Below are 144,179 nucleotides of genomic sequence, written 5' to 3' on the forward strand. Positions count from 1 at the left end.
CTGAAGTGCTGAGACGTACACCTTTCAGACAAAGTTTTCACCAAGTTTTTAAAATGTATTATCTGAGGACTCTTGTGTAAATAAAAAATAATTTCAATCAGGGAACACATATTTCTGATTGAATCGAATAAAACCAATAAACTAACACTAAACACAAAAGGCTCTCGCGCTCTGATTTTTTTCCACACAAACTATGAATAAGTCATTCTTCATGGGATCCACTGCCTTGACAATGGCCTCAATGGACTGTACATTTCCAGGGATAATTACTGGGTAGCAGATTAACTAAACAACACATCACAGAGAATAAACATGTTAATTAAACACAGTCTCTTACGACTCATGTCTTCTTGATCAATGGTTTAGCCCTTTCCCAAAAGTTATCTTTAAATGTACAGTTGAAGTTTACATACACCTTAGCCAAATACATTTAAACTCAGTTTTCCACAATTCCTGACATTTAATCAGAGTAAATATTCCCTGTTTTAGGTCAGTTAGGATCACCACTTTATTTTAAGAATGTGAAATGTCAGAATAATAGCAGAGAGATTTATTTATTTCAGCTTTTATTTCTTTCATCACATTTTAAGTGGGCCAGAAGTTTACATACACTCAATTAGTATTTGGTAGCATTGCCTATAAATTGTTTAACTTGGGTCAAACGTTTTCGGGTAGCCTTCCACAAGCTTCCCACAATAAGTTGGGTGCATTTTGGCCATTCCTCCTGACAGAGCTGGTGTAACTGAGTCAGGTTTGTAGGCCTCCCTGCTCACACACACTTTTTCAGTTCTACCCACATTTTTTTATGGGATTGAGGTCAGGGCTTTGTGATGGCCAGTCCCAATACTTTGACTTTGTTGTCCTTAAGCCATTTTGCCACAACTTGGGAAGTCTGCTTGGGGTCATTGTTCATTTGGAAGACCCATTTCCGACAAAGCTTTAACTTCCTGACTGATGTCTTGAGATGTTGCTTCAATATATCCATATAATTGTCCTACCTCATGATGCCATCTATTTTGTGAACTGCACCAGTCCCTCCTGCGGCAAAGCACCCCCACAACATGATGCTGCCTCCCCCGTGCTTCGACGCTGGGATGGTGTTCTTCGGCATGCAAGCCTCCCCCTTTTCCTCCAAACATAATGATGGTCATTATGGCTAAACAGTTCTATTTTTGTTTCATCAGACCAGAGGACATTGCCAAAAAGTACAATTTTTGTCCCCATGTGCAGTTGCAAACCATAGGCTGGCTTTTTTATGTCGGTTTTGGAGCAGTGGCTTCTTCCTTGCTGAGCCGCCTTTCAGTTTATGTCGATATAGGACTCGTTTTACTGTGGAAATAGATACTTTTGTACCTGTTTCCTCCAGCATCTTCACAAGGTCCTTTGCTGTTGTTCGGTGATTGATTTGCACTTTTCGCAGCAAAATACGTTCATCTCTAGGAGACAGAATGCGTCTCCTTCCTGAGCTGTATGACGGCTGCATGGTCCCATGGTGTTTATACTTGCATACTCTTGTTTGTACAGATGAACGTGGTATCTTCAGGCATTTGGAAATTGTTCCCAAGGATGAACCAGACTTGTGGAGGTCTACACATTTTTTCTGAGTTCTTGGCTGATTTCTTTTGATTTTCCCATGATGTCAAGCAAAAAGGCACTGAGTTTGAAGGTTGTCCTTGAAATACATCCACATGTACACCTCGAATTGACTCAAATTATGTCAATTAGCCCATCAAAAACTTCTAAAGCCATGCCATCATTTCCTGGAATTTTCCAAGCTGTTTAAGTGCACAGTCAATTTAGTGTATGTAAACTTCTGACCCACTGGAATTGTGATACAGTGAATTTTAATCGAAATGATCTGTCTGTAAACAATTGTTGTAAATATTACTTGCACAAAGTAGATGTCCTAACCGACTTGGTAAAACTATAGTTTGTTAACAAGAAATTTGTGGAGTGGTTGAAAAACTAGTTTTAATGACTCCAACCTAAGTGGATGTAAACTTCTGACTTCAACTGTATTCCAAAATGTTCTATTTTAGGTCTGAATTGTTGGATGGCTTTTGCCCATGTTGGACCATGCCCAACCTCAACACAAGCGGGGAAATGTCTAATCAGGGAGGAAACTTGAAAGCATTGTTACACACCGGCACACCAGCGCAGGGGTCGTGGGCTCACAATTACACATACGGAAGGCAAACTGATGTAAGGGCCTGCAAGGTGAAGATAAATGACAGAGAGCTTCCTCTTATTCTTTATTTTTAAACCACCACCCAACAGCTTACACTGAATCACATGAGCCATGGTCTGAATGCCTGTTATGTTCTGCAAGTCTGTCAAAAGGTCTTGAAGACATGTGGTGCTTTAAGGATACACTGAACTCATTTGAGATACTGTACTCGTCTGAGAAAAGACACTACATCCATGTGAGATTTGAAATTGAAATAAACACAGAGATTGAAACTCAGAATTTGTATCAGTCGAGAAGTTGAAGCAACAATGCATTGAGACTAATAGCTAGTTTAGTTTAGTTAGGAAGAGATCATGTGAAAGCTACAAGCAACAGACTGAGATATTCAACTGATAGAATGATTATATATCTGAGAGATATTCATGTCAGGGAAAGTCTGTTAATAAGGAGTGTTAATGTGATCAGAAAAAATAAATTGATGTACCTTGATTGTTTCTTAGCCCTTGGTCTCATGATAAATAGTGTTAGGTAAAGATTAAGCCATGTTGAGTGGATGATTCTCTAACTAGCTAATGTGCAATCTAATCCACTGCCGATTATAGTGCACATTCTGGGACATGAGGCTACGAAACCGCATTATGGGTTTGATACAAACATAAACTGATGTAACTTAGTCTGTATTGCTGTGGCTGATCAGTTTCTGTATGCATGACAGGTTTGAAGGCACCGATTTGTTTATTTTAAGTGTTAAACTTTTAAATCGACTTTGGTCAGCACTATGCTATACGTGGCATTGTTTGTGCTGCTTTTTTTGTGGTGGAGAAAAGTGCTGTCCATGCTCACATGGCCTTGTCTGACATTCCATCAGCTTTACCCCTTTCCCATAGAAATCATACTGTACTGTTGCCTATGTACTGCATATGAAATTCATGAGGGTCATGCGATCTACCAGCCTGGTCTCATAGACCAGACGTAACATAGTAAAGGTAAATACGGGACATTCAAATTAGTATGATATGTTACGTTTGGTGTTGTTACTCAAGACAGATGGTTACTTAAGGCAAATACTAAAGTGGGGTGGATGGGTGGGTGTATAACGCAAACATCTAGCAACCCAAAGGTTGCAAGTTTGAATCTAACCATGGCCAACTTTAGCATTTTAGCTAATTAGCAACTTTTCAACTACTTTAGAGTGTGAAGGTGAACGGAAAGCCTCTAGAGCAACAACACGCCCTTGCTGTCTCTGCCTGGCCGGCTCCCCTCTCTCCACTGGGATTCTCTGCCTCTAAACCTATTACAGGGGCCGAGTCACTGGCTTACTGGTGCTCTTCCATGCCGTCCCTAGGAGGGGTGCATCACTTGAGTGGGTTGAGTCACTGACGTGATCTCCCTGTCTGGGTTGGCGCCCCCCCTTGGGTTGTGCCGTGGCGGAGATCTTTGTGGGCTATACTCGGCCTTGTCTCAGGATGGTAAGTTGGTGGTTGAAGATATCCCTCTAGTGGTGTGGGGGCTGTGCTTTGGCAAAGTGGGTGGGGTTATATCCTGCCTGTTTGACCCTGTCTGGGGGTATCATCGGATGGGGCCACAGTGTCTCCTGACCCCTCCTGTCTCAGCCTCCAGTATTTATGCTGCAGTAGTTTATGTGTCGGGGGGCTAGGGTCAGTCTGTTATATCTAGAGTACTTCTCCTGTCTTATCCGGTGTCCTGTGTGAATTTAAGTATGCTCTCTCTAATTCTCTCTTTCTCTCTGTCTTTCTTTATCTCTCTCGAAGGACATGAGCTCTAGAACCATGTCTCAGGACTACCTGGCATGATGACTCCTTGTTGTCCCCAGTCCACCTGACCATGCAGCTACTCCAGTTTCAACTGTTCTGCCTGCGGCTATGGAACCCTGACCTGTTCACAGGACGTGCTACCTGTCCCAGACCTGCTGTTTTCAACTCTCTAGAGACAGCAGGAGCGGTAAATATACTCTCAATGATCGGATTTGCCAATTGACATTCACTCCTGAGGTGCTGACTTGTTACACCCTCGACAACTACTGTGATTATTATTATTTGACCATGCTGGTCATTTATGAACATTTGAACATCTTGGCCATGTTCTGTTATAATCTCCACCTAGCACAGCCAGCAGAGGACAGGCCACCCCTCATAGCCTGGTTCCTCTTTAGGTTTCTCCCTAGGTTTTGGTCTTTCTAGGGAGTTTTTCCTAGCCACTGTGCTTCTACACCTGCATTGCTTGCCATTTGGGGTTTTAGGCTGGGTTTCTGTACAGCATTTTGAGATATCAGCTGATGTAAGAAGGGCTATATAAATAAATTTGATTTGATTTAGTCACTTTGCAACTACTTAGCATGTTAGCTAACCGTTCCCCTAACCCTAACCTTAACCCTTTAACCTATCTCCTAAATGTAACCCTAACCTTAACCCCTAACCATAATCCCTAGCCTAGCTAATATTAGCCACCTGCAAATTTGTAACATATTGTGCGTTTGTCAAATTCATAACATATTGTACATTTTGCCAATTCATAACATATAATACGAATTGTAATTTGTAAAATATCATGTGAAATGGGTGATGGACATCCACAAATGAATACATACCATACCAAATGTTACATATCATACTAAATGTAGTGTCTTGTATTTACATACAGAATAATACGAAATGCTCGGAGACCAGGTTGCAGCAATCCACATGTCCACATGCCTCATGCAGCAGCTGTACCAGGAGCAGCTGCTTTTTATTGGAGGTTTTTACAAGCTTTCTGAATCCCCACAGAATGTGTCTGGCTTTTCATGAAATGATAAGTGTTAATCAGAGATCAGAGTCAGACCACGTCAAGGTAGCTGAACGCAATGACGGAGAATCTCAAAGAATCATCTAAATACATTCCTAGAAGTGTGTGACCTAGATATAATCGTATTATCAACTCCTGCAACTTTATTTTAGTGGGAAAATCAAACCTCTGCTGAGGCAAGTCAAAACGGCAAGAAAATTGCTTTACAAAAGGTTAGAGGAAACCTGCCCTTATGGACTAGAAAAACACAATATTTCTCATGGTGCAACAGTCTTAATTAAATTGACTTATTCTCTCCTGTGAGTCGATAGCCGTTTCCCCTGTCTCATCTAGCCATGGCTGATTTATGATATTTCAAGGCAGAGTAGTTTCTGGAGAGTAGTTTAAATGAAGCTTTCTTAAGTTATTATTGTTCCATTCTCACAGCCCTGAGAGCACTCAGGAGGGAGGGGGTCCTCTTGTTCTCTCTCCTATTGTGGGTTATGCATATTCAGCAATAAGCTCTCCTTGAGAGGAGTGCTCGCCTTTACTGTCATAGCAGATAAACACAAAAGCAACCATAATTGTGCCTCTAGTTCCATAAAAATCCCATTAAAACATCCTGTCATTGATTCTATAATGCCGATGTCGTGGTATTGTTCAATCTTCCTGAAAGCCAAGCATTAGTGGGACACAATGGCTCCCTTTGAAGCAACATTTTAAACATTGGATGACAAGCAAATTGCTAATTCTTACAGTTTTATAAATAATTGATGACACATTTTAGACCCTATAATTACACAGGCCCTAAGCTGGAACGACACACTGCAGTAAAGCCCTTTAGTTTTACTCACGTAAACTCCTATCCAAAACAACACCACTCTTTCCTTTGCTCAGACACACACCGAGGAATGTGCTCTTCTTGAGTAATGTGGTTTATGATTGCCCTTTGGAATATGATCTTTTCCCAGATAGAACCCCTTATTAATTTGGATAGACACAAAACCACTCAATGAATTAAAACTAAATGAAAGCTGTAGACACAAATTATATCTCTGCATTCTCTTTCAGTTATCTAAGTTGTAGATTGTATCATAAATTATTCATCAGAGTTGACTGCACCAAAGGCTAATTTCCAGTAGGAGAGTTCTCTAATGACATCAGAGGCACATCCATGGCTTTCAGCGTCTCTAAAGAGCTGCTAACATCAGGGCCATAAGTCACCTGTGTGATGTTGCTTTAGCTCTCTCTCTTCCTCTCTCCCTCTCTCTGAGTGTTTTGCAAATGCGGTCACTGCTTATATTTGGACAGGTTTGTGTTTTGACTAAACTCACTGGCTCACATTCTGAGGGAAAACAACAACTTCTGATATCTTTCCAGTAGACTCACCGCCACATTCTAAAACCAAGTGGGAGACATTCAGTTTCATAACTGAGTTATGAGGCCAAACATATGCAATCATTTCATAATCAATACACCATCTGCTGATATGGTGAGAGGCTATATTTTTTTTATTCCTTCCCACAGCAACTTTAAATAGTTACTGAATTATAGATAAAGCTAATTCACACACTATCCTTTCTAACATCAACAACACTTTTTTGATAGTCTAAATCGGTACAGCGAGGCAGCATTGTAAGGGGCTTTTTAGGGGAATGTAAGAATGTGATGCTGATGTCATACAGTACCTTTACTAAAAGGGCACAGTATGACACCAGCAGGGACAAGATTGCCACACAAATGGTTAAAATGCTCAGAAACTATGTTTTCTATTAGACCATTTATTACAGTATTCATCTACCACCTCAGCCAGTTGTTGAGGTCATCTGGCTGTGCATCGATAACCAGCTAAAATGAAGGGGAAATCTACAGCCAAGAATAATCTAAATGAAAATATCTAGTCACAGTGGCTGCCTTTCATTGGATATGGATTTGGAACCGTCAGTCTAAACAGTCAGCTGTACGATAGGACTGTCTAAAAATGGCTTCTTAGTAACTGAAAATAGTCCACCCTTTAGCAGCAAACTAATTTACGGACATTCCATTCCATGTTGCCAGTGCTGTCCGCTGTATCCGTCTACCTCTTACTGAATGGCAAAAATGGCTTGAACTGATGAGCATACAAACAATAATTTACACTATTTGTCTGGTTATGTGAATGGCAATTGCAATCTGAGAGTAACTCCACATTTTCCACTTGACATAGAATTATACAGCTGATTATATTCAGTGAAGCCGTGCCTTTCTCAAGGGCAAAACAGCAGTGTCTACACCTGGGAATTAAACCTGCACACCCTCTGGCCACATGCCCATCCTCCATTGCTACTCCATTTTACCACTGGATCCCCTGAGCATTTCACTATATGCCTGAAAGGTATTTTCAATGAGTGTCATATTCAAATTAAGACCTTTTTGTATTTTCCCTTATTCCCTCATTACAAATGTTGACATACATGCTTTGTTAAGGAGGTTAGAGAATATTCTACATAGTCTACTGTCACAATATGATATCAGGTTAGATCAAATAAGCAAAGTGCAATGTAAAGTTGCTATTATGTGTCTATCCTAAGTAGGTCACAAATAAATCAAACATCTAGTTTAGAGCGAGGAGCTATTTTTAGAGACCTTCCTTGGATGAAGCCACAGCAATATGAAAAGGTCACATATTCCTGACTTTGCAGAGATGCATTGAACGCCAACCATGGCATGAAACACAACTATGAAAACAGCTGTGCTTTTACTCACAATTTTTTGTATTAGTTAGTTTTTTTGGTGTATAAGCATAATCTTACTAGGTCGCTTTGGTTAAGAGGCAAAGGGAAATGGAGATACATTTATTTATTTTCCTATATTACTTTTGGCTATATACAGAAATATTGCAGCACTTTTCTGCCATTCAAGCAGGAGTGGATTGGCCATCTGGCATTTCGGCTGGTACATTTTTAGTCCAGTGGGCCTGTCTAACTTTGTTTTTTAGCACAAAATTATAATTGTCTGCCTAATAATGGGGTACTTAAGGAAAAAAATGGACTGGTATGGGGGCCTCAAGGAAAGAAATGGACAGGTGTAGGGGCCTCAAGGGGAAAAAACGGGCCAGTGTGTTAGAAATGCCAGGGACATTTTAGGTCCCAGTCCACCCCTACATTGGCACGTTCATAAAGAGATCCCAAGGGACCAAGGAAGGCCAAAGGAAGAAAGTTTTACCTGTGATTTGATTTAAAGCAGGAAATGATCAGTATATTTCTATTCATGTTTATCTCCATAATAGCCTACATTTAATGCATTTTTTTACTATCTCCATCATAAATTATGGTGTGCAAAAGACATCCATGTGTTTAGCCTTGTGTTGAAATTAGATATAAGAAGAAATAATTTACATTTGAACCATATTGAGATGTTAATCAATAACGAGTTCCTAAAAGGCAACAAACTTGGAAACATCTGTTTTGCTCATTAATTACGTGTTACTTTTATTCCTTATTCTTATAATTATTTGTATTGTTGGTTAGGGGCTTGTAAGTAAGCATTTCACTGTAAGGTCTAAACCTGTTGTATTCGGCGCTTGTGACTAATACCATTTGATTTTTGATTTGTAAGAGCAAGTCTGACCAATAATGGCTTTGCAATGAGCTGCCATAACTTTGATAATATACATAATTTGAATTCAAATGCATCATATATATTACTGTCAGAGAAACGTTTTAGGATAGAAGATAATAGCCTAGAATATAAAATAATAAAATAAGAATAGATGCAGCAAGATTCACTCGTGATAATGCGTTCTGTTTTCCCACAACGTTTCCACCCTTTCCGATAGAGGGCAACATTGTCAATAGTAATACGAGCCATATTAGACAAGAGTCACAGACTACCATCTTTAATTAATGAGAGACTCATCAAAAATATATGTTTTTGACTATATCAAACACCTTATAAGTAGTCCATGTAGTGAGTAACATCCTGTAATAAATGTATCATGCGCAGCTATATTAAACCTTATAAAGGAAAAATGTATTACCTGTGTTGATTGTGGAGACATTCCCGGTGCAGGCCAACATATTCACCATGTCTAATCAACACATATTTATACAAAATAGTCCGCACATATGTTGAAAATGATAAGTATCTCTTAATTGCCATGTATTCACTGTAAAAGGCCCGGACTGTACTATGCCGAGTCCCTTCGGTCAAGGGAATGATGAACAACTGAATAATGAGAGGACTCCGCCAAACTGCCTTGATTGGTTGGGAGGTCAGGGCTATCCAAGCGTTGCATTACGTACGCAGCAGTGTGTGCGAAGGAGTATTGTATGCCAGTTTGGAGTGTGCACTGTACGCTGGAACTATCACTGGAAAAACTCCTTGCGAGTTCAAGTTAAATAGGCACAATATTTAACTTTATTTCCCAGCTGTTTTCTTTTTTTTATAGATTCTAAACTGGATTATTCACCCGTAGCCTATCAATGTCGTGATTCATGCACTTTGGATGAAGCAGTTCAGAACGGACTTCGAACATGAGTTGGTGTCTCCAATATACAGGCACACTGTAACATCTCAAGTGGATTGGAATTTCAATGCACGGGAGATTAATTTACACCTAAAATAAGGATTTTGCGCATTTTATCGCGAGTGTTTTGGAGTCTGCTACTACACATATGGAGTAGGCTATTTTGGAGATACGCAAAATGTTTTCTGTTAGAGCGTTATTATAGACGATACAATGAAATGGACTTATCTATAGACAACGGGTTCACCATACAAAGAAGAGTATAAGAAAACAGACGTGCCAGAGATCTTTCCTGAAGCAAGGACAAAGGGGTCACATTTACAGTATCGGATTGTTAAATGTGCATCAGCAACTATAAAACGCACTCCAGCGCACGGGTTCGCGGGCGAAGACTCCACTTGTTAACCGACTCAACATTATTTTCTGACCAGTGACATTTTGAAACTTGTTATACCAAGGAGTTAAACGTACGCATACCTTACAAATCTATTCGACACTGGAAGGTGATGAGATAAAGAATCCAGAACATTGTTTTACCTGCAATATACTCTTGTTCTGCTTGCATAGCCTGCACGGAACAGAGGAAACAGGATTTCACGATATCTATTCAGTGATGGTTATCATTTGTCATTTTAAACGTGATTTTACGCATGATCTACATGCGACACTAGCGAATGGGATCTAGAATTGTACATTTACACTGTATCCATTTTTGTTTTATGATTTCATCGTGCCGTTGATTCATTTGCATCACTGAATAAGCGTGGAAATGGCAGGCTCCTGTTCCAATTGGAAGTACTACCTTTGGTTTTTGACAGTCTTGTGCAGGTCGCTGTTGCCCGTGGCCAAAACGTTGGAATCGGTGGTTTGGAACACACAAAACCCAAAGTAAGTGTTAAATGTACTAATCTAGGATATATTAGACATATAGCCTATATCTGTATTATCATGCATTGAATACAACATAATGCTCATGCTATTCTATTAGCATAAAGATGTAAAGATGCTAATGGTCAATACATATGCATAGGCGCCTGGACATGTTTCCAACTACTATTTGCGCTGAATGACATTCAGGGCTCTGTAATGTGCTGGCTCTGATGCCTCACACGGTGTTGAATGGAAAAGCATAGGTCTACTGTAAAACAATATGAAGTGGAGTCATGGGGAAAGCCAGACATGGTTTGATAGCCTATACATCATAAAGGCCATATTTTAAACCATCAATAATAAGCATAGTTCAGTTCTGCCTAGTGAGTCATTCATGGATTTCTAGATGTTATGGTAAATGTATTTCATTCAAGCTATGTTCGTTATTTAGATAGGATTCATTAACTCGTGTTTGTCATTATTCAACTTCCAACCAACATTTATGAGATGCCAAATTCACCTAGAATCACCCAGGCCCCATCATTTACTGTTAGGGAAGCCTACATCTACTGCAGCAGATTGGTCTCTATAATCAAGTGAGAGACAGCAACTGCTCCTGGTGTGTGTGTGTGTGTCTGTGTGTCTGTGTGTGTGTGTGTGTGTGTGTGTGTGTGTGTGTGTGTGTGTGTGTGTGTGTGTGTGTGTGTGTGTGTGTGCTTGTGTGTGTGTGTGTGTGTTTTCAGGTGCTCTCCTCTGGATGGATTGACACATTTATAAATGTATTTTCCAAGTTTAACCCATATCTTTCTGGATTTGAGGATAGATACATTGCCTAATATAACATCCCCACTCAACATACTTCAGTCCTCAGAGCGTAATGGGGATTTTTTGAAAATATAGGCCTTTAGTGGTATTTTGTTATTTGATCTAGATGAAGACATATCAAACATCTATATGTTTCATATGCATTTCAATCCAAGTTATTCCTGGAATCATTTCTGATCCTGCAATACCGAGTCTTCAATAGATTCTGTGGGTAGTTTCTGGCTGTTGAGGCCTGTCTGTCTTTAATAATGCTATAGTGTATAAAATAACAATAACAACATATGTGTGTGTATATATAACCCTTGGGCAAAATCTCTTCAATCAGTAAAGATTAAAGTAATATAAGGGAACAAATTTAAGTGGTACCACAAGGTAGCAGTGAGTGATGTCTCTTGCATATATTTGTTATAAAATATATATTCATTATATTATCCAAGCATCCAATTAAGCTGATAAGGTGAATCACACCTTTTTATAATTAACTTAAAAATTGGAAATATTGAGAACACATCTCTATTATTCTAGAAAGCAATAACCGAGGGCCTCGGTATTCAGGATTTAAACACCAGCCGTGGATGGAGTCAAGTGAAGTGGCCTAGTCCTGAGCTTGTTCACTCAACAGTACACATTTTAAAATAAGTCACGACACGGAACAACGTAAAAGTGCTGACAGAGACAAGTCTTTAATTGCCGTTGAGCAGTTGTTAAAAAAGGGCTGTTTTGTTTTACAACAGTTGGTGGCTGTTTTCTCAAGTAAGTTAATGTTTGTTTACTTATCCACCGAGTGGTATTGCTTTGCTTTGCTTACAATGCTGGTAGCTAGGTCGTCCAGAGTGCAGCCAGCCACTTAAAAGCTGATTACAGATCTATTGGGCCATGAGGACATGAAGACTTGATGTTCATACAGGTATCAAAATAAGTTAATTGATATGTTATAAATTGAATTCACACAAAAAATATTGATGATTGCACCTCCAGAGAAGCTAACTTCAAAGCATAATAGATATATTTTCTTTCCAATGTATAAACTAAAAGTTTTCATTTTATTCAGAGCTGAGGCACGTTTATTTTGTTTATTTTGCTGAATTGGTTCAGACTAAGTTTGCTCCAACTGCACCTGTGGTTTTTGAATTGGAATGTAGCAGCCATTTTGTATCAAGACATTGTATGTCAAACAAATTTGTCAGTAGTTCGGATGAGTTTCATTGTGTGTTCAGTGTGGATGTAAACTCAAACTTCAGTTCTCAAATGATCAGAGACCACACAAAATGTCAACATAAGTAATGTATTTCGAAGAAGACATTGTCTCAAGTGTTTAATATTGCCTTATAACAGAACAGGCCAAAGCAAGTATTTTCAGGGACACTAAATAAACATTGTTTGAGTTCTTGTTGACTGTAATGATTTTATGACTCGAGGTGATGGCCCAGAAATAGGCTTAATAGATGTCTAACTCGGACATATGGAATAACACTACCCCCATGCAAGCACAGGCAAATCACTCTGTAAAGCAGCTTACAGGGCTTTCCACAGTAATTCCAGGCAGATCGACTCACTTTCTTTTAAGGACACATTTACGCAAAGGCCCCTGGTATATACTTTTTTGTCTGTTAGTTGTGCATGTTCGACAGCACTTCTTATTATATGTTAAATATAATTTACGATTCTGTGATTTCAATTTTTTTCTCAATACGATACTTGACGTCTCTGTCAATGTTGACTCAAATTGTCTGCATACAGTTTCAAATAGGACATATAGCCAATATTGATGGATCAACACTGAACTTAGCTGAGACGTACTGTATGTTGGGACTTTATTTTGGCACTCAGTATTTCTGTTACTTGTTCAGAGTAACAGACTCTACGAGTGAGGAAAGCTTTAGGGTTGCTACTATTCCCTTCTCCACTCTTTATTATTTTCCCTTATTAAAATTACGTAGCTGGCCCACCACATTGAGTCATACGCACTTCAGACACACTGTCTGCTGATTCCTCCCCAGTACCAGAACACTGGCGTGGATAGCCCACACTAATTTGACAGCTATACACTTAAGAAAAGCACTCCATTCATGTAATCACATGAAGTCACACTCTAACACATAGATAGGCCTACTGTGATACAGAGATCAAAATCGTACAGCATTGAAAAGCAGATCTAGTGATTGGGTACATGAGGAACAGCTTGTGGTAGACCAGGGAACTTCACAGAATGCGTAAGAGTGTAAACACTAGACACAATACAAAGATTAATGCATATAAATGTGGTTGTTCTTTGATCACAAGTCAACATTTTAAGATATTGTTAACATTTTGGAAAAGTTGTTTCTGCAGACTTCTAATTTATATGTTCAAATCCACAATAGATAAAGCTATTCCAAATTCTATTTCAGGCATATATTTACAAATATTTACCATTACAACCAGTAGATTTGTATTTTTTTCTGTGATATTACTGTAGGAGTATTGTTGTTGTTGTTTTTTTTACAAGAGGGATGGATAAGCATAGATGATATTTTCCAATACATTTTTTTCTACCTAAGAGAAAGAAGGGGATATAGTTGGTAATTGGATTTATTGATATTGAACAAACTTGTTCCTTTCTAATTTCTCAGGAGGGAATAAAATTAGTAGGTAATTGAAAATCTGTCTTTCATTAACAAAGGAGATTTCTCTAAGTTCCTCTGAGAAGTGAGCTCACTGGCAACTTAAGATAGGTTTACCTGCATTTACTATATTGTAGATCTACCATGAAAAGATAGGTTTACCTGCATTTACTATATTGTAGATCTACCATGAAAAAAAGAGAGAATATTTTGTTCAAAGTATAATCAAATATATTATGACAAACCTTTCTCTATTTTGTTATATGAGCATCTTGTTCTAGCCGTAGAAAAAATACTTCATGTCATATTTGTCATCTTAAAATGTAGTTTGTTGTAGCAATTTCCATGTTGGGCTCACTGATATCCCACACAAACATTGAGAAAGAATATAGTAGTTTGTCACCTAGATTGACAGTGGTTATCATACATGTTTTTCACATTTTGTTGCATTACAAAGTGAGATTGAAATAGATTTAATTGTGCTTTTTTTGTCATTGATCTACACAACATGATCCATAATGTCAAAGTGAAAAAAACTCTACACATTTTTACAAATGAATGCAAATTCAATAACTTAAATGTAGTCATTGCATAAGTATTTACCCCCTTTGTTTAGACAAGCATAAATTAATTCAGGAGTAACAAATCACATAATAAGTTATTTGGACTCACTCTGTGTGGTTGACATTATTTTTTAAATGACCACCCCTGATTCTCTCCCCCAAACATACAGCATCTGTAATATCGCTCAGTCGAGTATTGAATTTCAAGCACAGATTCAACTACAAAGACCAAACTTTCTGAAAGCGTCATAAAGAAGGGCAGTGATTAGTAGATGGGTAACAATAACAAATCAGACATTGAGTATCTCTTTAAGCATGGTCAAGTTAATAATTAGGCTGTGGATTACGTATTAAACCAACCAGACACATCAAAGATACAGTCGTCCTTCTGAACTGAGCTGCAGGACAGGTAGGAAACTGCTCAGGGATGTCAATACAAGGCTATTATTTTAGAAATGAGATCAATGGCTGTGATGGGAGAAAACTGAGGATGGACCAACAACATTGTAGTGACTCCACAATAATGACCTAAATGACAGAGTAAAAAGAAGAATAAAAACAAACAGAATCCAAAACATGCACATGTATGCAACAAGGCTCAGTGCAATACTGCAAAAAAACACTGCAAAGGAAAACACTTTTTGGCCTAAATGCAAAGCCTTATGTTTGGGGCGAATCCAACACCTCACGTCACTGAGTAACTGCCTCCTACTTTTCAAGCATGGTGGTGGCTGCATCATGGCATGGGTATGCTTGACATCGGCAATGACTGGGGAGGTTTTCAGGATAAAAAGAAACGGGATGGAGCTAAGCACAGACAAAATCCTAGAGGAAAACCTGCTTAAGTCTGCTTTATAGCAGACACTAGGAGAGGATTTCACTTTTCAGCAGGACAATAATCTACAACAGAAGGTCAAATCTACACTGGAGTTGTTTACCTGGAAGGCAGTGAATGTTCCTGAGTGTCCAAGTTGCAGTTTTGACTTAATCTGCTTGAAAATCTATGGCAAGACTTGACTGAACTTGAAGGATTTTGAAAACAATCATGGGCAAATATTTTTAATAGACTTATCTAATAAGACTCACAGGGGTGAATACTTATCTAATCAAGATATATTAGTGTTTTATTTTTCATTAATCTTAAAACAAAATTAATACTCAAAACAAAATACATTTAACAAATGATGTGCATATAATAATCATGGCCAGAACAGCTACCGTCTAGCCACACTACACAAACAGTACATTTCTCCTTCTCCTCCAGGCATTGTGAACAATCTGAGCAATCTCAAACACACCCTGTCTGAAACAAAATTCAAGCCTCTGCTCGCCCTGTAAGCAGAATACTTCAGGGTTATTGCCACATTTTTTTTATATACAAAAAAGAACATGTCTCAGATCGTCATACAGAGGGCTATAAAACACTAAATTGATTTCTTCAAGATCACACAGTAGGCGTGTTCTAAAAATTATCTTCAGGCACTCTGTTAAATCTACACGTCTTTATAACCAGAGGGGGGGCGGATCTGAGTTGTGCGCTAACTGACCTTCGGCCTTTTGTTAGGTTCAGGTGGACATATGGTTCAGTGATGTAGTTCTCTTTGATGAGAGTGTACGTTCTAAGTTTAGGTTTAAACCAAATATCAGCTGCTCAATTTTCCTTTTGGATCAGAAAAGGCTTGTCCTTGATTTGGTTAACACCACATGGAAATTTGTTCCTGAAATTACCATATTTTTGGTGAAACTGTATTTCAGTTTCATAACAAATAGATAATTCTCTAGCCCATGGATAGTTAATGAGTAAGGTCCCAGTCCAATTTGTTTTTGTGATTCTGTGTTCTGGCATATTTATCAGTCTATTCCATAGACGTACCATGTCAGTTTGTCTATATATTGTAGATGTGGTCAGTATAGATGTGATCATTGATTTTGTAACTTTGTAACACAATAAAATGTGAAGAAGTCCAAGCGGGGTGAATACGTATGATAGGCACTTTACTACATGTAGGATGCTGTTCTGCTTTTGAGACCCATCACTGCTGGACCTCATAAATTCACCCTGTCATCTCTCTCCCTTGTGAGAACAATAGCAATGTAATCCTGTCCTGTATTTCCCAAGATTATGGGTTATGTGTCAGATAGAGCCAAGCAGGTGGTGGCCAGTTAGTCCTACTGTATGTCTTCAAGATACTAGATTTGCTGTTTTTAACCATTGGTGCATGTGAAATACAGGCAAAGGCAAGCTTTTAGACAACTTGCATTTACACACTAACAATACTAGTTTCATAATGTTGTTAAGGTCTCCTCACGGATGTTATGATAGGATAACAGGACAACAGGCTGTTAATTAAGAAGAAAAAAAGTTTGAATGCAGTATCATTCCATTTGATGGGGCACTTCATACCATAATTATATGATAATTAAATGATCTTTGCCTTTTAAAGCCAGGGAGTATTATTTTTGTCTGTGCTCAGTGTGCTATCTTGAAATCAGACCCTCTAACTAGGTAATTTAACTAATCCCATATTAAATCCTCAGTCAAAAACGAGAAAGGAGACACCAAAGGTTAATGTTTTAACTATCCAGTTAATGTATTATTAAAGTTATCAATTAGGGAGTGAAACCTCTGAAATCCCACACGGTGAAGACCAATACGAGAGACTATCTGTCTTCAGTGACTGGTTTATGGTTATGTCAACAGTTCGACATGATGTTGTAAAACGGGAGAAAACATTGCATTTGATTTGTGTTTTAATTATTTTCACAATGTCACATATCGACATTTACGGATATAGCTTGGTCCGGAGATTCAGCAGCGTATGATAAATGGAGAAGATATCGAGTGTCCTGTGTGTTTAATACATTAGAGCCAAGTGGAGTAGCTCAAGCTTTGCCTGACTGTGCCATCATGATCAATGCGCCTGTGATTAAAAGTGACAGTCTAGAGATGAACTCTGTCACTGTTTAAATAGGCTGTGCCAACCCTCCAGCCTTTAATAAACCCACCCATGCCCCTGCTCCCTAGGTTTCAGCCGTAGTTTACACAAGAAAGAGATTCCTTTGAGAAGTGTCACAGGAGTGGTTTTGTTCTCTTCCTGCCCTCATCCCTTCATGCTGGTTCTGATAACGTTTCACAGAAACCCAGACCCCATCACAAAGAGGAGAGACTTAGAGCCACCTCAGGACGGCTTAACACAAAAATGAAAAGAAAGTAAAAGCAGTCATTGTGTCATTAGGCACTCTAATATTCCACTTTTAGAAAGTAGTGGAGCTACTATTCCAGACAGTTGTCTGAGTCGACCTTTTTCAGCCATTAATGGCTTGATTCTGATCAACTGTGCACCTGAGGAAGGTCATTGTACGTACATACCACTGTGAGATATATAAGGCATGGTTTTAGACATTTTATTATCTTGGTTAACCCAGAACTAAAGTATTGCGTAATTGGTTAGATTCTCAATTAAGTTCTGGGTACATACATTTGAAGTTGGAAGTTTACAGACACCTTAGCCAAATACATTTAAACTCAGTTTTTCACAATTCCTGACATTTAATCCAAGTACAAATTCCCTGTCTTAGGTTAGTTAGGATAACCACTTTATTTTAAGAATGTGAAATGTCAGAATAATAGTACAGAGAATGATTTATTTCAGCTTTTATTTAATTCATCACATTCCCAGTGGGTCAGAAGTTTACATACACTCAATTAGTATTTGGTAGCATTACCTTTAAATAGTTTAACTTGGATCGAATGTTTCGGGTAGCCTTCCACAAGCTTCCCACAATATGTTGGGTGAATTTAGGCCCATTCCTCCTAACAGAGCTGGTGTAACTGAGTCAGGTTTGTAGGCCTCCTTGCTGGCACACACTTTTTCAGTTCTGTCCAGAAATTCTCTATAGGATTGAGGTCAGGGCTTTGTAATGGCCACTCCAATACCTTGTCCTTAAGCCATTTTGCCACAACTTTGGAAGTATGCTTGGGTTCATTGTCCATTTGGAAGACCCATTTGCGACCAAGTTTTAACTTCCTGACTGATGTCTTGAGGTGTTGCTTCAATATATCCATATAATTGTCCTACCACATGATGCCATCTATTTTGTGAAGTGCACCAGTCCCTCCTGCAGCAAAGCACCCCCACAACATGATGCTGCCACCCCCGTGCTTCACGTTGGGATGGTGCTCTTTGGCTTGCAAGCCTCCCCCTTTTTCCTCCAAACATAACGATGGTCATTATGGCCAAACAGTTCTATTTTGTTCCATCAGAACAAAGGACATTTCTTCAAAAAGTCCGATCTTTGTTCCCATGTGCAGTTGCAAACCGTAGGCTGGGTTTTTTTATGGTGGTTTTGGAGTAGTAGCTTCTTCCTTGCTGAGTGGCCTTTCAGGTTATGTCGTTATAGGACTCATTTTACTGTGGATATAGATACTTTTGTACCTGTTTCCTCCAGCATCTTCACAAGGTCCTTTGATGTTGTTCTGGGATTGATTTGCACATTTCGCACCAAAGTACGTTCATCTCCAGGAGACAGAGTGCGTCTCTTTCCTGAGCGGTATGACGCTGCGTGGTCCCATGGTGTTTATACTTACATACTATTGTTTGTACAGATGAACGTGGTACATTCAGGTGTTTGGAAATTGCTCCGAAGGAAGAACCAGACTTGTGGAGGTCTATAATTTTTTTTCTGAGGTCTTGGCTGATTTCTTTTGAATTTCCCATGATGTCAAGCAAATGTAACCAATGTGAAATGGCTAGCTAGTTCGCAGGCTAATAGAGTTTAAATCGGAGACGTCACTCGCTCTGAGAACTTGAAGTAGTTGTTCCCCTTGCTCTGCAAGGGCCGTGGCTTTTACGGAGCTATGGGTAACGATGCTGAGGGTAGCTGTTGTCTCTGTGTGCAGAAGAGTGTCCCTGGTTCGAGCCCAGGTAGGGGCGAGGAGAGGGACAGAAGCTACACTGTTACACAAAGAGTTACTGAGTTTGAAGGTAGGCCTTGAAATACTTCCAGAGGTGCACCTCTAATTGACTCAAATGATGTCAATTAGCCTATCAGAAGCTTCTAAAGCCATGACATAGTTTTCTGGAATTTTCCAAGATGTTTAAAGGCACAGTCAATTTAGTGTATGTAAACTTCTGACCCACTGGAATTGTGATACAGTGATTTATAATGGAAATAATCTGTATGTAAACAATTGTTGGAAAAATTACTTGTGTCATGCACAAAGTAGATATCCTTGTCCTAACCGACTTGCCAAGATTATAGTTTGTTAACAAGAAATTTGTGGAGTGGTTGAAAAATGAGTTTTAATGACTCCAACTTAAGTGTATGTAAACTTCCGACTTCAACTGTACGTGTTAAGAGAAGATAGGACGAAGATCGGAACTGGAACAAATAGCTCCACTATCTCTCTCTTTGCAAGTTTCAGGCAAGTCTATGGGCCAAATGTCCCACCCCCTTCCGAAATAGAAAGAAGCTAACACCTGCAAAATTGCGATTTGTCTGAATAACCAGTGAAGAAAAACCCAACCTGGAACTAATGCTGCTCATCTCACGCATCCCGTTGTATCATGACAGATCTACGGTCATAGAGATTCTATGAAATTACTAGAGGGGCTATGTCATAAACCCTCAAAGTTCCAGAATAAGGTGAAAATGAAAACCATTAAACGCAGAGTCAATATTCACGACATAAGAAGGAGTTCCCCTCGACCACGCCCACAAATTGGGGAAAACAACATTCCTTCCCATTCACCCCCATTGTAAAAGAGACAACTTCGTTGTTGGTTTTTAGTTATACAGATATAACAAAACATGCCGAAATGTTGATGTGTTGTTCAATGTACATGTAACCAAGTCAAAAATCTCGACATATGGATCGCAATACTCCTATTTAGGAAAAAATAGAGCATGCGAACAGAGCCCTGTGACTTCACGCTATTCGCCTTTGTAGAGTGGGAAATGTGCGGACTCTGTGTCCAATTAGGCTACACATTACTATGTGTGTGGAAAACATTTCATCACAGGTAAGGCATATATCTTGTTTAGTATAGTTCATTTATAACGCCACTCACTATTTCTAGCTGTATAGTCAATTTGTTTGTGTTGTAGGGCTTGGCTAGCTTAATGTTCCGGTCGGTAACTAGCTAACTCACTCGGCTCCTAGCACCGTCATGAATAGGGGCATGAGGGAAGCCCTGCAATATTATGTTTTTCTAAGTAGTGAGAACAGGCAATGTTGAAAGGTAATCTTTAGACGTGTTGTACTTTTGTAATTGACTAAAACAAGAAGACAACAAGAAAATTGTGTTTGAAAAGGGCCACATTTTTGCTGTGAGTTAATGGGGTAACCTAGGTAACCACAGGTTGTTTTCCCAACAGGCGGGCAATCTATTTAATACCGATCGGGACTATTGTTTGAATGTAATGTTGGCATATTGGCAGTTTAAAGGTGCACTATGCAGAAATCGCTCGGCCATTTCCTGGTTGCAAAAATTCTAATAGTTACCTAATTTCAGTTTATGTGACAAAACAAGCAAGTATAGTGTTGAGAATTATTGTGCCATCTAAACTGATGTGAAATATATTTTCCATAATCCAAAATATTGTATTTTCAGCTGGTGTACAAAAGCGAAAGTAAAAGACGCAAAAACGAAACCTAAAGCATCAATATGTAATTTTAGAAATGTGACGTATTTTATATATGTAATTCTCATTGAAAGCAAGTCTACAAATGTTAGATCAGTTCTATATGTGCTATTTTTATGCTTCCTGTTTTCAAGTTTTGGCATATTTTGCTTTCGGTTTTGTACACCAGCTTCAAACAGCTGAAAATACAATAATTTGGGTTATGGAAAATATATTTTACAGCGGTTTAGATGATACAATGATTCTCCACACTATATTAGCTTGTTTTGTCAAATAAAGTGACATTTGGTGAACTATAAGAATTTTAGCAACCAGGAGATGGATGAGCTATTTCTACATAGTGCATCTTTAAGAACAGGAAGCATAGAAATAGCACACATAGGACAGATCCACCGCTTCTTAGACTTTCTTTCAATGAGAATGACAGATCTATAACTCACATTTCTATATGACTTTAGTCAGATTGCCCAAAAAGTTGCATATTGGAACTTTAGTAATAAAAACATGGAACCATTCCTCTGTCTGGCTAACAAACATACAGTGCAGATAAACTATTACAAATAATTATTTTACATAATATCTTATCACATAACTGGAAAACCATGATTGACCAAAATGGCTGACCTTTATCCCATCATAAGAAGGTTCATGTCCATTTGTGTGTATGTCTTCTGCCCACGAGAGATTAGACATTTTGAGATGAAGACTTGAGAACTGTTACCTCATCTTATGTCTATGAAAAGATTGATGTATCACCATTCTCATATGGGCCACATTCTCCTATCTGAGTGCTCTGTAACAGACTGATAAGGTCACTTTAAGTGGCCTTTCCCTTTTAGTTACTTATTTAAATCAATACATGAAAAGGGAATATTCAGGGGAATGTTTTACAGCATGTTTTCTCAGGGCTACTCTGGGGAGTGAGCTTTCCACCCAAATGCACTGTTAATGGACGACCCAAATCTCTTGCACTAACATATGTATTTTCTAGCTGTTACAATTACATTTTTTTTTTCATGTGACGACTAGTATGTGCAGGACCTTTTATGAATCTGTTGACAGTGTCTGGATGTAAAGTTCCTTAGCACTGACTCATGCATTCACAGCCCTTTTAAATTAAATACTGAGCTCTCAAATGCAATGAAAGATACCCAAATGCTTAAGGGGCAACTAATAATTCATGTTGTCTGTTAATGTCTGATTGTTGAACATGTGTCATTAGATTGGACCCCAAAGCAGTTACCGTTACAAAGGTAAAAGGAAGCTGAGAAGCAAAAATCAGTTATTTCAAGTTTCTGGATATATTTGAAAGGCACATTCAGAAGCGTAGTAAATTAGTAGTAGTCCTATAGAAAATTATATAAAATAGCCAGTGGTGTGTGGTTCGGAAAGGTTATATTTTCATTACCGACATTTTGTATAAAGTTGCATGAGAAAATGGATGCATGTGTTTTTCCATCTCTCGTCACAGCCGTTACATGCAGTTGACTGAAAACCATTGAGTTCATATTTATTGGCAGAGTAGGCTGAGTCATTGTTGAGCACCACAAGAACGGCATTGTTTGGCACCCTCGATCCATGACCATTCCTAAGTTAACTACAACATTCATTTAACTCTACTAAACAATCAAGGGCTTGGGATAATGCGGTTGGGGGTTGTCAGTTCTACATGCCTCGCTCATGCTTGCACAAAAATGGCAAAGAGGTTACTGTACAGAATGGGGATTGTGTAGCACAAGGGGAGAAGAACAGATGTTAGATATCAGAGGCACAAATCACACAAAGGGTATTCCACCAAACACTCTCACCTTGGAACTCAGCACACACATCACCCCAACCAACTGTTTTAATTTTAATCTTTATTTAACTAGGCAAGTCAGTTAAGAACCAATTCTTATTTTCAATGACGGCCTAGGAACAGTGGGGTACCTGCCTGTTCAGGGGCAGAACGACAGACTTGCCAGCTCGGAAGTCTTGAACTTGCAACCTTCCGGTTGCTAGTCCAACACTCTAACCACTAGGCTACCCTGCCACCCCAACTGTGAGATTTGGATACAGATATTGCTTTGCACAAATGCATATGGTTCCCCTAACATAGTGCTCTTTGTTGTTGAGGGCTTCAACAATATAATAGTTTTTGCATTCACAGTTTGTAGCAGAACTTATTTAACTTATGGTGGTCTGTTGTTTTGAATCGTTTTGTTATAATGGTAAGGACGGCTAAAGGTGCGGTCATGTATAGACATGCTATATCTCTTCTTGTATTATCTTGTATCTTAAAATCTATGTTATACACACACACACGCACACACACACACACACACACACACACACACACACACACACACACACACACACACACACACACACACACACACACACACACACACACACACACACACACACACACACACACACACACACAGAGAGACTCTGATCGGATCTGACTCCATTAGTTACACTTATGTATTGAGCAGGATCCCAAACAGGGAAGCAAGTGGTTTGATCTTCTTCATGGAGAGGACAGCAGTAGGGAAACCCTTGTGTCTCTCTGCATTCCAAATCTAGTTCCTGGCTCTGGAACGGATGGATGTGACAGCCATTCCAAAGCCCATTAGAACTGGCGTTTCAGAATAGATTTAACTAAATGGCTGATGCCGTGAGCCTGATAGGCCGAGTCTTCCGTAAGTGTGTCACTGCGCCAGATGGACTCTTTGCTAGAATACATTTTATTATTAATTATGAAACAGACCCTTTAATTTGTACCGTGCATCATGAAAGAAATCACACAGCAGAAATGGCATAACACAGACAGAGTGATTATAACTATATAGACCCTGACTGTGACAAATAGATAACAGCCACCTTTCAAATTTCATGAACATGATTTTTCTCCCTCTCTGAGGGTGCACGTCAGATGGGAGCCGCCTTGAGGTTTGCTGAGGTTTTCCTCTCTCCTTTGTCTGGCCGTCCAGCTCTACGAAGGCTAGTGATCCAATGTGTCTGTAAACCAGGGCTTTCTCCATGCCACCTTTAACCCATTCTACTGGGGCTCCTTGAAGGCCCTCTCAAGGCGTTGCTATGTGAATGACCAGCATGAAAGGATTCCCTAGTCCACTGCACAGAGTTTGGGGGGAGGAGGGGGGTGGATTAAAAGTCACGCTGTTAACGGTACAGCTCCCAAGGATTGGCGGACCCTCAAACCGCCGAGTGCCCTGGCAGCTGGAGAGGCCAGCTCAAAAGCCCCACGCCGGGAAGCATTCTCTCCCGCTCTTTACAGGAGGCTGCTAAGGAATCTGCACATACACAGAGGGGAAAAAACAACCCCCTTTTCTCACATTTCTGACAGAGTTTAGGCAAACTATAGACAGCCCATAGTAGATCATTCTGCACATTCATCTTCTGCCGATCTACCATTTCAGTGTTTAATTGCTATATTATAATTACTTCTCCACCATGGCCTATTTATTTCCTTAACTTACCTCATTTGCACTCACTGTATATAGACTTTTTGTTTTCTTTTGTTCTACTGTATTATTGACTGTATGTTTTGTTTTATGTTGTATGTGTCGAATTGCTACGCTTTATCTTGGCCAGGACACAGTTGCAAATGAGAACTTGTTCTCAACTAGCTAACCTGGTTTAATAAAGGTGAAATATATATATATATATATATTTGTTAAAATCATTTGTTGTGCATATAACTTTTTACCATGTGGATTTATTTGTAAATATAAAAATACATAGTTTTTCTTTTTAGAGATTCTGAGAATAGTGGTTTTGATCTTTATAAACCTTCTGTTAGGCTGCAGTTAAATCCACAGCGGCTTAAAGCAAGTGGGATTTCAGGTCTATTAATGAACTGTTTTCATTGCTGGTTTGAATGATTAAGTCAGATAGTCACAGATTTCGTGCACATTTTCTCTTTTTATGACCCTGATGTAATTATTTTACCTGACAGTCAGGGATATGGAGAATATTGAAGACAATGCAGGCATACCAATAGAGGATTAATCCTGCAGACAAAAGCATTTGTTTTGAAAAGAGGCGGTGAGCTGTCAGGTTAAAGTTTCAGAGAGAAAAGAGGACAATGAAGTCCAAATTGAAATTCCTCCCAGTGTGGCCTTTCACATTAAAAATAAATGACATTGTTTGGAGACCAGGTACTCCTCCGGGGGACTGGGCCATTGTCTGCCTGCAGTGAGGTTACAGTGTGGCCACAGGTCACCCCGCTGAGGCTCTGACTGATGATGAGGCTGTGACATAAGCCACCGCTTCTTCCCACCGGAATGGCCTTTATGGATCTGGCAGCTTAAAAACTTTAAAGGCACTCTGAAGTAAAATGGGACTGAGAAACCTCAGGCTATGCATCTCTGAAGCTTGTTTATCATAATAGCATCAAAATATATGCACCTTTTATCATCTTGCCTCAGTAATGCCTCTTACTAAAACAGTAATAAGAGACAAATGTTTTGATGCAGATTTTTCAAGCAATTTTTTCAATAGGGTGGTCATTGTTATCATGTGACTGTATTGGCTGGAACTTGATCGCTTGACAGCCACTGTTATAGGAATAGTGGGACACTGATTTACTGAGTTTAGATTATGTGTAATGAAATGTATACTCCAGTGATTTAACCTAATATTTGAGTTTGAATTTTCTCCACACTAAAACTGTCTTAAAGCAATTAGTCTTGGAGCATTTGTCATGAGTGCTGGCTGGTGCCCATACGTAGCTGTAGGGGAAATTAAACGTGATTATGTAAACTAACAGATGTATTGTAAATCTAAGGCAAAGGCAAGGAGCTCGATGGGAGGGGGGAGTTGGAGCACTTGACACTTCAAACAGCTCCTTCAGCTCAACATCTGCCATACTAAAGCATCCAACATGCAATACCCAAGTCCTAATGGTTATTTAATACAGGCAACAATATCCAAGCATTAGACTTCTCTCTGACATATCAGGGGAGCTGCTGTGCTCGATTCCGATGATTCCAGTGTTCCCAAATTTAGTCGGTCTGAATAATTTGCTGAAAGAAGAGGTAGGAGGAAGCTCTGAAAACAGCAGTCCTCTGGTGCATTGTGTTGGCATTAAGGTTGCCAGCTGCGTGACAAGTGTTATTATAGTGTGTCAGCATTTATCCCCTCAGAGTGAGGTTTGAAAAATAGCCTGGCTTAGCACCCAGAAAGTCTATTCAGGATTTTTAATGTATTTCTTATTCTCCGTGGGAAGGAAACAGAACCAGGGAAGAATTAAGTCATCAAGAATCAAATGTAGAAAATATCACATGGTTAGAATAGTTTAATTTATAAATCCCAATAAAGAGAATGAACTAGTCTTATGCAATATTCCATTAAAACTTTTTTTCCTGGGAAGAAAAAGTTGCCAAAGAGGAAACTTGCTGTGATTGGACAATATGGCTGTGGTGGTCTTCTCCATTTAGCATTGTGTCTGCTCAAGCACATCAACCACTTTCTATCTGTGTTCTGGTCAAGTGCTAGATGAACAGTGCGTGTCCACAGTCACATTGCAAGGCAAGGTTGCAGCTGTCTCCACAAAAGGGAAGACTTGTTGGGTAGAGGGAGTCTCCGGTGTCAGTGTGGCCAAACTCAGTGAGATTAAGGCCCAGTATTTGTTGCAGATGGTAGTAATATAGCTTGGTGATAATATAGCTTCCCTAATAGCGTGTCTTTCCCCCTGCTGTCTTAAGCTATTAGCCAGCTGTTCCTCAAAAGCAAAACCAAATGGTATCTTGAGAAGACTATAATTAAAAAGGAAATACTACTGAAACAAAAACGGAATAACTGGACTGTCATCTTTCTGTCTGTCAGACCAGAGCTGTAATACACGCCCCAGGCACTAAAACAGACCTGTTCCAACCTTATCACAACAGCTTTGTTTGGATTTCTCCTGTTTCTTGTTGCTCCTGACAACTGTTGTTGAAACTTTGGTTTCACAAGAGAGAGATTTGCCTTTTTGCAATTAGCTATTTAAATGAAATGATGCAGCAGCAAGTTTAGTATGTTCCATACAAATAGTCTGTATGTCTAGTTTGAACCTACACTGAGTGTACAAAACATTAGGAACACCTTCCTAATGTTGAGTGGCTACCCCCCTTTGCCTTCAGACGAGCCTCAATTCGTCGGGGCATGGACTCTACAAGGTGTCAAGGGCATTCCACAGGGATGCTGGCCCATGTTGACTCTAATTCTTCCCACAGTTGTGTCAAGCTGTCTGGATGTCCTTTGGGTGGTGGACCATTCTTGGTACACACAGGAAACTGTTGAGTATGTAAAACCCAGCAGCGTTGGAGTTCTTGACACAAACCGGTATGCCTGGTACCTACCACCATACCCAATTTAAAGGCACTTAACTATTTTGCCTTGTCCATTCATCCTCTGAATGACACACATACACAACCCATGTTTCAATTCAATTTCTCAAGGCTTAAAATCATTATTTAACCTGTCTCCTCCCCTTCATCTACACAGATTGAAGTAGAGTTAACAAGTGACACCAATAAGGAATCATAGCTTTCACCTGGATCCACCTGGTCAGTCTATGTCATGGAAAGAACATGTTCTTAATGTTTTATACACTCAGTGTATATTTGAGTTTACTGGTTGACCTTTCATCTGAGTGAGTTGTTAATATTGAGATTATTCACCCTTATTTAGCGTTGTTCTGTGGTCGGCCTAACTTGTTTCCAACCAGCATGACAAGGAATCACACAAAGTGTTGAAAAGGTCAAAGTTCAATAAGTTGTTTTATCCTTGCTTCCTCTTGACAGTAAACAAAAGGTTCCCATCATGTTGGGGCGGCAGGTAGCCTAGTGGTTAGAGTGTTAGACTAGTAACCAAAGATCAAATCCCTGAGCTGACAAGGTAAAATCTGTCGTTCTGCCCCTGAACAAGGCAGTTAACCCACTGTTCCTAGGCCTGTTCCTAGGCCGTCATTGAAAATAAGAATTAAGAACCCCCAAGAAATGTGTTGGGTGGAGATTCTATTTGCATTTATATAGATGTGGCTGGGTCTATCTCTCTTGTTAACCGACATTGTTGGAGTCAACAGGTTTTTCAAGACAGACCTGTGGTGTGATATGTTGATATAATACATCACAGACTAAGCCCTCTAATCAGAAATACTGTGATCACCAGCAGTGGAATTGTTACATTGTGCTACTCTCAATTAAACAACATGAGATTGAGTTGTCTTTCCCAATGACAGGCTGTCATTCGATCCTTTTTGGTTCCCCTCGCCTACTATTACCCCATGTTCTTTTCTCATCCCGACTTGACTCTGAAAGGAGTCTCTTTGGTGTGGTAGTTAATAAAAGGGAGTAGGGGCAGTCAGATGCAAATCTGGTCAGGCCAAGACATGCACTTATTTTGATTTATGTGTGCGTTTAGTGGGTTTTGGTTAAACCCATTAGAAATGACTTCTCGGTTGTGCAGGGCTCAACGTGTGAAGTGGTGTAATACTCCTCTAGAAAATGATCTGTTTTTGATTAATGCAGTCTTACTATGCACCTGGGACAAGTCTTGACAATGAAATGGTTGTTGTCATAGATGTTTGAACTTGCTCTGAGCCAGGTATTTTGTGAGCATACAAGGCTTTTTTCCTTGGAGAGGTGTTAGCTAGACAGACTAGTTACATTTTTACTTGTCTACATAGGGTTAGCATGGAGACGGCAGCTTCGATATCAGCTCTTACTGCCAAATTAATTAGTTCTGTCTACTGTAATGGTGAATTAGTGCTACTGATTCCTCTTGTAGGATAGAATACACTATTCATGCCAATGCAGCCCACTGAGCGAATCAACTAATCACATTTTCCGTCTGTTTTAAATCCAAGGCAAGGGACTTTTTTTGGCGCCTTCTCTTTATTCACGTTAATGGAAGTTATATTACAATTATTGACATGGGTCTCTCAGGCTACTCAGGTTATGCGTTCTTCCAGTCTGCTGAGTAAAACCTGTTTATTTGCTGGTTGTTTGGGCAGAGGGTAATCAGTTCTCAGTGTGTAACCTGATCAGCAACACCATTGCAGTGCCAGATCCTCATTAAGTCCTTCCTGTAACAGTAAGTCTATGGAAATTCCCGCTGAATTCAGATCATCCTCAATCACATCAAATTCTGCCTGAGAATGTCAGTGAACAATATTCTGCATTAACTGCAAGGTTTGTTTTCCCCTCGAGCGAGACTGCAGTCTCTCTGATAGGAAATATAGAGTATAGCATTGAGAAATACCATGAATAATATTATTTGTTGACAAATGCAGCTTAAAGGAGTATGTACATTGCTGATGTATTAGCTCAAAATCATTTGGAAAATGTTCTTATGAGTCTCAAGGTTATAGGAGTTTATAGGAGTAAGTAACCTGTTGCCAGTGGGCCGGTTAGAGATTGTATTATTGAGAGACTTTCCCCCCCAGTCAGAAACATAAAGAGAGCTGCCAATCACGCATTCCATGTCAACGCTAAAGGGGGATGGAAGGAGCCAGCCTCATCGTCTCATTCCTCTGACCTGTGGCATTCTTTCCTCCTAACCAAAGCGATGGGAATGTGGGCAGAAGTCATGGACGTATCTGGGGAACCTGCCCCAGGAATGCTCCGCTTGTCCAATTGAGTCTTGGACAATAGTTGTGATGGTTCATTTCCTAACAAAGAACGATAAATATTGAACACTGTTACAAGGGGGTAGAGAATAAATAAAAACCATTATACCTCCCTTGTTTGTTCAGTTGGATCATAAATCTTGTCTCCCTGTCAGGTTTTGTCCTGAACTACTGTTGCCATGCTTTTGCATATGGGAACTGTCCTAAGGTCATATGTGTTCTTTAGACTTATTACCGGCAAGGACTTGCTTCTGTGCTGCCGGGCATGAGCAAGACAAATTATGCTGCCTTGCTGGAGTCGAAGTAGCTAATTATCTTCCCCAAACCAAGGCAAAACTGGGAAAGAAGCAGAGAACACATGACCTGAAAGCAGTGTTGAGGAGGCGACTTTTAAAAATAAGTTTAGTAAAAGAAAAACAAGTTCTGTCTCTTATATGCAGTGGTGTAAAGTACTTAAGTAAAAATACTTGAAGGTACTACTTAAGTAGATTTTTTGGGGGTATCTTTACTTCACTACATTCCTAAAGAAAATAATGTACTTTTTGCTCCATACATTTTCCCTGACATCCAAAAGTATTAGCTACATTTTGAATGCTTAGCAGGAAAGGAAAATGGTCCAATGCATGCACATATCAAGAGAACAAACCTGGTCATCCCTACTGTCTCTGATCTGGCGAACTCACTGAACACATGCTTTCTTTGTAAATGATGTCTGAGTGTTGGAGTGTGCCCCTGGCTATCAGTGAAAAACAAGAACATGTTGCCGTCTGGTTTGGTTAATATAAGCAATTTGAAATGATTTTATTGTATTTTTGATACTTATTTTTGATACTTTTATTTTTGATACTTAAGTATATTTTAGCAATTACATTTACTTTTGATACTTAAGTATATTTAAAACCAAATACTTTTAGACTTTTACTCAAGTAGTATTTTACTGGGTGACTTTCACTTTTACTTGAGTAATTTTCTATTAAGGTATCTTTACATTTACTCAAGTATGATATTTGGGTACTTTTTCCACCACTGCTTATGTGTACCATTGGTTTGTATTGTTTTCTTTTTCAATTAGCTTTTTCCTACTGGCCCTGAAGGGATATAACAGCAGAAGAGACACAATCAGAACATCTTTATGGCGGTTTTAGTTGAGCATTTCTGATGGATGGCAGCCACTGTGTAGGAGTATATTTAAAAAATTAGGTTGCTTTAGTTTTGCCCTCTTTGATATCACAGATAAGCCCAAACAATGAACACTGAGTGGTTGAACATTTATTATATGCCCCTGATTCAAATGTCTGTCCATAACTAGTGCTAGCTAGTATTTCCTCTTGTAAATGTGTGATACATTTATGTCCATGTGCCATGCAGCCAAATATATATGTGGTATGTTCTTCAGGGCACCTGCCTCAGAAACACATTACAGAGAAATGTTGTTAAAGCCCTTTTGATACTGAACAGAAAAACTCCCCCTCTTATCGAGTAGCAGGGGATGTCAGATAAATGTAGCACTAGTCTTAATTTACACCCTCCATCCACACCTTTATCTCCAGTCCCAGGTAATAGCCTGCCTTCCTCTGAACCTTATATCACAGAATGTCTCATCATGTCATCCCCATCTCCATGAGGCCACACTGATATATCCTCATTAGAAGCACATACAGTATTACAGTCAGAGGCAGACGCCCAAATTAAACCCATTTAAGGAGCATCCTTCCCTGAGGACCTGTGTTTTGGCCACCGTTCAGATCAGGGCTGGGCTGGCTGGGCTGCCACTAGCCCCCTGGGTCTGTAGTGGGTTTCCTCAGCTGATCAGAGTCCATCTGGGGTTGGGCTTCATCCAGGACTGGAAACATGTCTCTCAGAACCACAGTGACCCTGGTATGTCTCTGTCTCCAGACAACTTAGAATGGACCTAGATTTGATTGATTTATGGTACACATTTGTACATCTAAATTGAGGAGTGTAGGTAACGATCAGTATTTTCACATCTCACCAAAAAATATTAAAGTAAAATGTTTAGTATGAGGTCTTTGTGGTCAAAGTTGCATAGTTAAGAGTTGCCAACACTCAGATGTAGGCCCTAACAGTCCATTGATGCTCATGCTGGCTTCGCTTGCCAAGTTGAATTTTTACGGTGGTACATTTTTTTGTGATGAATCCCACCCTCATTCCTAGGCGGAATTCATAATTTAGCAATCTTGTTGGTATTCTACAGCGTAGGCTGAGACATATTTAGTCATACAGGCAGCAGGAAGGATGTGTGGAAAATCTTCAGTGGAAAAGGGAGTGTCTAAATTAGTCATGCTGCAGATACAGTACTTTACTGCTTCTGTGGCTGATTCCCTATAGCTAGTGTTTTCTGCAAGTTTATTAGTGTGTAAGCACTGTGTAGGAGACTATGATATGATTTCTTCGTATTCAACTACAGTCTGCAGTGTACTTCTATGATGTGACTGATAATTATCCAGTGAATTATTAGGTTAAGCCATTGGTCACTTTTCGATATGTAGTAAAATGCTGCTACAGTGAACCAAACCCCAGTCACAGTGACACAACTCTTCATACTGCCACAGAATCCTCAGCCTGTTTGAAGGTAATTGGGATAATGAGATCATTCACACAGCCAGCCCTGGGCTGCAGTCTCCAGCCCACGAGAACTGAGAACTGATATACTCCAAACTGGGCTCTTGATCTGGAGGAGTCACAGCCATGTTGCCAATTACTGTATCCCTGGTAATCTCAGGCAGCTCCATTCACTGCAGACCAAAATAGACGTCAAAGCAAAGCAGATGTAATGGAGATAGTAAGGAGGGTGATTATTTCTCTCTACCTGTAGGGGGCATCTGTCGCTGTTGCCCCTGGGCTTGCAGAGTCGCCGTGTCCCCTTCGATATGTAATTGAACATTTCTGTGAGGGTATTGCAACTTTAAGATAACACATTAACACCCTTCTAACTGTTTATGTGTGCCTGATCCTCTGTCTACGTACTAACTGCCCATTTGCTTTTCAAAGCCGGGTTGAAGGTAAAATGTATTGAAATTGCTATGATACTTACAGCAGAGCACTGTGATGCACGTGCCTTGAGCGCCTCTGTAAACCAGACTGTAGCTCATTGACACAAATGCCATTATTCCACACTGAACTCACTAAACAATGAACAGTCTGTATTTGAGCAACATTAACCAAGGAATTGGTTTGGTGTGAATGCTATCACAGGTCTTTTTTATACTGTACCCCATTAATGGACGTAAATATACCCATGTTAATGTGTATTTGCTGTTAAAGATACAAAAAAGTGATGTTGTTTTTGGCAATTATATGAAGTTCAAACACAATCAATTGTACACAAATGTGTACAATATGGCAATCGTTTAATAATGCTACACTAATAATTTATTGACCAGTACCAACAGTTTCAGCTGCAGTTGTCTGTCTTTTGGACAGGGTTGCAACATCCATATCATGTTGTAAAATATTGTATTTTAACACAATCACAGACTTGTAGGAAAAGTTTTAAAGATTGGATGCAATGTTTAGAGCGTGTTGATTTGCTTTTTTGAGGCATTTATTTTTCTTCTCTCACTGCATAACAGCTTGTTTGGGTTGCGGTTACCTTACCCTCAAATTACTGTCAAAACAAGAATATGTTTTTCTGTTAGTTAATGATTTGCAGGCTTGAAGGAAAATAATACCTGCCAATCTCCATTTTTATCCAACCTTAAAAACTAGGACCACAGGAAAACTACTTCTGGTGAAATAAACAACAAATATTATTCAAAGAGCCCAAATCCTTCAACTGCAAAAAAAATGATGAGCAAGTTTGCATTTGTCAATTTTGTCTTCAACTGGAATTGACTGATAATTGTAAATGTTAAATAACTAAGTATTCAACGTGCACGTTTGAATGTTTAGAGTGTATCCTGCCCTCTAGCTAGCCTGAGGCCTATTGATGGAGTTGTATGAATGGTGACGGCTTTAGAGTCCCAGACTAGTTGCACCCCTCTCTGATATTCCATTTGGTAGCCTAAATCCTCCAGCAACGGGGCATTGTGGGATGGAAGGGTCTGCCAAGTCATGTGCTTGAATTCCCCCTTGGAATGTGTGAAGGGGAGGTGGGGTGGGGAGAGTGTGGCCATGCCACTCATGAGAGATCTTTCCCCCGTTGGCTGTGTGAAGATCTCAGTAGCATTGTGAGAGCATGTGAATGAATAACCTTCATTTGCATGGACTACGTATAGCAGCTCTTTAATTGGTTGCATTCAAGCCAGTCTTAAGTCTGTGTTCAGTTGTTTAAAAGTGTGTGTGTGTGTGTGTGTGTGTGTGTGTGTGTGTGTGTGTGTGTGTGTGTGTGTGTGTGTGTGTGTGTGTGTGTGTGTGTGTGTGTGTGTGTGTGTGATAGAGAGAGGCAGGGAGAGAGTTTAAGTCATGTGCGTAATGTTAAAATAGGAAAGCAGACTGCTGTGATAATGATGCACTGTGAAGTTTATCGTTCGTCTGAGCACGCCTTGGGGAGGGGCTGAGCTCACTCTATAAGTGGGGATGGGGGGTGTTCCATTCAATCACATGAATTACAGTGCTGTTGATTAATAAATATAATCAATAACAAATGCAACTGAAAATAATTGTGTGTGACTACAATGCAAATTAAAACTTACACTTTATATTATTTTCCTGGCTTTGAATAAATTAACTTTAGTTTTATTCACAGAAAAAAAGTATTTACCTTCATTTTGAATAAGATTAGAGAATATTTGCTCTCCTCTCCCTGTAGACGATGTAATCATTTTTAATCAGAGATGATGGTTGGAGCGAGAGAATGTGGGAAAGGGAGAGAGGAAGCGGGAAAAATTGCACAGAAATCATAACGTTTCTATGGAAACTTGTTTATGCCCGACTGGTGCATCTTGTAAATCCGATTGGCGAGAGAATGAGGCCTTGTCTCCTCCAAAGCCTGAAAGGAACTGCCCAGGCTCTAAGTGTGTAGGAGGCCCAAATGAGTGAAGAACAAAGGAGGGCTATTTTTTCAGTCTTTCACAGTTGATAATGAGCAGCGCAGACAATGGAGATGAGTTTGCTTCTTCAAGTTTCCCATATTGCTTGAGCTTGTCCCCTTGCACCTGGTATATTTGACACATATTTGATTGTCGTTTTCCTAGCAGTGGGAAAGATACTGGGACATTTGCATTTTATTTTATTTTTATGCCTACTTGGTTTGTTCAAGCAAAAACGTGCATCAGTGACAGTTCACAGAAGTTGATGTCTTCATTGACAGGCTGAATGAATGTCTCTGATTCAGTGTTTGACCACGTTAGTTTCCTGGTATAATGGAGCCAAATGTCTGCCAGAGGTTGTAACCTTAGGAAGCTGATTTTAATGCAAATATGTTGACTCCTAAACCATCCAATTTAAGATTTGAATAAAATATTGTCTTCACTTGTTTTTCTTGCAAAATAAGGCCTTAAAGGTGGGTTAATTTGGTTTGTCACTCACTCAATGTTTTTATAATGATGAAACTAAGATAACAATGTTGTAAAACGATAACAGAAGCTGGATTAATCCGGTGGCCCTTTATCTATAAGTAATCATTCCCCACGGCTTAAAAGGCTGTTTTTCTAATGATTACTAGATTATAGACTTTGAGGGGCTGTGTCTTGAGATTGAGAGCAGCAGTCACAATATGTCTTTGGGACTGTGTCTCTGTTGGACCCCAGTGATTTTTATTTAGCATGTGAGGCTGAGATAAGGTGTTGGCCTGGTACCTAATTATGTTAAACAGTATCCCAGGGGCCTTGAAGTGGAGGCAGCATCAGGACTGTCAGGTCCAGGGTGGCAACTTATGGCAGGAGATGAGGCAACATGGCTATGGAGGATTAGCTCAATATTGAAATCAAATCCACTGTTATTTAAAAAAATATGTTTTCACAAATGTACTCAGTGCAATATTGCTATTTGTCCCTGCCATGGAAGACCCTAAAAATTGAATGGCAGATAGTTGCAGATGTTATACTTGCTAGTTATTGTGCTCGCCATCATTGTATCATTATCCAGTAAAAGGACTGACCACTCACTGTTTTCCCCCACTATTGTCTGTGATAGTTTATTATGTAAATGCAGGTTACTTGTTATAACAATGAGTTATGGTGATTCGGACATGCTTGTAACCATATGATATATAATGCATTTTATTTGAGGATCACCATGCATCCTAAACTGAATGTTTATGTATTACAAAAAGATCCTGGTGTGCTAGCTGCATGTAACATCACTTTAAAACCCTACTGACCGTGGAGAAAGCAGTAATAACACCATTCTTTCTCTGATGAAAAATGACCATTGAAAGGATTTGTAAGATGGCAAACGGAATGAAATGGCAATCATTTAGCACCCCTGATGAATATGCTAATCAACCTCATTAATATTCATTACGCTTTAAAACTCACATAATACCCCACTGTGTCTGCTGATTTCTGTCCCTGAAAATAATAGTGATGAAAACGGAAAAACTCTTGCCTGCCATGTCAAATTGTCACTCTTTAAACCGCATTTCCTATGGAAAGTGGTGGGAGGATATTCAGAGCTCAAAGCCCTAATCGTAAAGATGACCTGTAATTTCCAGTGTTCAGTCTGGAATTTGAACACTGTCTTGGCTTTGCTTCTTAGCTCAACAGAGCAGCAGTCCTGTTTGATCAGCACAAAGGGAATGGAGGATCTGTTTGGGCATCCCTTTGGTAGATGGATTAGTAATTGGTAGATGGAGTAGTAATAGGCAGTCAAAGCTTTACAAAACCTGAGACATCCTAATCGGCACAGAGGAGCAGCAGGGTATTGTGTTGTTTTTAAGGTATCCTTGTCTTATATCCTTCTCTGACATGTATAGCTACTCGATCATTGTTGTTGTGCATTTCGTCAGGGTTGTGTTTTTGTAGGTGTATTATTCTCTATTTTTGCTGGACCACACATGGTACTGCAGGCAACCATCAACACACGTTGCTCTGACACAGTTTATAGAGAAATACCTAACATGGCTTTTGTCATATTGTTCTATTGATGTACTCTATTTTGAGGCGCTTGTGTCAGACCATAACTGTGAACTGAAGAGGGGGCTACTGAGAGACAACAGAATGAGACAGTCAGTGTCGGTGTTGCAGACAGCCATGAGTTATGTGTTGCTCACTTTAGTTTAAAATACAGTTGGGTTTTATTTCTTTTTTATATACCTCAAATGCAGTGAATCCTTTGTTAGGTGCATGACTTTATGCTGGCCCCTGGCCGTTTACCTTATCCTCTGAGGATCCCATGACCGTAAATACAGAGGATTACAACAGAGAGAGCATTGCTGCTTTGTGGAGGATTGAGTGTTAGTTTGAGAAAGTTTGCTAACAGAGCTACATTATATACACACTTTGAAGAAGGCATTTCCATTGGCTCAGAAACACTTTGGAGACAATACGGAAACTAAAGCCAGACACCTGATCAGTCTCTGAAGAAGCCTGAGGAGAAGGGCAAATCAAACAGGTTTGGGAAGCCAAACAGAGGACCCAGTGTCTGAGAGACAAAGACAACACCAATCTAACCGCAGGCCCAGGCAAGCTGTGCTAACTCCAGGCTGTGCACTCTGCTTCGTCTTTATGTACAGTAATAGAATGCTGTCGTACAGTTCCGCTTCAGTATATAGTGAATAATAATGCATCATCACATCTCCTAAGCTGTTAGCGAACGCAAGGGACTTTTTTATGTTACAAATCATGAGTCCCATCATGCATGGCAAAGATCTGTAAATCCACATAGAACATCATGACGAAGGGACGAGAGAAGGAGAGACTAATTACTAGTGAGTGAATACAGCAAGTAGAGAGACCGGGTTGTTGCAGACTGGATACTAAACGAGCCATGACGGATTGACATAGTGGAACCAGGGCACATACTTTTGTCTAAGATATCATACTAGCATACCGTAGTTACTAAGGTTTCCCACAGACAGGCAGACTGACTGACATACAGACAGACATAGCTTACTGTTGATTCATTTTAGTGTTGGGAGAATTAGTCAGCCTCCTTCTATCCACCAGGGCCTTAAGATGAATGAGTCATGAAAGCTGTTTTCTTGTCTATTAAACCATGTTGAAAGTGGTTGGGAACAGTGTGTATGCAAATGAAATGTAAATAAGGATCAAGTTGTACATTTCCGTCTCCATCGCAACCAAACACATCATCATCATCAAACTGAACAGCATCTCTCTGGTAACTAGGACAAGGTTGTTTGGACTTTAAGCTGAACAAAAACACATTCATCACAATACCGATTTGTTTGACTTCTACGGGACCAGATCAAAAACAGACAACATCAGCTCTTCTCTCATTTTGGATTAAGCACGTCAGCAGACCTAAGGGTTCTTATCAAAAAAAGAAAAAGAAACCACTTGAGAAGTATGATGCATCAAAGGCAATCAGCAGGTCTAAATCCTCAAATAGAATTCAGCAGGGCCTGTTGCTTTGAGTTAGAGAGAGAAGATATCAAAATGAATTTGTGAAAGATAAGGCGTGGAGCATCTAGATAAGGCATGCATGCCATCTGTCCATCAGCGCTTTGTGTTTATCTGTACTCTCTCCTCACTTGCCGCAGATTAAGCTCAATCAGGGCCCGGGCAGCCCTCTGTCATACTGATTTCCTATTGACATCTGCCCTGGTATTGTGCTGTATGTTTGCTGAGGTAAAGATATGAGATGTCTGCTTTGTTTACAGTGTTTTAAATGAATGCAAGTGTTTACATTATAACAGCTTGGGCTCTTGGTTGTTATCTGTGTGTTTGATGTTATCAACCCCAGATGTAAAAGCATGTCCCAAAGCTGTCCTCGACGGTCGGCCATGTTTATGTGGCGTTGTAATCACCCGCCCCCGCTTCCCTTAACCTGTTCCTTACAATTAATTCACCCATGATTTGTTTTTCACCGGACTTTAAGTGAAGTGAAATAACAAACCATTTACTTTAAATTAGTCACTGTTGCTCAAGCAACTGCCAGACAGACACGGACAACACTAGTGTATTGGGTAGAGAAGAATCACATTTTATAGAGAGTTATAACACACTGTTATGCAGTGCATGTGATGTATGTCCAGACCTTATATGTATTGCTGTTATTAGAGTATTTGATATTCTTAACTTTTTCTGTCATATTTTGTCTGTTTCAGATTTCAGTATGGGAAGGGCTTGGTGATGTATCCCGAGATAGGAGACAAGCTGGACATTATCTGCCCAAAGGCAGACATGGGGCGGCCGTATGAGTTTTACAAACTATACCTGGTGAAGAAGGAGCAGGCAGACCAATGTAGCACAGTCATGGACCCCAATGTGTTGGTCAACTGCAACAAGCCTGAGAAGGACATCAAATTCACCATCAAGTTTCAGGAGTTCAGTCCAAACTACATGGGCCTGGAGTTCAAAAAGAACGTCAATTACTTCATCACATGTGAGTATCTGGTATTTAACCACACCGATGCATCTTATTTTATACCATCTATAAACTTTGTATTGATGCTTAGAAATTACAACACGATTGTTCCTAGATTATTCATAGTTTAATACAGCCCCGACATGGAATAGAATTGCGAACAATTCACAAGGCTTTTCCTTAATCTGTCATTTAGAAATGGGTATTGTAGTGCTGCGATAAGATCAAACAGTTGTATTTTCCATGAGCTTAAAGGGATACTTCGTGATTTTGGCAATGAAGCCCTTTATCTACTTCCCCAGAGTAAGATGAACTCGTGAGTCTTGGGATACCATTTGTATGTCTCTGCGTGCAGTTTGAAGGAAGTTGCTAACTAGAGTTACCGCAATTGCTAACTAGTGTTAGCGCAATGACTGGAAGTCTATGGTAACTGCTAACAGGGTAGTAGATGCCATAGACTTCCAGATATTACGCTAACACTAGTTAGCATTGGCTTGCGAAACTACCTCTAACTTCCTTCATACTGGATGCAGAGACATAAAAATGGTATCCGTGAGTTCATCTGACTCCGGAGAAGTAGATAAAGGGCTTCATTGCCAAAATCCCGAAGTATCCCTTTAACATTCCTTAGTATGCCACATATAGATACTGGCTCTTTTTCTTGGAATACAAGGCTTCTGAAATATTTGCTGTGATCTGAAAGAGACCTGTCTAGTACAACTGAATTGATTATCCTTCTGCTGAGCCTGAAATCGTTACAGCTCACATTAAACTCCCTCAGCACAACATGAACATTTTCTTAAGGTCATCTGACTATAATGTATGTTGAATGAAAATCTTATCAAGTAGTCCTTGGTCGGGAATGCCTGAGCGTCCTTGAGTATCTTTTGACCCGTTGTTTTTAAGTGCAGCCACTACTAGCCTAGTTCTCCCTGCTCAGCGCGACTCTAAGCGCAGAGGGGTCTCTGAATTTTCTGAGGTGAAATCGTTTCTGTCAGATCCGGTCAGTTGCAATAACACTTAAACTCTGGCAGAGGGGTCAGCTCCAGTCAAGCAGGCCTGATTTGTTCTGTTACACATCGCTGAGCCGAGCCCATTGGCTCTGACACCCTAACACCAGCACATAATCGACTTCACCCGACTCCACAGGTCCACAGGCCCAAGGCTTCTTTTCTTTAACCCTTTGAGCCACATGGTATGTCTTTAGATCATCACTGGTGGCTGGCTGGGGAAGGAGCTCTGCTATTGTCCTGTCCTCTCACAGATCTAGCATCAGAACATCAATGACACCATAATGTCCAGTCTCAATGATAACTGGTCTTCAACCCAACGTGGATGGCCCATAAAAACACACTGAATGACTGGTGAAGCATGAAAAAGTGCCTCCAGCTTTGATACTTCTCTAATAGGAAAGCAAACATATTGTGTCTTTGCCACAAACTGATTACATTTCTGATTATCCTTGAAAGTAGTCTGTATATTTTCCTCATGTTCTTTAGTCCTGTTCCAAAAAGAACAATTTATGATGTGGTTGCAAGAGTAAATGGGCTACATTTATCAAATCATGTGTGCAGACTGAATGTGTAAGAGCAGTCCCAGCCACACACGTACAGAACGTTAAGGTGTCCGATATTCTTGTGACAGTGACTCTTGTTAAACAGTGACTCTTGTTAAAGGGGAAATGAGCTCAAGCGCTTGTTTAATTAGTGAACTCTGCAGCTCTCTGAGTATTGGTGGATTAGTGACGAAGATGAGAGGCAAGGCACAGTGCACTCTACACTGCTGATTCAAATGTTTCTTCATAAATCAAAGTGAGGTTTGATAAAAACGCACAACTTCCATTGCCAAGAGTCTGTGAGAATATCTCTCTGAGATCTGACTGACTTTGTCTTTGATCTAATCCAGGGTTTCCAAAACTCGGTCCTTACTTTACCCTCTGTAACAGTATTTCAATGCTTGGTTTGTTACATTTGAAATGCAAAGGTGTGTGTAATGTCCGTTTTTATATTTTACTACGTTTTCTACTTGAATCGTCTTTCTCTCTATCCTGGTGCATGCTACTTCCCACACAAAGCCCTGCTCCCTGTCACTCAAGGAGAGCAGTTGCTCGACCACAGAATCACAACCACTTTCTTGCTGTTCATTCTGCAGCCTGCATGGTCAGATAGATGCAACAAGATGTTGGTGACACGCTGCTTTCCACTATTCCACTATTAGTTAGTGTATCTTACTGTCTGCAAACTACTGTCTGCTAGTTTGTCTTTTCATAGCAAGTTGTGGCTCAAATAAATCTTGTTAACCGCTAGTAAGCTGGCTAGCTAGCTTGCTAAATGTAGTAAGAGTCAGAGCAAACATAGCTATCGAATACAGCATGGTACCAGTAATGGTGTATGCATACTATAGATAAGTCTGTTATTTGTGCAACGATATCAAAGAAATGAATCATAGTGGGCAGAACAAGCAAGGAGGTGGACAGAGCCAAGCATGAGCTAGTGAGATCCTATTGGTGTGTTCTAACAATGTGTAAAACTGCAGCATCCAACTTAAAACATTAAACTGGTCCATCTTTTCCCGCTCTTCTTTATTATTTATGTTATAACCAGAAGCACACAGCAATGCTGACCATATTTAGCTTTTATGAGAAATTTGTATTCAGAAATGCAAGCTGCCTCACTTTCGAGGGGCTGACGCGGTTTCTTCACTCAGTAATTATTTGTCCCGTTTTCGAAAAGACCCTCTCAGAGGGAACAGATGTGGCCACTATGCAGTCTCCCTGTCATGACTTTAGTAAGCCGTGGGAGACAGAGGCCTTGTTCTTCCACCAGCGCAGAGGATCTGCAGACCTTTGGAGGGGCTCCTCCAAATAGGGACGGACCTCCATTGTGGCATCTGCTGAGGGATTCCTTCGTGCTGCATCCCCAGTTGCTCTCTCGTCAAACAGCATCCAAACAGCAGACGTTTGTGGCACTACTGCTGGTGCTCCTGCTCCATATGATCCCACTTCTTCCTGCTGCCTTGGTGCCTGAGCCAACTGACTGCTGGGGCTGTCCCTCCCTGCTGCTGAGGTTATTCTTTGAAGAGCCTCATCAATCGCTCTAGAATCACTGAAGGCTGACTTCTTAAACCTGGGGTCAAGTGCAGCGGTTTCTGATAGCACGTGATTATATTCCATTCTGTGGATCTTTCTGTCCATTGATGAACATAGGGTGTCCATCAACTCTGTCACATGTCCTGTGGTTACATTTGCTTCTCTCTGGCGACTGGCTGTGATTCGCTGCAGACCCTTACACAGGAGTATCATTTCTGAAGCTGTCGCATAGCTGAAAAAAGAGATCAGTAACTTATTAGTTCAGGTTCATGTTTTGTCGACTGATACTACATTCTCATCTACCGGTCATATACATATATAATACTGGATTGATGTAGTAATGATGTAGTAATAACTGCTTACTGTACCTCTCTCCACTGATCTCCACAGTGACCTGCTCAAAGGGTTCCAGGACTCTGCACACCTAATCCACCACCACCTCCCATTCCTCTTGGGTCAGAGCATCAACAGGTTGATTGGCAATGTCCAGGGTAGAGATAACGGCATTCTTTGACTCAAGAAACTGCTTCAACATATAAAATGCTGAATTCCACCATTGTCCATTGTTTAGGCCCCAGCTCAGGCATCCCCATCTGGCGTTGTGTAGACTTTTTAGTTTTTCAGCACCTACTGTGCCCCTGTGGAAGTATTCCACAGCTGCTTTCACTTTGTCCACAGTGGGCTTCATCACCTTCAGAGCATCTCTTACAATCAGGTTGATTGTGTGGGCAAGACATGGAGGATGGGTCCATTTTAAAATGTTCATGGCTTTGGTCATGTTAGCGGCATTGTCGCTAACACAACAGAACACTTTTCCATCTACTTGCCACTCTCAACAGTTCGTCTCCCAAGTTCTCTGAGGTGTTTCTATCGCTGAACTCAAAGCAGTCCAGAAGACAGCTAGACATAGAAAAATCTTCAATGAAGTGACATGTAACCAACATGTAAGACGTGGTTACCCTTGATGTCCAGCAGTCAGTGGTAAGGAAAACTGCAACTTTTTGGACTCTTTCCCGTACTGAAACCTGCGTGCTCTCATACAGTTGTGGAATAAGTGATTTTGAAAGGGTTTTCCTGCTTGGAATTATTTACATTGGATTTAGACTATTGCTATAAATTCTAAAACCTCTGTCTTCCACGATCGAAAATGGCTGGAAATCGGTGGCAATCATTTTAGCCAATGCAATATCAATTTGGCCTTGTTTTGCTACAGACATAGACCTTGGCATGAACTGGTCCATAGAAGACTGCGTTGCTGTGGGTCGCGGAATAGGCCTACTTGACTGAGTGGATACATCTCCACGTGTGGAGGTGCTGGCTCCACCACTATCACTAGCAGGCCCGCTAGTTTCTCGAAGCTCCGCTACAGCTAGCTTCACAGTTGGGTGCACAGTTCACATATGCTGGTGTAGGTTGTGCGTAGAACCGGCTTTATATGAGATTTTGTTTTGGCAAATTCTACACTGTGCTCTAACATTGTGTACATTATTAAAATGCATCCAAATGCTACTGTGATTCCGACTCATTTTCCAGCTGTTGTTTTCACAGCTGTCCTTCATCTCTCTCCTCGGCTGCTAAGTGTGTGACTGTGAGTGAGTTGGCTCGGCCCTCCCTCATGCATCTTTGGTTCATTGGTTGACAATGCGTGTCTGATTGACAGGAACAACAGGTGAGGCTGTTAGTCTGAGCAGACAGTCAGAACGAATGTGTGTGCGCTTCAGCATTTAGGCCTATATTATTTTATTTCTTTTTTTGTTCTTTGAATTAGTTAATTCTATTCATTTAAATCTTTTGATTATTCAGATCTTAATTTTTTAAATATTTGTATAAATATATCCGGCTCTTTTGATATGCGAGTCGGCTCCCAACGTTCACCTACAAGTGCTGGCTCTTAGAGCCGACTCGTTCGTGGACGACCCATCACTACTCTGTGAAGTACGCGTGTGCAATAACTCAATTTGCCCTTGCTCTCCTTCTAAACAACACCACTTTTGTAAACTTTGGCAAAGGGTAAAGTCTACAAAAACGCAGTCCACTCTGTTTGTTACAGATTATAATTTTGGAAACAGAAAACTGTATGGAAATCAAATGTTTCATCGATGAGAAAATTAGAAGAATGTCGGCCAAAATCCATCTCACTCCATCTTCTCCCACTAAGGGCCACTGGGCATCCTCTCATCACCTACAGTGCCTTGCGAAAGTATTCGGCCCCCTTGAACATTGCGACCTTTTGCCACATTTCAGGCTTCAGACATAAAGATATAAAACTGTATTTTTTTGTGAAGAATCAACAACAAGTGGGACACAATCATGAAGTGGAATGACATTTATTGGATATTTCAAAAAAAAATTACAAATCAAAAACTGAAAAATTGGGCGTGCAAAATTATTCAGCCCCCTTAAGTTAATACTTTGTAGCGCCACCTTTTGCTGCGATTACAGCTGTAAGTCGCTTGGGGTATGTCTCTATCAGTTTTGCACATCGAGAGACTGACATTTTTTCCCATTCCTCCTTGCAAAACAGCTCGAGCTCAGTGAGGTTGGATGGAGAGCATTTGTGAACAGCAGTTTTCAGTTCTTCCCACAGATTCTCGATTGGATTCAGGTCTGGACTTTGACTTGGCCATTCTAACACCTGGATATGTTTATTTTTGACCCATTCCATTGTAGATTTTGCTTTATGTTTTGGATCATTGTCTTGTTGGAAGACAAATCTCCATCCCAGTCTCAGGTCTTTTGCAGACTCCATCAGGTTTTCTTCCAGAATGGTCCTGTATTTGGCTCCATCCATCTTCCCATCAATTTTAACCATCTTCCCTGTCCCTGCTGAAGAAAAGTAGGCCCAAACCATGATGCTGCCACCACCATGTTTGACAGTGGGATGGTGTGTTCAGGGTGTTGCTTTTACACCAAACATAATGTTTTGCATTGTTGCCAAAAAGTTCAATTTTGGTTTCATCTGACCAGAGCACCTTCTTCCACATGTTTGGTGTGTCTCCCAGGTGGCTTGTGGCAAACTTTAAACAACACTTTTTATGGATATCTTTAAGAAATGGCTTTCTTCTTGCCACTCTTCCATAAAGGCCAGATTTGTGCAATATACGACTGATTGTTGTCCTATGGACAGAGTCTCCCACCTCAGCTGTAGATCTCTGCAGTTCATCCAGAGTGATCATGGGCCTCTTGGCTGCATCTCTGATCAGTCTTCTCCTTGTATGAGCTGAAAGTTTAGAGGGACGGCCAGGTCTTGGTAGATTTGCAGTGGTCTGATACTCCTTCCATTTCAATATTATCGCTTGCACAGTGCTCCTTGGGATGTTTAAAGCTTGGGAAATCTTTTTGTATCCAAATCCAGCTTTAAACTTCTTCACAACAGTATCTCGAACCTGCCTGGTGTGTTCCTTGTTCTTCATGATGCTCTCTGCGCTTTTAACGGACCTCTGAGACTATCACAGTGCAGGTGCATTTATACGGAGATTTGATTACACACAGGTGGATTGTATTTATCATCATTAGTCATTTAGGTCAACATTGGATCATTCAGAGATCCTCACTGAACTTCTGGAGAGAGTTTGCTGCACTGAAAGTAAAGGGGCTGAATAATTTTGCACGCCCAATTTTTCAGTTTTTGATTTGTTAAAAAAGTTTGAAATATCCAATAAATGTCGTTCCACTTCATGATTGTGTCCCACTTGCTGTTGATTCTTCACAAAAAAATACAGTTTTATATCTTTATGTTTGAAGCCTGAAATGTGGCAAAAGGTCACAAAGTTCGAGGGGGCCGAATACTTTCGCAAGGCACTGTAGTTTGGTAGTGAGTGGAAACGCCAACCAGATGCTTCACATTTATACACAAGACAGAACATGCTGTCTCATTGTTCTATCTGTGGCAGTGTCTTCTAAATCAGAGAGGAATAGGCAAAGCATGTATATGTTAGCTAGCTACATGAGGTAAGAAAACGTCTAATGTAACATCTAATTAGTATCACCTGGAAACACTGGCCAACAATTTTGGTTGTTGTGTTGTTATGTCAAACAACAATGAGCCCGGTTACATGCACACAATAATATGATTATTGTGGATAATCAGATCAATATAATGTTTAGTTTTAAATGTTTGCATACTTTGCGAGAAGAACGATTTTCCTAATAATCCTGTTTACATGGACATATCTGAAATCAGGCTACCTGATGGGACTTAAATAAATGCAGAAAATCAGCAATGAAAATAAACGTTCTACCACAGTGACCATGTTATTTTTGCAAAGCCTATTTGATTTTGTGTTTGGACAACTATTTCTAAAATGTTCACTTTCAGTTTATCCGAACCCACTTCACTTGCGCATGAGAGAGAGTTTTGCGCTACCGGTGCTTGCACATGTGCAGATCAAATACACCACTGGAACGCCGATTAAGCTGTTTGCATGTCCTAATAATTTGAAAGATTGCTCAGAAAACCAAGTGTTTTAATTGGCGAGTGCTTACTTCGATTTTGACCTTACACCGATTAACCTCTAGCGTCGAGCAATCCCGTATCCGGGAGCGTAATCATAGCCTCAAGCTCATTACCATAACGCAACGTTTCCTATTCATGAAAATCGCAAATGAAATGAAATAAATATATTGAAACACAAGCTTAGCCTTTTGTTAACAACACTGTCATCTCAGATTTTCAAAATATGCTTTTCAACCAAAGCTACACAAGCATTTGTGTAAGAGTATTGATAGCCTAGCATAGCATTAAGCCTAGCATTCAGCAGGCAACATTTTCACAAAAACAAGAAAAGCATTCAAATAAAATAATTTACCTTTGAAGAACTTCGGATGTTTTCAATGACGAGACTCTTAGTTAGATAGCAAATGTTCATTTTTTCCCCAAAAATATTATTTGTGTAGACGAAATAGCTCCGTTTTGTTCATCACGTTTGGCTAAGAAAAATACTGGAAAATGCAGTCACTTACAACGCCAAACTTTTTTCCAAATTAGCTCCATAATATCGACAGAAACGTTGTTTAGAATCAATCCTCAAGGTGTTTTTCACATATCTATTCGATAATCTATCAGTGGTGGCAGTTGGCTTGTCATCAGAAGCAAACTGAAAAATACTGCAGCTGGAGATTGCGCAATAATTGCAATGGAGGACACCAAGCGACCACCTGGTAGATGTAGTCTCTTATGGTCAATCTTCCAATAATATGCCTACAAATATGTCACAATGCTGCAGACTCCTTGGGGAAAACACGGAAAACGTGAGCTGACTCCTAGCTCCTCCACAGCCATATAAGGAGTCATGGCCATGAGGCGGTTTCAAAAAATGCGGCACTTCCTGATTGGATTTTTATCTGGGTTTTTTCTGTAACATCAGTTCTGTGGCACTCACAGACAATATCTTTGCAGTTTTGGAATCGTCAGAGTGTTTTCTTTCCAAAGCTGTCAATTATATGCACAGTTGAGCATCTTTTCGTGACAAAATATCTTGTTTAAAACGGGAATGTTTTTAATCCCAAAATTTAAATAGCGCCCCCCTTTATCCAAGAAGTTAAGATAAGGTAATTGTATTACAGAAAAACTTTAATGACCTGAAATTAGTACTGAATGCAGGTAAACCTAAGTCTATGTAAATATAAGTACGATGATTTAAGCATGTGTACTTTGAATGGTGTCCATATTGATCGTGTCCCTGCTTACAAATATCTGGGCATCTGTATAGATGAAAAGCTGTCTTTAAAAAAGCATATTGATGAGTTAGTTAAGAAGCTGAGAATAAAAATGGGTTTCTTCTATAGAAATATGTCCTGCCTCGCTAAATAGTAGAAAGCAGATCATTCCCTTTACGTTCCTAGCCTATGGCAACATCATCGACTGTATATGAACACAGCTGCCACTTCATTTAAGGCCTCAGATGCAGTTTATCATAGCACATTGCGCTTTATTACGGGAGACAATTTTAGTACTCATCACTGCATTCTCTAGCAGAAAGTTGGTTGTCCCTCTGATGTCACGTGGGTTGATACATTGCCATGTTTTCATTTAAAAAGCCCGGTCTCAGGGATAGCTAACTCTGGAAATTCCTTTGGTCTCTACTGAGTTAGGTAAATCAGCTTTTAGTTTTCTTGCACCTTATTTGTGCAACTATCTTCAAAATGTTTTTAAATTTGATGCTCTGGTGCCTCTAGGGCAATTCAGAAAGCTGATTGAGGACCTTATTACTGAAGAATGTGTTTGTTCTGGTGTCTCTAGGTCCATTCAGAAAGCTGATTGAGGACCTTATTACTGAAGAATGTGTTTGTTCTGGTGTCTCTAGGTCCATTCAGAAAGCTGATTGAGGACCTTATTACTGAAGAATGTGTTTGTTCTGGTGTCTCTAGGTCCATTCAGAAAGCTGATTGAGGACCTTATTACTGAAGAATGTGTTTGTTCTGGTGTCTCTAGGTCCATTCAGAAAGCTGATTGAGGACCTTATTACTGAAGAATGTGTTTGTTTTTATGACCATGTTTTTCTTCCTGCTTGCATTTTGTATTTATATTCTGATTCTGATCTTCTGTAGTTTATGTCATTCAGGGCTCATATGTGAAATTAACCTTGGTCTCAGTATGACTCCCTGATAAAATAGAATGAAGGTTAAATAAATAAGCAGAGTAAGGTGTTTACATTACTATTATGATACTTTGCCTACTGGTATAATCAGTTTAATATCGAATTATTAGTGTGCATGTAAACTTACTCAGTGTATTCAAGGTGCGGCCCACTACAGTCCAACTAGGGTTACAAAGGGAGGATATATTACTGGAAACCTTCGAAGTTATCAGTACACTACCAGCATTTTGCTACTTTTAAGGATGTTATGTAATCTATAACAAGACATCTAGTGGTCTTTTGGGTGCTTCGGATGATCACCGTTGTCTAATTATCTCTGGTCCTCTGTGTGGCCTTATCACATATAAAATATATAAAATAATTAAGTAAGATGATAAAAGAAATGTTTGGGGAATGACAAAATATTTAATAACAAAGCTGTAAAACATTATCCTAAATATAAACCATCTATTTAGTGAATACAATTAGTGTTTATTATGAGGGTTTCAGCATTCCTTTTGTTTACGCACATTTATTTTACTATGTCAATATGTCTTTTTTGTCAATGTTTTGGCGTCAAACTGGTGGCGGTTGTGAAGAAACGTCAATATTTGGAAGAGTTAATAGAAAATAATCCTGTTGTTGATTAAATGCTTGTTTTCATTAATTAGGCTATTTTCTCTTTAACCATATGGTCTATCTACTACAAACTAACGGACATATGGACACATATATAACAAATAAAAGTAGATATGAATACATTTTTTAAAAGTTATTCAAGTATAAATGACCAAAGTTACGATGGCTTGCCATAGATTGTCTGTTAATTAATTAAGATTCTGGTAACTTTGGTAAATACTGGTGGCTTTGCAACCCTAATTCCAACTAAAGAATTTGAATAATAATTGTATTTCCATGATTCCAGCAGTTCACCAGTTAACTATGCCAAGATTTGTTTTCCCATATCATGCAGCCCTGCATGGCACCGTTTGGAAATGATAACAAAAGTGCAGGAAATGCTGACATTTATGAAAATGCTGAAAATGAAGTTGGATTGAACAGTATAGAACAGTCAGAATAGAGAAAGCCCCATTGAAATCACTTATAATGTATTTGTTGCCAGCCTAGGGTAATTTACTAGTCATAATGCATACTGAAAACGTATTATTTTATTTAAAACCATAAAATACCTTCAAATACCATTGAATCAAAAATGTGAAAAAATCTGCATTTTCTTTTACCAGAAAATTGTGAGATATCTTAGGGGTCATTTACATTTACATTTACATCACATTTAGACTGTATCAAGGGCATATAAAGCTGTTTTATGGGCCCAAGTAGTTCTTATGACGTTAGGGAAAATAAAGTACCTTGAAGAGTTTCCCTATTGAGGTCAGATCTTTGTTTCCTTTGACTCAAAACAGCTGACCATGAAAACTCCTCAGACAGAACAGATTCATCATACACTATATTCAATTGGTATGCCAAAACGTCTCAATCTAACTCTGGGATAACGATTTTTCTGTTAGGTATCACTCTGCTGATAAGATTAAACTTCCTTGGCACTTTTATATAAATGTCTCAAGGCAATGTGACCCAGCTGCTCCAGCTCTGTGTGCATTTTAACTCTGTCGCTCAGAATAACTGTTGCTCTATGACATACTTGTTATTGCTCTGTGGCAGAGGAGCCCTAATGCTTCATCACATTTTTTTATACTCCTCTGTAAACATCATTAGACCAGAGATAATGCCTCTAATTTGATCCAGTGATGGGTGGGGGGAGAGGAATGCAACACACGGAGGAGGCTAGCATAAACGTTTTATCTCACTCTCACCTCAGAATCAAAAGATATGCTCTTTGGTATAGTTCCCTCACACTGTGTACACGGACATGGAGAGGATTATCTTTGTTGACTGTATGCACACTGGTATAGCTTTCTCATATGCCGTGCGTTGGGAGTCAGTTCTTGCACTGGCTGCACCACATAGTTCATCCCCACAGTAAACATACGACATGATCCGTATGGGCCTGTGGTGGTCACCCCCCCCCCCCCCCCCTCCTCCCTGTGGTGGTGGGTCTTTCCCTGTGTGCCCCTGTGCAGAGGGTCAGCGAGTCTCAGCAGGAGGGGTGTCAGTGATAACCCACTGATGTCAACTCCAGCCTGACCACCATTTGGCAGCAGGGCCAGTTGGCCAGACCACAGGGCTGCAGTAGAAAGAAACAGACATACTGAAGTGATTATACTCCCCGATAGAAAAAAACAATCCCCCAAACAAAAATCAATTTTAGCATGGAGTTCTTCCATTCTAATCATCTCATGCTCTTTTCAAAAGACAACACATCCCCCTACTTTGAACAATGTGTATGTCTATGGAGGTTTTTTGTTGGGAGAACCTATTTTCTAATCTGCACACTGATTGATTCCCTGTTACCCGCCACGGCTGATGGTGACACATTGTGACAGCTGCCACTCCAGTTTCGGTGGGGGATTGGAGGCCCATGAGTGGGTTTGAGAAAGAGAGACCGAGTTGTGCGTGGTGTTGTTTGTGTGAGTGTGTGTGGGGAAGTGCACATATAGTACGTGAGTCTGCATGCGTACGTGTGTGCATATGTAATTGTGTGTGTAAGTGGGAGAGTGTGTGTGTGTACTGGGTGGGATGGTGGGCTGTTGGCAGGACATGGCCATAATCTACTAAATGTCTCTGGAAACTGAGCTGATTGGCACCACAGCCTGAATTTCCATCCAGTGCATTGTAGGGGCAGAAGAGGACATGTGTGCAAGAAAAGCTGAGTAGGGAGATGTTACAAGATAATAAAAACAAGACCTTATGCACTATAGTACACTTACAAGAGAGGTATTGTGAAAGAAATGCTTGAAGCTCCTCAGAAAACCACAGATTTGAACAATTACATAAATATAATGAGTACAATTTCAAGCAAACAAACCATTTGAATGATTTTCAACATTAAAATGTGACTAGTTATCCCCATTATGTCTCCCGAGTCATTTGATATGGCCCCTGCTGTTCCAGAAAAACACAACAAAGCCTTCCGAGGCAGCGTCTTTCTGGATCTGTTACTTCCATGGCTCTCACATCATGTGTAGTGCATTTGCTTCTCCCATAATCTGCCTCTTCTCGATTCAGTTCATAAAGCTCTGTGTCTGTAGAATTCACAGTAGCTTTGAAGATCTTCAATCCTGGGCCCGATTACAATTAAACTCTTTCATCATGTTCCGCTAGCATCCTCTCTCGCTGACATAACTTCTCTAAAATGTTACACCCACTGGGAACCTTGATTATAGTACTCGCAACATTAGAATGCGTTACACACAAAAAATCTGTCTATCAAGAAAAAGATGACAGAAATGAGCTATTCAAGCAGAACATCACTAATGCTTAGTCATTGGTTCAACTAGTCTCTTGTTAATTTTGACTCCGTGGCTTGCTGCTTGGTGAACTGGTTTCTATCACAAGGCCATGTTACTTGTGTATCCAGTTAACTGGTCTCTGTTACTGGTCCAGCTCGCTAACTGAGCTTGACTCAAAAGCCTTCCTCTAGGAATTTAAATCAATGTGAAACACAAACATAGCAAAACAGCTGCTCAGGCATTACTCCATTTTTATGACAGACTGCACCGATCATATATTCCCCATGTTGCCTCGTATCTATTGTCCTGATTCCTCTTGGTCTTCCATTCCTGGCGTAAACCCTCTCTGGAGGTGTCCTTCATAGCAGTTTAGTCAGGAAGCAGCCAGAGAGCTGCACGAGCCTTGTCACTGAGGTAGAGGGAATCACAGTGTAATTGGGCCAGATATAGCACCGTTTCCCCCCTGAGCACTGTGGATGCAGGAGGGGAAGGGGGAGATTTGTCATGGAGGCTCCCTCCGACAGCTGACTCTAATCTTCAGCCCAGCCCCAGGAATGATGTCATCTGCTGCGCTCCATCTTACCTCTGACACACCATGACATCTCCACTGTCTACCAGTCTAAGACCTTAAAGTGACAGTCTCTCATCGCACACGGGCCAAGATGCAACGAGAGATACACAACTGGGCCAATATTCTTCATATGTATGCAGTGCGGGCTATAGGCCATGGGAGAATATGCATGTCTCCTTGCGAAACTTGGGAGTTAATTGTCATGTCTTATACAGTGTAATTACTGTCATTTGGCATCAAATGAAATTGGCTTTCCCTTGACTTTTGAAAGGCGTAAATGTGAGAAAAAAGAAAAAAAAGGGTCTGGTATTGTCTAAGAGAGAAGATAATGTGAAAAGCATGATCCTGGAAACATTAATGTCATGCTCTCTAGAGAAGTATTAAAAAGCTGGAAAAGACTGAAAAATGAAGAACAGGAAATTTACATTTGAAAGGTTCTCTTTTTATCACTAGTTCAACTGGTCCCTGGATACTCCTAATGTTTTAAAAAAAAATCAGGAATAGATCCAAATGTAGGCGTAATGAAAAATGTAAGGCCTAAGTGTATTGTGTTGCACATGTCACAACAATGGTGCTGGAGTGTAGGACTTTTGCTCAGGGTTTAATTATCTAGGGCCTGGTTTATTCTAAAAGAGCCTCTGATTATTTATTGATAGTTATCGCAGGCCTAGACTGCACCTTGAGGGTGAGATCAGAGCCCTTCCGAAGCTGACTGGGATGCATAAGGAAGTTGAATAGCCGGTCACTTTGGAATAAAGAACAGATGATTCTGATTTTGAGGACATAACCCTGGCTTTGATCTACCGCTATGCAGCCACAGCTTTTGGAGCTGGCCCGAGCCAACATTTTTCATATGCCACAGATGAAGAATGAGAATTACCGGGTTCATTTTCTTTTACAGTGGCTGCCATGTGAGAGGGGTCAAGTTTCCCTGAGGTGGAACCAAGGGGCTTTCCATAGTGGTCGCTGTTATAGTGTTGAGAACATCCTATTCAGATGTTTATTCAAATGATGTGAGGTGGTAACTAAACTCCTAAATCTCTGTGTGACCCACAGTGTCAAAAGCTTGAGTTATATCAGACAGAAGCAGTGTGCAGTGAATAACCTTTTTTAAACTGAAAATAGAAATCAGTCATAGAGTTGTCAGTCATATGAAATGTAAAGGAGTCAGTTGTCCCATAAAATAGTGTGATCCTGTGTGTTAAATAGCAACGTATATCTACCAGATCTGCATTTTTTGGTTCATCCACTTCCCTGTTCTTGACTTGTTTACTCTCTTGATGTGAATGTAATGGGCGTTTTGGTTAGAAGACGCATATTTATCGTTCGCTCTCCAGACAACACATTTGATCGCAGGCTTTGGAGCTCCAACAAAGCATGTGCTTTTGATTTTTTATCTAATTGCAAACATAGGCACTGTCTAGATCATAAGCCAAGCTTTCCTTTTGTTTCCAGAAGCCTCTGCTTTCGTGGTATACATCCAATCTTAGATCATTTAAAAAACTTTTTTTTTTTATGAACTGACCTCATTGAAAGCTTGAATTTCTTAAAAGGGGCCCAATCAGCAAACTACTTTCGACATTACTAGTCTGTAGAGCAGTTCTGTTTTAGAAATACTTTTACCCTCTTCTCTCCTTTCACTTGTGTAGGGGTGAAGATGAGAATGAACTAGCGTTGTTTCGCTTTTTATGAGATTCCTGTGTGGAGCTGTGGAGATGATTAAAGTTGACCGTTGCTTCTTCAGAGAGTAGCTGTTTTTTAGTTATTGGTCACTCTGCTTCTTCAAAACACTGAACCATCTGCGCCTCCACATGGATCAGATCCTCTACCTGTTGCCATAGCGATGTCCCTAAGGTAGTCACCTTGGCCTTTGGGGGCCAAAGAGTGAGGCATGATGGGACGTAGTGATGATGCATGTTATGTAGGGTAATGAGTGCGCCCCCTGCTCCCTGTGCATACGCAGCTGAAACTAAGGCTAATTTAACACCAATTCCTGCTTTTAGGGAGCTGAGGAGAGAGGGTATTAAGTCAATGTTCTTTCAGAAAGCTCACCATGTAAGATCAAGCTTGCAGTGTTCCAACAAACTGGCCAAAAATCCTGGATATATTTTTTAAAACATTTAAATAAAATTGCTAGGAGAAGCCTTAGAACACGCACCGCGATTATAAATGGTAGGCTATAGTTCACTATTTTGGAACAATGTAATTTTGAATAATAGTCCATTACGATCTGAAATTTGAAAATGACTGCAGTAGTTGTGTTCACTTATATATCATTAAGATAAATGAGAGCAATCATAATCAGAGAAAAGTGTTGCTGCTAATGGGATTTCTAGCTGGATGTGAAATTCCTCTTTTTAAACCATCCATCTCAGTCCTGGGTAAAGGATCGGTTGTTGTGGAAAGTATTTCATGTGTTAGGGTTTCACAAGTCACTGTTGACTTTAACCATCAATCGATGAAATCAGAAGGGCACTATGAAAAGGTCAGTGCTGGTGCTGTCAGATCCATCATAGACAGGGCTGCACATTGGGGCGTGCCTAGTTTTCTTCAATCTACTGTCATTTGTCTTTGGTTATGAGCAACAATAGAGTGTGGAAGCAAAACATCCTCCTAACTAGCCTTTCTCCCAGTCTTTGATGTCTCAGCAAACTCTCTATTGATGCTCTAAAACAAATAGATGTGCTAACATGGATATTGCTAGTCGCTCTCAATTTGAAAATGTCTAACACCTCTCCACAGGTCCTTACAAATATTAATGTTGTCTTCCTTTCTCATTACATCTGAGATAAAACTGTAAGCAAACACTCAGTGGGCATTCCACCTTTCATTCTATGAATCTACTTCTCAGAGTTGTTTAGAAAACAGTTTTACTGAAATATTTTTTTTTAAACGACATGGTGCTAAGAGCCATGATTTGTTTTGTATATCATTGATATGAGTAAAATGTCTTAAGTTGAAGTTTCTGTTGACGTTATCATAATATACTGGAGTTCGTCTTGGAACAGTAATTCAAAGTGTTAGATATCCCTGAAGAGTAGATGATAGTGTGTCCTTGGAGAAGATATATTTGAGATATGTTTACTCAGACCTCAGAGTCACTCAGACAAGAATAACTATGAGATAATTGTGAAAATATGCTTCATCATGAATTTCCTTGTGTGTTCTGTGTGCTGGAAAACCAGCCATGTCAGGTTTCCTGGCTTCTCAGGCTGTATGATTGGGAGTGGCTTGTATACCACCCACACAGTTAGACAATCAATATTAAGTGGTACTTCTGTGTCCAGAGACCTGGTACAGGCTGCTGTGGGAATACACGTTGAGCTGCTTTTACAGTGTCTCTTGTGTGTTAAGTACTTTGTCCTTCAAAATACCATTTGTTTTATTAGAAATAGAAAATATCAAGAAAAGTAGAGAAGCCCAGTGAGAGAAGCAAAACATATCTATCACACCCACCCAACAAGCACAACCAAGTACATATACACACCACCAAACTATGTAATATGTCCTGAGTTCTACCCCATGTATTGCTTATACCAGTTTGGGAGCAGCTCCATCTTGTCCAGTGTATAAGGGTCTGATAAGGTTTGTCCCACTGCTATCTCATTGCACCATTTGCACTGATCCATAAATGCTCCTGACATCTATCGGATTGTAAGGGGGCTGTTTAGTCCCAGGGCTGTCAATCCTGTACAGAATGGATAGTGCGACTTTACAGGGAGCAAGTTAAGATGCCATTTTTCTCATTTAAACATCCATCACTTTTGCATAAATAAAAGAGTGAGGACACAAATGTTTGAATAACCCATATATCGGTGGATAGCAGTGTGTTTTGGGGGGGTTTTACTATACTTGTGGCGACCAGATTTTTATTTATTTATTTAACCGTTATTTAACTCACACGGATATCCCTGAAATCCTCACAAGGATAGTAAAACAAGGAAAGTTCGGACAAGTGGGGACATTTTGCATGTCCCCACAAAGAAAAAGGCTATTTTAGGGTTAGGGGTTAGGTTTAGGGCTGGGGTTAGAATTAGGGTTAGGTTTGGGGCTAGGGTTTAGGTTAGGGTTAGGGGTTATGGAAAATAGGATTTTTTATGGGATTCAATCGTTTGGTCTCCATAAGGATAGTAATACAAATGTGTTTGTGAGTGTGTGTGTGATGAAATATTGTAGGTGTTCTAGCCTGTGGTAGTCCCAAGGGTTGTCCCGGGAATCAAACTCACAACCCTGGCGTTACAAGCGCAGTGCTCTAGCAATGCTCTATCAAATTAGCTACAAAGTCCCACAGTACACTAAATATCACATCTGCGCATTGGAGAGGGAGTGAATAGACGCTAAAGCACTTCAGTTCCAGTGTTAGAATGCTGGCAGGCTTCTCTCTACTGGAAGAAAAGTGATATGTGAGGCTACACCATTCAAGTAATATGCAATTTCCATCCCTACATTGCGCCAAGATTTCTTTAGGAAAAGAAAAGAAAGAAAGATCTAACTTTGTCCCTAGAGAAGTCAAAGGTTCTTGTGTATACCTAAATTCTGCCTACTTAAAGAAAATCTTTTGTTTCATTTTTCATTTGAGGGATTTAATCTTGTTTGGAAGTATGCAGCATGAAGATAAATATGTGCACAGAAAATAATAGGTTAAATAAATGTGTTGCCATTACGTTCTACTTTTCACGCCACGATTTCTGTTTTAATTACATCTGAAACTGTTTTGATCCCATTCTATTTGATCCCACTCTACGTGAATCAGTTTGGACAAGAATGAAAAATGACATCCCCTCTCAACCATTGTAAACCTTGTAAAATCCCTATTTTAGTATGACCTTGAGAATAAAGGAACTTTGAAAGCTGTATTCAGCAGTATCAAATTTTAGTTTTCAGTAGTTTTCAAATGAATCCCTTCTGGTGTCTCTTGAAGGCTTGTATATTATCTCTGTAGTTTCCTTTGAGCAAAATCAAATAATCACAGCTTGCAGGAAGAGCCTTCGAGGCATCGTCTCCTCTGTCACTCTGCAGCACCCAAGTTTGGGTTTTAGTGAACAGTGGTAGAGAGTTACCCAGAACAAGTCTTTTGGGGTCTCTCCAACTCACTATTTCTGTGAAAAACGCTGCCTCACCAACGGTAAACAATTACAGTGCCTGTGCATCATCTTTAAACATGGGTTACAGCTTTGATCTGTGCTCTGTGTGTAATTACAGCTATGCCCGTTAAACTGGGGATTTGGGCAAAACTAGTCATTCCCTGGTCCCTGTCAAGCTCAGACAACCAACCCAATACATAAATGAAGTCACATGGAACCGAAGTAAATGTTGACTTTTCAATTTACACTTGACTGCTGTCAAAATGAAAAAAAGACACATCTGAGGGCTTTTCATTATTGCTACCTTGCTGGAGTGTTTATAGCCATACATAACCTTGTTGTGGAAATATTGAGCACATGTCTCTCCCGGATGTGCTTGAAAGACAACTCATAACCCACAATTAAATGTCTGTTCAAACACTGGCACCCTCTCAGGCGCCCTCTATACACCTACAGCCATCTTAGCAGCCATGGGGACCCTCACAGATCCTGCTGACAGGTTCAGCGGGAGAAATAAAAAATGTGTCTCTCCCTTAATTTCTTTCAAAGCCCTGCTTTGGTTCTGATGTCTAGTAGTGAGCCTGCGGTCGCATTCTGATGTGAGGCAGGGAGACGGTGGCAGCGGCGGAGCTGATCTCCCCCTCCCCCTTCCTGGTCTGGGACTCCCAGCTCCCATGGTGCAGCTGGCACCCGGGATTTAAAGGTCGTCCTTAATATCATTGGCGGAGCTGAGTGTGCTGTAATCTCACAACAGCGCTGAAATCTCCCCTCCAGACCCTCAGCTTAATTTGGCAGCAGGCTGGTCAACTGTGCCTGATCTGATGGGACAGCCTTAGGCCTTAGCCACTCTCCATTGAAGCCCTAAAATAACTGCTTCCAGTCCTAACCCAAATCTTTAGCATCTTAATATCTTACTGACCGTAAACACGGCCAAAACCAAGCTTCTCCCTAAAGATAGAGTGAGCCCAAAATGTCCTCAACATTTCACAAGCATATAATGATAATTCTAATCTGCATAACATACCAGTTTCTTACTTTTCCAGACTTTCATATGTTTTTCTATATGGACAGAGTAACTAGCTGCCAATGTTTCCAGTGTCCCCTGTGTGTCTGTATGATGTGGGTCAGAGTAGCCGTGTCTCAGAATGCTGAATCCCACTCCAGTTTCTGTCAGGGTGTCTGCCTGGCATAGTCCTTGGAACACAGTTGTCAGTGCTCATCTGGGAGTTGAGTTTACAACGACCCATTCTATCCCCTAAGTCTATCACCTATCTGCTTGCATTGTTTTCTCTATGCCTTTCCTGGCCGTTTGTCCCAAGGTTTTAAAGCGGTGGGTCAGTGAAGGTCCTGTCACCACTGGAACAGATTAACTGTGTTTCTGTCAGATGGGGCAGAGCTCAAACATCTCAGATGGTGTGTGGGGCAAAGATGCCACTAGTAGTTACAGTAAGCTACAGGAAATAATACAGAAGCTGTGGCCTAAACATTATTAGCATGTGGTCCTGTATACAGGAGAGTTCTGTAATACCCCTAAATTAATATGTAATAAAACATTGTTTATTGAGAAATGTTTGACATTTTTGCAAATGTTTTATAATTACAGTACATATGGACCTTGTATGCCACATGTTGATTCATGCATGCATGAGTGAACACTTGTACAGGACCTTGTACATGTGCATTTATAGAAGCATGCTACAGAGCACATTGAGAATTCAAAATGGATTGCATGATTTTTTGTTTTTGGAGGGTGTCTTTGTTATTTGATCTATGTACACACAGAAGATCCATTTTTTGGATGTATCGTGTTTGCTTCTAAAGATTATGTGCATTGGTGTGTATGTGCTGATGTGGTATTGGCTGCACTCAGAGGAACATCCATACAAACTGAAATGACAGTTAAGCTTGGAGATATCTCCGTATGTTGTTTGTTGGCTAAATGAGGATAAACCACAGAGAATGTCAACCCTATAACAAACTGTCTTGCTTCATAACCTCACCCACAGTCTTACAATGAGTAAACAAGTCTCCCTTCAGATTGGCTTACGTTTAAACAAGCAGCACAGTATCCGTGCTGTTGCAGTTGCATACAAGTACTGTATGATAGCCTGCTAGATGATGCATGCTTGTCTGGGACTTTTTGTCCTCGGAGCGAAGACAGAAACCATAATTCAAGAGGAAACATGTTGGAGTTAATTAGAGGTGCTAAAGGAAAAAACCTAGAACGGCACACCATTTATTTTACAGTCATGACAGAAGCCTACCTCGGAGCAACACACTAAAGCATATAGCGCATATTCTTGGCAAATTAATTATGTGCTAATGCCAGTTGCTTTCCTCCCCCAGTGGTAAGGAGCCAAACAACCATGCTATGATTCAAACGGAAGGGTATTTTTTAAATCATTTGTGTCCTTATCTTGTGGTAGCTATACAGTAGGGAGAGTGGGGAAGAGGTCATCATTTCATTGAGTCTGTGAAGGAAGAAACCACATGGAAAAAGTGGTGAGGAAGTTGATTTCACCGAGTTGTTGGGGTAGAGGTTTCATGATGCTTCTATCTAAACCAAAGTAGATAATTTTTAGATTGTTGGGGTCTCTATAAGCTTCAATATGAGGTCCTAAACCTAGCATGAAAGTGCATCCTTGTAGCTGTTTTCATTTTACTAGGCAAGTCAGTTAAGAACAAATTCTTATTTTCAATGACTGCCTAGGAACAGTGGGTTAACTGCATTGTTCAGGGGCAGAACGACAGATTTGTACCTTGTCAGCTCGGGGATTCGATCTTGCAACCTTTCGGTTACTAGTCCAACACTCAACACGCTACGCTGCCACCCCTGGCTACTAGGCTACGCTGCCGCCCCCTGTGTGGCCTAATATACCGTAAAACAATTAAACACAGTCTCAAATAGATGCCTGTCACTTTTAATAGCTGGGCAACGGCACACATTTCAGCAAATAAACATCTCTTTCAAATAAACGCTGTGTCTAAATTAATTGGTTACGAAGTTACTGTGAATTACCATTAATTGCTTACGAGGTTTAATGTTTTTGATTTGTTACATAAATTCAGTAATGACTCAACAAAAATGATTGCGATCATCCGTTTTTATCGCCAGTAAGAAACTGCTAGCCATTGGTTGCTAACAGCAGAGAACTCCTAGCTACAGTACCTGGCGATCACAAAAACAGTCAACAACTACAGTACAGGGCCTCCCGGGTGGCGCAGTGGTTAAGGGCGCTGTACTGCAGCGCCAGCTGTGCCATCAGAGTCCCTGGGTTCGCGCCCAGGCTCTGTCGTAACCGGCCATGACCGGGAGGTCCGTGGGGCGACGCACAATTGGCCTAGCGTTGTCCGGATTAGGGAGGGCTTGGTCGGTAGGGATGTCCTTGTCTCATCGCGCACCAGCGACTCCTGTGGCAGGCCGGGCGCAGTGCGCGCTAACCAAGGTTGCCAGGTGCACGGTGTATCCTCTGACACATTGGTGCGGCTGGCTTCTGGGTTGGATGTGCGCTGTGTTAAGACGCATTACTTTCAACCTTCGTCTTTCCCGAGCCCGTACAGGAGTTGTAGCGATGAGACAAGATAGTAGCAGTACAACAATTGGATACCATGAAATTGGGGAGAAAAAGGGGTAAAATTCAACAAAAAAAACACACACAAAAACAACTACAGTACAGAACCCTAGAAATTGACAGATCGCCCTTTAGTGGTGCAGGTGACAATGGGCAAAATTGCTCAGTCAGAGGAGAGTAATAATTATTGTCAAGGATTTTATTTTTTTTCTAAATTGAGACATACTAAGACAAAAGAAGCAGTGACACTGTGTAAATGATAATTCATTAGTGAAATTGATTCAACAATTAACTATGCTCATGAGATTCTGTTCATCTGCGTTCGGGAAATAAAGATAGACATGGTTTTTAAAAGGTAGTGGTAATATTTCATTCAGTACAGACATCTGATTATTTCAAGGGATACACAACATCCTGAAATATATTTGGATATTTTGGGATATATTTCCTGTGACGGAGTGATGCTGAATTTAAAAGAAATTGCTCAGTTTACCCCACCCTTTCCTAACTCATTTTTATCTTCAGCGCCATATATTAACGAAGGGTCCCATCTCAGTCATGTAAACATACATTTATATTCTGATACCATACAAATGCTATTTTCAGTTTCACTAACCAAAGGTTTTTCTGTCTTTTTTTGTACTCTTGTATTAGCTCACTCAATGGAATTGAACAAGCTATAATAGTAGAATTAAAATAATTCTCAGATCTGGACTATGGACTATTTGATCCACATTCTGTGCATATAAATAAACATTTGTCCTGATCATTTGAGGTAGTAAAATACCAGTAGTTTAGTAATGTTACAGATAACGGAGAAGAGGTGTTTTAATAAACTTAAATCATTGATCTATTGGATAAGAAGGGATCTTTTTGTCTACAGGCTGTCAGGCAAGACGTGTCCCCAGTCCCTAAACTAATCTGTTCATCTCAAGATGTCCTCAATATGTTTTTGGTAACTACAATACAGTTAGGGACAAACAACTACATTTTCCTAGTACCCCCAAAATGGACGAGTTTGAGTATTGTCCTTATTACTGTCCTTATTACTATTTTTCCAGACTCTGTTTCGTTGCACGAGAGCAGTAGCTTTGCTGAAGGTGAATCATAGAGAACGGTGTTGTTGCAAGACAGAGATATCTTACCAACATCTCAGAGCCCCATAAGTTGTGAAACGTGACCCCATAGTTCACTTGAAAACAGAAGTCAGTTTCAGCAGATGTGGAAGAGATAGGACTGCTGATGACCACACCCTGCTTCATATCCTGTGTTAAATTATGTTTTCTCAGTTCAAAGGTTGTCCTTGAACCAACTAATTGTTTCCTCATTGCAATGGTGAACAACAGTATACAGTGTTTGCAACAATAGCAGACAACTGCAGTGCATGTTATATAAATTCCCTTATCCTTCCTCAGTGATGCTGTGATTTCCTTTCCTAGAATCTAACAAAGTGTTCCTCTGATGGGCAGCAGAGTGGGCCATATTTGGAGGCCTTGTTGGATAGAGTTGTCTTGTCTGTCTCTCTGCCCTGCTTCTCGCGGGCACGGTGGCAAGCTCACACTGTGCATGATGACTCGGTCGGAGCCTGGCACCTCTCCCAGGCCTATGCATCTTAATAGTTGTGACATCATTCAAGGCAGCAGAGCTCTCTTCCACTCACCGCTTCAACCTTCCACTAACAGAGTGTTAAGGATCCATTCTGTAAACTAAAACACAATTTGTTCTTCGGGTTAAGTGCTGTAAGCTATTGATTGCTCCTGTTTCTAACACATCCGTTCCCACTTCATGAGTGCTCTAAACCTAATAAGACAATCCCACATGTTCGATGACAGAATTCCCACTGAACCTTATTTAAAAGTTGACCTATCAAGTGAAGAGTTCTATTTGTGGAATACAGGACAACTATAGGATGTCTGAAACAGTTGGTTTCTGAGAAACAAGCTGAGTCTATTTCGTGGTCAATGCAATCAGAAAAGACTAATGAATTGTCTAGGGGTTTTCTTCCCTTGCTCCATCAAACCATTCAAGGTTAGCCTGTCACTTTTATTTAAAGCCGACATTAGTTTGCTGGGGCCTCTCTCGGCTGATGGAGAGGTCTCAATTGGTAGTAGTAGTGAAAGAGAGTAACAGAAATTACCCTGCATGATAGACCATGAAATGTGAAGGAGACAGGCAGGTAATGTAATCAGCTAAGGTCAAGGCTTGTAGATTGATAAGGCTAGGTTCCACGTTTAATCCCTGCATGGGCCAATAGTCAATGAGATTGTCTTCTCACTATACCTCTCAAGCTCCATACCTTAATGAATCAGTTTCCATTATAATGTTTCTGCCAATATATTCAGGGTCTCATTAGTACATTGGCGTCAATGTAAGCTCCTTTTAAGCTTTGCCTGTAAAACAAAATAACTCATTCTCCTTTTGTTCTATCTGGCTACGCCATAAGAATGATTTGCTAATCCAAAATGTTTGTAATGAACCCAGTTTGGTTTGTCCTCTGTCTTCTAATTGCATCCTTGAAGAATGAAAAACTAAATGTGGGAAAGAAAGAGAGAAATCAGGTTCACAGGCCTCCCATTCTGTGTTGTTGAGCAGTTGGTGATTTGAGCCAGTGGTGTGGTGGGATACCTCTGCTGGAGCAGCGCCACATGCCCCATTCTCACCGGCCCACCGCCATTGTGACTGGGCTCCACTGAGAGGGTCTTTGATTCTCCTGGAGAGGGACCTTATTAGTCAAACACTCTCCTACATGGCAACTCATTCATGACTCTTAATGAGGGGGGAATCTGGACCAGCTAATAAGGTGGCCGTTCCTTTAGTGCCTTGTGAGGAGGAGAATGGAGCAGATGGAGAAAAAAGCGGAGGTTTCTGAAGGTGAAAATACCCACGGAGCAGGTCTGAAAAGAATCAAACGGGGCAGGGCGGGGCACCGGCTTTCACTGGCATGGAAACCGCCCCCTTGTATCTATGGGCTGAGAGAATTATCCAGAACCCGATCCATATTCACACTCCTTGGTCTTTTCTGTCCCAACTTAGACTAGAGAGTTCCAATTGCGCCCCGTTTCTGTGACTTAAGTCCTTGGGAAGCAGAGCTGACAGGAGCAACACAGGGAGACAGAGACCCTATTGGCTTCCCCTTTCCCCTGGCCTCCTCAGCTCCCCTCAGTGGGTATTGATTTGAAGGAAAGCCCCTCCGAGATAAGGGCTGCAGGCCACTGTGCCACCCAGTCTCTAATTACAGGGCATGCCGAAAGAGAAAGCTAAGCCCCTGGCATTTGCAGCTCGCCATAATTGCTTCTGGCATAACTTGCCTTGCCAAATGTTTGGTACATTTCTTCAGCAAAAAGGAAAGAACAAAAACCTCTTTAAGCTTTGGAGAGGAGGGGTAGAGAGTCAGGGGGGGAAGGTGGGTAAAAATGTGATTACCACACATAAAAATGTTGAACTGTGCAGTGTGTACACCTTCCTCTCTCCACATGTATGATTTCAGCAGTGTTTTGAAAGCACCACATTCCCCTGGGATCAGATTACTATCACAGCCATGTCTTAGTAAGATGAGAGCCCACTCAAGGGCTTTTCATCATCCATTTTCATCATCCATTTCCTTCCTCGTGTACAGATATACGCAGCGCACACAAGAAGAATGTATAAAGAGCCTTGTATTTATGTGGTGCTCAAACTACAACCCAAGCGGACATTACCAGTGTGCAGTTAAAAGATGAAAACCTGTTGTAAGCATCAACAGGTTTATACCTGTATCTACATTATGGGGTTAAAAAAGTGTTTTCTCAGCACAAGTGGTTAGATGATATCTTTTGAGGCATGGACAGCAACCATTGTCTAGTTTTTAGAATGATCTATTAAATAATTGCATCCATCAGTGTGCGGTGATATAGCCATATATAGAGATTTATAGAGATCTCTTCATGAATGAACAATCAAGCTGTACATTAATTCTGAGTGTCTGTAATTATTATTTATGTTCCAATGCTGTTTCCTGTCTCTCATCACAGCCACTTCCAATGGGACCCTGGAGGGCCTGGAGAACAGGGAAGGAGGGGTCTGCAACACCCTCTCTATGAAGATCGTCATGAAAGTGGGCCAGGGTAAGTAAGCGTCTCTGTGGACTGGCTGGAACACCAGAAAAAGAGTAAAAGGCAGTCACAATAGAGCCAGGCAGGATATAACTATGGATGAGTGATAATGAAAGCTTTGTACGGGGAATGTCATTACGAGGAGCATTTAATTAACTATTGTTCATATAGCCAGACAACCAGACATTGTTTTTTACAGTGGGCTACTCCGCTCTGCTACTCACAGTGTGTGGAGTCGTCTAGTGACTTCATCTCTCATAAAATAAGGGCCTCAGACATCACATTTCACTCCATTCTTTACTTTTCTTTTTTGAGAAGGGAAAGATGAAAATAAAGAAAAGCTCTTGTGCAAATACAGACAGAGACACATTGAAGACTTTCTCACACATACCAAAAGAACTCACTCACACAATGAGAAAATGAAAGCTGTGGAAAATATTCAGGACATTCTCAGAGAGCATGTTACAGGCTACCTGTTGTCCTATTACTTAGACAGCCTGTCGGTCTAACATGAATGAGATTGCTTTGCCTGAAGAGTCCAGGTTTCTCACACACTGTCACTCTCTTTAACATATTTAAACCTTGTCTCTCACACAGTGTCACAAACTCAAATAAGTGTTGACATTGTTATCCAAATGAGGCAGCAGCCTCCGAGTGCTCCTTAACAGAATGTCAATGCATTGAGATAAGTGGGGCAAGAGTTCCCAGGCATTCTACATTGATGTGATGTGGGCTGTCTAATCTGCCATGGCATGCCCCCACTAGCTTTTATAAATAACACTGTGCAACATGTATACGCATTTGTCTCAATACATTACCACACTGACAGTGTATTACGATGCCAACACAAACCATTTCAGCAGAAATCAATGTGATGAAGGAATAAAGACATATACCGCATGCACTATCAGCCGTGTAAAACAGATGAGACCATTGGAGAAAAAAACGGGGGTCCCCATATAGATACCATCAATCATCACGTGCACTCTCCCTCTCCTTAACCCCTCACTGGTATATTGGCCCACTCATCTGGATCTGGCGTCAGGCTAGGAGTGTCAAGGTCGGTCTAAAACCCTGCCCTAGTCCCTGTCACATCCAAAACAAACAAACCACAAAGAGAGGGTCCGCCGATAAGACTCTGATTCTACACATATGGGCTGTTAAGGCATAGGCTGGGGATTATTTTTATAGCTGACTTGAGATAATAATTATCATCATTGGTTTGACATTCCTTTTGTCTTTCTCAAGACTTGTTTGCGTAAAGCTGTGTTTAATACACGGTAACCACTATGATAGGAGCTAGGAAACAGTTAAAAGATTATATAGGCTATGTCATTAACATTGCTGTCTTGTGCAGGCTGTTACGGTTGGAATGCAACAGTTTATTTATTTATGATTTGGAGCAATGACGTTACTGACCCTAGGTCATAGTACATTCAGCTGTGTGTTTGCTGAAGGATTGTGTCTTATTTTCAACCAGTGAGTCATAGAAACTCTATTGCCACAAATAATGTGGACACAGAGAAACAAATCACATACAATGAAGTAATGAGGAAATAGTATCGCTCCTTTGTTTTTATTACACTGACTCATCCAGGACAACTGTCACTAAAGTATGATTGTAAGCAACACACAAAACAATGAACAAAACAACATATTATTAGAAGATGATATACAGCACAGTACTAATCCCTTGGTAAAAATAAAAAATAATGGTATGCATATCTTTTTCATGGAGAGAACTTTGTCTCTAACAAAATGCATTTGTTAACCAAAATGTCAATGATTGGAGAAGATTATGACTAATATCTGAATATGTAACGACAGTTAGTGCTATCCGGAATCCTTGAGACGTCCCTACCCTAAACCTAACCTTAACCCTAACCATATATCTTACCTAACCCTAACTTTAACCCTTACCTTAACCATTTGTAATGTCAACTTCAATGGGATGACTTCAGAGTTGGGATGTCCCAAGGACCCCGTTTAGACTTTTCCATGTAACAACAGACTGTGTCAGAATCAGCTGATGCACTTCCTCATACTGAGTCACTCTTGTATTACTGCACACTGAGATTTAATTTATTGATTTGTGTGTGAACATTGAATTTTATGTAATTATCAGATGTCAATTAACCCATGAAATTAGATGGTGTGGCACCGAATGCTGGTTAGTTTAAATGGAGGCTGATGGCTTTGATGGCCTCTCTCTCATCTCTAACCAAAGCTTTTACAATGTTAGTATAATGAGCTAGAGCAAGGCCTGTCGATGTTTGAAACTGCTGAATTGGCCACTTTGATATTTATAGCTATGGATGTGACATTTATTTTTTAAACAGGCTGTCATTTTAAGATGTGTGATATTGTTTTGGGGGTGGAGATTCTTCAGTTGTTGTTGACAGCCCCATATGTTGTGCTGCACATTAGGAACCAGCAGTCAGCAGTAGCAGACATCACACCACCAATGCTTCTGGCACAATAGTTATTTTAACTGTAATCAAACTGAGAAAACTGAGGGTGCCATTTCGATCAGTGATTCTCAACTGGTGGGTATCGACCCAAATTAGGTTTTGAATGGGTAGCGACTAAAACCAGGTAGAAAGTGTGTAGAAATTATAATAAACCTATATTTGTTTATAATTGAACCTTTAAACTATTTTTTTTCAATCACAGTTTTTTCAAGATAGTTATTAGCAGTGCTATTTCACAGATTTGGTTGATTTTTGTGGTCTCAAGCCAGAGAGCTTAACATTCTTCATCAAGAATATGGGCAAAATGGAATTATTGACAATGAAAAAGTTGGGACTGTTGTTCCCTTGTCATATAATTGGTACATTTACTATCAATCTAGTAAAAAAAATAGTTTCCCAGATTACATTTTAAAGTCTGATTGTAAAAGACTAGAATGGAATAAATGGAACGGTATCAAACACATCAAGCATATAGAAACTTTGTTCTATTTATTGTATTGACTCTGTTCCATGTATTCCATTCCAGCCATTACAATGAGCCTATCCTCCTTTAACTCCTACCAACAGCCTCCCATGTACACTTCAATGATTTTCCAGTGGATGAAATCTCCCTTAATGCCAGTGTATTCAGACTACTCCCCTTATGCTTCTACATTGATGGTACTCAGGGGAACAATGCAAAAAGGGTAACACTTTACTTGACACCACTCATAACCATGTCATAATATGTCACAACAGCTGACATAACCTGACATAACATGTCATAATATGGTCATAACACTGTCATGACCCATATTTACACATGTGGTGACATACAGTATATTACATTATTTTATGGCTGGTTATGAGACCTACATTTATTCAAATTATTTATTCAGATAATTGTTTTCCCTGCTAAGAAGTTTCCTTTTGTTCAAAAGTTTGTTTATAAAATCCTTTGTTTGTAATTAATTCTTTACAGTCATGTTTTTTCCCATCATATTTTAAATAACTTGTAGAAAATATGACACTGTCATAGATCATTATGACCATCCTGTGTCACTTTACTTGGACTAAGAAAATACACTTTATGACACTGTCATAGATCATTATGACCATCCTGTGTCACTTTACTTGGACTAAGAAAATACACTTTATGACACTGTCATAGATCATTATGACCATCCTGTGTCACTTTACTTGGACTAAGAAAATACACTTTATGACACTGTCATAGATCATTATGACCATCCTGTGTCACTTTACTTGGACTAAGAAAATACACTTTATGACACTGTCATAGATCATTATGACCATCCTGTGTCACTTTACTTGGACTAAGAAAATACACTTTATGACACTGTCATAGATCATTATGACCATCCTGTGTCACTTTACTTGGACTAAGAAAATACACTTTATGACACTGTCATAGATCATTATGACCATCCTGTGTCACTTTACTTGGACTAAGAGAATACACTTTATGACACTGTCAAGAAACATTATGACCATCCTGTGTCACTTTTTGACCATCCTGTGTCACCAGCCATAAAATAACACAATATACTGTGTATCACAATAGGTCTAAATATGTGTCGTGACAGTGTTATGACCACATTATAACAGGTTGTCAGCTGTTATGACATATTATGACATGGTTATGATCGTGTCATAACGTGTTATGAGGCTATGTGTCAAGTAAAGTGTTACCGCAAAAAACGACTAATGTCATTTCATAGCTTCATTTGTCAGGTTATAGCAGACACTGTCATGCATGCCTCAGACTTTATATTCATTGGCTTTAATTAGGACATAAAATTGGGGTCAAAGGAACTGATTACTATGGCTCCCATTCCACGCCCCATGTCAAATCTTTATTGGAAAATGATACTAAAAGGACCAACAGCATTTACAATATTCACATTGGAATCTAACTTTGTTAACGTTCTTCGTCCAAATTGCAGACCCGAACACAGTTGTACCGGACCCAGTGATAACAGAGAAGCCCAGCCAAGAGGAAAACGTTGTGAAGGAGACAACCACCAAACCAAATAAGAAGGGGGGCAGTGGTGGGGCCGTGGAGCCAGGCAACAAAGGTGAGGATGCTCAGACTTTTGGGAAAAGGAGTATTTGCCACAGTATGACCCCTGTTTCCTGGTTTTGTGCTCTAGTCCTTATTATCAGTGTTCAAGATTTGACTGTAACCTTCAATGCCAAAAGGTCATGGTTTTGCTTCCAATAGTGTATCCCACTCTGTGAAACCATTGTTCTCTGTACAATGCTCCGCTACACGCACGCACGCACACACACACACACACACACACACACACACACACACACACACACACACACACACACACACACACACACACACACACACACACACACACACACACACACACAGTATTGTATTACTAAACTTGTGGGGAAACCCAATTCAGTCCCATTCAAAATCCTATTTTCCCTAACCCCAAAACCTAACCTTAACCTTAACCCTAAACTTTAACCTAACCCTAGCACCTAACCCTAATTCTAAGCTTAACACTAATTCTAACCTTAACCTTATATTTTGTCCCTTTACAATTTTTGTGGACACACACACACACACACACACACACACACACACACACACACACACACACACACACACACACACACACACACACACACACACACACACACACACACACACACACACACACACACATTATATTTTTCCCTTTTGGTTTGAGAAAGTTACACTGAACCACTTTTTTAATTATGCTGAGTAGTAATGTGGATAGACACGGTGCTCAAGTGTGGCAATGAAAAATTAAAATCCTAGCTGTTAGACTGAGATCAAGCCGCAGATAAAGAGCAGGATTTCTGCATATTGGATAGATCCATTTGTATTTATTTTGCTAGGGTTTCAGTCACCAGAATGGTATTTTTTTACGGGGAAGCAGAAAATGCTGAAGTTTATATAGGTTTAGAAAGTCATTTGGGCCCAAGGGTTCTGGCTCTGCTGCAGGACAAAATAAAATCAGATGTTCTGGAAAAAGTGGCCTTCCCTCACATCATGGACAGCTGCCAAGTCTCCCACAGTGCGGTTTTCTTTCAATGTGAAGGTTTGGCAGACATTTTTCTTGATGTGTGTTTCTTTGAACTTTTGTTTCTGTCCTATTCCTTTAACTGCATAGAAGGAAGAAGAACGCCGCCATAACAACCTGTTGAGTCTGACTTACCCGAGAGCTCTCATACCTCGGGTGAAGAGGAATGTAATAAAGGTCGATGGTTTATCATGCCTGTCTGCACAGCTCCACAGCTGAACGCGGCCAAACGCACACAACTGATCCAAAGCCAATCAGGACAGCAGACAAAATATGCATGGGTTTATTGTCAGAGCTGCCAGCAGGACCGAAATGATACGTTTCAACTTACAAATACTTCATCATTTAAACATTTAGGGATACTTTTGGGAGGTTTATCCCTCTGCTATAAAGTTAAAAGATACTGTGAGACATTCGTTACAATGCTTTGCCTTTGTTGTGTTGAAGCATCGCCCTGCTTTGACAAAGGAGCACAGATATCATAGGTAAATCCAATCAAATTTTATTTGTCACATGCACCAAATACAACAGGTGTAGACTTTACCATGAAATGCTTACTTACAAGTCCTTTCCCAACATTGCACAGTTAAAAAGTAAGAAATAGTAACGTAATAAATAATGAGGCTTTATAGAAGGAGTACCCGTACCAAGTCAATGTGCAGGGGTACGAAGTAGTTGAGGTAATATGTACATGTAGGTAGGGGTAAAAGTGACTAGGCAATCAGGATAAATAATAATCAGCGTAGCAGCAGTGTATGTGAAGCATGTGAAAGTGTGTGTGAGTGTGTGTGGCATCAATGTGCATGTGGGTGTGAGCATATGTAGTATGTGTTGGAGTGTCAGTGTAATAATGTCTGAGTGTGTGAGTGTGTGCATAGATTCAATGTAAGAGATTCAGTGCAAAAAAGGGTCAATGTAATAGTCCGGTGGCCATTTGATTAAATGTTCAGCAGTCTTATGGCTTGGGGGTAGAAGCTGTTCAGGAGCCTTTTGGTTCCAGACTTGGCGCTCCGGTACCGCTTGCCGTGCTGTAGCAGAGTGAACAGTCTACGGCTTGGGTGGCTGGGGTCTTTGACAATTTTCCGGCCTTCATCTGACACCGCCTGGTATAGAGGTCCTGGATTGCAGGGAGCTCAGCCCTAGTGATGTACTGGGCTGTCTGCACCACCCTCTTTAGCGCCTCGTGGTCAGATGCCAAACAGTTAGTTGCCATACCAAGCGGTGATGCAGCCAATCAATATGTTCTCAATGGTGTAGCTGTACACCTTTTTGAGGATCTGAGGGCCCATGCCAAATCTTTTCAGCCTCCTGAGGGGTTAGAGGCGTTGTCATGCCGTCTTCATGACTGTGTTGGTGATTGTGGACCATGTTCATTTCTTAATTATGTGGACACTGAGGAACTTGAAGCTCTCGACCCGCTCCACTACAGCCCCGTTGATGTGAATGGGGGCGTGCTCTGATCTCCGTTTCCTGTAGTCCACGATCAACTCCTTTGCCCTGATAACGTTGAGGGAGAGGTTGTTGTCCTGGCACCACACTACCAGGTAACTGACTTCCTCCCTATATGCTGTCTCATCGTCGTTGGTGATCAGGCCTACCAAATCAAATCAAATCAAATGTATTTGTCACATACACATGGTTAGCAGATGTTAATGCGAGTGTAGCGAAATGCTTGTGCTTCTAGTTCCGACAATGCAGTAATAACCAACGAGTAATCTAACCTAACAATTCCAAAACTACTACCTTATACACACAAGTGTAAAGGGATAAAGAATATGTACATAAAGATATATGAATGAGTGATGGTACAGAACGACATAGGGAAGATGCAGTAGATGGTATCGAGTACAGTATATACATATGAGATGAGTAATGTAGGGTATGTAAACAAAGTGCTATAGTTTAAAGTGGCTAGTGATACATGTATTACATAAAGATGCAGTAGATGATAGAGTACAGTACATACGTATACATATGAGATGAATAATGTAGGGTATGTAAACATTTTATTAAGTAGCATTGTTTAAAGTGGCTAGTGATATATTTGACATCAATTTCCATCAATTCCCATTATTAAAGTGGCTGGAGTTGAGTCAGTGTGTTGGCAGCAGCCACTCAATGTTAGTGGTGGCTGTTTAACAGTCTGATGGCCTTGTTATTCAGTCTCTCGGTCCCAGCTTTGATGCACCTGTACTGACCTCGCCTTCTGGATGATAGCGGGGTGAACAGGCAGTGGCTCGGGTGGTTGTTGTCCTTGATGATCTTTATGGCCTTCCTGTGACATCGGGTGGTGTAGGTGTCCTGGAGGGCAGGTAGTTTGCCCCCGGAGATGCGTTGTGCAGACCTCACTACCCTCTGGAGAGCCTTACGGTTGTGGGCGGAGCAGTTGCCATACCAGGCGGTGATACAGCCCGGCAGGATGCTCTCGATTGTGCATCTGTAGAAGTTTGTGAGTGTTTTTGGTGACAAGCCAAATTTCTTCAGCCTCCTGAGGTTGAAGAGGCGCTGCTGGGCCTTCTTCACGATGCTGTCTGTGTGGGTGGACCAATTCATTTTGTCTGTGATGTGTACGCCGAGGAACTTAAAACTTACTACCCTCTCCACTACTGTCCCATCGATGTGGATAGGGGGGTGCTCCCTCTGCTGTTTCCTGAAGTTCACAATCATCTCCTTAGTTTTGTTGACGTTGAGGTTATTTTCCTGACACCACACTCCGAGGGCCCTCACCTCCTCCCTGTAGGCCGTCTCGTCGTTGTTGGTCATCAAGCCTACCACTGTAGTGTCGTCCACAAACTTGATGATTGAGTTGGAGGCTGTGTGGCCACGCAGTCGTGGGTGAACAGGGAGTACAGGAGAGGGCTCAGAACGCACCCTTGTGGGGCCCCAGTGTTGAGGATCAGCGGGGTGGAGATGTTGTTACCTACCCTCACCACCTGGGGGAGGCCTGTCAGGAAGTCCAGTACCCAGTTGCACAGGGCGGGGTCGAGACCCAGGGTCTCGAGCTTGATGACGAGTTTGGAGGGTACTATGGTGTTAAATGCTGAGCTGTAGTCGATGAACAGCATTCTCACATAGGTATTCCTCTTGTCCAGATGGATTAGGGCAGTGTGCAGTGTGGTTGAGATTGCATCGTCTGTGGACCTATTTGGGCGGTAAGCAAATTGGAGTGGGTCTAGGGTGTCAGGTAGGGTGGAGGTGATATGGTCCTTGACTAGTCTCTCAAAGCACTTCATGATGACGTACGTGAGTGCTATGGGGCGGTAGTCGTTTAGCTCAGTTACCTTAGCTTTCTTGGGAACAGGAACAATGGTGGCCCTCTTGAAGCATGTGGGAACAGCAGACTGGGATAAGGATTGATTGAATATGTCCGTAAACACACCAGCCAGCTGGTTTGCGCATGCTCGTAGGGTGCGGCTGGGGATGTTGTCTGGGCCTGCAGCCTTGCGAGGGTTAACACGTTTAAATGTTTTACTCTGTTACGGTTTTCTTGCGGTGAAGGAGAGGCGGACCAAAATGCAGCGTGGTAATTTTTATACATCTTTAATAAAGATGAAAACGAACAATACAAAAACAAGAAAAGTAACAAGAAAACCTAAACAGCCTATCTGATGCAAACTAACACAGAGACAGGAACAATCACCCACGAAACACTCAAAGAATATGGCTGCCTAAATATGGTTCCCAATCAGAGACAACGATAAACACCTGCCTCTGATTGAGAACCACTTCAGGCAACCATAGACTTTTCTAGAAAACCCTACTAATTCACAATCCCAATACCTACAAAAAACCCAAGACAAAACACACCACATAATAAACCCATGTCACACCCTGACCTGACCAAAATAATAAAGAAAACACAAAATACTAAGACCAGGGCATGACAGAACCCCCCGCCCCCCCAAGGTGCGGACTCCCGGCCGCACACCTAAACCCATAGGGGAGGGTCCGGGTGGGTGTCTGTCCACGATGGCGGCTCCGGCGCGGGACGTGGACCCTACTCCAACAAAGTCTTAGTCCACCTGCATCGCGTCCTTTGATTGGCGACCCTCGCCGCCGAACTTGGCCTAGTAACCCTCACCAAGGATCCCACTGGACTGAGGGGCAGCTCGGGACTGAGGGGCAGCTCGGGACTGAGGTAGCTCGGGACTGAGGGGTAGCTCGGGACTGAGGGGTAGCTCGGGACTGAGGGGTAGCTCAGTACTGAGAGGAAGCTCAGTACTGAGAGGAAGCTCAGGCAGGTAGTTGGCTCTGGCAGATCCTGGCTGGCTGGTGGTTCTGGCAGATCCTGGCTGACTGGCGGTTCCGGCAGATCCTGGCTGACTGGCGGTTCCGGCAGATCCTGGCTGACTGGCGGTTCCGGCAGATCCTGGCTGACTGGCAGTTCCGGCAGATCCTGGCTGACTGGCGGATCCTGGCTGACTGGCGGATCTGGAAGATCCTGGCTGACTGGCGGATCTGGAAGATCCTGGCTGACTGGCGGCTCTGGCTGCTCCATGCAGACTGGCAGCTCTGGCTGCTCCATGCAGACTGGCAGCTCTGGCTGCTCCATGCAGACTGGCAGCTCCGGCTGCTCCATGTAGACTGGCAGCTCTGGCTGCTCCATGCAGACTGGCAGCTCTGGCTGCTCCATGCAGACTGGCAGCTCTGGCTGCTCTATGCAGACTGGCAGCTCTGGCTGCTCCATGCAGACTGGCAGCTCTGGCAGTGCTGAACAGGCAGGAGACTCCAGCAGCGCTGTAGAGAAGGCTCTGGCAGCGTTAAACAGGCGGGAGACTCCGGCAGCGCTGGAGAGGAGGAAGGCTCTGGCAGCGCTAAACAGGCGGGAGACTCTGGCAGCGCTGGAGAGGAGGAAGGCTCTGGCAGCGCTAAACAGGCGGGAGACTCCGGCAGCGCTGGAGAGGAAGGCTCTGGCAGCACTGGACAGGCGACGCGTACTGTAGGCCTGATGCGTGGTGCTGGCACTGGTGGTACTGGGCCGAGGACTCGCACAGGAAGCCTGGTGCGGGGAGCTGCCACCGGAGGGCTGGTGCGTGGAGGTGGTACTGGATAGACCGGACTGTGCAGGCGCACTGGAGCTCTTGAGCACCGAGCCTGCCCAACCTTACCTGGCTCGATGCCCACTCTAGCCCGGCCAATACGAGGAGCTGGTATGTACCGCACCGGGCTATGCACCCGCACTGGAGACACTGTGCGCTCCACAGCATAACACGGTGCCTGCCCGGTCTCTCTAATCCCCCGGTAAGCACAGGAAGTTGGCGCAGGTCTCCTACCTGGCGTCGCCATACTCCCTGTGAGCCCCCCCCCCCCCAAGACATTTTTGGTGCTGACTCCTGGGCTTCCTTCCACGCCGCCGTGTTCGTCTCGCCAACCTCATTCTCCTGTAACCTTCCTCGCACTGCTCCATCGAATCCCAGGTGGGCTCCGGCACTCTCCCTGGGTCGACCGACCACCTGTCTATCTCTTCCCAAGTAGTGTAGTCCAGATTCTGCTCCCATGTCCCAAAATCCTGACATCGCTGCCTCTCCTGCTCCTCGTAATGCCGCCTCTCTGTTTTCGCTGCCTTCAGCTCTGCTTTGGGGCGGCGATATTCCCCAGCCTGTGCCCAGGGTCCCTCTCCATCCAGGATCTCCTCCCAAGTCCAGAAGTCCTGTGATCGCTGCTCCTCCTGCCGCTGCCTGTCACCACGCCGCTTGGTCCTGTTGTGGTGGGTGATTCTGTTACGGTTTTCTTCTATCTCCTCCTCTGAAGAGGAGGTGTAGCAAGGATCGGACCAAAATGCAGCGTGGTCATTTTTATACATCTTTAATAAAGATGAAAACGAACAATACAAAAACAAGAAACGTAACACGAAAACCTAAACAGCCTATCTGGTGCAAACTAACACAGAGACAGGAACAATCACCCACGAAACACTCAAAGAATATGGCTGCCTAAATATGGTTCCCAATCAGAGACAACGATAAACACCTACCTCTGATTGAGAACCACTTCAGGCAACCATAGACTTTTCTAGAAAACCCTACTAATTCACAATCCCAATACCTACAAAAAAAACAAGACAAAAACCACCACATAATAAACCCATGTCACACCCTGGCCTGACCAAAATAATAAAGAAAACACAAAATATTAAGACCAGGGCGTGACATACTCATGTTGGCTGCAGTGAAGGAGAGTCTGCATGTTTTGGTAGCAGGCCATGTCAGTGGCACTGTATTGTCTTCAAAGCGGGCAAAAAAGTTATTTAGTCTGCCTGGGAGCAAGACATCCTGGTCCGTGGCGGGGCTGGTTTTCTTTTTGTAATCCGTGATTGACTGTAGACCCTGCCACCATCTGGTCATCAGCAAACTTATGGATGGTGTTGGAGTCGTGTGCGGCCACACAGTTGTGGGTGAACAGGGAGTACAAGAGGGGACTAAGCATTCAGAAAAATGCTTTTAACAAAGGAAACTGCTTCCTTCTGCCAATCATTCAATCGATTTAAATGTAAAATGTTGTTTTCTCTGTAATACAAAGAGGTTTAACCTCTTTAATTTGTATGCACATTTTTCCTGAGCTATTAAGTTCTTTGGAGGCAGAAGCGGTCTCAGTAGAATGTGAGGAAAACACATGATAAATAACACGTTCTGTACAGTCATTCATGCTCAACATCTAAATGAAACTGGGTAGAGAGATAGCCAGAATAGATTTCTATAAATTATTCAGAACATTCTGAAGTGTTGGCATGGGCCTACAGTTAGGTGCAAATGTGAAAATTTGTTCACCCAGAAGTAATTTGAATAATTCTAGTGTTTCATAATCATTCAGACGATCTTGAGGAAAGCCAATGTTCCGTGTCACGATAACGTCCTCTTATTAACTGGCAGGTGGTCTTCATTAATGTGAGTGAGAACAAACTAGTCTTTTGTTCACTCAACATATTTTTGACAAGCAGGAAAATAAAAGCAGTGGGGACCGACAGACTTCCATTGCCTTCAACACACACATTGGGCTCTATGGTCTCATGTACGATCAATAGTCTGTTGTTTTCCATCTGCCAACTTTGAAATGGGATTTCCTTCCGCTTTCATCAAGGTCATCTTACCCTGCCAAATAAATGAACAAATAATAAGAGCTGAGATTTGGTTCACTGTGGAATCCATCCCTCCATCCCCAGTGTAAACATACAGTGGCTTACGGAAGTATTCACCCCCTTGGCATTTTTCCTATTTTGTTGCCTTACAACCTGGAATTAAAATTGATTTTTGGGGGTGTGTTGGAGCATTCGATTTACACAACATGCCTACCACTTTGAAGATGCAAAGAAACAAACAAGAAATAAAACAAAAAGTCTGAACTTTGTAGAGCCACCTTTTGCAGAAATTACAGCTGCAAGTCTCTTGGGGTATGCCTCTATAAGCTTGGCAAATCTAGTCACTGGGATTTTTGCCCATTCTTCAAGGCAAAACTGCTCCAGCTCCTTCAAGTTGGATGGGTTCCTCTGGTGTACAGATATCTTAACCGCCATCGATAAGAAACATTACTGTGCAGCCGTATTCATTGATCTGGCCAAGGCTTTCGACTCTGTCAATCACCATATCCTCATCGGCAGACTCGACAGCCTTGGTTTCTCAAATGATTGCCTCGCCTGGTTCACCAACTACTTCTCTGATAGAGTTCAGTGTGTCAAATCGGAGGGTCTGCTGTCCGGACCTCTGGCAGTCTCTATGGGGGTGCCACAGGGTTCAATTCTTGGACCGACTCTCTTCTCTGTATACATCAATGAGGTCGCTCTTGCTGCTGGTGAGTCCCTGATCCACCTCTACGCAGACGACACCATTCTGTATACTTCCGGCCCTTCTCTGGACACTGTGTTAACAACCCTCCAGGCAAGCTTCAATGCCATACAACTCTCCTTCCGTGGCCTCCAATTGCTCTTGAATGCAAGTAAAACTAAATGCATGCTCTTCAACCGATCGCTGCCTGCACCTACCCGCCTGTCCAACATCACTACTCTGGACGGCTCTGACTTAGAATACGTGGACAACTACAAATACTTAGGTGTCTGGTTAGATTGTAAACTCTCCTTCCAGACCCATATCAAACATCTCCAATCCAAAGTTAAATCTAGAATTGGCTTCCTATTTCGCAACAAAGCATCCTTCACTCATGCTGCCAAACATACCCTTGTAAAACTGACCATCCTACCAATCCTCGACTTTGGCGATGTCATTTACAAAATAGCCTCCAATACCCTACTCAACAAATTGGATGCAGTCTATCACAGTGCAATCCGTTTTATCACCAAAGCCCCATATACTACCCACCATTGCGACCTGTATGCTCTCGTTGGCTGGCCCTCGCTTCATACTCGTCGCCAAACCCACTGGCTCCATGTCATCTACAAGACACTGCTAGGTAAAGTCCCCCCTTATCTCAGCTCGCTGGTCACCATAGCATCTCCCACCTGTAGCACACGCTCCAGCAGGTATATCTCTCTAGTCACCCCCAAAACCAATTCTTTCTTTGGCCGCCTCTCCTTCCAGTTCTCTGCTGCCAATGACTGGAACGAACTACAAAAATCTCTGAAACTGGAAACACTTATCTCCCTCACTAGCTTTAAGCACCAACTGTCAGAGCAGCTCACAGATTACTGCACCTGTACATAGCCCACCTATAATTTAGCCCAAACAACTACCTCTTTCCCAACTGTATTTAATTTTAATTAATTTATTTATTTTGCTCCTTTGCACCCCATTATTTTTTTATTTCTACTTTGCACATTCTTCCATTGCAAAACTACCATTCCAGTATTTTACTTGCTATATTGTATTTACTTTGCCATCTTGGCCTTTTTTGCCTCTACCTCCCTTCTCACCTCATTTGCTCACATTGTATATAGACTTGTTTATACTGCATTATTGACTGTATGTTTGTTTTTACTCCATGTGTAACTCTGTGTCGTTTTATCTGTCGAACTGCTTTGCTTTATCTTGGCCAGGTCGCAATTGTAAATGAGAACTTGTTCTCAACTTGCCTACCTGGTTAAATAAAGGTAAAATAAAAAAAATAAAAATAAAAAATCTTTAAGTCATACCACAGATTCTCAATTGGATTGGGGTCTGGGCTTTGACTAGGCCGTTCCAAGACATTTAAATGTTTCCCCTTAAACCACTCAAGTGTTGCTTTATCAGTATGCTTAGGGTCATTGTCCTGCTGGAAGGTGAACCTCCAGCAAATCTCTGGAAGACTGAAACAGGTTTCCCTCAAGAATTTACCTGTATTTAGCACCATCCATCGTTCCTTCATTTCTGACCAGTTTCCCAGTCCCTGCCGATAAAAAAAAAACATCCCCACAGCATGATGCTGCCACCACCATGCTTAATTGTGGGGATGGTATTCTCGGGGTGATGAGAGGTGTTGGGTTTGCGCCAGACATAGCGTTTTCCTTGATGGCCAAAAAGCAACATTTTTGTCTCATCTGACCAGAGTACCTTCTTCCATATGTTTGTGGATTCTCCCACATGCCTTTTGGCGAACACCAAATGTGTTTGATTATTTTTCTCTTTAAGCAATGGCTTTTTTCTGGTCACTCTTCTGTAAAGCCCAGCTCTGTGGAGTGTACGGCTTAAAGTGGTCCTATGGACAGATACTCCAATCTCCGCTGTGGAGCTTTGCAGCTCCTTCAGGGTTATCTTTGGTCTCTTTGTTTCCTTTCTGATTAATGCCCTCCTTGCCTGGTCTGTGAGTTTTGGTGGGCGCCCTCTCTTGGCAGGTTTGTTGTGGTGCCATACTCTTTCCATTTTTTTATAATGGATTTAATGGTGCTCCGTGGGATGTTCAAAGCTTCAGATATTTTTTTATAACCTAACCCTGATCTGTACTTCTCCACAACTTTGTCCCTGACCTATTTGGAGAGCTCATTGGTCTTCATGGTTCCGCTTGCTTGGTGGTGCCCCTTGCTTAGTGGTGTTGCAGACTCTGGGGCCTTTCGGAACAGGTTTGTATATATATGACACTTAGATTGCACATAGGTATAATTTATTTAACTAATTATGTGACTTCTGAAGGTAATTGGTTGCACCAGATATTATTTAGGGACTTCATATCAAAGGGAGTGAATACATATGCACGCACCACCTTTTCATTTTTTGAATTTTTATAAAGAAGTAATTATTTTCATTTCACTTCACCAATTTGGACAATTTTGTGTATGTCCATTACATGAAATCCAAATAAAAATCCATTTAAATTACAGGTTGTAATGGAACAAAATAGGAAAAACAAGGGGGATGGGGATGAATACTTTTGCAAGGCACTGTAGCTAGCACCCTCCGGTTTGACAGTGCGGCAGCAGCATTGGGCAGGCAGTCAGCAGTGGAAGCCATGCTCCCAGGCAGGCAGCCCTCAAAGCCGTGCTCCCAGGCAGGCAGGCAGCAGTGGAAGCCATGCTCCCAGGCAGGCAGCCCTCAAAGCCGTGCTCCCAGGCAGGCAGGCAGCAGTGGAAGCTATGCTCCCAGGCAGGCAGGCAGCAGTGGAAGCTATGCTCCTTGACAGCCAGGCAGCAGTGGAAGCTATGCTCCCAGGCAGGCAGGCAGCAGTGGAAGCTATGCTCCCAGGCAGGCAGGCAGCAGTGGAAGCTATGCTCCCAGGCAGGCAGGCAGCAGTGGAAGCTATGCTCCCTGACAGCCAGGCAGCAGTGGAAGCTATGCTCCCAGGCAGGCAGGCAGCAGTGGAAGCTATGCTCACAGGCAGCCAGGCAGCAGTGGAAGCTATGCTCCCAGGCAGACAGGCAGCAGTGGAGGCTATGCTCCCAGACAGACAGGCAGAAGTGGAAGCTATGCTCCCAGGCAGACAGGCAGCAGTGGACACTATGCTCCCAGGCAGCAGTGGAATCTGTGCTTCCAGGCAGGCAGAGCTGGGATGCAGTGGAGTATAAATAGTGAAGAAGGGGAGGGAGGGTTAGGGAGGGAGGCTTCAGGACCACACAGGAAATAGGCATGCCACTCTAATTGGACTCAGTCCTCATCCTCTGTGTCTAATGAGAGACTGGTGTTTTCTTTTCCCTCAAGCCGGTAATATACATTTAAACAGTTTCTCTTCCTTTACCCCCTCATGTGGAGTTATAACATATGGCTAAACATACACAGTTTAATCCTCCTCTCGCTCTCAAGATGCATGCCAAGAAGAAATGAGCTATCATCTGTCTAAAACTGACACCCCCACATGCTCACAAAGGCCACACAGTCAGGAAGCCCCTAGTTACTCACTCAATTCAGAGAAATAATGGAAGAAGCCTTTTTTCTCTTTGAGAACCCATTTGCACACTCGCAGGGTTCCACCTCTATCATGATCAGCTACAGTACAGCTTTGTCTGACAGTCTGCCAAGCAGACCACCGCTCGTTCTTTCCCTGCTGCTAACTGATTCCTTTTTTCTTCCATCAACAGACACCATGAACCAGGACAACAAGTCAGACTCGTCCGACTCAGTGGAGGGTTTCTTTGCCTCCAAGCCAGCGCTGTTTGCAGTCATCGGGGCGGGATGCGTCATCTTCCTCCTGATCATCATCATCCTCATCGTTCTGCTAATCAAGCTGAAGAAGAGGAACCGTAAGCACACCCAGCAGCGGACCACCGCTCTGTCACTCAGCACGCTGGCCAGCCCCAAGTGCTCTGGGAACGCCGGCTCCGAACCCAGTGACATCATCATCCCGCTACGGACTACAGAAAACAACTACTGCCCCCATTACGAGAAGGTGAGCGGGGAATATGGCCATCCGGTTTATATAGTCCAAGAGATGCCAGCGCAAAGCCCAGCCAACATCTACTACAAGGTCTGAGGCAACGACTATGTCTAGGATGCTTGCTGTAGGGGAGAATTCTGGCCTACCTTTTACTACCCTGTCCGTCTGATGTTGAAAGACACTTTTGATGTTCAAAATAGTGACACAAGAACAGAAATGAAAGAAGGTTGTCCTGGATACAGTAGTTGAAACATGAAACATGTTTCCGGATAGGCCAAAGGCAGGTTTTTGGAGAGATTGTGTCGTCTTCTCTTCCTGCTTCAAGCTAGAAATTTTTATTCACCCAAGTTTTGCTATACTGTGTGTCTGAGAAGACTGTAAGACGGTAAAGCCCATGGCGTAGAGAAGCCTTCACTCTGACAATGGAGACGAGTTGCAAACAGGGTATACTACACAAACAAAGGACCCTGCAATAGGGCTGTCACTCATGGGCTCCATTCCTGTAATGAAGCCTCCATTGTTTGCTCAGAGACAGAAAAAGGCACAGTGTGATGACAGCAATATACACTTCCCTTTCACAACAAATGTGTTTTACCTGCGCTATTGTTTTTTATCAGTCACCTACAGTAGCTTCCTTTTCACCAGTGTCTGCTCCTTCAACATTGTGTTTCTTTTCTACTGAATATCTAGTTAATACATGCTATATTATGGTAAATATTAATATTTCTACTGAATATCTAGTTAAAACATACTATATTATGGTAAATATTAATATTTTTCATGTATCCTTTACTGATACTTTGTCACATGTAGGAGGATCTGTGTCATTAATGGCTATTTTGAGGTTGTCCACTTTCTGTTTATAAAAGAAACAAACACTTACATATGTAGGTCCCATAATTGTGTTCAGTATGTGTCTCCTGTTATACTTCTTTAAGCGTGTCCAAACAGGCAAAGTCAGGTATGCAACTGTGGTGGGAAAAAACTAGCAATGAACATGTCTCACCCTGGATGTGAATTAATGAAAGACAAATAGCTCATACTCAATTGCGGTGAGAGGTCATCATGACTGAAATAAATTTAAAGAAAACTAAAAGGTTATGTTTCAAAATGACAGGTCACTTCTGTGTCTGAGCGGCCTCGAGGGTTTTCACTCCGAGTTTTCCCCTTTGTGAAAAAGAATAACAAGATCAAATTTGTTTGAGCAGAAAAAAGTGTGGAAGCAATTAAGATGTTATCAAAGGAGCAGAGCCTTTTGCTCCCACCTAAAGGCCGTGCTCTCAGAAGAATTGGATGACTTCGGAGGGAATGATTTGCGTTCACCTAACGGTATGACATTTGTAGTGATAGTTCTGCTCCCGGAGACAGTGGAATGCTAGGGATGTAGCTAAGGATGGTTTTATTGTTTGCCGCATTCATGTTTGAGTCTGAATTCATTCATAGCCACTTAGGCATGGTGCCTGGATCAGTCGTGTGCTCAGAATGAGAAGGGATGCAGGTAATGTCCAACGTGCTGTGCATCTCCATAAAAGCTTGTTTGAGGACAATGGAAAGAGTTTGGCAACCAGCTCCAATCCCTATTCTCCTCAGCTGTGCGATGATGGGAAAACCAAACCTTTAAAAGAAATTAAAAAACAGCGGAGACAAGAGAGGTACAGAGTGGACACTTAAAGTAAGTAATGATTCTGCTACATTATAAATTGTTGTACAAACATAATTGCAGTACAGTACATATATATCTTAAACTGTTTCTACTCACAAAAAGGCTTTTTTAATTCCTAAAGAGTTTTACCCTTGTTACAACCGCAACGGGATGGCGCTAAAACATCTCTGGTGTCTTCAGGAGGAGGACTAATGATTTACCATTCCTATCACCTGGCATCCTCAAAGACCAGGCAAGATTACACTGGTACCAAATCGTTTTCAACATGAATCATCACACATGTTTTCTGTTTCAATATCTTATCTCCATGTACTTAAGTGGGTCCCATAGTCTAGTCCTGTGTGTTCATTTTGAAACAAGATAGATACTGTCATGTATTTACAGTAGAATTACTCTGGCATACTTTTCATGTTGATAACATTGAGATTATTTTAAGTTATTAAGAAGTTTATCAGCGAGAGCAGGACATGTGCCACCAGTTTGTTGGCATTGTTTCAGATAAGAGAGCAGATTCACTGTTATTTAGATGGATGTGACTGTAGACTGACATATTTGTTTGCTTTGAGGGTTAGAGCAGATTGACTCTTCTTTTGAAACATTATATAAATATTTTTCTTCAGTCTGGATTTATTTTGATAAATTAACATTGTTTCGCTCAAAAATAGCCTCAAAGTTTACTTTTGCCTTCCCGGTGTCTTGTACATTATCACTTACATTACATAAATAAATTATGTCTACAACATATGCAAATATGACTCTAACCATGATTTGACATTTTTTAAACATATTTTGTTTGTTTTGAACTGAATTATACTGTAACTAAGTTTTATTAAAAAAAGTGTTAAGAATAAAGCTCAAATTAAGTCAATGACAAACTGGTGACAAACAGAATCCTAATTCTTTAGATATTGAAAAATCATTGTTTTATTGTTGTGTGTTGTTTGTCATTGGGTATAGTTTATTACACAATGATCATCTTCACAATGTTTAAGGATAATGTGTACACAACTGTGTGATCTTCAATTATTTACAGTAACACAATCCCCTGTAGTCCTAGAAGTAACATGTGATGTCCCTTTACTGCTTGTTTATTGTTTGTTTTTATTTTTGGTAATACAGTGGCCTAAAATAATGTAAATATGTGAAAAAGTATCATTTTAAAGTTACATTTAATAGAGACCCATTTATGAACATAATGTGTTTTTTTTATGCAGAATTTTTGTAAATAGGTGTGTTTCTGGAAAGACATTTTGTATAAATCTTGATTTTTTTATAGACACAAATCTCTTAGAGCAGGTGTTTTAAGTGCCAGGCCTTGCAAGGAAAGAAGAAAATTGTATCATTGTTCACCACATACATACAACATGAGAAACATTATTTCCCCTCAGTTTCATTCTTGCTGTCACAGACTGTTTGTGGGTGGGGGACTGGATTGGGAGTCTAGAGAAGGGCCAGATACTCTCCTATACATTTTATAGATCTTCTCTGTGACACAGTCACCTCTTAAAATTGATGGATATGTTAGTGATCTTAAAAACAGGGTATGGTGAGCAACCAAGTAAATACTTGATGCCTTGATGTTTTGATCAAGATGAGTCTGAGTATAATACAAGGCTACAAAGGTAAAAAAAAAAAAATGGTTTTACCCATGCTGATTAGAAATAGTCAGATGAGCAATACATTATTCCGGGCATCTTTCCGTGCAAGTTTCCCTGAACTCTGTATGGTCTCACTGACCAAGGATACAGTAATCCCATCTCTAGTCGTGAGAATCCAAGATGAAGAAGAAGCATCGTGCTTGGAGGAGGTCTGCTGAGCTTGCGACTTTGGGAAATAAACAAGGCCAACATACATGGCTCTATCTCAGTCCTTCGACACCCCTCAAGGTGAAATGGACACGCTCTCTTGACCTCCACAGATTATCACGATATTATCTCTGGCTCGCTGTAATGAGAAAGCAGCTCAAGCCCCAGACATTTCCTCAGCTATCAGCCACACAGCCAAATTCAGCCCACCTCTGCTGTGCTGTGTATGGAGGCCAGGCCACTCGCATAGTTGAAAAATATTACAGCAGTGCTTAGCAACCTGAAAGCTGAAGTGTGTGAACATCTCCATGCTATTGGAGTAAGAAGGAAAATATCTACATTATTTGGTTTGGTTTTCCTGCTCAATACAGTTTAAACAGTAATGACTTGTTCAGTGTGGCTGGTTGCTCACTTTCCCTGCCCTCAGTAAGTCATTGTCATTGTTTTATTTCTGTTCATGATTCAGTATTATTTTCAATGTACATGTATGCAATCCCAGTGAAATGTTTTTTTTTGCGTCTGCTCCATGTTCATATATTTCGCCTTTCATTCACACACAGCTTCAACCCATGTTCAACATAACCAGTTACTATGGAATGGAAATTCCATGAGCCAAGTTTGAAATCCTGATATTGCATATTGATAAATAAATTTTTCCTATGGATTTATCTGGTGTCGTCTTTCATTAGAAAAATCGATAGCATATGGTGCATTGACCCTGCACAGTAGAATGTGTGTCTTATGCAAGGCACCACTGTGTGTGTACAAAACATTAGGAGCACCTGACAGACTGGCGAGGTGAAAGCTATGATCCCTTATTGATGTCACCTGTTAAATACACTTCAACCAGCGTAGATGAAGAGGAGGAGATATGTTAAAGAATGATTTTTTAAAGCCTTGAGACAATTGAGACATGGATTGTGTATGTGTGCCATTCAGAGGGTGAGTAGGAAAGACAAAATATTGAAGTGCTTTTGAACGAGGTATGGTAGTAGGTGCCAGGTGCACTGGTTTGAATGTGTCAAGAACTGCAATGCTACTGAGTGTTTCACGCTCAACAGTTTCCTGTGTGTATCAAGAATGGTCCATCTCCCACCGGACATCCAACCAACTTGACACAACTGTGGGAAGCATTGGAGTCAACATGGGCCAGCATCCCTGTGGAACGCTTTCGACACTTTGTAGTCCATGCCCTGATGAATTGAGGCTGTTCTGAGGGAAAAAGGGGGTGCAACTCAATATTAGGAAGCTGTTCCTAATATTTTGTACATGCAGTGTCTATTTCAACAGCCACATTTCTTAGCTGAACAAAATAAATGTTGGTTATCATTATTTTACATCCAAAACTTTGATCTGTCTCTGAAGCCTATGTTTTAAATAGATGGCTTAGAGAGTGCTGCTGGATTCACAGATCCTCTGTTTCTCTCCTCTTTAACATGCAAAACATTTAGTAAATACTTGACTGGGTCCAATATGAAGCACATATGGCATGTCATTTGCCTTGTGCCAGGAATTCAAAAACTCAGGATGTTCTCTGAGAGATACTCCAGACATCTTGCAACCATGGAGTGGCACTTGGAGGGCATGCATGGGAATGAGATTCCCAACCTCTATCTGAGAGCAATGCAATATAGGCAACAGCCTGGGGGAAGATATGCTCATCTGCCACTAAGTCCAGAGAGAGTTTGTTTGTTTATTTGGATTCCCATTAGCTTTTGTAGAGGCTGCATCTATTCTTCCTGTGGTCCACAAAAAAACACAAAACATGACAAGTAACAAAACACTGATACACTGTTAGACAAGGGCAGTAACACAAACTTTAAATAACGTGATATACAAACAATATGAACATAAATAAATTATTATTTACAAAAAATAAAATAAAAATTGTGTGTGTGTGTGTCGCCTCACAGTCCCGCCGTTCCATGAGATGTTGTTGGATCTTTTTTCAAGGTAATTTTGCTGTTTGCGTGAGTAATTGGAGGTGGGAGTTCCGTGCGATTGTGGCTCTGTATAATACTGTGCATTGCCATGAATTTGTTTTAGACTTGGGGACTGTGAAGAGACCCCTGGTGGCATGTATTGTGGGATATGAAATGCAGATAATTTTGGAATTTTCATTACAGTAATACTAATCATAAAAAGTAGATCAGAAGCAATTAATCTCTCTTCAACCCTCAACCAGGAAAGACTGGCATGCATGTTGTTTATGTTAGCTCTGTATGTGCAGTTAAGGGCAAGGCGTGCTGCTCTGTTTTGAGCCAGCTGTACCTTTGCTAGGTCTTTCTTTGCTACACCATATTACAGGACAGTAATCAAGATGGGACAAGATCAGAGCCTGAACAACTAGTACAGTTGATTTTTGTGTAAAACTCAGAACATCTTTTAATAACAGACATACAGTTGAAGTCGGAAGTTTACCCACACTTAGGTTGGAGTCATTAAAACAAATTTTTCAACCACTCCACAAATTTCTTGTTAATAACAAACTGTAGTTTTGGCCAGTCGGTTAGGACATCTACTTTGTGCATGACACAAGTCATTTTTCCAACAATTGTTGACAGACAGATTATATTGTTTATAATCCACTGTATCACAATTCCAGTGGGTCAGAAGTTTACATACACTAAGTTGACTGTGCCTTTAAACAGCTTGGGAAATTCCAGAAGATTGTGTCATGGCTTTAGATGCTTCTGATAGGCTAATTTACATAATTTGAGTCAATTGGAGGTGTACTTGTGGATGTATTTCAAGCCCTACCTTCAAACTCAGTGCCTCTTTTCTTGACATCATGGGAAAATCAAAAGAAATCAGCCAAGACCTCTGAAAAAAATGGTGGACCTCCACAAATCTGGTTCATCCTTGGGAGCAATTTCCAAAGGCCTGAAGGTACCACGTTCATCTGTACAAACAATATTATCTCCTAGAGATGAACGTACTTTGGTGCGAAAAGTGCAAATCAATCCCAGAACACCAGCAAAGGACCTTGTGAAGATGCTGGAGGAAACAGGTACAAAAGTATCTATATCCACAGTAAAACGAGTCCAATATCGACATAACCTGAAATTATACATCATTTTGAAGCTAGGTAGTCATAAATAAATTATGTTGAACACTTATTACACACAGAGTGAGTCCATGCAACATATTGTGTGGCTTGAATTGTTTTATGCCTAAACTTATTTAGGCTTGCCATAAAGTTTTATCAATAAAAAAAAAAAATCCAAAACACAATTCCACTTTGACATTATGGGGTATTGTTTGTAGGCCAGTGACACACAATTTATATTTAATCCATTTTAAATTCAGGCTTTAACACAAAATGTTTTAAAAAAGTCAAGGGGTGCGAATACTTTTTAAGGCGCTGTATGCTGCAACACCTACCCATAGGCATTCCTGTCTTTTCTGTAGATGTTATATCCTTGTATTGCTACTGCTGTATTATCAAAGGAATTATCTAAATGAGTTTAGAAATGGCCAGTATATGAATCTTATCCGATGTTAGCAAGTTATTGATTTCATGAAGCATATTTATAAGGCTACATATATTAATATGGGTTATTCTTAGCCCTTTCCTGGGTAGCTTATCTGAGATAGACATAATATAAAATGAATAAATAAAATAAAAACATTGTTTAGCTACAGTAATAGAGTCAGTCAATCAGGTGTTTGTGAGTGTCAGTTGGTGTATCTTTGTGTGTATATGTGATGTTGGGCTGAAGCTACTGACCCGGAAGCTTGGCTCTCTCAGTCCTCTCTGGCTTTTGGGAGGGAGGGAGGACAATGAACACGCAATTAGGGACAGGCAATACAAAGCCAGCCCGATTCCAGCATACCCGGAAGCTACAGAGACGGAGAGAGGGGAACAGAAACAAACAAACAGAGTGCTCATCCAAAAGTACAATAAACATCCTTAAATGAAACATCAAAGCTTGTATGCATATTCTTTATACCAGGTATTCCCCAACTGGGGTACAAGCAATGTCTTCAGGGTACACCAAATAAAAATGTCTATTTATATTTTCCAACGGGGCTATACATTTGGGTGAGGTTTCTTTCTCGCCTGAGTAGCCTCGTTTCACTGCCAAAAATACAATTAAACCATCTAGTGTTCAGTGAAATAACAACACAATGTCCAATACAGGTAGCCTAGTAAAATAATTAACATCCAATCACATTAACCATTACTCTCTCATGGGAATTCCACTAATGGTGGATGGCTCAAAAGCCATGACAGGGAGACATAGTGGAGTGGTAACGTGCGTGCAAGCAGTTGCTCCCGACGCCACTTGCTTACATTGCAGCATCCACAAAGAGGCTCTTGCTGCCAAGGGAATGCCTGACAGCTTGAAAGATGTTTTGGACACTACAGTGAAAATGGTTAACTTTGTTAAAGCAAGGTCCCTGAACTCCCGTGTATTTTCTGCAATGATATGGGCAGAGACCATGTAACACTTTTACAACATACAGAAGTACGCTGGTTATCAAGTATTGACACGTTTTTTTTAAATTGAGAGACGAGCTTAAAGTTTTCTTTACTGACCATAATTTTCACTTGTCTGACAGCTTGCATGATGATGTGTTTCTCACACGAATGACAAACAACTGGATTCGTTATCCCTTTCATGCCCTGCCTCCAGTCCACTTACCGATATCTGAACAAGAGAGCCTCATCGAAATTGCAACAAGCGGTTCTGTGGAAATTGAATTTAATCAGAAGCCACTGCCAGATTTCTGGATTAGGCTGCGCTCAGAGTATCCTGCCTTGGCAAATCGTGCTGTTAAGACCCTGATGCCCTTTGCATCCACATACCTACAGTATGTGAGAGTGGATTCTCGGCTCTCACTGGCATGAAAACTAAATACATGCACAGACTGTGTGGAAAATTATTTAACCTCTTGGAACTACCCATCCCGGATCTGGGAGAATTGTCATCAAATACACTAATTACCATAGCGCAACGGTCAAAAGATATTACTAGAAAATATTAATATTCATGAAATCACAAGTGAAATATAGTGAAACACAGCTTAGCCTTTTGTTAATCACCCTGTCATCCCAGATTTTGAAATTATGCTTTACAGCAAAGAAAGACAACCATTTGTGTAAGTTTATCGATAGCCTAGGATAGCATTATGTCCAGCTAGCAGCAGGAAGCTTGGTCACGAAAATCAGAAAAGCAATCAAATGAACCGTTTACCTTTGGATGTTTTCACTGACGAGACTCCCAGTTAGACAGCAAATGTTCCTTTTGTTCCATAAAGATTATTTTTATACCCAAAATTCCTCCGTTTGTTTGTCACGTTATGTTCAGAAATTCACCGGAAATAGCGGTCACGACAACGCCGAATTCAAATTATATCCATAATATTGACAGAAACATGGCAAACATTTTTCTAATCAATCCTCAAGGTGTTTTTCAAATACAGTGCCTTGCGAAAGTATTCGGCCCCCTTGAACTTTGCGACCTTTTGCCACATTTCAGGCTTCAAACATAAAGATATTAAACTGTATTTTTTTGTGAAGAATCAACAACAAGTGGGACACAATCATGAAGTGGAACGACATTTATTGGATATTTCAAACTTTTTTAACAAATTTAAAAACTGAAAAATTGGGCGTGCAAAATTATTCAGCCCCTTTACTTTCAGTGCAGCAAACTCTCTCCAGAAGTTCAGTGAGGATCTCTGAATGATCCAATGTTGACCTAAATGACTAATGATGATAAATACAATCCATCTGTGTGTAATCAAGTCTTCGTATAAATGCACCTGCACTGTGATAGTCTCAGAGGTCCGTTAAAAGCGCAGAGAGCATCATGAAGAACAAGGAACACACCAGGCAGGTCCGAGATACTGTTGTGAAGAAGTTTAAAGCCGGATTTGGATACAAAAAGATTTCCCAAGCTTTAAACATCCCAAGGAGCACTGTGCAAGCGATAATATTGAAATGGAAGGAGTATCAGACCACTGCAAATCTACCAAGACCTGGCCGTCCCTCTAAACTTTCAGCTCATACAAGTAGAAGACTGATCAGAGATGCAGCCAAGAGGCCCGTGATCACTCTGGATGAACTGCAGAGATCTACAGCTGAGGTGGGAGACTCTGTCCATAGGACAACAATCAGTCGTATATTGCACAAATCTGGCCTTTATGGAAGAGTGGCAAGAAGAAAGCCATTTCTTAAAGATATCCATAAAAATTGTCGTTTAAAGTTTGCCACAAGCCACCTGGGAGACACACCAAACATGTGGAAGAAGGTGCTCTGGTCAGATTAAACCAAAATTGAACTTTTTGGCAACAATGCAAAACGTTATGTTTGGCGTAAAAATAACACAGCTCATCACCCTGAACACACCATCCCCACTGTCAAACATGGTGGTGGCAGCATCATGGTTTGGGCCTGCTTTTCTTCAGCAGGGACAGGGAAGATGGTTAAAATTGATGGGAAGATGGATGGAGCCAAATACAGGACCATTCTGGAAGAAAACCTGATGGAGTCTGCAAAAGACCTGAGACTGGGACGGAGATTTGTCTTCCAACAAGACAATGATCCAAAACATAAAGCAAAATCTACAATGGAATGGTTCAAAAATAAACATATCCAGGTGTTAGAATGGCCAAGTCAAAGTCCAGACCTGAATCCAATCGAGAATCTGTGGAAAGAACTGAAAACTGCTGTTCACAAATGCTCTCCATCCAACCTTACTGAGCTCGAGCTGTTTTGCAAGGAGGAATGGGAAAAAATGTCAGTCTCTCGATGTGCAAAACGGATAGAGACATACCCCAAGCGACTTACAGCTGTAATCGCAGCAAAAGGTGACGCTACAAAGTATTAACTTAAGGGGGCTGAATAATTTTGCACGCCCAATTTTTCAGTTTTTGATTTGTTAAAAAAGTTTAAAATATCCAATAAATGTCGTTCCACTTCATGATTGTGTCCCACTTGTTGTTGATTCTTCACAAAAAAATACAGTTTTATATCTTTATGTTTGAAGCCTGAAATGTGGCAAAAGGTCGCAAAGTTCAAGGGGGCCGAATACTTTCGCAAGGCACTGTATCTATTTCGATAATATATCAACCGGGACAATTAACTTTTCAGTAGGAGCGAGAGGAAAAATGACTACCTCTGTCTTTTACGCAAGAATCACTCTGAGAGCCCTCAGCTGGCCACTTACGCAATGTAGTCGTTTACGCTCATTCTTCAACATAAAGGCGTGAAACTACGTCACAATGCTGTAGACACCTTAGGGAATACGTAGAAAAAGGAATCTGGTTGATATCCCTTTCAGTGGCCAATAGGGGTGCATAGGAACACAACGGTTTCAAAACATGAGTCACTTCCTGATTGGATTTTTCTTAGGCTTTCGCCTGCAATATCAGTTCTGTTATACTCACAGACAATATTTTGACCGTTTTGGAAACTTTAGAGTGTTTTCTATCCTAAGCTGTCAATTATATGCATATTCTAGCATCTGGTCCTGAGAAATAGGCGGTTTACTTTGGGAACGTTATTTTTCCAAAATAAAAATAGTGCCCCCTAGTTTCAAGAGGTTTTAAGACTGAGACTCTCTCCAATACAACCCAACATTGCAGAGTTATGTGCATCCTTTCAAGCACACCCTTCTCATTAAACCTGTGGTGAGTTATTCACAATTGACGATGAACAAATAAGGTTTTATATGTAAGATGGTTAAATAAAGAGCAAAATTATTGATTATTATTATATTATTATTTGTGCCCTGGTCCTATAAGAGCTCTTTGTCACTTCCGACGAGCCGGGTTGTGACAAAATCTCACACTCATTCTTAAGTTTAATAAATGTATCGTATAGTGTGTGTGTGTCAGGCTTCCAATGATGGCAAAAAACAACATTTGAGAGTGCTCTGACCCTGGTGCTAGAGGGGGTACACAGCTTGAGGTTGAATTTTTGACCGAGTATGGGACTAAAAAGTTTGGGAACCACTGGTTTATACCATACCAAACGGTTACTGAAGAGAGGTAAGAATAATGTGCACAATGTATGAACTGAGATCGCTAGGTGAACTTGAACGGAGCAGGGAGGGGTGATGAGCATGTGTGTGTGGGTGTGTCATCATACCAAATGCTACCTGCGACCAGTGAAGGACTTCTCCGTAATAAGGTCTCATTTGGAGGCTGGTATGCCATCCATAATTATGTTATTCCTCCTGGATTGTCCCTCTAGATCAGGGATATTCAACTCTTACCCTACGGGGTCCAGAGCCTGCTGGTGTTGCATTCTACCTGATAATTAATTGCACCCAGTCCCTGATTAAGGCGTCCGCATGCATCCCAGCTGAAACAGTTCGGAAGAGTTTATGCATTTATTATGACAACATTTTGTTAGTTTTTGTTATTTTTTTTTTACTTTGGTAAGAGTTTTTTTTCCGGCTGTTCGGACACATATTTTTACTCTAGGCCAGCCAAAGTTTGGGAGCCGAAGTCTACGCTCCTTCGCCTGTGATTGTTCAACTGTAGGGATTCTTCAATGAAGCCTTTGTTGTCAGTGAGAGACTGATTTTCGTGCAATTTTGTTATTGAGAAATACTCCATCAAACATCTTAGTTAAATGTAAAATTGAGCGACTAAGATAGCCTCAGCAGAAATGTCACAATTAATGTCAGATTTCTTGAGTTATCTTAGATTCATTCCTGACTATGCTACGGCATCTCAGTACTACTAGACAAACAGTACTATTGCTGCTTTTTTTCATCTTTCAAGTGAAGATCTTTAAAGGGAGTATTTGAGAACACTCATTATGTTCGCCTAGCCGACCTCGGCCAGCCGTAAGCCGAACTGAAGTATGCTGATGCTTTTAGAAGGGAACAATGAAAAAATGCATTGGAACTGGCTTCGAGGTCCAGAGTTGAGTTTGAGGGCTCTAGTCTATTTTACGTCATCTCTAATAATGATTCACAGACAGTGCTATTGTCATCTCATGTAGACTTACAGTTTGTTGCCATCTTGCTGCTAGTCTCTTTCATGACATCCACCTTTCTCTTGGAGAACTGCAAACTGTTACAAAGGTCTTGGCCTTCTCTGTTCAGATCACCCATTCTGTTGTTAGTTAAGTCCACCAGTATTTGGACAAAGCTTTTGAAGCTATTTTCCTGTTGCAGTTACAATTCCTTGTAGACATCATGTTGGTGATTTAAAAGATCACGCACCTGTGATAGCGAAACACTGTCCTCTCCATTACTCCAACCTTTTTGAACTTTGGCCTGCATACGTAGGCTAACGCTGGTATTCCACACAATTCCAGCCAGCACAGATCGCAGGGCTGATGAGAGAGAGACAGAAAGTGAAAGAGAGAGTTTTATTGTACATTTCCTCTCCACTGACTGCTTCTTTGATGCTATCCATTTGTTCTGAGCTTCAGCACATAGCACACATGTAATGAGCAAATGTTGTTCTCGTGGCTGGAGCTAGTACAGGAGGTCATGTAATGAATGTGTATTTGCATGTTGGTCGCTAACTACTGTATGTATAGCTATGCTGTTGAGGAATCCTATCATTTGAAATCCTGGCATATGACAACCTAACTGCAGATTGATCGAAATGAACAAATCATGTGTTGTTGTGGTGATCCTTATTAGCTCCCCGAAGTCCTCAGTTTCCACAACAATTATTTCTACTGTATACGGTAGCATTTTTAAAAATTCTCCAAGGTGATCATTTATTTAGATATTGCCTATAATTTTAATCTAAAACACAATCACTTCAAATGGAAATCCAATCAAACACAAGTTTTGGATGGTATTAATTGGAATGAAAAAAGAAAAATAAATCTCCTCCCATTTCACAATATGACCTGAATTGTATAGTATCCTGCCTCTCATATGGTTTGCTAGATGTTTGTACGAAGCATTGAATTGCCTCTTAAACAGTACCAGGGGTACTGGTTGTCAGCAAAGGCACCCCACAAAACATATTTCATCCTCAACTCTTTCTAACACTCAGTTTGTGAAAATTCAGCACATATTTCTTTGGCGTCTCAAAAGTTTCATAAGAGCCACTGTCAGCGAATATCTTGTCATGGATATTAAAAAATATATACTTTTAGTGCTTTAAGGAGTGAAAAAAACTGGAGGGACAAATCGTTTCATGCAACCCCTTCAAGTGAAAAGTAAATGCTAACGCTGATAACTTGGAAACTTTCCGCTTTTTCCTGCCACTTTAATTTGTTTATCTAGGAACAGAACAGCAGAGCTAGAGAGTGGTGCTGGGCCATGTGATCTGGAAAGGCAGCAGACATCCCATTAGAGAAAGGGTTCCACCTCTCATGACCCCTCACTTCAATATGAGAATTAGAATAAAGAGATCTATGCTGTTATAAAACTCATCCAGGAGGGCCACATCTCAGGAGGGACATGTATTATCTAGTGTTTGAGAGAATCTGGTCTGCTTTTACTTACACTAGGCGGCAGGAAGCCTAGTGGTTAGAGCGCTGGACTTGAAACCGAAAAGTTGCAAGATCGAATCCCCAAGCTTACAAGTAAAAAATCTGTCGTTCTGCTCCTGAACAAGGCAGTTAACCCACTGTTACTAGGCCGTTGTTGAAAATAAAAATGTGTTCTTAACTGACTTGCCTAGTTAAATAAAGGTAAAATTGATATATATTCTTAAATACTGTGAAAGACTCAATAAGACAACAACCAATGGATTCACAGGAAGACCAATAATGTGATCCAATCGAAGAAAAAAAACATTTATTTATATATATTTGGAAACTGGGAGGTTTAAGCCCTGAATGCTGATTGGCTGACAGCTGTGGTATATCAGACAGTAGACCACAGATATGACTAAACATGTACTTTTTCTTCTCTAATTACGTTGGTAACCAGTTTATAATAGCAATAAGACACCTCAGGGGTTTGTGGTATATGGCCAATATACCATGGCTAAGGGCTGTGCCGCGATGCGTTGTGCCTAAGAACAGCCCTTAGCCGTGGTATATTGGCCATATAACAATTGTTGGAAAAATTACTTGTGTCATGCCCAAAGTAGATGTCCTAACCGACTTGTCAAAACTATAATTTGTTAACAAAAAAGATTTGTAGACCTCCACAAGTCTGGTTCATCCTTGGGGGCAATTTCCTAATGCCTGAAGGTACCACGTTCATCTGTACCAACAATAGTACGCAAGTAGAAACACCATGGGACCACACAGCCTTCATACCGCTCAGGAAGGAGACACATTCTGTCTCCTAGAGATTAACATACTTTGGTGCGAAAAGAGCAAATTAATCCCAGAACAACAGCAAAGGACCTTGTGAAGATGCTGGAGGAAACAGGTACAAAAGTATCTATATCCACATTAAAACGAGTCCTATATCGACATAACCTGAAAGGCCTCTCAGCAAGGAAGAAGCCACTGCTCCAAAACAGCCATACAAAAGCCAGACTACGGTTTGCAACTGCACAAGGGGACAAAGATTGTACTTTTTGGAGAAATGTTCTCTGGTCTGATGAAACAAAAATATAACTGTTTGGCCATAATGACCATCATTATGTTTTGGAGGAAAAATGGGGAGGCTTGCAAGCCAAAGAATACCATCCCAACCATGAAGCACGGGGGTGGCAGCATCATGTTGTGGGGAGCTTTGCTGCAGGAGGGACTGGTGCACTTCACAAAATAGATGGCATCATGAGGGGTGAAAATTATGTGGATATATTGAAGCAACATCTCAAGACATCAGCCAGGAAGTTAAAGCTTGGTCGCAAATGGGTCTTCCAAATGGACAATGACCCCAAGGTTCTGGCAAAATGGCTTAAGGTCAACAAAGTCACGGTATTGGAGTGGCCATCACAAAGCCCTGACCTCAATCCTATAGAAAATTTGTGGGCAGAACTGAGAAAGCGTGTGCGAGCAAGGAGGCCAACAAACCTGACTCAGTTACACCAGCTTTGTCAGGAGGAACGGGCCAAAATTCACCCAACTTATTGTGGGAAGCTTGTGGAAGGCTACTCAAAACATTTGACCCAAGTTAAAGAATTTAAAGGCAATGCTACCAAATACTAATTGAGTGTATGTAAACTTCTGACCCAGGAATGGAATGTGATGAAATAAATAAAAGCTGAAATAAATCATTCTCTCTACTACTATTCTGACATTTCACATTCTTAAAATAAAGTGGTGATCCTAACTGACCTAAGACAGGGAATTTGTACACAGATTAAATGTCAGTAATTGTGAAAAACTGACATTTAATTGTGAAAAACTGAGATTAAATGTATTTGGCTAAACCACCGTTCAAAAGTTTGGGGTCACTTAGAAATGTCAGTGTTTTCCATGGAAATATACATGAAATGAGTTTCAAAATGATTTGGAAATATAGTCAAGACGTTGACAAGGTTATAAATAATGTTTTTTAATTGAAATAATAATTGTGTCCTTCAAACTTTGCTTTCGTCAAAGAATCCTCCATTTGCTGCAATTTCGGCCTTGCAGACCTTTGGCACTCTTGTTGTCAATTTGTTTAGGTAATCTGAAGAGATTTCACCCCATGCACCTCCCACAAGCACAAGCTCCCTGAAGCACCTCCCACAAGTTGGATTGGCTTGATGGGCACTTCTTACATACCCTACCATACGGTCAAGCTGGCCACTCCATTATAGACAGAATACCAGCTGACTGCTTCTTCCCTAAATAATTCTTGCATAGTTTGGAACAGTGCTTTGGGTCATTGTCCTGTTGTAGGAGGAAATTGGCTCCAATTATGCGCCGTCCACATGGTATGGCGTTGCAAAATGGAGTGATAGCCTTCCTTCTTCAAGCTCCCTTGAAATCTCTGTACAAATCTCCCACTTTACTACCACCAAAGCACCCCAGACCATCACATTGCCTCCAATGGCGTCAAGCAGTCCTCCAGCATCTTTCAATTTTTTCTGCATCTCACGAATGTTCTTCTTTGTGATCTGAACACCTCAAACTTAGATTTGTCTGGCCATAACACTTTTTTTTCCAATCTTCCCTTGTCCAGTGTCTATGTTATTTTGCCCATCTTAATCTATTCTTTTTATTGGCCAGTCTAAGATATGGATTTTTCTTTGCAACTCTGCCTAGAAGACCAGCATCCCTGAGTCGGGTACTATTTAATGAAGCTAACAGTTGAGGACTTGTGAGGCTTCTCTTTCTCAAACTAGACATTCTAATGTACTTGTCCTCTTGCCCAGTTGTGCACCGGGGTCTCCCACTCCTCTTTCTATTCTGGTTAGAGACAGTTTGCTCTGTTCTATGAAGGGAGTAGTACACAGCTTTGTACGAGATCTTCAGTTTCTTGGAAATTTCTCGTGTGGCATAGCCTTCATTTCTCAGAACAAGAATAGACTGACGAGTTTCAGAAGAAAGCTCTTTGTTTCTTGACGTTTTGAGCCTGTAATCGAACCCACAAATGCTGATGCTCCAGATACTCAACTAGTCTAAAGAATGCCAGTTTTATTGCAACTTTAATCAGAACAACATTTTTCAGCTGTGCTAATGTAATTGCAAAATGGTTTTCTAATGATCAATTAACCTTTTAAAATGATACACTTGGATTAGCTAACACAACATGCCATTGGAACACAGGAGTGATGGTTGCTGATAATGGGCCTCTGTATGCCTATGTAGATATTCCATTAAAAAAGCAGCTGTTTCCAGCTATAATAGTCATTTACAACATTAACAATATCTACAAAGGTGGTTTTGATCAATTTGATGTTATTTTAATGGACAAAAAAATCTGCTTTTCTTTCAAAAACAAGGACATTTCTAAGTGACCCCAAACTTTTGAACAATAGTGTACTAACATCATGGAGGAGACGGTAGAAGTCATTAATTATTAGGGGTGGTCTTAACGCACACTCCTACACAAATAGAAATGCCAGACGGGCTCTCTTGATCACTCTTAATCAAAATAATTAGAGAGTGTTCTTTTCGACCATTGATGGCCTGATAAATCCTACCCCAGCAAACCTATGCGAACTTTCCTCCACCTCTAAATGTGATGAGTTTGCGGAATATTTCAGAGATAAGATAACCAACATTAAGCTGGGTGTCAGTCAAGTAAGACCTCATGAGAAGTTTCATGATATGCGCCCTAGCTACCATGCAAAGGCATGATGGATTTATTTCCCCTGGTTGACACAGACATGCTCCGGAAAGTGACATCACAATTTAAGCCTGCCTTTCTCAGTCCTGTCCCCATCACCTTCCTCAAAACAATATTTAATTGTGTATCTGAAGCAGTTCAAGCTATAATCACTACCTGTTCACAGGCACTTTCCCTACTGCACTAAAAACGGCTTTGGTGAAACCCCTTCTGAAGAAAAGTCATTTGGATTCTTAAGCTTTTAGCAATTTTCAGCCATTCTCCAACTTTCCATTCTCCAGCAAAATTCTGGAGAAATTGATGTTCAAACTGCTTAATTATTTTGCAAACTGTATTTTAGAAAAATTCCAATCTGTTTTTTTGTGCCCTGCACAGAGACAGCCTTAGTTAAAGTGATACATTATCTTAGAGCCAACACAGATGCCAAACTGCTCTCTGATTTAAGTGCTGCATTCAACACTGTTGACCATGATGTCCTTCTGGGCAGACTAGAGAGGTGGGTTGGCCTCTCCGGTCCAGTTCTATAATGGTTTAGGACTTATTTTACCAGTCAAGAGTTTTTTGTCACCTTTGGTGAACATAACTCAGAGAAAATACATATCATATGTGGCGTTCGACAAGGTTGGATTTTGGGTCTGTTACTGTTGAGTTCATATATGTTACCCCTTGGAAGCGTAATCAGAAAGCACAACATTGATTTTCACTGCTACGCAGACGATACACAGCTTTGCATTTCTGTGTCACCAGATGATTTTTCCTCCACGGATAAATTATTAGACTGAATTAGTGATTTAAATAATTGGATGGCTCACAACTTCCTCCAGCTAAATCAAGACAAGACTTATTGTTGGAGCCAAAGCATAGAGAGAGAATCTAGCCACACATTTTAATTCATGGGCAATAAAAACAAAGCACCAGGTAGAAAACCTAGGTGTTATTTTAAATTCTGAACTAAATTTCGAATCACACTTTAGGATATGAACAAAATAGAATGCTTTGCTTTAGAATGTAAACAAAATAGTTTTTTTTGCCACCTGAGGAACATTGCCAAGGTGCGGCCATTTCTCTTTCAGGCTGATACAGAGAGATTCATCCATGCTTTTATTACAAGCAGGCTTGACTACTGTAATGCTCTCCTGTCTGGTCTACCCAAGAAACCATTGGTCAACTGCAAAACATACAGAATGTTGCAGCACGGGTACTGACCAAGACCATACGGAGAGCACACATTACACCGGTGTGTAAGGTCTCTGCACTGGATACCTGTGAGTTTTTGAATCAATTTACGATTTTGCAACACAATACATGTCAGACATGCTTTTAAGTTATGCACCCAGTAGGTCCCTCAGATCCTCTGGCACTGGCCTTTTAACTATCCCAAAGCCTAGGACCAAGAGGCATGGCGAGGCAGGCTTTAATTATTATACCCCAAGCCTCTGGAGTAGCCTGCCAGAAAACCTGAGAGGGGCTGAAACTGTGGACACATTTAAAAGAGCTCTTAAAACACATTTTTAGTTTTTTTTTATACTTAGGGTGCTTTTTTAGTTGTTTAGTTTGTGTAATTCTTTTGTTTTCAATCTTATGTTTGTTATGTAGTTAATATTTCTGCTTTTATTTTAATTGTTTTTTCAATGTTTTTTCCTGTAAAGCATATTGCATTCCATGTCTGAAATGTGTTGTATAAATAAGCTTGATTTTTTATTTTTTATTTCAACTTTATTTAACCAGGTAGGCAAGTTGAGAACAAGTTCTCATTTACAATTGCGACCTGGCCAAGATAAAGCAAAGCAGTTCGACACATACAACACAGAGTTACACATGGAGTAAAACAAACATAGAGTCAATAATACAGTAGAAACAAGTCTATATACGATGTGAGCAAATGAGGTGAGATAAGGGAGGTAAAGGCAAAAAAAGGCCATGGTGGCAAAGTAAATACAATATAGCAAGTAAAACACTGGAATGGTAGATTTGCAGTGGAAGAATGTGCAAAGTAGAAATAAAAATAATGGGGTGCAAAGGAGCAAAATAAATAAATAAATAAAATAAATACAGTAGGGAAAGGGGTAGTTGTTTGGGCTAAATTATGGGTGGGCTACGTACAGGTGCAGTAATCTGTGAGCTGCTCTGACAGCTGATGCTTAAAGCTAGTGAGGGAGATAAGTGTTTCCAGTTTCAGAGATTTTTGTAGTTCGTTCCAGTCATTGGCAGCAGAGAACTGGAAATAGAGGCGGCCAAAGAAAGAATTGGTTTTGGGGGTGACCAGAGATATATACCTGCTGGAGTGCATGCTACAGGTGGGTGATGCTATGGTGACCAGCGAGCTGAGATAAGGGGAGCCAGTGGGTTTGGCGACGGGTATGAAGCGAGGGCCAGCCAACGAGAGTGTACAGGTCGCAATGGTGGGTAGTATGTGGGGCTTTGGTGACAAAATGGATGGCACTGTGATAGACTGCATCCAATTTGTTGAGTAGGGTATTGGAGGCTATTTTGTAAATGACATCGCCGAAGTCGAGGATTGGTAGGATGGTCAGTTTTACAAGGGTATGTTTGGCAGCATGAGTGAAGGATGCTTTGTTAAGAAATAGGAAGGCAATTCTAGATTTAACTTTGGAATGGAGATGTTTGATGTGGGTCTGGAAGGAGAGTTTACAGTCTAACCAGACACCTAGGTATTTGTAGTTGTCCACATATTCTAAGTCAGAGCCGTCCAGAGTAGTGATGTTGGACAGGCGGGCAGGTGCAGGCAGCGATTAGTTGAAGAGCATGCATTTAGTTTTACTTGTATTTAAGAGCAATTGGAGGCCACGGAAGGAGAGTTGTATGGCATTGAAGCTTGCCTGGAGGGTTGTTAACACAGTGTCCAAAGAAGGGCCAGAAGTATACAGAATGGTGTCGTCTGCGTAGAGGTGGATCAGAGACTCACCAGCAGCAAGAGCGACATCATTGATGTATACAGAGAAGAGAGTCGGTCCAAGAATTGAACCCTGTGGTACCCCCATAGAGACTGCCAGAGGTCCGGACAGCAGACCCTCCAATTTGACACATTGAACTCTATCAGAGAAGTAGTTGGTGACCCAGGCGAGGCAATCATTTGAGAAACCAAGGCTGTCGAGTCTGCCGATGAGGATGTGGTGATTGACAGAGTCGAAAGCCTTGGCCAGATCAATGAATACGGCTGCACAGTAATATTTCTTATCGATGGCGGTTAAGATATCGTTTAGGACCTTGAGCGTGGCCAAGGTGCACCCATGACCAGCTCTGAAACCAGATTGCATAGCAGAGAGGGTGTGGTGAGATTCGAAATGGTCGGTAATCTGTTTGTTGACTTGGCTTTCGAAGACCTTAGAAAGGCAGGGTAGGATAGATATAGGTCTGTAGCAGTTTGGGTCAAGAGTGTCCCCCCCTTTGAAGAGGGGGATGACAGCGGATGCTTTCCAATCTTTGGGAATCTCAGACGACACGAAAGAGAGGTTGAACAGGCTAGTAATAGGGGTGGCAACGATTTCCGCAGATAATTTTAGAAAGAAAGTGTCCAGATTGTCTAGCCCGGCTGATCTGTAGGGGTCCAGATTTTGCAGCCCTTTCAGAAGATCAGCTGACTGGATTTGGGAGAAGGAGAAATGGGGAAGGCTTGGGTGAGTTGCTGTGGGGGGTGCAGTGCTGTTGACCGGGGTAGGGGTAGCCAGGTGGAAAGCATGGCCAGCGGTAGAAAAATGCTTATTGAAATTCTCAATTATAGTGGATTTATCAGTGGTGACAGTGTTCCCTATCTTCAGTGCAGTGGGAAGCTGGGAGGAGGTTTCCTTATTCTCCATGGAATTTACAGTGTCCCAGAACCTTTTTGAGTTAGTGTTGCAGGAAGCAAATTTCTGCTTGAAAAAGCTAGACTTGGCTTTTCTAAAAAAGCTGCATATCACGGGGGCTGTTCGATGCTAATGCAGAACGCCATAGGATGTTTTTTGTGTTGGTTAAGGGCAGTCAGGTCTGGGGAGAACCAAGGGCTATATCTGTTCCTGGTTCTACATTTCTTGAATGGTACATGCTTATGGTTAGGAAGGCATTTAAAAAAAATAACCAGGCATCCTCTACTGACAGGATGAGATCAATATCCTTCCAGGATACCCTGGCCAGGTCGATTAGAAAGGCCTGCTCGCTGAAGTGTTTCAGGGAGTATTTGACAGTGATGAGTGGAGGTCGTTTGACCGCTGACCCATTACGGATGCAGGCAATGAGGCAGTGATAGCTGAGATCTTGGTTGAAGACAGCAGAGGTGTATTTAGAGGGAAAGTTGGTTAGGATGATATCTATGAGGGTGCCTGTGTTTACGTCTTTGGGGAGGTACCTGGTAGGTTCATTGATAATTTGTATGAGATTGAGGGCATCAAGCTTAGATTGTAGGATGGCTGGGGTGTTAAGCATGTTCCAGTTTAGGTCGCCTAGCAGCACGAGCTCTGAAGATAAATGGGGGGCAATCAGTTCACATATGGTGTCCAGAGCACAGCTGGGGGCAGAGAGTGGTCTATAGCAGGCGGCAACGGTGAGAGACTTGTTTTTAGAGAGGTGGATTTTTAAAAGTAGAAGTTCAAATTGTTTGGGTACAGACCTGGATAGTAGGACAGAACTCTGCAGGCTATCTTTGCAGTAGATTACAATACCGCCTCCTTTGGCAGTTCTGTCTTGTCTGAAAATGTTGTAGTTAGGGATGAAAATTTCAGAATTTTTGGTGGTCTTCCTAAGCCAGGATTCAGACACAGCTAGAACATCCGGGTTGGCAGAGTGTGCTAAAGCAGTGAATAAAACAAACTTAGGGAGGAGGCTTCTAATGTTAACATGCATGAAACCAAGGCTATTACGGTTACAAGTCATCAAAAGAGAGCACCTGGGGAATAGGAGTGGAGCTCGGCCCTGCAGGGCCTGGATTCACCTCTACATCACCAGAGGAAAAAAGGAGGAGTAGGATAAGGGTACGGCTAAAAGCAATGAGAATTGGTCATCTAGAACGTCTGGAACAGGGAGTAAAAGGAGGTTTCTGGGGGCGATAAAATAGCTTCAAGGTATAATGTACAGACAAAGGTATGGTAGGATGTGAATCCAGTGGAGGTAAACCTAGGTATTGAGTGATGAGAGAGATATTGTCTCTAGAAACATAATTGAAACCAGGAGATGTCATCGCATGTGTGGGTGGTGGAACTAATAGGTTGGATGAGGTATAGTGAGCAGGACTAGAGGCTCTACAGTGAAATAAGCAATAAGCAATAAGCCAATAAACACTAACCAGAACAGCAATGGACAAGGCATATTGACATTAAGGAGAGGCATGCTTAGTCGAGTGATCAAAAGGGTCCAGTGAGTAGTGAGGTTGGTTGGGGTCACGGCGATTCAGACAGATAGCCGGGCCATCGGTAGCAAGCTAGCATAGGATGGAGGTCTGTTTTTAGCCACCTCGTGCGTTTCCGTCGGTAGGATTAGTGCTTTGTTTTACACTATTACCTTGTTGGTGGACATGGGAACCCTGAAATTCCAACAGCATATCAATACAAGCCAAAACACAGCCGATACTGAATACTCAAAGGAAATAAAACATTCTGATGGTTTAATAGTTTTGTCTATTAGATTACTTTACATCATGACGGGACATTCTAAAAATACATATTTAATGTTTTTGAGGACAACATATGAGGACAAACAGGTGCTCTAATTCCTGTCCCATCATCTCAAATTGCACATGATAAATGATTCAAAGTGCAGGTCTCATGATTCTCCATGTTTCACTGTTGGCCTACTTATTGAATTATTTTTGTTACTGTGAATCAAATCATATGGTAACACCAATATAAAATATGCCCATCTTTTTTTGGGGTGGGGGCTAAATGTGTTTACAGTGCCTTTAGAAAGTATTCACACCCCTTAAATTATTCCACTTGTTGTGTTACAGCCTGAATTCAAGATTGATTAAATCTATGTTTTTCTCACCAATCTACACACAATACCCCATAACGAGAAAGGGAAAACATGTATTTATTGAAAATTAAATACAGAATTACAGCAACCCCTGAGTCAATACATGTTAGAATCACCTTTGGCAGTCTTTCTGAGTAAGTATCTAAGGAATTTGCACACCTGGATTTGTCAGTATCTCCACATTATTCTTTTAAATATGATTCAAGCTCTGTCAAGTTGGTTGTTAATGTCACGCTCTGACCTTAGTTCCTTTTTTTTGTCTTTTGTTTAGTATGGTCAGGCCGTGAGTTGGGTGTGTTGTTTATGTTAGTTTGTCTAGGATTTTCTATTTCTGTGTTTGGCCTGGTATGGTTCTCAATTAGAGGCAGCTGTCAATCGTTGTCCCTAATTGAGAACCATATTTAGGTAGCCTGTTTTCCATTGTGTTTTGTGGGTGGTTATGTGTTGTACCTTACAGGACCGTTGGTTGGTTGGTTGGTTGGTTGGTTTGTTGGTTGGTTGGTTGGTTGGTTGGTTATTTATTAATTAATTAATATATTGTTCTTGGTTTCAGTGTTCATTAAAATATTAAAAATATGAACACTTACCACGCTGCACCTTGGTCCTCCTCTCCTTCCCCAGACGACAAGCGTTAAAGTTAATCATTACTAGACAGCCATTTTCAAGTCTTGCCATAGATTTTCAAGCCGATTTTAAGTCAAAACTGTAACTAGGCCACTCAAAGTCATCTTGGTAAGCAACTCCAATGTATATTTATTGTCCTGCTGAAAGGTGAATTTGTCTAACAGTCTGTTGGAAAGGAGACTGAACCAGGTTTTCCTCTAGGATTTTGCCTGTGGTTAGCTTTATTCTGTTGTTTTTATCCAAGAAAACTCCCCAGTCCTTGTCAATGACAAATACTCCCATGACATTTTAGTCATTTAGCAGACACTTTTATCCAGGGCAACTTACAGTAGTGGGTGCCTACATTTTTATACACTGTTCCCCATGGGAATTGAACCCACAATCCTATGCTCTACCAACTGAGCCCATGATGCCACCATCTCCATGCCTGAGAATATGAAGAGTGGTACTCAGTGCTGAGTTGTGTTGGAATTGTCTCAAACATAACACTTTCTATTTCAAGGCATAAAGTTAATTTCTTTGCCACATTTCTTGCAGTTTTACTTTAGAGCCTTATTGCAAACAGGTTGCATGTTCTGGTAGTATTTGTATTCTGTACAGGCTTCCTTCTTTTCACTCTGTCATTTAGGTTAGTCTTGTGGAGTAACAACAATGTCGTTGGGTCCATCCTCAGTTGTTTTCTCCTATCACAACCATTCAAATCTGTAACTGTTTTAAATTCACCATTGGCCTCATGGTGAAATCCCTGAACGGTTTCCTTCCTCCCCCCGGCAACTGAGTTACAAAGGACGCTTGTATCTTTGTATTGACTGGGTGTATTGACACACCATCAACGTGTAATTAATAACTACACCATGCTCAAATGGATATTCAATGTCAATATTTTTATTATGTGTACCCATCTACCAATAGGTGCCCTTCTTTGCAAGGCATTGGAAAACCTCCCTGGTGTTTGTGGTTGAATCTGTGTTTGAAATTCATTGCTCAACTGAGGAACCTTAAAGATAATTGTATGTGTGGGGTACAGAGATGAGGTAGTCATTAAAAAATCACGTTAAAAACTATTATTGCAAACAGAGTGAGCCCGTGCAATTTAATATGTGACTTGTTAAGCACATTTCTACTCCTATTTAGGCTTGCCATAACAAAGGGGTTGAATACTTATTGACTCAAGACTTTAAGCTTTTAGTATTGTATTCATTTGTTAACATTTCTAAAAACATAATTCCACTTTTACATTATGGGGTATTGTGTGTAGGCCGGTGACACAAAATCTCAAGTTAATACATTTTAAATTCAGGCTAAAACACAACAAAATTTTGAAAAAGTCAAGAGGTGTGAATACTCTCTGAATGCAAAATGTCAACTACTATTTTTTAGCTGTAAAGTTAACATCATCAAACAACCATTGAAGGGGTTGCCTAACGCTTCATAGACTGAGCATTGCATAACTGTTACCAAAATCCCCTCACCCTCGTACATAATGTACAGTTCAGTTCTATCACTATCAATTGTGTCATGTGAAAAGTGCGAAGCGGCAGCCCCGATATCTGAGTCATGACCTAAGTCTAGGAGCCATGTGTAGACGGTGGCAGTGTAGGGGCAGAGGTAGGGCGGAGGAGACCGTAATACCATCTAAACACACCACCAACCTACAGCACTCCCACTCACTGTCACAAAGGCAACATCCCCCATATCTCATTCAGGTTGGGGCAGAACTTAGCGGTTTTCGCTAGAAGAGCCAGATGCATCGTAAAAACGTATTAAAACAAAAATGTGCTTTTAAGTCTTATTTTAAGGTTAAGGATAGGCATTAGGGTTAGCAGTGTGGTTAAGGTTAGGGTTAGGTTTAAAATCAGATTTTATGACTTTGTGGCTGTTCCAGCTAGTGACCACTCTGCACAGTGGCCTCCAGTACATGAGTCATCTCAATAAATGCCAATCTTCATATCTGATGGCCATCACTCAAGTCTAGATGGAAAAGTTACAGTATTTAATCTATTGTGACACCTTCCTTTGTATTTAGAAATATGTAGTGAAGAGGAAACACATTTGCAGCTCTTTCTTGGTTTCTATAGAAGATGGGCACAGTATGTTGGACAATGAGTGGAAACATGTCCATCCTACTTCAGATGTTTATTTTCGTGTGGTTTGAATCATTGCTTCTGATTCGAGTGTCTCTGTGCAGAAAGATAAATCATCCGTTCTCTGGCTTTAATATGTTATTATCTATATTTGGGATCTACTTTTGGGATGCTAACTACAGTAGAACTGGAATCATTTAGTCTGCGATTTTGTACATGTTCTTTTTTGTGAAGGGAGGCGGGTTGATTTGGTTAAGGCTAAGCAATGTTATCCTACAATCTTAAGAGAGAGCAGAGGGAAATTGTAATTTGAATATCATGCACAGTCATGGCTTTAGGACCTGGACCACTGCCCATTCAATGGTGCCTCTACCCCAGGGCCAGAGCAAGGGGCCTCCACAGCTCTTAATACAGCTAGCTAAAGCTACAGCTAAAATGGTGCGATCTGATCAAAGACCATAGCAATGTGAAAAGCATACAGTATATGTTTGTGACCTGCAGTAACATTTCAACTAATTATCTACTAACCCTAACCCTAACCTTAACCCTAAACTTAACCCTTACCCTAAGCCTAGGCTTAACCCTTGCCCTAACCTTTATTCTAAACCAAACCGTAACCCTAGCAAGCAGTTGCTTATCAACAGATAGCTTGTTGATAATATGACCATCTGTAGAACATCTACAGATGGACTATCCGGACTATCTGAATGAAGTGTGACCCAGTGTATACTGGTATACAGTATATGTTTGTTAAAAAAGGTATACAGGAGATTCATATATTTTTTTCACGTGTCTTTTCACTTCATATACAGTGAAACCATTTGTTTTCTATCAAGCAACAGTAGCCATACGCAACCCTCCACTCCGCCTGAAAATGAAGATAAAGTAAATATTAATGTTGGAAAAAGAAAGCAAGTCTGTCCCACACCCCATTCTTCTCAGCTCGGAGTAATCTCCATGTACTGTATTCATAACTTAAATACTAGTGTTAAAGCTATTGCAGATGGGAGGTCCTTTGCAGATGACAGTGGAATGACAGTGTTAATGGTTCATTATAAATCCCCTGACAGTAAAGTACACATCCTGAGAAATCAAAATCAACGCTGCCAAGAGGGCTGACTGTCATGTTATTCAGAATATTTAAACAACATGGCAATTTACTCCTAACAGTATGCTTCCTCTGTGAGTCAACCAGACATTGAGAAATAAGACAGTCGTGGTTTACTCAAGCCTTTAGCTAATGTGTGAGACAGTCCTCCAGTTATATGTGTGTGTGTGTGTGTGTGTGTGTGTGTGTGTGTGTGTGTGTGTGTGTGTGTGTGTGTGTGTGTGTGTGTGTGTGTGTGTGTGTGTGTGTGTGTGTGTGTGTGTGTGTGTGTGTGTGTGTGTTTGAGAAGATAATACACCTTGAATGACCCTAAATAAACCACAAATGTTTCCCTCTAGGATTCTCATAAACAACTAACTAACTCTCTGATAGAGAACCTGCAGCGTTAGATTATTTAAATGCAACTAAAAAGCAAGGGCATTCAGTTGGTTTTAGCTTATGAACGCTGCATCATGACTACATCTGCAGACAATTAGACTTAACCTCTGACATTCCCAGGTCCCTTAGCCAAGCCGCTCAATAAGCCTCACCATTTCAATCAATTCATCTCTGCACACTAACATTTGGTATCAATTAAAATATTTCTCATTGGTTTGGGAGGAATTATGTACAGTAGCTAAATATCCCACACTTACTCCTTGCAGAAAAAACAAACCTCAAAAAGCTTATTCATGGGAGTTTTCCCCACAGAAACACTAACACTAAGGTGCCTGAGGCTCTTGGAAACCTGTTACGATTAGCAAGCTTTGACACATTTACTGAACACATACACACATCGTTAAAAGTCCCAGTGTGTGAAAAATGTCCCATTTGTTGTCTTAGTATTTACATTTAAGTCATTTAGCAGACGCTCTTATGTAGAGCGACTTACAGGACAAATTAGTGCCTTGCTCAAGGGCACATCGACAGATTTTTCATGTAGTCGGCTCAGGGATTCAAACCAACAACCAAGCTTAACAGCCATTGTATTATGAGGTTTGTAGGTTGTCACTTTCTTTTTATCTCTCCCTCTGTCATGCGCACGGACACACACACACACACACACACACACACACACACACACACACACACACACACACACACACACACACACACACACACACAAAGTGATGAGGGAGGATGTTTTGGAATGTCAGGTTTAATATTGCCTTCCTACTCTCGACCGGAGCAAAATAGCCTTGGCTTAAGACAAACAACCAGAATGTCTGTCAGGGAGCTTTGCAGACATTATGTATGGGGGAGAAAGAACAAAAAAAATTACCAAGAAAAAACACGTTTTTACAGCTCCAATTGCAGGGCAGGAAAAGTAGCTTTTTTGTGAATTAAGTGCGTTTATGTGTGTGTGTGTGTGTGTGTGTGCGTGTGTGTGTGTGTGTGTGTGTGTGTGTGTGTGTGTGTGTGTGTGTGTGTGTGTGTGTGTGTGTGTGTGTGTGTGTGTGTGTGTGTGTTTTTCACAGCCTTCTTTCTTACAGTATATTTTATTCAACTGTAGTGCATCATTTCACAATGCATATCACATTGAACAGGATCCATTAACACTTTCTCGTCTATAACCTTGTGCCTTGACGGCTTGAACAAAAATCCGCAGCTTATCTGGGACATTCACATCATGTGTGGAATACTGTGACACAGCCCACAAATTGCTGCATCGTATTGTTCATCACACGATCATTTCCGGAGGCCTCTGCCTGTATATATGATAATGTGCTTTCCACTTTCTCCTGGATATTGTGCAGCAGCAGACTGACTGATGATGCATTACAGACTCATCCACAACCACCACATGAATTAGCCAAATTGTTTCACTTTCCAATTTGTACGTAACCATACCTACAAATATAGACTTTGTTTCAGAGGTATTTCTAACATGTTTATTATTTTATGTGCAGATGATGGACAGTATGGTTGATGTTAGCTGAATGATTATAGTGGTAGTGAACAACCAAAACACGCACTTGAAGATAATGTCCTTTGAGGCTTTATTTGTTGTGATGGGAGAGCTACATTGAATTCACCTCAACACGTCAATACAGAGAGGTAAACGGTTTTGTTGACATGCCAAAATAGGTTCAACACAGTTGAACGTGAACATGATCAGACTGACACTTAATTAAACTGTTCTCAGACGTGCTAGGACACCAGCATGAAGGACATACCAGGTGTATGTGTCTCTCTCTTGCCCCCCCCCACCTCTCTCTCTCAGTGCACGTGTGCATTATTGTGTCTGTGTGTGTTAGAGAGGAGCAGGGGTAATAATGTATGTCCTTCATGGTTTGTCAGAGTGCCTGCCATATGGGGCTTCAAAAAGTTTTGGGATCCCCTGCTGCAACTGCATCTTTCATGATCTTTCAGATGCAGAAGATGACATCTCAAGTCTATTGCACTGCAGAAAACCAAGGACATTGATTTTCTCCTTTTAATTACAGTACTTTGAGGATAATAGATTTTCACCTTTCGATTATTACAAGTTAATGGCACATGTAAAAAAACAAACATTTTAATGTTGTGTGATGATTGTACAGTAGTTTATGTAATTGAAGTTCAAATATTTATGTGAATGTAGAAATGCATTTGAATCTTATTATTAACAATACTATTCCTAACAATCAAATCAAATAAAATAAAATTTTATTTGTCACATACACATGGTTAGCAGATGTTAATGCGAGTGTAGCGAAATGCTTGTGCTTCTAGTTCCGACAATGCAGTAATAACCAACAAGTAATCTAACTAACAATTCCAAAACTACTGTCATATACACAGTGTAAGGGGATAAAGAATATGTACATAAGGATATATGAATGAGTGATGGTACAGAGCAGCATAGGCAAGATACAGTGGATGGTATCGAGTACAGTATATACATATGAGATGAGTATGTAAACAAAGTGGCATAGTTAAAGTGGCTAGTGATACATGTATTACATAAGGATGCAGTCGATGATATAGAGTACAGTATATACGTATGCATATGAGATGAATAATGTAGGGTAAGTAACATTATATAAGGTAGCATTGTTTAAAGTGGCTAGTGATATATTTACATCATTTCCCATCAATTCCCACTATTAAAGTGGCTGGAGTTGAGTCAGTGTCAGTGTCAGTGTGTTGGCAGCAGCCACTCAATGTTAGTGGTGGCTGTTTAACAGTTTGATGGCCTTGAGATAGAAGCTGTTTTTCAGTCTCTCGGTCCCAGCTTTGATGCACCTGTACTGACCTCGCCTTCTGGATGATAGCGGGGTGAACAGGCAGTGGCTCGGGTGGTTGATGTCCTTGATGATCTTTATGGCCTTCCTGTAACATCGGGTGGTGTAGGTGTCCTGGAGGGCAGGTATTTTGCCCCCGGTGATGCGTTGTGCAGACCTCACTACCCTCTGGAGAGCCTTACGGTTGAGGGTGGAGCAGTTGCCGTACCAGGCGGTGATACAGCCCGCCAGGATGCTCTCGATTGTGCATCTGTAGAAGTTTGTGAGTGCTTTTGGTGACAAGCCGAATTTCTTCAGCCTCCTGAGGTTGAAGAGGCGCTGCTGCGCCTTCTTCACGATGCTGTCTGTGTGAGTGGACCAATTCAGTTTGTCTGTGATGTGTATGCCGAGGAACTTAAAACTTGCTACCCTCTCCACTACTGTTCCATCGATGTGGATAGGGGGGTGTTCCCTCTGCTGTTTCCTGAAGTCCACAATCATCTCCTTAGTTTTGTTGACGTTGAGTGTGAGGTTATTTTCCTGACACCACACTCTGAGGGCCCTCACCTCCTCCCTGTAGGCCGTCTCGTCGTTGTTGGTAATCAAGCCTACCACTGTTGTGTCGTCCGCAAACTTGATGATTGAGTTGGAGGCGTGCGTGGCCACGCAGTCGTGGGTGAACAGGGAGTACAGGAGAGGGCTCAGAACGCACCCTTGTGGGGCCCCAGTGTTGAGGATCAGCGGGGAGGAGATGTTGTTGCCTACCCTCACCACCTGGGGGCGGCCCATCAGGAAGTCCAGTACCCAGTTGCACAGGGCGGGGTCGAGACCCAGGGTCTCGAGCTTGATGACGAGCTTGGAGGGTACTATGGTGTTGAATGCCGAGCTGTAGTCGATGAACAGCATTCTCACATAGGTATTCCTCTTGTCCAGATGGGTTAGGGCAGTGTGCAGTGTGGTTGAGATTGCATCGTCTGTGGACCTATTTGGGCGGTAAGCAAATTGGAGTGGGTCTAGGGTGTCAGGTAGGGTGGAGGTGATATGGTCCTTGACTAGTCTCTCAAAGCACTTCATGATGACGGAAGTGAGTGCTACGGGGCGGTAGTCGTTTAGCTCAGTTACCTTAGCTTTCTTGGGAACAGGAACAATGGTGGCCCTCTTGAAGCATGTGGGAACAGCAGACTGGTATAGGGATTGATTGAATATGTCCGTAAACACACCGGCCAGCTGGTCTGCGTATACTCTGAGGGCGCGGCTGGGGATGCCGTCTGGGCCTGCAGCCTTGCGAGGGTTAACACGTTTAAATGTCTTACTCACCTCGGCTGCAGTGAAGGAGAGTCCGCATGTTTTCGTTGCAGGCCGTGTCAGTGGCACTGTATTGTCCTCAAAGCGGGCCAAAAAGTTATTTAGTCTGCCTGGGAGCAAGACATCCTGGTCCATGACTGGGCTGGATTTCTTCTTGTAGTCCGTGATTGACTGTAGACCCTGCCACATGCCTCTTGTGTCTGAGCCGTTGAATTGAGATTCTACTTTGTCTCTGTACTGACGCTTAGCTTGTTTGATAGCCTTGCGGAGGGAATAGCTGCACTGTTTGTATTCGGTCATGTTACCAGTCACCTTGCCCTGATTAAAAGCAGTGGTTCGCGCTTTCAGTTTCACACGAATGCTGCCATCAATCCACGGTTTCTGGTTAGGGAATGTTTTAATCGTTGCTATGGGAACGACATCTTCAACGCACGTTCTAATGAACTCGCACACCGAATCAGCGTATTCGTCAATATTGTTATCAGATGCAATACGAAACATATCCCAGTCCACGTGATGGAAGCAGTCTTGGAGTGTGGAGTCAGCTTGGTCGGACCAGCGTTGGACAGACCTCATCGTGGGAGCCTCTTGTTTTAGTTTCTGTCTGTAGGCAGGGATCAACAAAATGGAGTCGTGGTCAGCTTTTCTGAAAGGGGGGCGGGGCAGGGCCTTATATGCGTCGCGGAAGTTAGAGTAACAACGATCCAAGGTTTTTCCACCCCTGGTTGCGCAATCGATATGCTGATAAAATTTAGGGAGTCTTGTTTTCAGATTAGCCTTGTTAAAATCCCCAGCTACAATGAATGCAGCCTCCGGGTTAAATGGATTCCAGTTTGCAAAGAGTCAAATAAAGTTCGTTCAGAGCCATCGATGTGTCTGCTTGGGGGGGGATATATACGGCTGTGATTATAATCGAAGAGAATTCTCTTGGTAGATAATGCGGTCTACATTTGATTGTGAGGAATTCTAAATCAGGTGAACAGAAGGATTTGAGTTCCTGTATGTTTCTTTCATCACACCATGTCTCGTTAGCCATAAGGCATAAGCCCCCACCCCTCTTCTTACCAGAAAGATGTTTGTTTCTGTCGGTGCGATGCGTGGAGAAACCCGCTGGCTGCACCGCCTCCGATAGCGTCTCTCCAGTGAGCCATGTTTCCGTGAAGCAAAGAACGTTACAGTCTCTGATGTCCCTCTGGAATGCTACCCTTGCTCGGATTTCATCAACCTTGTTGTCAAGAGACTGGACATTGGCGAGAAGAATGCTAGGGAGTGGTGCACGATGTGCCCGTCTCCGGAGTCTGACCAGAAGACCGCCTCGTTTCCCTCTTTTTCGGAGTCGTTTTTTTGGGTCGCTGCATGGGATCCATTCCGTTGTCCTGCTTGAAAGGCAGAACACAGGATCCGCGTCGCGAAAAACATATTCTTGGTCGTACTGATGGTGAGTTGACGCTGATCTTATATTCAGTAGTTCTTCTCGACTGTATGTAATGAAACCTAAGATGACCTGGGGTACTAATGTAAGAAATAACACGTAAAAAACAAAAAACTGCATAGTTTCCTAGGAACGCGAAGCGAGGCGGCCATCTCTGTCGGATGTAATAATAATAAAGTAATAATAATAATAATAATTAATAATAATGTATTACATTTGTAAAGCACTTTTCATTGTACAAAATAACATCATAAAATACAGGAATGAGATTTCAATGCCGACTGATGACACGACCGAGGGAGAGCATGCACACGACAAACCCATGATAGGTCCAAGAAAAGGTCAGTGTGGGACATCGCAGGTGACATGGTGGGTCTGGGTCCTGGACCCACCTAGCGACACTACTCATTCCTGAGAGGTAGGAGTGGAACCAGCTCAGTGCTGTTCCAGACAGTCCGATGGTATCCCGGAGGCATTCCAGGAGGATAAGGTTGTCGAGAGTGTTAAAAACTGCTCTAAAGTCCAGGAGGATCAGGAGACAGCATCAGTCACTACTCCAGGTCATTGGTGATCCTGAGTAGGGCTGTTTCAGTTTTGTGGGCCAGACGGAAACCTAACTTGAACTTCTCAAATAGGTTGTTCTGATTGAGATGGTCCTGGAGTTGTTCAGCATCTTATAACTCCAAGTAATTGGATAGGGTTATAGTGATTTTGTGTATTTTGTGTCTTCAGTAATTACAGGGAAGAGCAAAGTATTCCATGCCATGTTTCTGTCCTTGTTTCTAGGCTGAAAACAGTGGTAGTGTTTTTGTAAACAAAATCCCATAATGCAGAACATAATTCACACATCCTCCAAGATGGATGCTTTTGTGTAGGGTCTTTTACGATTGCTCCCCTTCTGTCACCATGTGTTCTAAATTAGCTATCTATATACAGCAGCCAGAAATAGCTTCCAGGTCTTTATACACCAGCATGGGAGACCAGAATATAGCATAGCCTTCCAAGAACACACACCAGATATTTATTTGACTTTGGAGAGATAAAATGGAGCACGAATATTACAGATTTTTGGGGCTGATAGGCTTAAAACATGGTAAATATATTAACAATTTGGAAATGTTGATATAACATATCATAATCGAGAGGTAGCAGATATAAATCTTCTCACAGATGGCATTACTGTATTTTTTATTTGTGTTTGTGACAATATGCTAATCATTTTGAAACTCCATCAGTTTGTAATTTCAAGCAGATAGTACATAGAGATTGTATAAAGTGACACTTTGGTTTTCAAGTTCACAGAGTTTTACATGGACACGAATTGACTCATCAAAGCAAACTAGTCCATTTACAGGTCATCTATAACCTTATTAGATTTTTTCTAAATTGTGAAAAGCAAAATGCAGCCACTACAATAAATAGAGCCTGGTTAAACTCAAGCAGGTGTTTCTCTCCGCTGTGTCAAGCCCTGGTATGGTCCATGATCCGTTCCAGCAGGGTGCGCCATCTTTTTTCAAAGCTCTTTTTATATCTTCTGCTGCCCAGCAAAATCTAAACTGAATAGTTTGAATAGTTGGCCATGGTGACGGTTCCATCAGGATGACTATGATTTTCTCTCAAGCATGCAATCCCCCTAAAATGTGGTATTTCCATAGTCATTAGTCACCAGATAAACCCTGATAAATGCTTTTTTGTACCATGTATAGTACAGTATTATCCTCTCAATAATGTTCTCTATGTACTGTAGATGGTAAATCCAACAACTTGTCATTGAAAATAAGACTTGAAGTGGAAATTACTGAACTTTTCAGTTTTCCTCAGATCACTGCAGTTGGCAAATCTGAAGATATGACGTTTAATTTCAACTCCCAAACTCTGCTCATAATACTGTCTGTAAGATAAATGAATTACTGTAAGATAAATGAATTACTGTAAGATAAATGAATTATTGTAAGATAAATGGATTACAGTATGTTACCAGAACGGCTGTGGCATAAGGAGCATTGCTCTCATATCCAACAGTGTAAGTTTTCATATCAGAGTTCTCTGGCACTCCCAGTACTCCCAGTACTCACACATCAACCCCAGAGCACTCAGGCCTGGGATGCAGAGTCGGGGGTGGAATTTAAAAAAACATGTGGATGAGATTAAGTGATATCATGTATCACACATTATGACTTTAGCAGCCCTCCCATTAGAAGGAGTGCAGAGTACAACCCAGGAGATAACATCTGAACTGGGGCAGAGCTCTGTTTTTCACCATTCAAAAAATAGGAAGCCTTAACTCGTCTTAATATGAGTGAATATAAGTGAATGCAAGATAATATGAGTTCATTGTTTTCATGTGAACAAGCATGACGTGGCTGAGAACATGAGCAACTCAAATCTGAATGAATGAATCAGCAAGCCTTGTATCTGTTTGAGTTAATTCCTTGTACAGTACAGTGGTTTGACTAGGCATAAATGAAAGAGTGAGCTTTACCTCATCTAAAATGGATGAATATGAAAGGATTTTATTCTCACCACTGGAAGGCATTTTAAGGCTGTCACCTTTGAAACAACAGAGTAGGCAGTTAATAAATGTGTGGATGAAAGGGCCAAGAAGATTTATTATGAGTCTATCCACAAGCGTGTGGTACACACATATTATGACCACAGACGTCATCCACATCAACAGTCATTATTTTAATTAGAATCATTTTTGAGGCAACACCAAAGGTTTGTGTGGACTTGTTTTCCACAATTACTTCAATGTATTAATTGACATGACCTCACCTTTGTGAGAATGAATAATTTGATTACACACAATCCTGCATCAGGTTGATATGCTGTGTTCATATTTGCTCATCAGTGCATACAATATGTAGCTATGATTTACAGTACACACATGCTGTGTACACAATTACACATGCGCAGACATGCTTGCAGTATAAATTGCATCAACTGTAGATATTTTAAACTCCCCATACCATTACATTTGTGTCATTTAGCCGACACTTTTATCAAGAGCAATTAGGGTTGTTTTGCTCAAGGACACATCGTCAAACTCTTCACCTAGTCGGCTCCGGGATTCGAACCAGTGACCTTTTCCAACCTTTCCCAATGCTCCTAACCACTAGGCTACCTGCCTCATGTTTTAACTTAAATGGTAAGAGTAGAGTAGACACACAAACTGGGGTAGCTAGGATATAGGATGACATAACACTCATACGTTAACAACATTTACTGTATAGAGTTACAGCCATATGAAATGGACATCTTCACACCAAACCCTCCAATGGAGGAGAGGATAACGATCCATGTCTCTGGATCAAGATGTGGATCTAAAGTGAGCTATGGCCACATGGACAAGCGGAAAGATGGGGTGAATCAACCTTGGCCCGGAATTTTCCGGAATCCATAAGATGAAGTGCGCGTAGACACGGTCGGAGACAATGACTTAGAGACGGTGTGTCTCAGGAGGACAACACATGGAAGTCATCAGAGGCATGGAGAGAGATGTGACTGGTAGAGGAGCACGTATATTGAGGGAAGTGTGGGTTTTTATGGTGAGGAAGAGAAGGACCAGGACAGCATGCGTTTAGCTGAAAGCTCTACCCACTCTCATGCATGGGACACAAATGACAAACCCATATGTAGGGATTTTATAGAACCTGCAGTGACTAAATTCTTTCCTAACAGCCTGCTAAGAGATATAACAGAGCATGTGCATTAAATAACAATTCCTGATGGAACGGGCCCAGAGGCAATTGTGTCATCTACCCCTCTCCGTGTTGGTAGGGAAAGGTCATGATAAGAGAGCATACAAAGCAAGTGATTCAACCTCATGCATTTACAACAGGGATAAAGCGGAGCAATCAAAATGCATCCATTCAGCCTTGTTGAAAAAAATGATCTGACCACGATAATACTAGAAAGGAACCATGAGAGGCTCCATGTTCTCATGCATGCCCCCAGATCCCCCCAAATCATCATTCAAGGGTGAGGACCGGAGGAAACAATAAGCAGAGCCGGGGTTCTCTTGGCTCTTTGGGTGTCCACACTTAGGAGAATATGCAGTGTTGTCAGTGTCGCTCTTGCAAAACAATTATTTCATCAGGTTACTCCTGCAGGCACCTTTGACGAAAGGCTCCAGTATTTAATTGCACCCATTCCATACAACTGGATCATGATTGGTTACACTTGGGAGTCTCCAGTAACAGGTCTTGTATATTAATGAAGGATTTGAAACTGTATCACAGTCAAACACTTTTCTCTGTTGGGAAAATGGCCTCCCTAGAGTATGAACCGGAAAATAACTGTTTAAGGCAACCAAAGTCTTATAAACACTTTTTTATTGATGCTGTTTTATTGAATTATATCAGTTGATTGATGCTCATAGCAATTCCGCCAAATGAAAGATACATTTCACTTCAGGCTGTACGCTATCTATCATCTCAACGCATTTCTCTTTGTAAGAAAGGACAAAGACATTATTTTTTCCTAGTGCCTGGAGGCCTTATTTTAATCTCCACTTTAACAACACCACTTTGAATCAAAGATTATCATGGTAAATTATATTTTGCATATAAACAACTAAATTATTCCCAAAGTGCAATGGTGTTTTAAATTACTGCCACTATTGTTGTTAATTTCAGGGCACAACATGCCAATTCCTTTTCTCTGATAAGGGCCTCCTCCTCTAATTGTGGGGTTAGTTTAGATCCAAGTTGTTTGGCACAGTTTATGTACTCTGTTACAGGGCATCTGTCGGCTTGACTAGTCCCAGCTTTTTTGGCACTCTGCTCGTTGTCTTTGAGAGAGCCAGGTAGAGAGAGAGAGAGAGAGAGAATGGCTGAGAGAGAGAGAGAGAGAGATAGAGAATGGCTGAGAGAGAGAGAGAGAGAGAGAGAGAGAGAGAGAGAGAGAGAGAGAGAGAGAGAGAGAGAGAGAGAGACTGTTTTATGGAACGAGTCTTTTCCATTTAAATAAGTGATGGCTTGGTGGCAGCTTTCCTAGACTGCGTTGGCGCACAAAACCGCATATATGCGTAGGTGGACTCAATCTAGCATACAGAGATTAAAGTGTTGGTTCAATTAAATTTTATGTGAACGCCTCAGCGTGCATGTGCAATACTGCATTTTAGCATGTTTTATGTGGAAACAGGTACAATTTGCGATGATACAAGAATTGCCATTCAGGGAATGAGAGTGCGTATTATATTTGCCTCATTTCTTGATTATTTTCTGGATGTCCAAACTGAAATACAGCAGAGAAAACAAGGATGCATTGTTGAAATTGTATGCACAAGTAGAGAAGATATTGCAATATGCTCTTTGTATAAACAGCTAAATATTTCTCTGAGGGTTTAATGAGACAATATTACAAAGCTTTCTACATATTCTGTGAGGACATTGTACCAGAATACCTGCATTTATGGGTGACATAATCTGTGGATATAGAAGATAAAATACCTTTTCTCAAAGAGGATATTATGGAATAGAATCTCATCAGAAGCACATTCCTTCATAATATCCTGTGCCTCCCTGGGGCATAAAGTAGCACAACAATACACAGTAAAGTGATGATCATAGGCTCATAAATAGTGATATATAGGTTTGCAAATGGCCAACATCGCCTATATGATCATTACAGCATTCACGGTTGATGTTCAAGAGACTAGAGGTTGAAGAAGCAGTTATGCAAGTCCTTGATATGCAAATTTGAAAGTACCATTAAGTACCAATTAGATTAGGTACAAAATGCTCAAAGAATGAGATATTACCTCACACACACAATGTGATTCTCTGGAAAATAAGTTAACGGCTCAGACTCCTGGCCTGATCATTGCCAGCCTGTTGTTTCAGGTGGTTTATGTTGATGCTACCCTGGCAGGAAAGATGCTGTATTGGATCTGAATAATACTGCGCAAAATATTCCACAGTATGGTTCTTAACCAGACTTAAAAGTGAAGGTTAATTGATAATTTATCATACTCCGCTCATATGATGTTACATTAAAGTAATTAATTATTCAGTTCATTTCTAATAAACTAAGGGCAATGTTTAGATGTCCATTGTCTTTCCTTCAAATCTAATGGGTTTTACAATGCAAATGCCTCACTGGGAGTACCCTCGAATCACTCAAACTCATTAAAGTTTTTAAAAAATGGTCTTCTCAGTACAAAAATTCTCTATTTGCTGATCAATTCTACAAAAATAAGTCTCCTCTCATAAAATGGTCATTGTCATCTGAAATATATTGTATGTTGCTAATCTCTTTTTATGTCAGAGAATGAGGAGATGAGTAGAAAGCTGTCACTGCTCAGCGAGCAGCGTTTTACTTCAGAGATGACAGCACCCTGCTATACCTGGCCATTTGGGGAAGATTTACTAGCCGTTCACAGGGAGGACCAACAAAACATGATTTGTATTCAATGCCTTTACCATTAAAGTCATCCAATATGCTATAAGAAAGACAACAAACAAAGTCCTGTTTTCTCATTCAACTTCTCAATCTGGGCATGATTCATTAATTTCTGTTTGAAAGTGGGATAGACCACTGTATTCACAGACTTGGGCATAATAATATAATATATGCCATTTAGCAGACTTTTTAAAATCCAAAGCGACTTCCAGTCAAGCATGCATACATTTTACGAATGGGTAGTCCCGGGCATTAGACACTTCCAGTTTTTGTCTGGTCGGAACATACTGTATGTGGCCAAAAGCATTGCTAATGTGTTTGCTTTGACACAGAGACATACTGTACGCCATCCAAGCAGTGACCTATTCACATCTGTTCTGCTTTATGGAGATGAGAAAGGTTATTTTTACGGTGTAATGGGGGAAAAATCCTCAAACACACATCAGTCTCACTCTTGGGTTTGCCAGTCTGCACACATCATTTCATTTTATTTACATGCTAATACTCTGAGAAAGTCGAGTGGAGGTTTGAAAATGCTTGAAGTTCTACTAGACTAAAGCAGAGACATATCACTGACACAGATCAAGAGTTTAGATCCATAAAAGCACAAGATCAAAATGAATGAACCTCCAGATCTGTGGTGAGGCTTTGCATACACACTATCCTTTTTATGTGCCTTCCCCCGAAACCAAGTGCAATGAAATGTACAATTAAATTGACTCAAGCATTTATGAGACTAAAAATAACGAGAGCTGCAGGGGTTGCATGCCCATACGTTGCCCTGGGTCTGCCCTATGTATCTGTGACTTCGTGAAAGAATATAGGTGGCCCAAGTGATGTTTATTACAGCATCTGTTCTGCATGGAGAAAAAGGCACAGGGAAACTGAGCGATGGCTTCCCCAGCTGTGAGGCAAAAACACCATGGAGAATACTCTGACTGGATATCACACTTGATTGCAGTTACACCACTAATCTAAGGTGAAAGCTGTCAACTTTTGACTCCAGCCATGATGCTGGTCTCACAAATTTGAATTACGGTAAATGTATAGTAACATGGTGTTAGATACTTTCACGTTATGGTCAGATATTGCCGGGGTCAAATGTTCACCTCTAAAACTTTAACATTGCAGTTATAATTTATTGTAATAGTTAAGTGAATAATATTTAGAGACCTACAGTATATAATGCATAACAAAACACTTTGGGTAGAATCCAATGTGAGAGGTGCTGTACAAACTGCCAAGTCATCCATTATAATGTACGTTTTCACTGCATCTCCACAAGTTGTGCACACGATATGAAAATACATGGGGAGCTTTGAATCAGTGGGAGGACCATCCTCCTCAATGAATTTCAGAAAAATATATATCGTGAAACATTAAAAAGTTATAATTTTTAGATAAAACTACACTAAATATATTCACGTCACCAAATAATTGTTTTTCAATGAAGGTCTACAGTAACCTCAGCAGCACTCTGTAGGGTAGCACCATGGTGTAGCCGGAGGACAGCTAACTTCTGTCCTCCTCTGGGTACATTGACTTCAATACAAACCTAGGATGCTCATGGTTCTCACCCCCTTTCATAGACTTACACAGTAATTATGACAACTTCTGGAAGACGTCCTCCAACCTATCAGAGCTCTCACAGTATGAACCGACATGTTGTCCACCCAATCAAAGGATCAGAGAATGAATCTAGTACTGAAAGCATAAGCTACAGCTAGCTAGCACTGCATAAAATGTGGTGAGTAGTTGACTCAAAGAGAGAGAAAGACAATAGTTTAACAATTTTGAACAAATTAAAGTCTTCCAAAATGAAGGAGAAGCAAGAGAGAGAGAGAGAGAGAGAGAGAGAGAGTCAGAGCTAGCTATAGTTCATAGTATATATATTTTTCACTTACTTAGCTTGTATCGAATGCAGCTAGCTAGTTTAGCCTACCCAAACACCCAGTTCAAACAGAGAGGAAGGGGAAGGGGAGGTAGCTGACTATGGCTACCCATAGCTACCATGACTCTACCCATGACTCTTCCAAGTCAAGAAAAACTTTTGGTTTTATTAATTTATTGACACCGGGGGCCCACCGGTGTAACTTCTAAACTGCTTGCTGCTGACTGTACACTGTACAGCATGATTGTAGAGGGTTTACTAATGTGTTAGTTCCAGTGGTGGTTGGTTTAAGATGAGGGAGGATGATTATGTAGATAACGATGTAGGCTATGTGTATCGATTAGCGGTCATGAGCCTGGTCACAGACAGCTGATGTGTCGTGCACTGAAGTCCCCAAGCAAATGGAAAAAGTGATAGGAAGAGTGTGCATAGATAGATGCAATAGGGAATTACAACAAGCTGTTTGTATGTGGCTGCTATTATAGTGAACTGTGTTTGAGTATGATCTGGGGTGTATTTGTTGCGCCGATTCTGTTGAAAAACATTTCTTAAACAGAATTTGTTAAACAGAAACTCTCGTTTGCTAATGATTACACCCTATATCAGCCAGATGCAGGCAAGTGTGTGCAACACAGTATTGAATGTGTCACTGTCTGTCATCTTGATTACTCAAAATTCTCTCGACCTATGTTGTAAACTTTCATTGATAGGCTAGGTTGTAACAACCTCATGATGGGTACAGGGAAAATTTGTAGGCTAAATCTATCAATGTTACACTGGGTGAATGGAATATGAATGACAGTCATCCAATATGATGTAATAGAAGACAAATTATCATCCTCCCCCATCTTAAACAGCACTGACTGCCACTGCTTTGAATAGAATAAGAAAAATGTATATAAGCTGTCTTTTCCTCTTTAATACACAAAGAAATATCTAGACAAGCCCTGGCATCTTAATTACCTTAAAATGCTTTTTTCGCTTGAGGATAATAGTAAGCAGGTGTTTTTCTGAATTCAGAGCGATATTCTTATAAATTCATATGATGGCTGCAGAATGCACAACTGTGGCAGCATATTTATCTTATTCCCAACGTATTTTTACCATCACATGCTATACAGTAATAGAAGCCCAGGGCATATGTAAGTATTTTAGAGCTGGCATAGCGCTTCAAAAGACCAGTCGTCTGTTGATTGCCAGCTTCCAGATTCAGTGTCACTGCTCCAAATAAAGGGACAGAAATGTTTCATTAAATGCACTGGCAAACAGCTGGACTCCCCGTTCATAATTGGAGCCATAGGCACATATGAAAAGTGGTATCCATCAAGTGAACAGAAATGTCATTACCCTGCTGAAGATAAGGCAGGAGGAATAGAGTGATCATTAGCAGGCTGATATCCTACTTTTGTCTTTTCAAAGGGAAGACTGGTTTTCAATAAGCTTTGAAGTTTGGGGACGGCCCCCTGCAAATCTTTTAAGTGGATGACAGGTATGATTGAGTGATGCTTATCAATGAGGTTCCTCTGTTTCAGTGAAGAAAAGAAAAACACTCTTGCTGTTCTCCTCAGTGTATCCTTCATCATAGCTGCATTGTTGTGTGGGAAAGAGGCAGAGACAGGGAAGACTGATCATGTGCACTTTTTCACCAAAGTGTTCGGGGCTCTTCTCAGACAGAGATATTATAAAGATTAGGAGTAGCTTTGACAGTAATGTCAAATGTGTGTCTTCATTTTACTGATCTTTATCTGTAATCTTATTGTCATTCTTCACACACACACACACACACACACACACACACACACACACACACACACACACACACACACACACACACACACACACACACACACACACACACACACACACACACACACACACACACACACACACACACACCGATCCCTCTTCACCCTGCCCACCCCATGTGGAGCTGAAAACTTTTGAGAGGTTACAAACACCCCTGTCTCCGCGCCTGCGGAGGAGTTCATAGGGATCTGGGGATAAGCGTTTGATGTGTGTTGTGGGTGCTTTGACATATAATATAAGTTCATAAATCAAAAAGCCGAAGACATGTCAGAGTTTGTTAGGCTGTGGAGGTGAGAGGACCTCCTCAGAAACAGCAGGCCAGTGACAGTTTAGCCCAGTTGGTAGAGGAGTGCAGCCAAGCTGAGACGGCATTCTTCTTCCCCCAGACCTAATCCCAATGTGACTTGGCTTTTAACGCTTTCGAGATAATGCTATGAAAGAACGTTTACGGAAGTCATATGAAGCAGTAATCGAGACCATCAAAGAATATCACAACACATTTCCTGTATGGTATCATCAAATTGACATCCATGTGCAATTTAAGTATTGCATATAAGGTCATGTAAAAGGACTCATGGGCAGCAACATGTGAAGTTCCGTAACCAATATGTGAAATTCCGTTACCAAACACCCACATATCCAGAATATATTTTCACATTTCTCGCTCTTGTGAGGAGGGAGGATAATGAAAGTTCACTAAAGTAAGAGGTAGAGGTACACCTATCAATTAGTTACGTACAGTACCAGTCAAACGTTTGGTAAGGCCTACTCATTCCAGAGCTTTTCTTTATTTGTACTATTTTCTACATTGCAGAATAATAGTGAAGACATCAAAACTATGAAATAACACATACGGAATCATGTAGTAACCAAAAAAGTGTGAAACAAATCAAAAATATGTTATATTTGAGATTATTCAAAGTAGCCATCCTTTGCCTTGATGACAGCTTTGCACACTCTTGACAATCTCTCAACCAGCTTCATGAGGTAGTCAACTGGAATGCATTTCAAATACCAAGTCCATGTAATGGCAAGAACAGCTCAAATAAGTAAAGAGAAACAACAGTCCATCATTACTTTAAGACATAAAGTTCAGTCAATACGGACAATGTCAAGAACTTTAAAAGTTTCTTCAAGTACTGTCGCAAAAACCTTCAAGTGCTATGATGAAACTGGCTCTCACGAGGACCGCCCCAAGAAAGGAAGACCCAGAGTTACCTCTGCTGCAAAGGATAAATTCATTAGAGCCTCTGAATTTGCAGCCCAAATAAATGCTTCACAAAGTTCAAGTAACAGACACATCTCAACATCAACTGTCCAGAGTAGACTGTGTGAATCAGGCCTTCTTGGTTGAATTGCTGCAAAGAAAATACTACTAAATGACACCAATAAGAAGAAGAGACTTGCGTGGGCCAAGAAACACAAACAATGGACATTAAAGTGGTGGAAATGTCCTTTGGTCTGATGAGTCCAAATTTGAGATTTTTTGTTACAACTGCCGTGTCTTTGTGAGACGCAGAGTAGGTGAACGGGTGGTTCCCACCATGAAGCATGGATGAGGAGGTGTGATGGTGTGGGGGTGCTTTGCTGGTGACAATGTCAGTGATTTATTTAGAATTCAAGGCAAACTTAACCAGCATGGCTACCACATCATTCTGCAGCAATCCCATCTGGTTGTGCTTAGTGGGACTATCATTTGTTTTTAAACAGGACAATGACACAACACACCTCCAGGCTGTGTAAGGGCTATTTGACCAAGAGGGAGAGTGATGACCTGGCCTCAGATTATCTGGCCTCAACAATCACCCCACCTCAAACAAATTGAGATGGTTTGGGATGAGTTGGACCGCAGAGTGAAGGAAAAGCAGCAGACAAGTGCTCAGCATATGTGGGAACTCCTTCAAGACTGTTGGAAAAATATTCCAGGTGAAGCTGGTTGAGAGAATGCCAAGATTGTGAAAAGCTGTCATCAAGGCAAAGGGTGGCTACTTTGAAGAATCTAAAATCTAAAATATATTTTAATTGATTTAACTTTTTAAGGCTAGGGGGCAATATTCGGAAGTTTGGATGACTGAGGTCCCCAAAGTAAACTGCCTTCTACTCAGGCCCAGAAGCTAGGACCTGCATATGCATATTAGTATTGGATAGGAACCCCTCTAACGTTTCTAAAACTGTTAAAATAATGTATGTGAGTATAACAGAACTGATTTGGCAGTCAAAACCCCGAGGACAATCCATCAATGATTTTTTTTTAGGTAATTGGAGTTTTCAATGCTTTTCTATGGGAAAGTCTAATAATTAGGACCCAGATTGCAGTTCCTATGTCTTCCACTAGATGTCAACAGTCTTTAGAAATTGTTTCATGCAGTTTTTTTTATGAAGAAGTATTCGAATTCTTTCAAAGTATCCCTCAGAAGGACTCTAGTCTTTTGGCGCGTGAATGAGTGCGCGCTCATCGTTCTTTTTCTCTGGTATTGAACACAGTTTATTCCGTCTTAAATTTGATCGATTATTTACATATTAGGGTACCTGAGGTTGGATTAGAAATGTTGTTTGAATTGCTTGGACAAAATTTACAGGTAACCTTTTAGATTCCTTTGAAGGCATGTTGGGCGAGTTGGAACAGGTGTATTTCTGAATCAAACGCGCCAAATAAACTGCCATTTTTGGAAAATAAAGAAGGACTTTATCGAACAAAACGGGACCTTTTGGATTGCAAAAAGATGAAGATCTTCAGAGGTAAGTGATTTATTTTATCGCTATTTTTGAGTTTTGTGACACCTGTGCAGGTTATGAATTCATGTTAATGCAGGAAGTGGGTGAGGTGCTGTCCTCAGATGATCAAGAAGCAGTGGCTTCTTCCTTGCTGAGAGGCCTTTTAGGTTATGTCGATATAAGACTCGTTTCACTGTGGATATAGATACTTTTGTACCTGTTTCCTCCAGCATCTTCACAAGGTACTTTGCTGTTGTTCTGGGATTGATTTGCACATTTCACACCAAAGTACGTTCATCTCTAGGAGACAGAACGCGTCTCCTTCCTGAGGGTTGTGATGGCTGCGTGGTCCCATGGTGTTTATATTTGCATTCTATTGTTTGTACAGATGAACGTGGTACCTTCAGTTGTTTGGAAATTGCTCCCAGGGATGAACCAGATTTGTGGAGGTCTACAATTGCTTTTCTGAGGTCTTGGCTGATTTATTTTGATTTTCCCATTATGTCACGCAAAGAGGCACTGAGTTTGAAGGTAGGCCTTGAAATACATCCATAGGTACACTTCCAATTGACTCAAATGATGTCATTTGACTCAAATGATCAGAAGCTTCTATAGCCATGACAGCATTTTCTGGAATCATTTCCAAGCTGTTTAAGTGCACAGTTAACTTAGTGTATGTAAACTTCTGACCCACTAGAATTGTGATACAGTGAATTATAAGTGAAATAATCTGTCTGTAAACAATTGTTGTAAAAATGACTTGTCATGCAGAAAGTCTGTCCTAACAGACTTGCCAAAACCATAGCTTGTTAACAAGAAATTTGTGGAGTGGTTGAAAAATGAGTTTTAATGACTCCAACCTTAGTATATGTAAACATCCGACTTCAACTGTATATGACGTGGTTCCCACCTGTACTCCCTGTTCTTCCACGACTGTGTGGCTACGCACGACTCCAACACCATCATCAAGTTTGCTGACATCACGACGGTGGTAGTCCTGATCACCGGCGACAATGAGTTAGTCTACAGGGACAACAATCTCTCCCTCAACGTCAGTAAGACCAAGGAGCTGATCGTGGACTACAGGAAACGGGGGCAGAGGGGGGGAGCGAGCACTCCAACATCCACATCCACATCGAGAGCTTCAAGTTCTGGGTGTCCAACTCACTAAGAAGTTAAAATTGTCCACTCACATGCACATAGTCGTGAAGAAGGCTCAACAGTGCATCAGGAGGTTGAAAAGGTTTGTCATGGGCCCTCAAATCCTCAAAAAGTTATATATCTGCACCATTGAAAGCAATTTGAGCATCTTGGCATGGCACTGCAGAGGGTGGTGCAGACAGCCCAGTACACCGCTGGCATCGAGCTCCCTTCCATCCAGGACCTCTATATCAGGCGGTGTTGAAGGAAGGCCCTGAAAATCATTAGAGACTCCAGCCACCTAAGCCATAGCCTGTTCTCTCTGCTTCCGCACGTCAAGTGGTACCGGTACATTAAGTGTGACACAAACAGGCTCCTGAACAGCTTCTATCCACAAGCCATAGGACGCATTAATAGAAAAGAGAATGGCTACACGGAGTATCTGAGTTGACCTTTGTATTTTATTATTATATTTGCACACACACAGGAATCTCTTTGCACACACACAGGAATCTCTTTGCACACACACAAGAATCTAAACACGCACACTGACACTACAACACACACACATAACATGCACACAGATTTATACTGACTCTACACAAACGCACACTCACATACAATCATAATTTACGCTGCTGCTACTCTGTTTATCATATATACATTATTTGCCTAGTCACCTTACCCATATACTGTACATATTTACCTCTATCACTCCAGTATCCCTGCATATTGTAAATATGGTATTGCAACTGACTCTGTATATAGCTTCTTATTTTCTTGTGTTCTTCTTATTTTTATTTCTCATGTGTTTTTGTTGTACCTTATGTTAGTTTTAGCGCTACATTGATATTGATAACTGCAGAGTTGGGTTTGGAGCTTGTGTATGTGACATTACAACTTGAAACTTGTCAGTGGTGTATTTGTATATGTGTTAACTTATGTGCCTTACGTGACAAACACAATTGAATACATGATTGTGGTGATTCTCCTACGTAGAAATGGTTGACATATATGAGACACAGTATATTCATTGTATGAGTCATCTATAAGTATTATAATAAAAGTGGGTAACATTTTACTTGACGCCCAATGTCATAGCATGTTATGATATGCTCATAACCATGTCATAATATGTCATAACAGCTGACAATCTGTCACGACCAATATATTTACACCTTTTGAGACATATTGCATTATTTTACGGCTGGTTCTGACAGCTACACTTATTCAAATTATGTTTTTCCCTGCCAAGAAGTGTCCTTTTGTTTGTTTGTTTCTTAAATCCTTTGTTGTTGTTGTAATGAATTCTTTAGAGTCATGTTTTTATCATCATATTTTAAATCACTTGGAGAAAACATAATGTATGACTTTGTCATGAATCATTATGACCATCCTGTGTCACTTTACTTGGACTAAGAAAATACACTTTATGAAACTATCAAGAAGCATTCTGACCATCATAATCATATAAGCCAGATAGGCCTATCACGTAGATGCCCTTATATCAGTTATCAGTCAAAAAGAGGGTGTCTTGTTCTGTTCCTGAAATCTGCTCCTGCATTCATCCCAGTCATCAGCAACAGAGCATTGGGGTAGCTGCATATCTTACATCAATGTGTGCGCAATTACAATGATAATGTAATATGGTCAATTAAATATTATATATATATATATATATAACATTAACATACTGTTGAACATCTGAGCTTGTGGTTGTTTGTGGGGGAGGAGCGTGGAGTGTGTGTGTTTGTGTGTGTGTGTGTGTGCATGTGTGTATCCCACTGTTGCTATGGAGAAATTATGTTAGGCACAATACAGGATGAATCACAATAATTGCTTGCCAAAAATGTAATTTTTGTAATGCCAATCCTGCTTATAGGTAACGATCCTTTGTACTGTATGAACTGCTAACATTATTACGCATATTATTCATTAATTATGGAAATAAAAAATTAAAATGATATATTTTGATACTATAACAGTTAGGATCAACTTGATCTCCCCCTTTAAGTAAAGGATGCACCGTGGCTGCCTTACAAGCAATGGGAACCTCCCCAGAGAGGAGAGACAGGTTAAAAAGGTCAGAGATAGGCTTGGGGATGATAGGGGGTGTGCAACTTTAACGAAGAAGGATCTAAACCATCTGACCCAGATTTTTTGGGGGGTCAAGTTTAAGGAGCTCCTTTAGCACTTCAGACTCAGTAACCACCTGCAGGGAGAAACTTTGTAGCGGGCAGGGGAAAGAGGGAGAAGCATCGGGGCTAGTTGCATTAGAAGGGCTGGGAGATGTTGAGCGGGCAAGGAGGCATGGCTGAATCAATTATAAATCCTGACTTAATAAATTGGTGATTAAATCAAATCAAATCAAATTATATTGGTCACATACACATGATTAGCAGATGTTGTTGCGAGTGTAGCGAAATGCTTATGCTTCTAGATCCGACAGTGCAGCAGTATCTAACAGGTAATATCTAACAATTCCACAACAAAACCTAATATCTAACAAATTCCACAACAAAAGCTAATACACACAATATAGTAAGGGAATACCCCCCTGAAATGGACAAAAATGAATCAGAACTTATTGGCACCGTACGAAACATATACACAATGTACAATACCACTCAAATGAACGCCATTTCATTCTAAACTTATTGCAAATGTCATATGGCAAATGCCAAGTGTCACACAGCAAAAATCCAATAGATGGCGAGCGCGCTCCAAGGTAAATTTTCATATTGCAAATGCACAAATGCAAATGCACAAGAGTCAAATTTGGAAAAGTCTTTCAAAACCGTATCACCCCCTTAAAAAAGTGCTTTCTGGACCGTTCTTCAAAATTCTTTCGATTTCTTTGTCAATTATACATGTATGAGAACTGTATGAACATACTGTTGTTATATTTTATTGTCATATTTTTTTAACTTGTCCATAAGGCATACGTTTTGTCCATTTGCAATATGATTTCATAGGAAGTCAAAAGTCGAAGTCAAAAGTCAGTGAACCATTGACAAATGCCATAAGAAATGTCCAAATGCAATATGAAAGTATTGAAAGTGCCAAATCAGGATATTATGTCAATTTGCCATGTACGATCATAGGAAGTCAGTTTCCAAACCCAAAAGTCAGTGAACCATGTCCAAATGGCATTTATACCTCCCAAATGATATATAGCACTATGTTAAGCCATGAATCAACCTAGATGGTCTATTTGTCATGTATGATGAGGGAGAAGTGGGACTCTGTTGTTTTTTGATGATTTTTTGAAAAACGTCCAAGATAATCAGGGGTGACCCCTATTGGATGGGCACGGGTGGCACTAAAGGCATTAAAAAACATTTTAAAAATGTGCTCCTGGTAACACATTCCAATCACCAGGCGCACGGCTGTCCATTTGCAATATGTTTCAATGGGCATTTACCATCACGAATTTGACATGCTCAAAAATACTGCAGAAATGGTAAATTGACTGGCCAGATGAACTCGGGATGGCCGGGCAGTGATAGTGGTTCTTCTCCATCGCTCGATGGTGACATGAGAGAAGTGGGACTTTTTTTATGATTTTTTGAAAAATGTCCCAAATGAGCAAGGGCACCCCCTATTGGATGGGCACGGGTGGGGGGGATGCTCCCTGCCCAACTGTGGACCCCTTGCACCCCACTAAAGGCATTAAAAAAACATTTAAAAAATGTGCTCCTGGTAACCCGTTCCAATCATCAGGTTGTCAATTTGCAATATGTTTCAATGGGCATTTACCATCAGGAGTTTGACATGCTCAAAAACACTGCAGGAATGCAAAATTGACTGGCCAGTTGAGCTCGGGATGGCCGGGCAGTGATTCTGGTTCCTCTCCATCGCTCGTTGGTGTTGATTTCAGAATGTCAATTTGGTGATGGTCTATCACTGTTTAAACATATTGCAAATGGACAAAAGTCAGCCAGCCAGTCACCGTCCATCAGTCAATTAGATATCATTCTGACACCAAACTGATACAAACTGACACCACACCCACTTTTCCAACTATCAGATATTTTAGAGCCGGCCCAAAATTCACAGCGTCTTGCGACTCTGGGACTTTTCTAAATGTTGTCATTTTCGGGATGGTCAAAATGAATTGAAGTTATTGCAAATGTATGAGGCTGTTTCTCGGTCTGAGAACTTTCTAGAGCCACATAACTCACTGTGCACTATCGACTTGAGCTCTAGAACAGGTTTCCAAAGTTTCAGAGCTGTAGGTCTGACAGTTCTTTGATAGTTCTAACGAAGGTAACTATTGCAGGCTATGTGTGGCTGTAAGCCCAACACTCTGTTACTCCATCCTTGCTGTGTGTGTGAGAGAGTTTTTCTTGGAAATCTGATGGGAGACATGACTGATTTACAGTTCATGAGGGTTGCCTAATCACACATAGGAAGTTTTGGAAAGATGTGAATTTTTTAACCCTTCGAAACAGCCCCTATGACCCCAATTTATGGTTGGCACAGGAAGGTAAAAGTAAACACATATCCTCATTGGGGTAGGCTTTTACAGAATCCTGAGTTTAAAGTTTTTACGTTAAGAATTTACTGATTTACACAGGGTTGAATGCGGTGATTTTCACAAACTGCAGGTTTGGTACATCAAAACACCTTTAGGGTGATTTTAACCACTTCCGGTTTCTCCAGGAAGCTTAGAATAAACACAGGTAGACCTCATAGTAGCCTGATGAATTATCATTAAGACAGGTTCATAAGGCATTCATAACCCACATAGGCTTCAGGTTGAATTTAGGGGAGCAGGCAATGTATTCCTATGGGGAGAGAAGTCATTGCAAACTGTTTGATATAAACGCCTTATTTTCACTGTTAAGGGTTAATGCCCCAAGGTTAGGCTCATGCATCGATTACTAATCATGTCATGAAAAGCCCCTAGTGGGTTAGCCCGATATGATGGCTGGTTACACAAAGGAAGGGGGTTGGGTTTGAATGAAAGAGTGGGAAGACTGAGGGACAAAGTTATTGGGTCTCTATCGGACCTTGAGAAGTTATGTCACCGTATATACAGAATCTTATGCATTCTAATAACCTCCCATGCGGAAAAGAAAAATGCAAGATATACATTGCTCAAAAAAATAAAGGGAACACTAAAATAACACATGCTAGATCTGAATGAATGAAATATTCTTATTAAATACTTTTTTCTTTACATAGTTGAATATGCTGACAAAGAAATCACACAAAAATTATCAATGGAAATCAAATTTATCAACCCATGGAGGCCTGGATTTGGAGTCACACTCAAAATTAAAGTGGAAAACTACACTACAGGCTGATTCAACTTTGATGTAATGTCCTTAAAACAAGTCCAAATGAGGCTCAGTAGTGTGTGTGGCCTCCACGTGCCTGTATGACCTCACTACAACGCCTGGGCATGCTCCTGATAAGGTGGCGGATGGTCTCCTGAGGGATCTCCTCCCAGACCTGGACAAAAGCATCCGCCAACTGGGGTCTGGGGAACGGGCGGGCCAGTCCATATCATCAATGCCTTCCTCTTGCAGGAACTGCTGACACAATCCAGCCACATGAGGTCTAGCATTGTCTTGCATTAGGAGGAACCCAGGGCCAACCGCACCAGCAAATGGTCTCACAAGGGGTCTGAGGATCTCATCTCGGTACCTAATGGCAGTCAGGCTACCTCTGGCGAGCACATGGAGGGCTGTGTGGCCCCCCAAAGAAATGCCACCCCACACCATGACTGACCCACCGCCAAACCGGTCATGCTGGAGGATGTTGCAGGCAGCAGAACGTTCTCCACGGCGTCTCCAGACTCTGTCACGTCTGTCACATGTGCTCAGTGTGAACCTGCTTTCATCTGTGAAGAGTACAGGGCGCCAGTGACGAATTTCCCAATCTTGGTGTTCTCTGGCAAATGCCAAACGTCCTGCACGGTGTTGGGCTGTAAAGCACAACCCCCACCTGTGGATGTCGGTCCTTCATACCACCCTCATGGAGTCTGTTTCTGACCGTTTGAGCAGACACATGCACATTTGTGGCCTGCTGGAGGTCATTTTGCAGGGCTCTGGCAGTGCTCCTCATGCTCCTCCTTGCACAAAGGCGGAGGTAGCGGTCCTGCTGCTGGGTTGTTGCCCTCCTATGGCCTCCTCCACGTCTCCTGGTGTACTGGCCTGTCTCCTGGTAGCGCCTCCATGCTCTGGACACTACGCTGATAGACACAGCAAACCGTCTTGCCACAGCTCGCATTGATGTGCCGTCCTGGATGAGCTGCACTACCTGAGCCACTTGTGTGGGTTGTAGACTCTGTCTCATGCTACCACTAGAGTGAAAGCACCGCCAGCATTCAAAAGTGACCAAAACATCAGCCAGGAAGCATAGGAACTGAGAAGTGGTCTGTGGTCACCACCTGCAGAACCACTCCTTTATTGGGGGTGTCTTGCTAATTGCCTATAATTTCCACCTCTTGTCTATTTTATTTGCACAACAGCATGTGAAATTGATTGTCAATCAGTGTTGCTTCCTAAGTGGGCAGTTTGATTTCACAGAAGTGTGATTGACTTGGAGTTACATTGTGTTGTTTAAGTGTTCCCTTTATTTTTTTGAGCAGTGTATATTTACTCTGAACTGTGCTTCGATAGATGGGTCGAAGATGGAAGACTGGTTTGCAAGATGTTTACATATTTTGCATTACTCATCTCATATGTATATACTGTATTCTATTATATTCTACTGTATCATAGTCTATGCTGCTCTGACACTGCTCATCTATATATTTATATATTCTTAATTCCATTCCTTTACTTAGATTTGTGTGTATTGGGTATATGTTGTGAAATTGTTAGATATTACTTGTTAGATATTACTGCACTGTCGAAGCTAGAAACGCAAGCGTTTCGCTACACTTGCAATAACATCTGCTGAACACATGTATGTGACCAATAACATTTGATATGATTTGTCACAATTAGGTTTTAGTCCAGGTCTAGAAAAGTGATCAAGATCTTCAATGAGACAATGCAGGGATCCAGATTGCGGACATAAGAAAAACTTGAGTCATCGGCTTATATTTACACTTTTGTTTTTATCCCTTGGATTTCTAACTCCTTGATGTTCTTGTTGGATCTAATTTGAATAGCTAGCATTTCAATGGCCATAATAAATAGATATGGAGACAATGGAAAGCCGGTTTTAACTCCTCTTTAAAGTTCCATACTTTCTTAGAAGAAAGCAATTTACACCTGGGGTACAAAACTTTAACCCATTGAATAAGAATTTTTCCGAAATTAAAGGTATCCAGGCACTTATATATAAATTCTAGTCATACTTTATCAAACACCCTTTCAAAATCTGCTATGAAGAACAGGTGTCATGTTCTGACCTTAGTTCCTTTGTTATGTCTTTGTTTTAGTATGGTCAGGGCGTGAGTTGGGTGGGTTGCCTATGTTCGTTTTTTTCTATAATTTGGGATTTCTGTGTTCGGCCTAGTATGGTTCTCAATCAGAGGCTGCTGTCAATCATTGTCCCTGATTGAGAATCATACTTAGGTAGCCTGGTTTCACTTTTGAGTTGTGGGTGTTTATTTTGCGTGTCAGTGTTTGTGCCACATGGGACTGTTTCGTTTGTGTCGTTTATTCACGTTTATTGTTTTGTTTTTCAATGTTCATTGTGATTAAACATTATGGACACTTACCACGCTGCACATTGGTCCTCCGATCCTTCTCGCTACTCTTCCTCAGAAGAAGAGGACGAGAACCCTTACAACAGGCCTGGTATCTTTGATGTTTTTATAATGTTAAATTGTTTCAAGTAGTTGTATATTATTTTGCATCACACATTGAAGTGTAAGAGGCCTCCAGTTTTTTAAATGGACTGGATCTTTATACTTTCCACCTGGGTCCTGTTTAAGTAGCAAAGAAATCCGACCTTCTTGTTGAGTCCATGAAAGTCTACCATTTTTATATGAGTAATTAAAACATGCCAATAATGGATCTTTGAGTACTTAAAAAAAGGTCTGATATCCCTCTACTGCTATACCATCAAGCCCTGGTGTTATTCCAAACTGAAAAGATTGAATTGCCTCAAAGTTCCTCCTCTGTAAATTGGCCTTCACACAGGTCTTTCTGTATGTCAATAAATGTTACATTCTTCTTCTTTATTTATTTATTTTGGTACTGGGAGGCACAATTGGAAATCAGTCTGTGGGTGTGCAATGAAGAGGACGCGCACTTGCTCATTTTACTTTTCTATTGAACATACTTCTTTCCTTATGAAATATTATAGTTTAATTACATTTTAGGGTACCTGAGGATTAAATTGAACTGCAGTTTGACCTGTTTTAACAAAGTTTAGCGGTAGCTTTTTGGATTCCTTTGTCTGCATGTTGAACGAGTGGATTACTGAAATCGATGGTGCCAACTAAACAGACTTTTTCGGATATAAAGATGGATTTTATCTAACAAAACGACCATGCATGTTGTAGCTGGGACCCTTGGGATTGCAAACAGAGGAACATTTTCAAAAAGTAAGTTATTATTTAATCGCTATTTGTGATTTTTATGAAGCCTGTGCTTGTTAAAAAATAAGTTGATGTGGGGCCACGTCCACAAACAATCACACGGTATGCTTTCGCTGTAAAGCCTATTGTAAATCGGACAGCTGCGTTAGATTAACAAGAATTGAAGCTTTTAACTGATATAAGATACTTGTATGTTCATAAATGTTTAATATTACGATTATGTATTTGAATTGCGTGCCATCCAATTTCACCGGATGTTGTCAACAGGTGTCCCGCTGACGGGATGCCTAGCCCTAATTAACTACATGAGGGTGATATGTTGTAGTGTGATTTCCTTTATGATCCATTGAGGAACTTAAAACCGTATTATAATCTCCCACCATAACAATAGATTAATTCATTGCTTGTGAGCTCAATAGATTATTATATTTTCAAAGAAGTGTGGATCATCATTATTTGGCCCATATAGATATGTTTTTGATCCAATAGCATATTTTAAATGACCCATCTTCTTTGAGAATCTGTTTGCAATTTTTACAATCGGATCAAAATTGTTGTTTAATTAATATAATCACCCGTTTTGAGTTACTTTATCCATGACAGAAATACATTTTTCCATCCAACCTCATCTATATTTGTAGAGTGAGTTTCCTTCTCTTTTAGCCAGGTAAAACTGTATCTTATTTTTTATGATCTGCTAAACCATTACAATTGTAACTGTAATTGTTACCATTTAAAAGCACCATGACGATCAAGTGTCCATATAGCTGTACTGTACCATAATATTTGCACTGTCAAGCACACTGTAGTTGCAACTTTGCAAACCTCCAATTGTCCTAATATTCCACACACTAAAACCTCCTCCCATAACTAGGTCTGTTGCCACTAAGTCCAACAGACCATCTCCCTGTTTCGTGACGCACCTTTGCGTCCTAAGGCAAATCCTCGGTCACCAATTTACGTAGGCCAGTTGGAAATATGGGGAGTCCCATAATAACATAATGCAATACTGCCACCCTTCACTAACACATTCAAAGCCCCATAGGTCTATTGCATATCTATCAGGGTGCTTTTTAATTAAGATAACTACTAAAATAACATGTGAAACAATAGATAATATTGAAAAAAATAATAACAGCACAATTTTATAGACTCATACTCATATTTAGAAAGTCCTAGCAAAGGCTATAAGCATGTCAGCCCAGCCTGCTCAGTTCATTGGATCCAATTGTTTGAAAAAACACCTATAAATATCGCAAGACCAGTTCTTTATGTTCATTACATGCAAGAGATATCTCATGTATTCATTATATCATGTTTAATTCCGACAAAAATGACATGGACCTCGCATGGACCTCACTTTGTGCATGGGGGCATTGTCATGCTGAAACAGGAAAGGGCCTTCCCCAAACCCAGATTTGTCCGTCGGACTGCCAGATAGTGAAGCGTGATTCTTCACTCCAGAAAACGCGCATCCACTGCTCGAGAGTCCAATGGCGGCGAGCTTTACACCACTCCAGCCAACTCTTGGCATTGCGCAAAGGGGATCTTAGGCTCGTGTGCGGCTGCTCGGCCATGGAAACAAATTTCATGAAGCTCCCGACGAACAGTTCTTGTGCTGATGTTGCTTCCAGAGGCAATTTGGAACTCAGTAGTGAGTGTTGCAACCGAGGACAGACGATTTTACACGCTACGGGCTTCAGCACTCGCCGGTACCTTTCTGTTAGCTTGTGTGGACTTACACTTTGCGGCTGAACTGTTGTTGCTCCTAGACGTTTCTACTCCACAATAACACCACTTGCAGTTGACCATGGCAGCTCTAGCAGGGCAGAAATTTGACGAACTGACTTGTTGGAAAGGTGGCATCCTATGAAAGTGCCACGTTGAAAGTCACTGAGCTCGTCTGTAAGGTCATTCTACTGCCAATGTTTGTCTATGGAAATTGCATGGCTGCGTGCTCGATTGTATACACCTGTCAGCAATGTGTGTGGCTGAAATAGCCGAATCCACTCATTTGAAGGGGTGTCCACATACTCTTGTAAATATAGTATATGTTAATTGAGTCGTCTGACTCTTCGCCAAGTTTGTTGGGTGGAACAGATGCCCTCTTGCTATACTTGGGAGCCTGGGGTTGGAAATCGTTATCACTGGCGAGTGATTTCTGTGCTGCTGCTCTAGTTTCAACTGTTCTGCCTTATTATTATTCGACCATGCTGGTCATTTATGAACATTGAACATCTTGGCCATGTTCTGTTATAATCTCCACCCGGCACAGCCAGAAGAGGACTGGCCACCCCACATAGCCTGGTTCCTCTCTAGGTTTCTTCCTAGGTATTGGCCTTTCTAGGGAGTTTTTCCTAGCCACCGTGCTTCTACACCTGCATTGCTTGCTGTTTGGGGTTTTAGGCTGGGTTTCTGTACAGCACTTTGAGATATCAGCTGATGTACGAAGGGCTATATAAATAAATTTGATTTGATTTGATTTAATCTAGCTAGTAGTGTGGAATCGGTTGCCTGAAACAAATACAAGGTAGATGAAGACATTTGGAGGCGAAAGAAACACATACCTGTTTAGGCAAGGTGCTGGCTAGTGGAGTAGAACACTTGAGAAAGAAAAGGAGAGCCACACACTCTAAGAGTGTGCGGCTCTCCTTTTCTTTTTCAAGAAGAAAACATTTACCAGAGTTAGGCTCATTGGTTAGGCTTAAGCCTCTTTCCCTCTTTCCCAGTCTAAATTACATTTAGCCTGGCATAACTGTAGCGTGAAGGATGGACAAGAGTTACAAAAATGCCAATTAACTTTTTATGGCTGCAGGGGCAGCATTGAGTAGCCTGGGTGAAAGGTGCCCATATCAAACGGCCTGCTCCTGCTTCTAATATTTGCATATTATTATTAGTATTGGATAGAAAACACTCTGACGTTTCTAAAACTGTTTGAATGATGTCTGTGAGTATAACAGAACTCATATTGGCAGGCAAAATCCTGAGTTGAAATCAAAACAGGAAGTCAGAAATCTGAGCTTGTATGTATTCACCAGAGTCCCCAATGAAATCCCCTTGAGATATGAATGATGTTGCACTGCCTAGGGGTTCCACTAGATGTCAACCATCAATATAAATTATAATGAGGCTTCTATATTGTTGTGGGAGTGAATGAGAGCAGAATATATCAGATGTCCATCAAGCAGCCAATTTGTGATCACACTTTTTCCTCATGGTCGTCACTTGCGTTCCATTGCTCACGAAGACAAGAAGGAATACTCCGGTTGGAACTTTATTGAAGCTATATATTACAAACATCCTAATGATTGATTCTGTACTTAGTTTGAAATGTTTCTTTGACCGGTAATATTACTTTTTAAAGTTTTTGTCCGATCTAATGCTGACCATAATTAGCGTTTGGATATGTATACCAGACACGCTAACAAAAGAAGGTATTTGGACATAAATAACTGACATTTTTGAACAAAACAAACATTAATTGTGGACCTGGGATTCCTGGAGTGCTTTCTGATGTAGATCATCAAAGGTAAGGGCATATTTATCATGTAATTTCTCGTTTATGTTGACCCCATCTTTGCGGCTGTGGTGTTTTTTACTTTTGAGCGCCGTCTCAGATTATTGCATGCGTTTCTTTTTCCGTAAAGTTTTTTTGAAATCTGACACAGCGGTTGCATTAAGGAGAGGTATATCTATAATTCCATGTGTATAACTTGTATTATCTACATTTATGATGGGTATTTCTGTTGAATGATGTGGCCTTGCAAAATCACTTGATGTTTTTGGAACTAGTGAATCTAACGCGCCAATGTAAACTCAGATAAATATGAACTTTATCAAACAAAACATGAAATGTATTGTGTAACGTGAAGTCCTATGACTGTCATCTGATGAAGATAATTCAAGGTTAGTGATTCATTTTATTTTTGCTTTTTGTGAATGCTATATTTTGCTGGAAAATGGCTGTGCTTATTGTGGTTTGGTGGAGACCTAACATAATCGTTTGTTGTGCTTTCGCTGAAAAGCCTATTTGAAATCAGACACTTTGGTGGGATTAACAACGAGGATAGCTTTAAAATGATATTAGACACATGTATGTTTTAGGAAATGTTATTATGAGATTTCTGTGGTTTGAATTTGGCGCCCTCTATTTTCACTGGTTGTTGTCATATCGATCCCGGTATCGGGATTGCAGCCATAACAGGTTACTCCATCTACAGACCAACATCCATGCAATGGAACTCCTATTTTGTGCCTGACCAAATAAAATGTGGGTATGGGCAGTCCACACTGCTATTACCTAATCTGTTGCCATTTGAATATTCTATCCTTGTTAACTTGAAAAAGTTAAATCTTCCACTTGACAACTTGCAGAGTGAGCTCTTTTCTCCTGTCTCATTACTTTAGCCAACTGTGTTCTCATAAAAGCTACTATAGGCAAAGAGGGTGTACACAAAGCATTATGTCCTAACCAAAATGTCCCTGGGGTGCTGACATGAGGTCATTTTAAAATTTCCTCCATTAATGGTTAAAGCTACAATTTGGGGAGGGGAGGCGGATCCTAGATCAGCATCTAAGGCAGGGATGGGCATCTCCAGTCCTCGGGGGCCTGATTGGTGACACACGTTTTCCCCAGCCCCTGCTAAGACACCTGACTCCAATAATGCGCTTATCATGGTCTTCAGTTTAGTATGCATTTAGTTTAATCATGTGTGTTAGCTCTGGGGCTTGGGGAGAAATGTGACACCAATCAGGCCCCGGAGCACTGGAGTTGCCCATCCGTGGTTTAAGGGAAGCTCTACCATGGAAATGGGTGTCACTGACATAAAGACAGTGTCATACAGTATAACTTATAAAATGTGTCGAGCTTAAAAAAATAGCAATGCGTATCTGAAGCAGAGGATTTCTACTTACTGCTGAGAAAAATGACTTTATAAAAAGTTATAAAGCGGCCATCCTCCTGGCGGCTTCTTCCTCTGCCTCCATTCAATTATGTTGGGATAATCAGCCAGAGGATTCCCCTGGTCATCGAGTTTTCTGTCATTGTATCACCTTATAGCATCCGTCTTGACCTCGTTGTACCTCCCTTGATCCTCCACCAGACAACAGTGAACTTTCGGTCCATGCTGAATGAGTGAAATATAGTTGTCATTAATTTTACATCTAGACTAGATTAGTATTTTTCACCTAGTTAGCTAGCTAACGTTAGCGCGCGCTACTTCTTAGAAAAATTATGCTGGCAAGCTAATGTTGAGAAGCTGACGTTAGCCTAGCACACACGTGCAACATTCCTGGATCAGTCTTCCTATCTTTCCATTTCATGTGAATTTCATGTGAAATTGTGGAAATAAATTGTTATATTTAACCTACCTTTATCGTCTCCTTGTATGTTCAGCTTCTAGTCATGGTGACTGACTTTAGAAAAAATAAATAATAATCTACCTCTCTAGCTACGTCTCTCTCATACTTTCCGCTTGTCATCATTGTAACTCAACAACAGAATTTCACATTTTTATAGCTACGTCACTACGTCACCCTTACGTTTCTACATAAAGGGACCCACGCAAAATATAGCCAAAAAAGACGATGCCAGCTAACTGTCAAAAGTTCATATAGCTAGCTATTGTTAAGTTATATATATATATTTTTAGTTATACATTACCTAGCTAGCTATCTTGTAATTTAGAGGTAACATTAGTTTAAGTCAAGTTCATTTGTTGGTGAGATGGCTTGAGGATTTATCCAGCTAGCTA

General features: G+C 41.0%; 1 protein-coding gene across 1 annotated transcript; it reads left to right on the forward strand.

Annotated features, from left to right (window-relative positions):
• Window positions 1-9,258: 9,258 nt before the first annotated feature.
• LOC109892586 (ephrin-B1-like) lies at window positions 9,259-86,810 on the forward strand. Its single transcript, XM_020485231.2, has 5 exons — window positions 9,259-10,367; window positions 38,793-39,070; window positions 65,327-65,419; window positions 69,825-69,956; window positions 82,381-86,810. The coding sequence occupies exons 1-5, from the start codon at window positions 10,249-10,251 to the stop codon at window positions 82,770-82,772; spliced, it is 1,014 nt and encodes a 337-aa protein (XP_020340820.1). The 5' UTR covers window positions 9,259-10,248; the 3' UTR covers window positions 82,773-86,810.
• Window positions 86,811-144,179: the final 57,369 nt, after the last annotated feature.

The sequence above is a fragment of the Oncorhynchus kisutch genome, linkage group LG6 (assembly GCF_002021735.2).
Source record: "Oncorhynchus kisutch isolate 150728-3 linkage group LG6, Okis_V2, whole genome shotgun sequence".
Lineage (NCBI taxonomy): Eukaryota > Metazoa > Chordata > Actinopteri > Salmoniformes > Salmonidae > Oncorhynchus > Oncorhynchus kisutch.

Coding starts and splice junctions, on each gene's coding strand:
- LOC109892586 (XM_020485231.2), top strand. CDS start 10,249: ATGGCAGGCTCCTGTTCCAATTGGAAGTACTACCTTTGGTTTTTGACA. Junction 39,071..65,326: donor CGTCAATTACTTCATCACAT/GTGAGTATCTGG, acceptor CTCTCATCACAG/CCACTTCCAATGGGACCCTG. Junction 69,957..82,380: donor CGTGGAGCCAGGCAACAAAG/GTGAGGATGCTC, acceptor TTCCATCAACAG/ACACCATGAACCAGGACAAC.